This window comes from Pygocentrus nattereri, chromosome 26 (assembly GCF_015220715.1).
Source record: "Pygocentrus nattereri isolate fPygNat1 chromosome 26, fPygNat1.pri, whole genome shotgun sequence".
Taxonomy (NCBI): Eukaryota; Metazoa; Chordata; class Actinopteri; order Characiformes; family Serrasalmidae; genus Pygocentrus; species Pygocentrus nattereri.
Window position 1 is genome coordinate 11,871,389 of NC_051236.1, and position 105,527 is coordinate 11,976,915.

The 105,527-nt window shown below is 40.0% G+C and overlaps 1 protein-coding gene across 2 annotated transcripts; it reads left to right on the forward strand.

Annotated features, from left to right (window-relative positions):
- The first annotated feature begins 15,622 nt into the window (after positions 1–15,622).
- On the forward strand, positions 15,623–99,612 carry LOC108431810 (neurexophilin-4). 2 transcript variants are annotated; one of them, XM_017705181.2, is made up of 2 exons: positions 15,623–15,990; positions 97,571–99,612. In XM_017705181.2, exons 1-2 carry the CDS (start codon positions 15,937–15,939, stop codon positions 98,393–98,395), a joined length of 879 nt encoding a protein of 292 aa, XP_017560670.1. In that variant the 5' UTR covers positions 15,623–15,936; the 3' UTR covers positions 98,396–99,612. The 2 variants fall into 2 exon arrangements, with proteins under 2 accessions (XP_017560670.1, XP_017560671.1); XM_017705182.2 differs by lacking the exon at positions 15,623–15,990 and adding an exon at positions 60,477–60,562.
- Positions 99,613–105,527: the final 5,915 nt, after the last annotated feature.

Consider the following 105,527-nt stretch of genomic DNA (forward strand, 5'->3'; position numbering starts at 1 on the left):
CTCCTGGGAGCTCACTGCTACCTGTCAGTGTTTCTGCCTGCGGGCGGCTGAAGCAGGGAGGGAGTATGTGTGTGTGGGGTGGGCGGGTGGGGGGGTAGGCTGTCACTGTGCCCTGCTAGAGGAGTCACCTTTCTGGGATATGAATCCTAATGAGGTTGGGGGGGGTGTGTTGGGGGAGACAGATGGGGAAGAGTGCAGGTCTGACAGGCCAGCATGCAGCAGAGCTGCCACATTATTTTTGGTCATTTATTGCTATAGATGCTTAAAGGGGCTTCGTGGGTGAGGCTCTTGACTTTAACGCTTTAAAGCCCGAAGGTCTGTGTGTGAATCCCCAGTTCAGCCCCTCCATAACCACACAACATATACAGCTGTATGGAGAAGTCTGTACAGCCCTGGTTAAATGACATTTTGTTAATTAAGTGAGAGCAAGTTTACACACCCTCTACAGAAAACACACTTCTGCACATTCTAATGCCCAATTATTATTTATTTGCTCAATTTAACATATTAGGGGGGAAAAGAATGCATTAAGTGTGGCCTGTGCAAAAGTTATGGCACACATTTAATGTTTAATTTTTTTCCAGTATGTCAAGAGCAAGTAAACAGAAACTGCGCTCTAAAATGTTCAGAAAAAAAAGTTTTTTATTTAAGCTTGTCCCGTTAGAGAACATGTTAACTCATTTTCACTTATAAAATCAGCAAAGCACGTAATTTGACCAAGTTTGCAGAAGGTTAGTAATAGTTCTATTTGCTCAGTTACATGTACTCAAGTCACATTTTCATGCATTTCATGATAAAATATTTTGCTCCAAAACACATTACCAATAAACATCCATCAGGCTCCTTAAAAAACAGGTAAAAACCTATTTCTTTACTTTTTTACTAGTTTAACTATGTTTTTTATATAGTTCCCTTTGTTTTTACTGGAATATTACTCTTACCTTTATTCTCTGTATAGTTGTGTTTTTGTATTGTTTTTATTTTTTTTTTTTTTTTGTTTTTATTTTTGATTATATTTTTTTCTCTTTTCTTCCTCTGATATTTTTACTTTTTATTGTGAAGCACGTTGAACTGCAGTTTTAATGTATGAAAGGTGCTGTATGAATAAACAAATAAACAAACTATTATTATTATTATTATAAAACCCTCCCAGCTCGGTAGCACTGTGTAGTAGGCAGAGATTTAGCTAGTGGATGGGAATAGATTTAGAAAAAAGGTAGAAATTACATCTGGATAAAACAGCAAATATGTAAACAACACCTAATGGTTGAATTCATGGTGAGAACAAATATGAACTGCTGTTTTCATTAACAAGTGTGGTAATTCAACTGGAGATGTTTGTTTTTTATTTCTTTGTGTCACTGTCAAGCAGCATCGAAGTTATGTTACATGCAACTCACAACATGCACCTAGCTGCAAGAAAGTCTCACTGTGTAAAGCCAGATAACTACATACCTTACAGACTAACTACATCTCTTATATAGTTGTTTGGTCTGGTTTAGTTTAGTTTAGTTTAGTTTAGTTTAGTTTAGTTTAGTTTGGTTTGGTTTGGTTTGGTTTGGTTTGGTTTTGTTTGGTTTGGTTTGGTTTGGTTTGGTCTGGTTTGGTTTGGTTTGGTTTGGTTTGTTCTGGTCTGGTCTGGTCTGGTCTGGTTTGTTCTGGTCTGGTCTGGTCTGGTCTGGTTAGTTTGGTTTAGTTTAGTATAGTTTGGTTTGGTTTGGTCTGGTTTGGTTTCATCTGGTCTGGTCTGGTCTGGTCTGGTCTGGTTTGGTTTGGTTTGTTCTGGTCTGGTCTGGTCTGGTCTGGTCTGGTTTGTTCTGGTCTGGTCTGGTCTGGTTAGTTTGGTTTAGTTTAGTATAGTTTGGTTTGGTTTGGTCTGGTTTGGTTTCATCTGGTCTGGTCTGGTCTGGTTTGGTTTGGTTTGGTTTGTTCTGGTCTGGTCTGGTCTGGTCTGGTTTAGTTTAGTTTAGTTTAGTTTAGTTTAGTTTAGTTTAGTTTAGTTTAGTTTAGTTTAGTTTAGTTTAGTTTAGTTTAGTCTTGTCTGGTCTAGTTTGGTTTGGCCTGGTCTGGTCTGGTCTGGTTTGGTTTGGTTTGGTTTAGTTCAGTTTAGTTTAGTTTAGTCATGGACTATATATGAAAAAATATTACTATCAAGACAGAAGCAATGCTTTGGACCAGAGTCAGGTACTAGATAAATTATATTGTTTCCATTATTTTATGGTAGTTACTTAATAAAAAAGCTTAATGAAGAAAGAATAATAATCTCAGAGTTATTGGTGTGTGCGTGTGTGTGTGTGTGTGTGTGTGTGTGTGTGTGAGACAGAGAGAGAGAGAGAGAGAGAGAGAGAGAGAGACTACATCTGTGTTGTAAACACCACTGAGCTTCTCAGAAAAAAATCCTTTCCCCTCCATTCATGCGTGCTGCCTACTATGTGGCATTAGGCATGCGTTCAGCATCTTTCCCATCAATAAGAAAAATCTAATAATAAATAATATAATTTAATTCCTCCTCCTCCTGCTCTACCTGCCTCCTGTCTGTCTCTGGCCTCAAATTGCATCCTGAGCATCATCCCGAATCGCATTAAAATGACAAAGGCACAATCATAACTCTCCTAAACATCTCAATGCTGTGTCGCTCTCCACGCCTTGCTCTCGTGAATCCATCAGAATAACATAAGCAGGTGACAGCCTCTCCAATTGTAGCGGTGTGTGCTCAGCAGGGGGGAATCAAGATTTTTACACATGCGTACACACAGTGGAGGGGAAATGAGGATTTTACACATATAAAACTCCTCATTAAAAATGTGATCGGGGTTACAAGCCATGCAGACAGTGCTGTAATCCATATATACGTGCAATGTTTCTTCAAAAATGATAATATGTAAATCAAAACTGCAGGAAAATCTCTTTCTTTTTCATTACTACAGAATTCAAACTGAAGAAAGCCCAGCGGAACTTTGCTGCTCGATAATGCTGATGCTCTATATTATCATAAGCATATGGTCAGCAGGATGCTAATGCACATTTGCCATTCAGACTTTTCCAGAGTCAAACAATAGAGCTCACTCAGAGGACATTATACAGCCTAGCACTGTAGCTTATCATAGACACAGAGCTCTCTGGAACACGAGTTTGTCAAAAGTTTGGGGACAATGTACTTTCTTTTTAAAATTTCCATGCAATTTGGGATTTTCACTGTGGCTTTTAATTAACTATAAAAAAGTACCTGCAAATGTTTTGTTAACCTAAAACAGCAATGTGCTAATACTTTTGGTGTGCTCAGCTCATCACAGCCCTCCTCGATACGAAGAGCAGGTTTTGAAAACAATGATTTGACAGTTTTTTTTCCAAACTATTGTTTAAAGCTTATATATATTGAATCCCTTTGGCCCCAAAAGTGGTTTAAATACCTGAAAGGTTGTAAATGCTGATAGCTTGTTTGTACAATGTTCTTCAGTTTTATGTTTTTTTCCCTAGAATATTTACAAGATTTAAGCATCTTTCTGTTTAATTTGAATTACTGCAAACCAAAAGAAAATGTATTAAAATGACTTTGGTGTAAATGACGGTGTACTTCATCTTCACTAGTTAGAGCTAAAATAGAGCTAAAATAATCACAATTGATAGCATTATTTTCTGCAGTTAATCACGATTAACTGCATGTCATATTTGCACAAATTTGTTCCTGACAAAAGACGTTTTCCATTCAAAAAGCATTTTGTTATATATAATATGAGTGGACAAAGCCTCATCAGAACATATTACTCTCCTTATTTACATCATGTGAATGCAGGGTTCACAAGAACCTTAACATTAACTTGACCTCCATAGAGTGAATATGGTTTCTGATGTCCAGAGATATCAAAAAGTGGCTGTATGTTCCATCCAATGCATGTGTATATTGAGGTGGGAATCTCTTGGCACCTCATGTTTGATTACGATGCAGAGGGCTGCGATGCGATCATAAAATGCATCTTGATTAATCTTTTTTTCTATACAGGACTTTTTTTTTTCTCACTGTGTGACGACTTGGTGCTTTTAAAGCAAAATGTTTGTAATGATCTATAATGAATTTAGTTCCAATGTCTTTTATTAATGAAACAAATGGAAGTGATGTGGCAGCTGAACTGGAAGACTCTCATTCACTGCTTTTTATTATAGCACATGAGATGCTGCTGCCACTCATCTGAGATAAAATGCGAAGTTACGGTGAAATAAGATCCAGTGATAATGGAAGTCCACGCAGCACTTGTTACAGCCGTCCTGCCTGTTTTCTTTAGTGATTTTATAATCCAGATTTGGTCATGTTGTAGAGAGTCAGGGGTCACTGTGTCAGTGAAATATGCACGAAAGCCCTGTTTCTCAACGACCTGGTGTGCAGACTGCAGGTCACTTAGCAACACAGTCTCTCCTGGCTGGTAGCTACGAAAAAGCAGAGAGGGAGATTTAGCAAAGATGAACATTTGGAGATGAATGGACTTCATTATTAACATAATTAATATTAACATAAATTTTAATATTAACAGTAATATTAATGGCACAGTTGGTTTCCTGGAACGTTAAATCTGCAACGAGAGACAAACACTAGTGTCAAACACTAAAAAGTTGTGAAGCAGAAGTCGCTTCTCTTTCGAATTTTCCCATTCCACCTTAAATGTTGCCGCATTTACATTCGGTGCCACAGTCAGAATTTAAGGTGGAATGGAAAAATTCAAACAAAAAGCTGGAGAATAAGAAACGACTTAAGCCTCGTAAAACAGCCGAACGTTGGGAGACATTATACAATAAGCTACTCTACTTCTGAGGAAAAGTTTCTCCATGGAAAGGGGAGGAAAGCAGCTATAGCTGAGCTAAAGCTTAAAGCAGGGCAAAGTAAACCTGTGCTTTCGTTTATATTGTTTAGCCTATACTAAGACACCAGCACACAGTGAGACAAACTGGGCATTAAATGTTGCGGCTCACAAGGTGGTTTGACTTTGTTGAGAGGACAAAATGGCTCTTCTGAACATTCGGATTGTGACTCCTGATGTAACCTGGCTTTTAATGCAGAGGGAGCCGTCAGATTTCTCACTCATCCATGTGTGTTTTTGTTATGTGCCGCCACAGACTGTCCAGGCGCTGCTCTTACCCACTTCCAAGTTCCGCCCTTTGCGTTCCACCAATATTATGTTATAAATTAAAGTCTCCTGCAAGGACCATCCAGCACAGTCTCCCAAATTGCTGAAGAGATTTTTTTAAAAGCCATTGAAAAGCTCCAATGATTTTTCTAATTTTTTATGTAATCAGTTGTTTAAGATTTAAACATACGCATGTATAGTGCTTTGGTGTGAAATGCTCTGTTCTAGAGAACTTTGCCTAGTCAGAATTGTTCACAGTGGTAGAACCAGATGCCCGAAGTGTTTAATGTAATAGAAGAATAACTGAAAGCTGTTTCATGAAATGGTTACAAATACATTCAGTGAAGCCTGAGACATTGTTTCTCCATATATTTGTGATTAGGTTTTGGCTTAAAACATATTTTTATAATCCATTCATGGTGGAGTGGTACATGCAGGACGTTGTAAGGCAATGTAGTATTTATTTTTTTTTTTACTTAAAACTATTTTGCCATTTTGAAAAACTTAGAAATGCTCAGAAGACGTGTAGGTTCATGGGTTGCTTTGGCTAGTACATGAAATGGCTATATTTGTGTTATGACCCTTGGTTTCAGCACTATAAATGAATCAGTAAGTTTCTGTACAACAAACCGTTTCATATCAAAACACTCTGAATGACTTTGTTTGCATCTAAATCACTGAATTATGTTAAAATTTTGAAAAAATCTATGAAATTACACTTAAAAGATGTATTTGAATGTTGAATGACAACCAAAGCTGTTCCAAAAATATTTAAAAACTTGACTGATATATTATTTTATGTTAAAGATTTAGCTGATGCTTGGTGGTGACTAAAGCAGGCCTGAAAGAAGCTCACTTTTGTGTCATATAAAGCAGTGGACTCCAGCGGTGACACAAAGATAGCTCAGGGACAGCTCACTGGAGTCCCAGACCTTCTGTTTAGACTGGCCGGGCTGATCTGCGCTACTTACAGCCAGATATAACCAGACGTTAATATTTGATATGTCCCCCTGGTTTCTCAGGGCGCTATCAGGCCTGCTCAGTGTGAGCCGTGCTCTTGCGCTGTCCTCAGATTGTGCTGATGTAATTGGGGATTTAGCGCTGTCAGTGTGATTTACTGTTTGTTTCCTTCTTCTCTGCTGGCGACAGTGGAAGTCCAAACAAAGAATCTTTAACACGGCACAATTTTCCATTAACAGAAGTGCGACTCTGGCAGCGCAGCATTAATGAGAAAAGGATCTATACGTATTAGGAAAGTGAAAGCGTTAGTATTTTTGCAATAAACCCACATTATGTCATGTCTGTGTCATGCTGTCCTTTATTTGATTATTCCAGTGGCTCGTTCCTAAATGTACTGGAATAATTACATTTACACTGCATTACATACATGCAGTGTCCAGAGCATCTGAGTGAATATGAAGTGGTCTTCTCCACTCATCACATACACAGTCACTTGTGTCCTCACTGCATTTATGTTTACAGCATTGAGCAGAAACTCTTTCAAAGCAGTTTACAAAAGTGCTTTGTTGTCAGTCAACTTGGAAAATCGGTATTAGCATTTCACATCAAACCAATCTAAATGCGTCAGATACATTGTGAGCAAAAGTCAGAGATCAACCTGCATTCTCTTCGTTTCCAATCAAAACAGCAATTAAGTACCGTTCTTTTCAGCAGACTTGCTTTGAGGGTTGAAAGAAAACTGGGATGTTTTTCCACACCTCCAAAGTTCAGTCTTAGACACCGGTTGCATGTTCTGCCTCTCACAATCCATCTAATCCAAAACACATTCAGAGATGTTGAGGTCTGAACTCTGGGGTGGACAGTCCAGTGTTTTGAGAACACCAGCACCTTCTTTGTTTGATTTCCGAATGTTTTCTTTTGTTTTCGCAGTAATGGCTTCCTGACAGCTACACATCCTTTCAGTGTTAAAATTCAACTTGAACATGTATAAGTTTAGTAATAAAGTAACAAGAATATTATCAGAGCTGCTTCAGAACTTTATTAGACTGAATATTAGACTCCATTCATCAGGCTTGGGCGATACTGAAAGAATTCTGTCTCCTTATCATTCTCTGCAACATATTCATCGAGTCATGAAATATTACAGCTTTAAGAATTAAAAAAAAAAAAACTTCACAAAAGCTTTTGAGTTCTTCAAATAATCTTTATAGAGTCCTGACATCAGAAAGAATTTGTAGCAGTTGTTTCAAGGGGAGGGTGTTTTTGTTGGATGGTTGAAAAGCTAGTGCTAACCTTGCCCCAAGCTTTAACCATAGCCTTTCTAAAATGTGAATACTGGCTCTCAATCACTGGGCAAACTTTTATACCTGCTCCTGGTGGCTCTGAGCCGAGGAAAACAAACAAACAAAGACAAGAAACATGTTTTACCTGGGCATAGAAACAAAGAAAACTTACAACAAACTGACAACAAGCCCTTTCTTTATCTGTCTGTCTGTCTGTCTGCTTATCTCTCTGTCTGTAGTCATGGGGGAAAGTTTGGTGCCTCTGGTGAAATTGTTTTGTTGAATTTCTGCACCCCGCGACCCTGAGGGAGAAGCGCCTTAGAAAATGTGTGTGTGTGTGCGTGTGTGTGTGTGTGTGTGTGTGTGTGAATTTGTACAATTTAAATGCACAAATATTGATGATTTGCTTATTTGAAATTTTTTTTGTTTAATATGTGCAAACATTATAGCACATTTTTTTATGTTTTATTTATTTTAATATGTTTTGCAATAAATAGAAATAAATTGAAATTGTGCCATGTCATAAGTTAGTTTCTTGTAGAGGATGTGTTCAATTAATTTCACGTATAAATGAAAAAATGAATGTTGACCAGGGGTGCCCTTTTGCATATGATTAAAGATAGATCTATATAGTCATGTGCAAAGGTTTGGTGCCTCTGGTGAAATGATATTTTATTGATTTTCTACATTTTAATGCACAATTATTTTTGCAATTTCTGTTGTTTATTTAACTTAATAGGACAAAGCACTTAAAATGTGGCCTGTGCAAAAGTTATAGCATCTTTTTTTATTTAGCCAAAAAAATGTCATATTTAAGTTAGTTAGATGAGTTAATTATATTTTCACTTACGCAATCAAAAAATGTATGTTGACCATGGGTGCTCAAACCTTTGCATGTGATTAGAGATAGATAATGGCTATTTCTTCCTTTGTTTCTTTGTTTCTTTCTTTCTTTCTTTTGTGACATCACTCTGAAGAACCTTTCTCAGTACATTTATTTGCCGAATGATTCAAGTAAATGCCATTAGTTATGACCACCACTGCTATTCATAAACCATCTAAGCTTGTTACACAACAATATAGTCAGGATTTCTTTCAATCTTTCATCTATCTATCTATCTATCTATCTATCTATCTATCTATCTATCTATCTATCTATCTATCTATCTATCTATCTATCTATATATCTATCTATCTATCTATCTATCTATCCATCCATCCATCCATCCATCCATCCATCTATCTATCTATCTATCTATGGATTGGTGAAAAGAGAAGCTGAGAGGTTGGGATGTGGTTAACTGTAATAGTGGATTTGCTGCTGATCTTTTTCTTTTTAAGAAACCATCTTGGCAGAATTTTCATGCGTGTGATTTTTCTGAACAAAACAATTCTCTCCACAGTGAGGAAAACTTGGACTGCTCTGAACCTGTTCTGAGTTTGGTTCATTGTAAGTCTGCTCTGTTCTTCTCACTGGTGCATAAACAAAGCTCTCCCATTTCGCTTCTCCAGAACCTTTTCAGCACAACCTTGACCCTCAGCATTTCTTGCACAGTCTGCTGTGGACTCTCAAAATACAGAGCAGTGAAAATAAAGCCTTGCTAGGTTTGAACGCTCCCACCTAAACACCTAAACACCCAAATACCTGACCAGAGATTACTTTTTTCCTGGTAAAGAAGTGGCAATCAGCACGATGCCCATCCCATTAAATCCTGACTATATTGTTGTGTAACAAGCTTACATGGATCATGAATAGCAGTGGTGGTTGTAACTAATGGCATTTACTTGAAGCATTCGACAAATAAATGTACCAATAAGGGTTCTTCAGAGTGATGCCACAAAATGGACTTTTGGTTCCCTAAAGAACGTCTGAATGCATGGTTCTTTACAGAACTACTTTTGTAAATGAGATGTGTTAATATGAAGAAACTTTTTAGTTTAGAGAGCCTGCACATGATGCTTTAGGTTGGTAGGTTTTTTAAAATATTTTGAAATGATAATTCTCTAACACTCTAATAATATATTTAGGAGAAAAGAGGAAAGAACCCTACCTTTACTCATGCCTTCATTTTTTGTTCCCAGTTTCCTTTTTTGAGTCTAATTTCATTCAGTTCTGCTTCGCTGTTTCTCACATCTTTCACTTTGTAGTTTTATTATTTTTTACACTGTTAAAAATGAGTGATCAGCTCAACTCAAAATGATATAGTAACTGATTACATGGCTTTTCTTGGGGACACAAGTGTTCACACAACTCAAACTTCTTAGTTGCGTCAAAAGTTCTCTTAATGTTTTAATGTCTTATTTCTGCATCTCAGTGAGGAAAATAAAAATAACTTTTTTTACACTCAACTTCCCCACTAGCCAGGACTTTCCATTACACAATCCAATTAGAGAATATCACTGTAGAGAATATGTGTTGTTTTAACTTTGAAGCCTGGCATTATCTCTTGTGGTGCAACTGTCTAATGATTCATCCCAACATCAACAGTTTGTGAGTCTGAATTTCAGCAATGCTATAGCTGCCCATATCTGGAAGCCCAAGAGGAAACACACCCAATATCCACTTTAAATGGATCCACCCAGTGCCAACTCTAAATGAATCCACCCAATGCCTACTCTGAATGTATCTACCCAATATCCACTTTGAATTGATCCACACAGTGCGCTTTCTGAATGGATCCACCCAGTGCCCACTCTAAATGGATCCACCCAGTGCCCACTTTGAATGAATCCACCCAGTGCTCACTCTGAATGGATCCACCCAATGCCCACTCCAACTAAATGCAACCAACGCATGCTCTGAATAAATCCAACCAGCGCATTCTCTGAATGAATCCAGTGCCCACTCTGAATGGCTGCGACCAATGTCTGTTGTAAAGAAATCAAACCAGTGCACAATCTGAATGAATCCAGCATATGTCCGCTCTACTAGTGCAGTGAGTCCCAGAAAAAACAATTGGCCTTGCTCTGTCTGGGTAGGAGAGGAGTCATTCCCACAATACTTTTACTTGAGGATGATTGTAGGTTACTCTACCCATGTCTGATGATAAAATAAATGGAAGTGCCACAGTCAGCTTGGTTATCCTGTTCTCTGAACTTGAAGGTTTCTTGTTGCCTGTTTTAAAACAGCTACAGTTAGTGTGGCTCCAAGAAGCCTAGCAGCTCCTTGATGTACAGAAAGTGCAAAATGTATGTAGTCGGCCTGTTCTCACTAAACTCCACCTTGACGTTTTCAACCCAGTTATTGGCACTTCATTGTGAACCCACTTTTTTAAAAAGAATCTACACAGTTTCCAGACATTGTATTTGAATGAGTATGCACTGGCTTGGAAAGCAGGGGGAGGGTGCCGTGATGAGTACATGTGGGAGAAAATTGGGCTCATTTGTTCCAGCCATGTTGATTCATTTGTGCTAAAGCGCCTGGCAGAGCTCCTCTAAAATAAAAGACTGAACTCACCTGCCACTTTCAGTACAGAGTGAGGCAAAGACTCAGTGAGACAGAGCTGGAACCAACACAGCTTTGACAATAACACAGCTAAATGTGCAGTGCCAGTTTCAGCCTGAACTGTGGTCTTGAGAATGGTGTCATAGGGCTGAGACATGGACAGAGGATAAATCTCTGTTTTTCTTTGGGCTACATGAACATCATGTTCTTTAAGTGTTTGTAATGATTGCTCGCTGGCACTGCACATTTAGCTGTGTTATTGTCAAAGCTGTGTCTTTGCCTTTTAATCTCAATTTAGGGCAGAACGGGGCACATACTAACATGGAGTGTTAAACATGTATTTAAACAGGTTCAAGTAGAATGTGCATGATTGTATGAATGTGCAATATTTAACAATTCAATAGACAACAATATTTTGTAAGTTAAAGTCTTTGGCGTGGGCCACATCATCAACCTTTCAACTGTGTATATCCTCGCAGAGCCTGCCGTATAGGTACAGCAGGGGGTGGAGCCCACCCCTGGGCAACTGAGTGGGGACCAACTGGTGGCGGTGGAGAGGAAGGAGGGGAACAATGAAACGTCAGCATCTGAAAGTAGCAAAGCAGGTGTGTAAGTCAAGTCATTTTAAAGACAGGTGGAAGCTTGTGATTAGTCAGAGTAATGTGTGATGTAGGACTGGAGTCTCCCTGGCAGAACTTGTGCAAAAGCTTTTGTTTTAGTCCATAAATGCAAGTTTTGGTGCAAGCTGTATGTGTTTGCCACTCCAACAAACACCACAGTAGTTTGCTTTCTCTTTTAAAAATCATAAAGCTGTCTTGTAAACTGTTATCTTCTCTGCAGATATGTGTGCTCCTCTCTGCTCTCCCAATCCAATTGGAACAAACCTTAAGTCCAATGGCAGCATCACACTGTTCCCCCTGAAGGGTTGACCATCCTGGCATCCCACACAGCCTGCACAGAGTCCGGCCTGTCCATAGTCCCAGCCAGCACATGAGCCACGGTGTGCCCGCTCCTCGGTAGCCAGCGCCTCCAGTCCTCTCTTGTGGCTGCATCCTTAGCACAATATCACCTCCTGGCCTAGTCTCTCTTTCATGGGGCCCAGAACATCCACTACATCCTTCTCCATCAGCGCACCAGAGCAGAGAGACTAAAGCGGAGCAAGCAACTGCTGTAGTGGTCCCTTCTTTGCTGTGCACTAGTCTCAGCAATGCATGCACAGTTTCACTGCAACCACTTCAGTGTCTTTCTGGGGCTGCATGACACCAGCAACTGCCACACAACCTTCCTTGGCATCAGCTCCTCCCACACATGGTACAGCATCTTGTTGTGCATCCGGAGGCTGTCAAGTTGGTGCTACTGGGGGTGATGACAGCAGCAGTACCACTCCTCTCAGCTGCCTTCTGCTTTTTCCATCATCCACTGCGTCATTGATGCTGACAAGGGTGCTGCTCGTGTGTGCTGCCCACAGCTCTTGACCTGACAGCGCACTCCACCTCTGAGATCCACCAACCAGCTCTGATGCTATGTGTTCAGCTTCTCCATGGCTAGTGGCTTCCCCAATGAGGAACGAAGGCCACACTACCAGGGAGCCCTGACTCTCTGCCTCGGCTCTGCCACTAGCTGCCACAACCACTTTTCCCACCTCCAAGCCCAACATTTCTTTCCTAAGGTCAAGTACAGCAAGGAACATACAAGGAAATGAAAAACTGAGCGTGCACGGATCCTGTAAAGACATGAGCCAGAACTCATGCAGTCGGCTCAGGCCCCCCCGCCAAGACCAGGAGCCGCTTTCTTCCTTTTGTGTCGCCTCTGCTGCTGGTAACAGATTTAACTTGCACTGTTGTTGCTTTGCAGTTGGTAGTGTGCTGCTCTAGGTGTGAGGAAGCATGTCGGGTCATAGCAGTGACACTGATGAGCTGGTAACAATAAGGGCAGTGAGCTGTTTCCTGGCTATGCTGCATTGGCATTAATGCTGGGGGTTGCTCTCCAGTGATGGGTGGGCAGCCCCACTCCCTTGTTACTGTGGACTCAGGTATCAGGTACCATCCAGCATGATACACACACACGCACACACACACACACACACACACATTGCTGTAACACTAACAAAACCTTGTACGTCCAACTTTACAGGAGAAGAAAAAACACACTTTACTTGTAAATCAATGGAAACAGACATTTTTTCAAGTAATTTTGGTCCATTCATTCTGAAATTTTGAAACAATGTAAAGGGCAATGTATATATATATATATATATATATATATATATATATATATAATATACACTGCTCAAAATGGAAATGGAATAGACAACAGGTGGAAATTATTGGCGATTAGCAAGACACACTCAATAAAGGAATGGTTCTGCAGGTGGGGACCACAGACCACTTCTCACTACCTATGCTTTCTGGCTGATGTTTTGGTCACTTTTGAATGTTGGTGGTGCTTTCACACTCGTGGTAGCAGGAGACGGACTCTACAACCCACACAAGTGGCTCAGGTAATGCAGCTCATCCAGGATGGCACATCAATGCGAGCTGTGGCAAGAAGGTTTGCTGTGTCTGTCAGTGTAGTGTCCAGAGCCTGGAGGCGCTACCAGGAGACAGGCCAGTACACCAGAAGACGTGGAGGAGGCTGTAGGAGGGCAACAACCCAGCAGCAGGACCGCTACATAGGCCACAAGTGTGCATGTGTCTGCACAAATGGTTAGAAACCGACTCCATGAGGATGGTATGAGGACCCGATGTCCACAGATGGGGGTTGTGCTCACAGCCCAATACCATGCAGGATGCTTGGCATTTGCCAGAGAACACCAGGATTGGCAAATTCACCACTGGCGCCCTGTGCTCTTCACAGATGAAAGCAGGTTCATACTGAGCACATGTGACAGACGTGACCGAGTCGGGAGATGCCGTGGAGAGCACAGGGCGCTCTGCAACATCCTTCAGCATGACCGGTTTGGCAGTGGGTCAGTAATGGTGTGGGGTGGCATTTCTTTGGAGGGCTGCACAGCCCTCCATGTGCTCGCCAGAGGTAGTCTCGCTCCATCCACAGACTGTCCTCGCTCCATCCACAGACTGTCCTCCATCCACAGACTGTCCAGGAGTTGGCGGATGCTTTAGTCCAGGTCTGGGAGGAGATCCCTCAGGAGACCATCCGCCACCTCATCAGGAGCATGCCCAGGCATTGTAGGGAGGAAATTTTATTTCCATTGATGATTTTTGTGTGATTTTGTTGTCAGCACATTCAACTTTGTACATAATAAAGTATTCAATGAGAATATTTCATTCATTCAGATCTAGCATGTGTTATTTGAGTGTTCCCTTTATTTTTTTGAGCAGTGTATATATATAAAATACCCTATTTTCAGCGCAGTGTGAAATAGAGCTTATGACAGTCATCAACGGTAATATAAATAGAGCTTATGACAGTCATCAACGGTAATATTACCGTTGATGACTGTCATAAGCTCTATTTCACACTGCGCTGAAAAGAGGGTATTTTCTGCCTGTCGTTCGCAAGGGGGCGTTAAAGAGCTGTCCTGTCTGCGCGTTATGAAATTGAAAACGTGAAAAAGTTTTGGGCTCACAGTGATGGAGAGAGTTCTCTGCTCCAAATCCATCTGCGCCTCCACTGCCTTAAAGCGGCCGCTTAGAATTACTGCTGGAGTGAGTGGAGACTCTCACTCTCTCTCTCTCTCTCTCTCTCTCTCTCTCTCTCTCTCTCTCTCACACTCTCTCTCTCTCTCTCTCTGAATGTGTAAGCGGTTTATCAAGTCAAGTCAAGAGGCTTTTATTGTCATTCCTTCTCTGTATAAGTTCACAGTGGAGTGAAATCGCGCTCCTCCAGCAGCAACACGATGCAACAAGGAGCAAAAAGTACAAAGCGCGAACGTGCAGTCATAGTGGCGCAAACAGAAAATGAAGCTAGAAGCAATAAATACGATAAATTAAATAGATATTAGACACGGAATGTGACGATCAGCTGGAACTTCGTCCTGATGGAGCAAACAATTATCGGCAGACCTGTTTCTGTGTTCGCGCCTTTTTGCGAAGGTGAGAACTAAGTGAGTGGCGCGAGCTGGAGAGAAAAAAAATAGAGGGAGAGAAGAGAGAAAGAAAAAAGAAACAGAGTCGGCAAGAGAACGATGTAGAGTAAGAGAAAGAAGTACATAAGTACAGAAAGAAAGAAAGAAAGAAAGAAAGAAAAAGAAAGAAAGAAAGAAAGAAAGAAAGAAAGAAAGAAAGAAAGAGAATCGAGTGAGGAGAAAGAGACAGAGAGAAAAAAAGATAAAGACATGGTGAGAGGAGAAAGAGGGCAAAATGGAGCTTCCATAAGAGGAACAGAAAGAGAGGAAAAGGTAAGAAAGAAGAGCATTGAGTGAGAAAAGAATGAGAATAAAGAAAGAATAAAGGAAAGCGAGACCGAGACGGGAAAGGAAAAAAGTGTGAAGACAGAGAGAGAGAGAGAGAGAGAGAGAGAGAGAGAGAGAGAGAGAGAGGAACATACTGTTTAGAGAAAGGGGAAGAGAAAAACGTGAGAAGGTGTGAGAGAGAGAGAGAGAGAGAGAGAGGAATGAGAGAATAGAAAGGCGGAGAGAAAGAGGAAACTACGACAGAGAAAGTGAGAAAGAAAGAGAGACGGAGAGGAAAAGAAGATAAAGAGACAGAAGAGCGAGAGAAGCGGAGAGAGAGAGAGAGAGAGCGAGAGAGAGAGAGAGAGAGAGAGAGAGAGAGAGAGAGAGAGAGAGAGAGAGAACCCCGACTCCGTTTGTTGTTAAAGCCCATCTCTCCGTGAGGGGGGCGGGCTTTAGCTCGCGCGCCGCTGATAACATCAGTTTTCCACAAGTTGCCGCCGCTCACGCGCCAACTTTTCTGCGCTCCTCAAACCGTCAGCACAACTATGGATGTGTATGACAGCCGCTATCAGGACTTCAGAAGCTGAACCCCGGCGGTTCTCCTGACTCTGTAACTTCACTCCTGCGCGTTTATTTAACGGGGAAACCGCACGAACCGACCAGCGCTGCTCTGTTTGTTCCTTTGGCCGCCGGTTTTGTTGGCGAGCGTGCTGCTCGGTGTATGTTCACTCAACGGGACTAATACTCAGAGGGAGGTCGCTCTCGGAAGGTGCCATGAGGCTGCTCTGGTGGAGCTTGTTCATCCTGAACCAGTGGATTCTGCGAAAGGTATGGAGCTCTTGCCTTCTGACCCTCTAAAGCGTGTCAAAGTGGACTGAGACAGGACCGAGAGAGCTGTACATTCACGCTAAGCTAACCTGTTCAGTGAAACTTTTCTCACTCCCAGTGTAATGTGATTCCTTTGATAGCTTTCAGGAGATTAGAGTCGGCTGATACTACAGCGTAGTGAGTTAAGGGGCTTATACAGCGCACTCAGCACATCTCTGGGGCGACAAAAAGCTTCCTCCTCCTTTTTTTCTGCTCCTTTAAACCGGCTCACTTTTTTCCCCCTTTCCTGCCTGCGATTTTCTCTCCTCACAGCTGGCACATTGCGCTATCATCTTATCAAACAAGCCCCCAGCAACTGCCTTTAATTTTCCTCTGAAGTTGAGGATATACTTGCCCCGAGCTTGTTTTATCTCCTCATCGCCATTTACACAGTAGAGGGTTCACTCATTGAAGTGTGCTCGAACAGATTCAAGCCAAATGAAACGCATTTGACTTCATTATCTACGGACTCTGCCTTCTTTTGCTGGTGACTGAGTGTAAATAGGGTTCGCCTTTCACAGAATTGTGCTGTACTGTAGAACTGAAGCTCTTTCTCAGTTGGATATGTGATAAACCTGTGCTGTAAGGAGTCTGTGTGTTAGGTTCATGACCACTAACCTCTTTTTCAAGCTTCTGACCCTGGAATCTGATTATAGCTTAAACAGATCTATGCACAGGCATCTATACGCTATATAGGTAATAAACAGACCTACGCTGTTAGAAATAAAGGTTCTGTGCAGGTCAGTTTTAGTTCATCAAGGTACAAAAAATGTGAATGTTCCCTCAAAGGTACAGCAGTGGTTTTAAGGTCCAATTGTGTATCTTAAATGACTTTTTTTCAGCTGAAAAGTACACATTTGTATTTTTTTTCATAACCTAATGTTTTAAAACAGAACAATACAGTAAAAAGCCTGGAGACGAGGCGGGGTTTGTGGAGTCGATTTGATTTAGGAAATATAATTTCATTAGATTATGGTACAGTTATGTTCCCTGAATAAAGGTACTGAGATGTACCCTTGAGGGCACCACCCAAGTGACTAGAGGGGTACGGCCACAGTGGCAGGTTTAACACCAGAGTGTAGCGCATAGTGTGAATTTGCCATTGTAGGTCCTTTAGCCTTCTGAATTCTGGTGAAGTTATGTGAAGTGTAGGACCGTAAGTGTGAGTGAAATGATGTAAGAACCATAGTCATGATGTCAAGAACGTACTGGACTCATTTCGCTCTATAATTAAAGTCTCAACATGCTGACGACACGTAAAAAAAAAAAAAGGAAAAGGAGTTTGTCACCTGAAGCTTTGTGTGCTGATTTGCAGCTGTCTGGGGACCGTGCTACTCAAAAAGCATTTTCATCTTTAAAAGACTTTATTTTCCTCTTTGTCATGCAGTGTAAAATCATTCTCGCACTGAACAAACAGCTGCTCCTGTCTGCATACACCCTCCACCCACCGCCCCCAAAAAAAAAAAAAAAAGTTAGTGAGAATTCTTTCTTCTTTCTCAAAAGCACGCTGGCCCGCTGCTCGGTCGCCTCCGTTTTAAGATCTTTTGAGGATTTCATGGGAGATTTTACCAATGCGTTTTCAAAATTAGACAGACCCGGTTTGCGCGTGCTATTTTTACACCCCCCCATACTGCAGCTTATTGATGATCCTATTACCTCCCAATGCGACTGTGATCATTTCGTCATGACCTGCCCGTAAATCTGCAGCCTTGTGTCACAACCTTGGACTGCCATCCAGACAGCAGGCAGAAATATGTCTTGGACCACCGGCGCCGTGGCCCGGCGTATTAATGCCTTCACTCTGTCATCAGCGTTTTCATTAAACATGCAGTTATGTGCTCAAGGAAATCTTGTGTTCAGGAATTTGAAATGTTTAGGTGATGAAAGGAGAGGGAGCGGCAAAGGCTGATGATAGATCTGCCCACCAACACCACGCACTTCATTATTTGAGTTCACTTTTGCAGTCATTTGAAGGCCCACGGTTAAGAGTTATTGTTTTGGAGCTACTGCTATCTGTATCTATAAATGGTGGCAAAATCAGCAGCGTTCATAATGTACTCAGGGTACCAGCAGGAGGGTCTTCCCCACCCCTACACCCAAATATAATAATGCATCGCATTGGTAAACAAATTGTTTTCCTAGGTTTGACCATTATTGACCTTTTGCTACCTATAATCAAATCTGTATTTAATTAACAGGGCCATTTTAGAAGATAAAATCTAAATGTGCTCTAAAAATATATGCTGGTTAGTCATCTGCTGTTGTTATTTGGTCAAATTCTGGATATGTTTTTGGTTGCATGTTAAAAATTCAGATTTGCCTCTAACATGTTCTCAAGGCTGTGGCCACATGTCTCTGATCTCTGATGCATGCAGTGATGCTATCAGGATATCAGGTGACGGAGCTGCAGTAATTATTAATAGAATGATAATGATATGGCAGCACTATAATTATGACGTCCAACATGACCATTTTTCATTGTTATCGAGTGTTTGAAAGGCTCTTAGAAAAAGCTAATCCTGTTGTATGTGCATCAGTGTATTGGAGTGGAATAGCAGAGCCCACTTTGATAACACTGAACTGTATATTGCATGGATGTTAACAGCTTCTTGGTCTTTAATTTAATCCTCCTTAATTTTAAACCATTTGCAGTGTAAGAATTGCTCGTTTGTGAATTGCCAGTTGATGGACTTAAGGCTAATGAATAATAATGAATTGAGCAGGTCTCTATGGTAACAGATAATAGCCCCTACCACGGGTGAACCCCAAATCCTGTGATCATATGCAAAATTATTTATAATCAAACTCAGTTATGTGTTTGATGGAAATTGCTTTAAAGTGATGAGAAAACGCTGGATTCCATCCCATCTCGTTAGTGTGGTTGGGGCTCTGTCTCTGCATAGCCGACGCTATGAGCTCCTGTCCTTGTCTCTCAGAAATATGATGTCAAAGAACTGACTACTTCAGCCATAAGAGATTTCTCTTTCTAGGCCAGTGATGCATTGGTTGCACAGCTCTCAACAGAAGTGAGAAAGTTTTCATGCGATTGTGTCTCTCAGCACACCGCAACAAGAAGCACAAGCACGCTGTGGATTGTGAGATGATGGCCGTTGAGTGACTCTCAGCTGGACCATAAGCTGGTAATTAGTGGAGCTTTTATTCAACCTGGACGTGGTGTGCTAATGTTTGTTGTTATTGGATAGGGAGAAAATGACTATAGTGGGAACAGACTATGCAATCTATGTTATCTAATCTATTGATATGGGGGGAATCATTAGCTTATTTGTACAATGGTAAGGAAGAAAGTCAAGATTTGAATTGATTTTCCATTAAAAAAATAAGTCTCAAAGCTGCATAAGCCTTGCCCCTCCCACTTGACTCTAGAAAGCGCCCAGATCCCTCACATTGGAGATGCATTTCATGTTTTAAACGTACACGTTTTTTTTTTTTTTTTTAATGCTGTATTGAAATCGTCGCACCCTCATGGTAAGGCAACAAATGACAGAACGGAAAGAGGATGTTTAGGTATATGTCAAAAAGCATACACAGCAGAAAATGATGCAGGCAGAAAAACATCAGTGCAGTCACATTTATAGCTTCTGGTCAAGTAAAACCAGCCCAAGGTTTCTGCCCTGAGCAGGTGTATTTATCAAGCTCACTGTTAGTATGAGTGATGCTGACAGAACCAATAACAGCGCTGAGTTGCCAGTAAGCACCCAGTCAAACCCAGCGGCCCTCCGGCCCACCAATCAGATCTTCTAATCTACACTAAGTGCCCAATCAGGTGCGACAATTACCCCCAGCCCTCCCACCAGCTGCTGGGGCGAACAGATGTGTCTAATTTTTCAGTAGACCAGACCTCCCCGGGCATTCAGGGAGAGAGAGAGAAAGAGAGAGGGAGAAAACTGGGCTTGAAATCAGACCCTCCTGGAGGTGCCAGGAATGCCTGTGGCCAGCTGCTGCCTGGCCCAGGGACAGTGAGCCCCTGCATGGGCCAGAGGCTGTGCTCACTGCCCAACTCAGTGCCAAAGCCAGTGGGCATGCTGAGGTGTGGACACATAAAATACGGATTTAGCCAGATAACTCTTCCCTGACAATGGCATCATCTGAAACCAAGGAACTGTGTGTATGTGTGTGTATGTGTGTGTATGTGTGTGTATGTGTGTGTATGTGTGTGTATGTGTGTGTATGTGTGTGTGTGTGTGTGTGTGTGTGTGTGCATGTTCTTGGCATTGATACATTTTCTTTGTAGCGCAGAATGTTTAAATACTTGAGCTCAGGAGTTACAGAATGCAGTGAAACATCATGATGCGTGGATCTAAAACTGGCAATCCAGCTGCAGTGATTATGTAATGATAATTATAATAAGGGAGGCACAATGATTGCATTCATATTCATGGTATTGATATATATTTGCTTAAATATTAATATATTAAATTAGGATATTTGCTCATATATTTATTGCACTTCCAAAAAGTTTATGTAGGTGATACTGGGTTACCGCACTAAAATGTCTGTGTTTTATGTGTTTTACTGAATTTAACAGTAATCTTTTACAGCTAAATGTAATAGTACTAATTTGTAATGCTAATCTAAGTGGATTTAGTCCCTGTTCATACATTTTATGGTTTTAGTTTATGTAACTGTTTATGAGAAAGGTATAGAAGGCAGTAGATATTCTGTATGTATGTGCCAAGCCAACTAAGATACACGTCACCAAGCAGATAACATGGACCCCCCTCTACCTTCTGTATTACTCAGCCCCCTGTACATCATGCCTCACTACAATTACACCTTCCAGACACAGTGAGAGGGAACCCTAATAAATGACTATGTCTAAAAAGGAATCTGAAATTATTCCCAGCTGTGCAACTCACACCATGTAGCAGGATCGGAAACGCCTACACCCATGTGAATATCACCCAGAGAGCACAGGAGGTGGGTAAAGGATTACTCTCTAAGAACGAGTAAATGAAGGAATGAAAGAGTGAAGGAGTGCTGCATACAGAGGCTGACGGTGGGGGTGAATGGTGGACAAGAGCCCTTATATATTGCCACACAATTATTACCAGTGAGGTATTCTTGCAATAATGGTGGGAGGGAAAATGAAACACCTGATAGGGGAACCGATAAAGGGAGATCACCAGTGCGTTCATCAAACTGAACCCCACCCCCATTTGTCCCCAGTGTGGAGAGAGAGAGACAGAGAGGTACAAAGGTCTCCGTAGTCCACCTTCTTGTGTGATGTGCATCTTTGTCATGAGCTGTTTTGCATGAGATAATGAAGCCACAGGGAGAGAGAGGTGGAGGGCACCTGAGAGGAGGGAGAAAGGTGGAGCAATGGACACAGAGAAGAGCTGGTGAAAGAAAAGAGAAGGTGTGAAGGTACAGCAAAATGAATAGTACAGAGATATACAAGACAGACAATCATTTGAAATGAAATGGAGAGAGAGAGAGAGAGAGAGAGAGAGAGAGAGAAGTAAGACCTAATACGCTAATACTCATGATCTCCATTGTCCCTCTTTCTACCTAGCAGTAGCAGAGGTGGAATTTTATTTGGAGGGGGGGGCTTGTTACAGACTGAGTGGGCCAGCTAGTAGTCACCAACTAGCCAAATTCAGTATAGTTAAATCATTACAAACTTATCCACTCATTACCAGAGGGGATATGAATATTAAATACACCATATGATTGCTTTCCTCATATTTAACAGACTAACACTTACAGCTGGCAGCATACAACAGCAGGTAGGGGCTAAACAGCCACAGACCCTGGTTGCAGAACATTAGACCACTTAGTTGAAGCAATGTTCTTGTCACTTTTTCACAGTATTGAACTTTGTTTTCTTTATTATGGTCAACTATTACAATCAGTCAGCTGAGTAACTAATGTTTTCAAAACATTTTACACATTTTTTTTTACATTTGTCTCAGAAACAAATTGTGAGCATTGACTCATAAATCAATCATTGTTTTCTAACATTCATCAGTAAGTAAATGTGGAACAGGTGAACAATCAGTGTTTGAGTTTCTTTTGAGAGACTTTTCTGGAACTTTGTCAGCTCGAGCCAGGATCTGAACCTAATTAAGGTCAGATGTGTGTTGCCAAACCTTAATTGTGATAGGAAACTAGATGAAAAGAGAAAGAGGAGAGAGAGCGACAGGAAGCAGAGAAGTGGTCAGTCCTAGTTAAGATTGCATTAGTGGCCTAGTTAGTGCCTCTGCAGTCATCAGAGAGGCACAGATGAATGTTTCACTTCCTAATACACACAAGATACATATCAACGAGGGCACTGCTGTGCTTGTGTATATGTACACTATATATGTCCAACATCTTGTAGACACCTGCTAATTTAACATTTCTTCTGAAGTCAGGGGCATTAATAGAGAGTTTGTCCCTCTTTGCTGCACTAACAGCCTGTACTCTTCTGGGAAGGCTTTATACAAGATGTTGCATTAATGAGGTCAGCTACTCCAACTCACACCAAAGGTACTCGATGGAGCTCCACATTACGCAGTCTGGCTCGAGTTGACGTTTAGCATTGCGGATGGACAGTTGAATGCTTGTGAACTCTGAATTCACTTTTTCTGAGGGTCTGGATACTTTCAATGATGTTGAGGTCTGAACTCTGCCTATTTACTTTCCCTTGTAACAGCTTCTTGACATCTACACATCCTTTCAACCCATAGAGCTGTTGTCTTCTCACAGAGGAAGGATGGATAGAAACACCTGTGGATTTTTTCAGATCTCTTTTTCAGTGAGAGTGGAGCTTGATTTCTCCTCTCTCTCAAAGATGAAAGCTTAAAGTACTATTTATCTGATTGGGACAGTTTTGGTTTTCTCCCAGGTTTTGTACAGTTGTCTGGAGCCCCATCTTCTCTGTATATTTTAATCTTTTTTCTCTTTGTGCTTACAGACCAGTTTATGTGGAAATTGAATAAATGAAGGGAGGTCTCTGACTTTTACACAGGACTGTATGTCTAGTCAGAACTGTATGAATAAATCTAGTAGCCTGCTGTCTGTGTGTGTATGAGTTTCTATTTGCTGTTGCAAGACAGTGTGTGTGTGTGTGTGTGTGTGTGTGTGTGTGTCTGTTTGTTTTTCGGTGTGTAGTCTGGCTGAGTGGACAGCCTTGGTTTTCCTCCGTGTAGAGTGTGATTAATAGTGACACACCTGCAGTAAATATATGACCGTGGATTTTCATGCAATGAAATATTAAGGAGTAATCCGAGAGATGCCGAATGCCATAACTCAACCGTGCTCAGGGTCGGGACACACACACACACACACACACACCCACACACACACACACACACACACACACACACACACACACACACACACACAAACAGGACACACACTTCAAGGATTAGTTTTTATCATTTTTTAAAATCTGGCTTGTAAAGCATTAATTTAGACATACATTTAATTTATTGAACAGAGAAGGAGAGGGAGGGTGGACAGAGGGAGAGAAGGCAGTTGTTTTTGACCTGATGTAAGCCATGTGGTATTTATAGAAATATAATAGCGGTGCTAATAAATAAAAAAAAAGAAAATCTGCCCAAAATCCTGGATCTCAGCTTAGCAGACATATAAGCGTGCAAGGGTTGGTAATAAAATATAAACATATATTAAAGCCCTTGTACCACACAGAATTAAATCCTGAATCGAACCGTGTCACAACAGGAAAGAACACAGAAAAAATGTCTTGACATTATTTCATCTCCGATGTTATTGAGGATGTGGCTTTTTGCTCAGTGTTGGGCTTCAGGCTTTGTCCAGTAGAGGGTAATATCTTCTTTATTTTAATGAATATATTACATTCTATTCGAGAAGGGACAGTATTGGTCAGAGCAGTAGCATTCAAACATGTGTAATAACTCTTTTCAGTGAGCACTGCCCAACTGCATGTTTCATTCTAAAGAGGGCATAATCAGTCCTGTTTACTTAGATTTAGTGCGGATGTAGTGAACAAAAATGAACAGAAATCTTTTTTTATAGTTTTTGATAATATTTTTAAAATGTGACACTACTGGTGCTTTTTAACTTTGCAAACTTTAGAAAAAGAAAACATTATCTTTAAGTAGCATGATATAGGTATGGGCAGTGTGACAATAATTATTGTTATTGTTATAAATTACATCATATTAAGTCACAGTAGGCACAGTAGTTATGAACATATCATAGATATTGCCAGTACTTAAATACACTTCCCAACTGCATATTTTATTATAAAGAGTGCATAATTAACCATGTTTAATTAGATTTAGTGCATCACTAAATCTGACTAAACCAGACTTGGAGGAACACATCCATGGCCTTGATTTCAAGCAGGATTGATTACTGTAATGGTCTCCTAACTGGACTCCCAAAAAAGACAATCAGACAGCTTCAGCTGATTCAAAATGCAGCTGCCAGAGTCTCACTAGGAGAAAAAGATGGAAACACATCACTTCTGTTCTTAAATCCTTACACTACTAGAGTAGTGCTACAAGTACTAGAGTAGTGCTACAAGTACATTACAGAATAGACTTTAAGGTCCAATCAATAAATTGCTCAGTGGTGCAGGACCAGCATCTTTAATCTAATATGCTGCAGCGATATGAGTCCAGCAGGACCCTCAGATCAGTAGGAACTAGTAAGTTAGTCCTGCCTAAAGTAAAGCCTAAATATAGAGAAGCAGCGTTTAACTACCATGCTGCTCCTAAATGGAACCAGTTGACAGAGATAATTAGAAGAGCTCAGATACCAGACACTTTTAAATCAGGGCTTAAAACTTTCCTATTTCAGCAGCTTTCAGCTCAGTTTAAAGCACTATTAGTGTTTCCAGCCCTTCTCCTCTGTAACAGAACTTTATAATCCTAATTTAATTTTTAATGCTTCATTTGATTTTTAATTATCCTAATTGAATTTCTAAGTTGGATTTGATTCTCTTTTGAATGTATTGTTTTAATCATGTTTTTAATTTCTATTCTACTTTTTAAATAACTATTCTCATTTGTAAAGCACTTTGAATGACAGCAGTGTGTGAAAGATGCTGTATAAATAAACTTGCCTTGCCTTTTGTTGAATTGAAATAATTGTATTCATAATTTTTTAGCATTTTTTTAAAGTTGTGGCACTACTTTTTCTCTCATGTGATATTATATTTTTGCTATATCTCCCACCAATTTTGTTGCAAGGACCTATATTATATGATTATGTTGTAATGATAATTGTTTAGGGGAAGTTAAATGTTTCTACCAATTTATAGCTGTAAAAATGTAAAAAGTTTTGATGTCCATAGATGCGATTCCATGAGAAACTGGATGAACCAACTACTGACCAACATATGACCAACTACTCCATTTCTGCATAAGAACAGAATTCTGTTTAGACCTGAGGGCTGACAGTAGGTTCATGATTATATGACCAAAAACTAAAAAGTGGGTGAAATGACTGGAATATACAGTTGTATGCAAAGGTTTGGACACCCTTGGTCCCGTTACATGTTTTGTTATGAAAATAAGTAAACATGTCCTGTACAGAGAACACACGTCTGCACATTTTAATATGCAATTACTGTTTATTTACTGAATTTAACATATTGGGGAAAAAATATATATAAAATGTGGCCTGTGCAAAAAACTAAAATTTGCCATGTTTAAGTGTGTTCCCTTTAGAGGATTCACATAGAAAATCAACAAAAATGTAACTTGACCAAGGATGTTCAAACCTTTCCAAACGACTGTATAATGATGCCCTACTGAAAGTTACATGTTTTAAGGACCTAAAAAAGCTATATTTACTGATCATTTCTAGCTCAAGTTAAGTGAATATGAGGTTTGGCTTGGTATAGATCCCGAAAGTCTCATCGCCGTGCATTACACTTTCTTGCTAACATGGACGGCTTCATTTTTCAGTAGGCCTGCGTATTAAAAGACATATTGTCTAATCTGCTTTCATGTGTATGATGATAAACCTATACCTAGTCTAGTCACACTATAAATTTCTTTCTGAAATTTATATTAAATTCATTTTTTTAAATGTATCATTGGTCAAAATGCTTTCATTGCTTACCATTGATTTCTAATATTGATTTTTACATGTGGAGTTTGAATTTGAATTTACAATACCCACATACATGCACACTAGTGAACACACACACTAGGGGCCAGTGAGCACACTTGCCCAGAGCAGTGGGCAGCCATATCCACGGCGCCTGGGGAGGAATTGGGGGTTAGGTGCCTTGCTCAAGGGCACTTCAGTCATGGACTGTCAGCCAAGGGGATCGAACCAGCAACCTTCCGGTCACAGGGCTGGTTATGTTATCTATTTCATGGACGTTGGATGAACCTGCACACCCTGATCTCTCTATACATGTCCCTCACACACACACATGTAAACACACAGTACCTCACCTCACTCTCTCCTCTCCTTCCTCTTCCTCCTCTTGGCTTTGAGGCTGGTGCTTTTATCAGGGCCTTGGTGAGGTTCTTGATTAGAATTTAGCCCAGGTCAGAATAATATATTTGAGACGAGTTCTGTATGCCGTATGCCTGCTTTGTACTGCTGCCCATGTGAAGAGAGTGAGAGAGAGTAATGTGTGTGTGAGTGTGTGTGTGTGTGTGTGTGTGTGTGTGTATTGGGCATAAGTCTGTGGGCAGTGCAGCTACGACTTCAGTGGTTCTGGTTGGAATGACTGTGTGCGTTTAGGTCCTTGGTGTATCTAGTTGGAAGGGAGATGGCAGCCTTCAGTGTTGAATAATATACACTCTCAGCTTGGGATATTCTTAATTAGACCAGAGGAAGGGAAGTGGGGGGAGGTTCAGTCCCAGGCCTTTAACTGAGTCCAAGTCTGCCCAGAGGAGACTCAGAGCTGAGGTCAGAGACAGAAAGAGAGAGAGAGAGGCAAATATAGAGGGGTTGCCTCAGATTTCACATCATGACATAGCTTAAACACTCTAATTCATGCTCTGCGCTTTGTCAGAGATCAGGGCTCTTTACAATAATCCATTTAGATTTTTTTCTTACTTTTAATTTATCTGCTGTGTTTCTCTAGATCTGGTATATTTGACCCAGTCTTATTAGTTCGCAGGCCTGTGTTTAGGGGTGTGAATCTCTGACCTCATCATAATATGATTTAGTTACACTGTAAAACATTTTACTGTAAAATTACGATAAATTACTGGCTGCTAGTTGTATTCATTCCACAGTAATTTACTGTAGTATATCAAAACTAAACAACAGAAAAATAACATAACAATAGGTATACTGTGACTCTGCAGTCCCCTTCACCATAGGATTACATTGATGTAGCTGCATTCTGCTGTACATGTATAGAAAAAGCTATAATTAAAATATGTAAATGTATTTTTATATTACAACTGTAAAAGTATTACAACTCCAGTAGCTGTTAATGTACTGTACTCCTACTATTAGTAATTGTACTAGACCTATGAAAAATGTTTAATAAAAAAAATGACTAAACATGACCAACACCTTACAAATGATCAGTTCTGATAAATAGTACCATTTTGTGAGCACCTTATTGTTCCAGCATTTACACAACTTAAATTGTTGTTTAATTTTATTTGTATTAAATAAATACGATACTAATTCACCGTAAAACGTTTAAGGGCTTTAAAACACAAAAACTTGAATTGTCAGAACAGAAACATTTACAGTCTCTGTTGCTGTTATTATACTGTGCAGTACAGCTCAACATTAACCTCACAGTAATTTGCTGTGTTAGTACAGAAAATCCATCCATCCATCCATCCATTTTCTAAGCCGCTTCTCCGTCAGGGTCGCGGGGTAGTACAGAAAATATGTTTAAGATAATTTCACAATAATACACTATTTTACTGTAGTGTTTAATATTATTAAATCCTGGCAATAGTTAACAGTGTATGATATGAATATGAATAGTGTAGCTTCGATTTTTCCGTTAACTGCATCCTATAGTGATTCTGTTACACTATACATATATATATATATATATATATATATATATATATATATATATATATATATATATATATATATATATATATATGGCAATATAAGGCAAAGGACCAGTAGTGCTACATTTTAAAAAATGCTATCAAAAACTGAGCACAATTTTTATTGAATATTTTGTATACTGTCTTGCCCTGAATCCAGTTAAACAGAACTAATTTTACTCTCTACATAGTGAAACATGCAGTTTCTCAGTGTTATACAAATAATGATGATCTCCAGAATGTGTTGAGGAAAGCATTTTCTATTGTATTGTAACAGAATTTAGCACTAAAGTGATACACAGTCATATTGTCCAGCCCTAGTAGTTAGCAAAATTTTGAACATTACCATTAAATACATGTTTTGTTTTAAATAAGTTAAGAAATCCTTCACAGGGAACAGACTTAAATATGACATTTTCAGTAAATTTTAATTCACAATTTCTTTATATATTTTTTTGAGTTAACTTAAATAAAACATAAAATACAAAATATAAAATGTGCCAGAACTTTTGCACAGGCCACATTTTATCTTTTATTTTTTCCAATATGTTCAATTCAGAACAGTAATTGGGCATTAAAACATGCAGAAGTGTGTTCTCTGTAAAGGGTGTATTTACTTATTTTCACCAAAAAAATCAACAAAACATGTCAACTCATGGGGCGCCCAAACATTTGCAAACAGCTGTATACTGCAACACTTTGGTAGAGATGTAACAGCAGTGTTCAGATACAGCGTGACTGCATTTACTGACTCAAATCACGTACATCATAAAACTGCAACACAGGTTGATCAAAATTGCAATAATAAATTGGACGATTGCCGAATGTGTGTTTGGATCAAAACTCGGCAGATTCCCTCCCCCTACCTGTCATCTTTTTATATCATAATAAGAGTGCATGCATGCGTGTGTGCGTGTGTCTGTGTCTGTACTGGTGCTTCCCTTCTCAGGGATCTTGGTGTCAGATAGAGATTTTTTCTATCTTGGCCACCTGAAAGTTGATCATGCGTAAATAACCGCTGAATTGTGTGCAGCTGCTCGAGCGTGTCCATCCACTCTCACACAGAAGCTCATCTGGACTGTCTTTACCACACTACGTCTCCATATGCTGTCTCCAGCGCTCACTTTGTATTAGACATGTCCCATAGGATGTGAGTGTGTGCTCCTATAGTTATTGTATATGATAAAATAGTAGCAGTGAGAATGTTCCATGATAGACACCTGCTTGGCACAATGAAGTTAGTAGTGTTAATATCCCTCCACATGTCAGTCACAGTCAGCCCATGAAGGAAACATCATGCACTGTATAAGACATACTTGTGTACTTTCAGTAGTTTATATGTGGAATGATGGATAATACATCCTTGTAATGACCCTTGTTTTTACCCTTCATAGGTTTTTGCTATTGACCATGCAGGCCTAATGTCACCTTGTTAAATGAATCAGTGGTACCTGATGCAGTCATCATCTTGGAAAATATGGTACAAATCTTTTAGCTTACTGTAGAGTACTGAGTACCAAAGTTAGTGTATTTCCTTTTAGTTCGATCCCCTGTTTTACCCTTTAAATGTGTCCTTACCGTGATGTGTTAAGCAGTTGTTGGTGACCCATGACCTCATTTCCTCTGCTTCTTCCGTTTTTAATAGAAATTGACAAACAAAATATCAAAATATAACAAAATCAGGGTTGTAACAATAGAACTTATCATATTGTATGTAATTATGTCTGACCATACCGCATTACATTGCATAACTGTATAAGACTATAATGTAAACTTGTGGCTAGCATGTTAGGTGGTGGCTAGAGTGTTAGATCAGGACACTCTAAAATTCACTCAGATTTTTCATTAAATTTTTTATTGAAAAATGTCTCAGTTTGAGATGCCGCTGTATTGCGGAGCACTGTAACCTTACACAAAATATATTGCTGTTATTGGTTCAGAACATTGTATCTCCAAAATTGTAACTTTACAGGACAAGGTAAAAACATACTCTACTTTTAATGTAAGTAATTTCAGGTCATTTAATTTGGTCCAATCATCATGGAATTTACAGACAATATACAGGACTATGGGTATTTTCAAATGATGTCGAAAACTGAAAAATGATAAAAATGGAGATATGAGGTTTTGTTCTGACAGCAGCGATATATTATGGTATTATTATATTTTGCTATTATTGATAAATCTTTGGATAGTTCTACACCATTTGTAGACCAGTTTGTTGTTAAGGCTTTTATGATGACATGATGAACAGTGTACCTTCTTAATAAGAAAACTACCTTATTGTCAAACCAATAGTGATTATTTTTCAATTTGTGTAATAATATACATAACAGTGAAAAATGCAAAAAGAGGTTAAGACAAAGCAGGACTCACTAAGTCAAGTTATCACATCTGATTGACAAATAGGTAAACATAAGAAAGCAATAAACATGTAAAAATAGACTTAAATCACAATTTGTCACTGGGGCAGTACCCCTCTTGTCACTGGGGGTGGTACCCTCAAAGGTACGTCTCAATACTTTTAGTCAGGGAACATAACTGTACCATAGTCCATTGAAATTATATTTTCGAAGTTGTACTGACTCCACACACCCTGTCTTGTCTCCAGGCTTTTTATTTTATTGTTCTGTTTTGAAACGTTCAGTTATGAAAAAGGGCGTAAATGTACTTTTCCACTGGGAGAAACTTACATAAGGTACACAACTGGACCTTTAAACCACTGTTGTACCTTTGAGGGTACACATACATTGTTTGTACCTTGATTAACAGAAACTGTACCTGCATAGTACCTTTATTTCTAACATTGTCAAAGAAATAATAAACGGAAAGCTGTTTTCCCTTTTAGCAGAATACTTCGTGGTTTGTAAACTTAAACATGCAGTTTAAAAATCCCTAATAGTGCATATTTTAATCTCTCCTACTAGCCAAGCATATGCATTTTTTGCCACATAGGATTAAATTAATGTAAGGCTGCTACAAATTTTTGATAAAATTTGTTAAATTCAGCAGAGAAAGTCAGGGGAGTGCTGAGAGTTATAGACCAGTCCTGAGCCCCAAAGGAGCCTAATATGTTTTTTTAAACTTTTAAACTTAAAAAAAAAAATCATCTTACATAATGATGACATTTTTATCAATCATTATATCTCCCACTTGTGTGCAATTGAGTGTTGAATCAACGTCAATCTTCCATGTCAACAATCTGGTTGATCTTCGCTCAGTTAATTTTAATTAAATTCGTCCAAAAAAAGAGAGCAGATGTGCTTCAGTGGTTGTATCATATATTAAAGCAAGTTATGACACTTTCTGTTTGATGGACATGATCAAAAACATTTGCATGAGGTCATCATTCACACTGGATATATGCTGCTTAAAATTTCAGCATCCTCAACCCAAAACACCTTCCTGCGTCCTTAAAATGTGACAATTAAAATACATCAATTTATGGCTTTTTGCCTGTTAAATGGGCCTTTCCTGTTAAAGCTGCGATGGTATCTCAGTGGTAGTCAGAGGTCGAGCTGTCGAAACTCCATTTCTAACAGTCTGTATTAGAGCTCTAATTTGAGTCAATAATGTTGGTCTTAAATTGCTCAGTTCAGTGTAAATGTTTTGCCTACTGCTCTGGTTTGCTAGCTAGCAGCTCTTCACTGCATTTATTTCATGGAATACACGACAGTGTACTGGTTAATGAGCTGGCCGTCTGGGGCGGAAAGAGCCTTGTCAAAGACTTGGCACATGCTCAGGTTTTTGAGCAGCTTAAACTTGGTCATATAGAATCTAAAACTTCCTCACTCACTCTCAAAAGTTAAAAAAGATGGCCAATCTGGTGAGGATCAAAATCAAAAGTTGCTTTTTATGTCACCCACCTATCACTGAGAGAAAACGCTCAGCTACCTCAGACACCATGTTTCACTTGGAAATGTGTCATTCTCAAAGGAGAATGTGCTATGATTTCTGATTCAAGGCTTCCTAGTTTATCTTTTTCAGATAATGCATGCACACATGGTTTGGAATTGTTCAGTTTAATGCATTTTCATCTTTTGCCCTTTTTTGAAAACTAGTAATTAATTTATTTAATAGTCAAAATTACTCTACTACTAATAAAATCCATACCTGCAGGCCTTGGTGTATATGCTGAAGTATGTAACAGTTGGTCAGCAGCACACTTATGTGTTTAAAATTTACCATAAGCATCTTTATCTATCCATGCACAGATAACTTGAGAGCTGAAGATGAACAGATCAGAAATGTGTTCAGTAATGACACACTGAAGCAAGCAGTCTGTTCTTCCTGGGTGTATGAAAGAAAACCTGCAACAGATTCTGTCTGTCCAAAGTGCTGGATAAGCTCTGAGATGAACACCCATGGCATCAGACATAACATCTGCAGTGTTTGACTCGAGGCTATTGAAAGGGAGGCGCTCTCAGAGTGTACTGTATGTGTAGCAGTGCATCAGCTTCAGCAGCAGTGCATGTACTACACTAAATAAAGTAAGAATCTACAGACGTTTGAAACGATTCCAAAAATGAAGGTGTAGTAGTCTGTATAGATGAGTTTGATGTGAATGAATACATATGCATGCTTTCTGAAGGAAAATGTGCCTCTGTGAATGACGGTGTTCGACTAATGACTGCCAAGTCTTTACTGCTGTGCGTGTTGTCAGGGTTGCAGGCTGTTGTAATCCTGCCTTGTGTTGCCTGTTACACACACATAAATCACACAGAGAGATTAAAATCAGAACACTGTGAGATTAACTGTCATGTTCCCTTGTAAATCGTAATTAGACAAAGAAAAAAAGGCACATAGTCCCGCTGCCTGCACTCTGTCACCACAGATGACCTTAAGGAAGCAACAAGCAGCTGCAGCGTATCTACAGTGAGCACACTTATCTACAGGATGGTGACTGTGGAGTAGTGGTTACGGGCCTGTCACTGAGAGTTGACGGTACTGGGTTCCCAGCAGCACATGCAGAAATATAAACCTTAAACCTTTTGCTATTTCCAGTGTCTAAGCAAAGCTCTTTAATCTCAAATTAATCAATACTGATTTGAAGGGCCAAAAGTTAAACAAATCTGAATCATTTTGGCCGATATGACTGTATTTTAAATTTTTGTATTATTTTATGCTCCATTACTTTCAGTTAAACTGTGCTTTACTGATTAAAACACTGTAACTGTAAACACTGCAGCTCACACTGCAAGTTTGAATCATTGATCATGTACAGACAAAGCCTGCGATTTACAGGCTCACACAGTACGAAAACGCTCTGTCTGATTGACATGCTGCGACATTGGTGCTCACACTGCACAAGAAACAGCTCACACGGACAGCTCTGTCTATGAACAGTTCCTAATGAGGCACTTTGAAACGTGCTGCACACCTGAGTGCCAAACACATATGTTGAGAAACTCAACAGCTTTGCTAACCTGTGCCACACTGTCAACTGTGGTGATGAAACATCAGGACGCAGGTCCCCCTATAACCTGTTTTACAAGTACAGTTTTTAAAAACCACTGTATTAATGTCTGTAGTTGCAACTCAATTCAGTGAAATAGCAAAGTCTACATAATGACTTTAATGCTGCAAATGTTCACTATTTGGCCTCCATTATGTTAGTTCACATGTGCTGATGCAGTGCTTGTGATTGTGTGTGGTTTTCGTGCAACTTGAAATCGGTCGAACTGTGAGACACGCAACCAGAATTTCTGACATGTCAGAAATGCATCTAATAGTCTGACTGCTCAAAGCTAGCTCATCTGGGCAGTTAATCAGTCATAGCTTCACTTCTCACATTACACAGCAAACAAAAGCCACTGAAACTGAATTTCAGCCCAATCGTTAAAATCAATGGACTAAATCAGGCTTAAAAACGGGCTAAAATTGCATAGCGTGAATCGCTTAAAATAGTTGTCTATTTGAATTGTCACACTTCATTACCTGAAATAAACAGCAGTAACTCACATTCTTCTTACATAATATTCATTTTGGAGTACTGGGAGTCAGACTACCCAGAATGCTTTGCAGTTCTCCTCTTAAACCCTTGCTACAGGAATTCGCCAGAGAATTTCTAGTGAGGACAAGTGCCGCTTAATAATGTCTTCCTAGTTTTTCAGACAATAAACAATAGTGATGCCCATTAAGTCTAAAATGAATGTGTTCCTATGGTGCTTTAGTGCATAATCATTGTTTGTATGTGCTTATTAATATTTATACAGAAAATGCACTCATTTCTCAGCACAGCACAGAACAGTATGAAACACACACAGACACACACACACACACACACACATTTTCTAAGTCGCTCATCCTTCTGGGTCTGGGGGAGCTGGAGTATATCCCAGCAGTCACTGGGCAGAAGACACAGTATAAAACATATTTCAAAATGGTTGTTATGTTTTTGAACTCCAGTTCAGCACTTTCTGTCAGTGTCTTATTCACGTTCATGACATCAGTGAGTGTGAACTGCTTTGCTCAGCTGAAGAGCTGGTCAGCTTGCAAATCAACACATAGTAGCAGCAATGCTGATGTGCTACTGCTCAAAACCTGTTTCTTGTACAAAAAAAACATTTTTTAGAGTTACATGTTTTTCTATGACAGTAATTTTATATGACACCAGTTTATTCCTTATTGCTGTTATATAGTCTAATAGGTGGATTCATACTGGTTTCATCAGTGGTAGAACAGATTTTATCCAACAATCAGGGAATTGAGTTTGAATCTTGCTAACAGTCTTTTATTGGCAGTTTTTTTTGTGAATTCCAATAAAAGCACTTAGTCAAAAAGTCAGTATCAGCTGATATTATTGGCCAACCAGTGTACTGGATGGGCTTTAATATACGTAATGTCTGTACACAAGTATTGTAAAATGTACATTATACATATTAAAACAAGTTTATTGTTTATGATCCAGTTATGCACGTACATAGTTAATTCATAGTCACAAGGCCATTCTGTGACCAGACAGAGCAAATCAAGACTTAACTATTTGTTATAGTCAACTTAAAGGAATACTCCAGTGTTTTTCAACCTTGTCTCCAAGATGAACTTTACAGGAGAAGGAAAAAGCCTTCTTTACTTTTAATGTAAGTCAGGGGAGCCAGACTTTTTTCCACATCATTTTTGGCCATTTATTTTGGTCCATTGATTATGAAATTTACACAAAATATTAAGGATAACAGGCGTTTTCAAATTATGTCAAAAACTGAAAAATGACAAAAATAGAGATACAAGGTTTTGTCCCAACAACAGCGATATGCTACATCTGTACTGTATTGTTGATTTATTACTATTCCAGTATTTTCTACATTTCTCTGCATGAAAAGAGAAAAGATTCTGCCTTTCTATTAGAATGCAATGGTCAGATCTTTGGCTCAAAGATGCTGGAGTATTCCTTTAAGAATTGTCCATTTACTGACTTGACTGTTGTGATTTGCAGAGTCTCCCTTATGAGACTTTCTGTGTGCATTTGTCAGTTGCCTCAGTGGACTCAGTGGACAGTAAATTTGCATATCGAGTCTGTATAACGTTTACCTGACAGTGGTTAATGTCACATGAGTGTACGTGGCTGCTTTTCAGTGATTAACAGCCGTAGTTTCTGCTAATTCTTATATCTCTTTGCGGAACCGGCTGTCAAGAAAATTAGAGGTTTGAAAGTGTCAACATCTAAGCTTTCAAGGTGCTAGGCCTTAAAATGCTTACATGAGCACTACTAAATGACAGTCACAATGACTGTGTGTGTATGTGTGTGTTTGTGTGGGTATGTGTGTGTGTGTGTTCATGTTCATGACAGTAATTCCTCTGTAATCCAGGATTACAATGTACTCTTGCAACAATGTCGATCACAGAGCAGAACACGTCTCCAACCTGGCATTTACACAAGCTCAGCTTTACTACCAATAACTGAACTAAAATCTAAGCCTCTAAGCCTTGAAAGGTGGGGGTTATAAAAGAGACCAGAACATCTTTTGAGAAGTCTGCATGTGGGCTGGTTTTGGGGGGGACAGACTGCTCCTGGTAGATAACCAACGATTTAGACTTTTTTCACGCTGCTCCCGGACGTGTAGACATCATGAGTCTTTCTTGTGAGAGCCTCTCTGACAGCCCTATTCGTCTTACCGTGATGTGTTAAGCTTTCAGCTAGTGAACCTCAGTCACCTTACGTGATTTACAGATTCAACTTCCACACAGCTGGCCTTGCCATATTTAAGAATAATATCCATACAATGATAAGAACCTCCACACTATTAATATTTTCTTCACATTTGGGACTCATAACAGCAACGAAATCAGGGCAGCAGTCACATAAAAGTTTCTCATTTTTTTTAAAAATCCACTCCATACAAGATTTGCTCTTGACTATAAGCTTGTTTTTAATTTAGTTTCAAAATTTTTTGTTGCCAAATGTTAGTTTTCTGATTTTTTTTTTTTAAAGCTGTAGTTGTTTTTGTATTAATTATGAAATATATTTTATTTTCTTCAGATTTAGTTTTTCTTAGTCTTAGTTTTTCACTATATGTCTACTCACCCCTTCTAGTTAGTGAAGGTTAGAGACGGGTCACCCTTTGCTGACACGGGTGCTCAGTTGCACACACACAGCTTGTAGAATCTCTAAGGAAAAATATTGCCGATAAACCTCTGAAGTCATGTTGTCAGTCAAGCCAGCTTCATGGCCATGTTAAAAACTCTGGGTCTAGGCTGATTTCTCTAAAAGAAAAATGAATGGAGTTTTCGAAAGTCACTACTAACGTGCACTGTGGTAAACAAAAGTGGAACTGCGTTCTCGGGAGTGATGGAGCTTCATGTAGTACCTCTGGGATGAGTTGGAGTCAGGTTTGTGTTTCAGAACTAATGATCCAACATCAATACCCAATTTTCAATGAGACTTGGTGATTTCCGGCAACAGGATGCAATGTGAATGTTGGTGACATGACAGAGTTTAGCCTAACTTTAAGCAAATTAAGAGCAAACAATTGCAGCGATCACCAATGGCAGGGTGGTACATACTGGTGGTTTTTTCGAATTTGTAGATATTTGTTCCTACTAGACATGAAAGGATGGTGGCAGTGTTTTCACCGCAGATAGAAAACAGTAATCACAAACACTAAACACTTTTCTTCACATACTGACTGCATGGACAGTAATGTATTTAAATTGATGGGCTTAAATTGAATAGAATTTATAGAAAAGCCTCTAGGATTGTCTCTAGGATTTTTATTTTTAGCGGGAATGCATAGAATTTGTGCTTGGCATCAATGAAACTATGGCAACCAAGGGTCAGCTTGGGTTCAGAAACACCCTCAGGCAATAAGCGACCAGACTTGTATACTTAGAGACCAGGCCCGGCCCATCGAGTCATCGGCACCTGGGCATATTTGTTTGTTGGGCCCCTACCCAGCTACATTTTTTGGGTGATCAGTTGGGCTGTAATGGTGCAGTTCACATTGCAGTTTGGACATCACAGTTCGGTACGAGTGTCATGTAGTCCCCACTGAGGTAGCTGTAGTGTGGGTCAATGTGTCCAGTGATAGATCAACTTCAGTTGTGATTTTGCTATGAGCAGAAAAAACTATATATTGTAAGACTTATTGTAATGCTGAATCTCTTTACAGATGCAAAAATGCAAACTACAAGCTGTGGACAAAGAAAATCCTTGTTTCATTTGTTTCATGTCAGTTTTTATAAATCCCATTTCTTCTGCATTTTTTATAGCTTGATAGCTGCCTTCATCAACTCTGACTCACTGTTCTAACACCTCAAACTCAGCCTCTCAGCTGATCAGGGATCTGGAGTTCAGAATGCTGCTGCAGTTACTGACCCTTGATAAACCTCATCATTTGGCACTAGCTACAGACGAAGGTTCCTCCATAGACCTTCACTGCTAACTTGCTATCGACCTAAAGCTTCAGGTTTCTGAGTGGAACTTGCGCTTGTGAAATTTGTTTCTGCATTATGTTCATTATTCTTTGCACATACTGTGTAAGCTAAATATGACTGCATAAACCGTACTGTAACATTGTACATGTACCATTACACCCTTTGGAGTCAAAACAATAGCAAGATTATGCAGATGTTAACAAGAGCACATGTTAACTTAAACCCAACAACTACTGTAACACCTAACTACCTAAACTGTCAGGTTCCTAAGCTAAAGCATACTGCCATGGTATCTGTGGCATTTTTTCCATCTATATCTTACCGCTGATGGTGCAGATCATTCAGAGTACAATTAAAGGAACACAAGCGCAATGCTAAAAACCCTGACAGCTTGACCAAGGTAATTGCGGATGGTGGAATGGTTCCTAAGCATTGATTGGAGGTTTGGGAAAGATGTGGAGTAGTTGTCCCACTTGTAAAGTTCCCAACTTGATTCAAAACAGCTCCACAGATTTTCTCATAAATGCTCACTGGGGCTCCCTAGTGGCTCAGACCCCTGGACATGCACCTTTCAAACCCACTGCAGAGTAATGCTCTTGAGGCTGAATGCAATCAAATCCTTACAGCAATCTTCCAGCATTTAGTGTAAAGCCTTCACAGAAGAGTAGAGACTGTTCCTGTAGTAAAAGGAGAACAGACACCCTATGAATATATTGATTTCAGATGAACAGACTTTTGTAGTGTAACAATATAGTGTATAGTTATTACAGTGTAGTTATCTACTGTGCTTTGTATCATCGTACTTTATCAATATGATTACAGAAACAATAAACAGTATTTTCTGTGTTGTAGGGTAAAATGTTGGCAGACCTCATAGTCTTTGGTTAGCTCATTGCCAGATGCATGGCAAGTTTATTTAAAACTGGAGAAAAGATTTTCCTCTTGCTAATATCTCTGCATGTCTTCAGTCTATTTGATTCACTCATATCCATTTTTCAGAATTGTTCATTAGCTTTTAATGCAAAGGCCTACATATTTTAGCTGTAAGTTTTATTGTTATTTAATGATGCTGTATTTCAGTGAGTAGGTTTAAGTAAGAATGCAGTTGACACATGCTGTTTTGCTTCTGTGCAGGGCCACCCCCATCTTTATAGGAACTTTATTCAGCAGACCCAGTTCCAGGGGGGATGATTAAAGTGTTACTCTAATTAGGGGAGGTTCAGAAGGTCTGGGAACAAGGGAGCAAGGCAGCAAACAAACAAGTAAACAAAGAAGTAGAGGGGCGTCAAGGAGGGGGCCGAAAGAGTTTGAATCATTCTAGGTTAGGTTGAATCATTCTAGGTTAGGAGAGAGAGGGGGGAGGGGAGAGGGAGAGAGAGAAGGAGAGAGAGAGAGAAGGAGAGAGAGAGAGAGAAGGAGAGAGAGAGAAGGAGAGAGAGAGAGAAGGAGAGAGAGAGAGAAGGAGAGAGAGAGAGGGAGAGAGAGAGACGGAGAGAGAGAGAGAGGGAGAGGGAGAGAGATCAATCTCAATGAAGTAAAATGAATTATAAAAGCTTCTTTATTCTCAATAGATATTTGCCCTGTGTTTGTGTGTGTGTGTGCACTTGTTTTACTACCATTTTTGAGGACAAAAAAGCAAAAAACCTCTGTCTTTGTAGGAAAACCACAAGCAAACAAAGCAATTCTACAAAATGGTCCTGGTGTAGTAAAGAACATCCTGGACAAAATCAAGTGAAATCATTGCTGCTTCTGTTGTAAACATGCCCACTTGCACTCCCCTGTGCAAGATTTCCTGCTTTAAAGTCTAGGAAACCTACTTCTGACGATGCATCTTGTAAGTGGAAGTAAATTTTATTACTAATGCTTGGTTGATCCTTTTTTTTTGCTAGCTTAGTACTTTAGCAAAGAAAAAAGTTTGATGACCACATGAGGTTAGCACCATGTCACTAATGCTAGCCTCAAGATCAGAGGCAGTTGTGATTTGTTGAGTGTTGGGATTCCTGTTAAATGTGTGTATTTGTGTAATGCATGCAGGATATTGTAGTGAGTGAACACGGACTGAGGAAAACAAAAAATGATACAAAATCGTGAATTCTGTTAAACAACTGAGGCTGAGGGATGCAGATGCACTATATCACATAGCATATCAAATAACATAAAGAATGCCCAGGTTAGGTTGGGGATTAGGCTTAGAACAGGCAGAGAATTAGGCTTAGTTGTTTGTCTTTGTTGACACAAGTGTTCAGTTATGCACACACAGCTTGTATAGTCTGTACAGGAAAGAGTTGCCAATAGTGGACCCTCTGGAGCAGCCAAACATGAGCCTAAGGTTACTATGCCCAATGCTAAGCATTTGCTAGAGAGCTATAAAGCCCCCAGTGCTGTGGAGCAGTGGAACAGTGTTCTCTGGACTGACAGAGCTCCATCCAGCACTTTTGGGATTAGTTTGAGTGGCCTTTGTGATCCAGAATTAATCACTAATGCTCTTGTGGTTGAATGCAGTAAAATCCTCACAACAGTGTTATAATATCTAGTGTAAAGCTTTTTCAGATGGGTAGAGGCTGTTACTGCAGCTAAGTGGAATAAACCCCCAATGTATACATTTGATTTCAGAGGAAACGCCTCTGACCTTTGTCCTTATGGTGTGTAAAACCTACTGTTTGTGAGTGTTTCCTTTACCTCACACTAGATGCTCTATAGCAGAGGTCACTAATAGGCGGGCCATGGTCTGATTCCAGACACAGACACTGCCCTATACAGATCTTGATTATACTAAACTATGGAGAAGTATTTCATTTTGACCAGATGGTCCTGTTTTAATCAGCATAATTTTTCTAACCTATATGGTAGCTTTAGTGGCCGGAGATTCGAAGACCAATCATATGCGTTGTAAACAGCACACATGACGTTACTCAGCCAATCAGATCTGTGCATTACGATGAGCACTGAGACTCGAGTGAGTGATGCGCACACACAGGGCAGGGACAAGGTGAGAAACAGCAGTGGGAGAAGAAAGTGAGTGAGAGAGAATTTATTTCATGTGCCATGCTCTAAAAACAGAAAACTGTTGAAATATGACTGAACATATGTTGTTATAACCACTTGGCTACTTCAATAAACAGTATATAGCACTGAATCATGATGACATTATGGTGTTCCGGACCTTTGCTTGCGGATATTTTCTCTAACTGGATTTTACTGAATTTTAATTAAAGACCCTTGGCTCAATAGACTGAGCCAACCTAGAATTATGTCGTTTAAATAATTCAGAAATGTTTATCATACACTGAATCAGCAGTTGTTCCTCAAATTTAAGTGACAAAAAGGATTATATTTTTGGACACAATCATTTAGTAGTATATCATAACCAAGTACACTTTGTAGAAATCATCTAAATACACCATGAATAGTATTCATATGAAGTGAAGACCACGCATATAAACACAGGCACACAATACAAGGACTAGATCATAGATTGTTCTTAGAGAACCAAAGCCCTGCTCATAAAAGAATAAAATTGCAATGATCACGCAATTTCAGCACAGGTGCTGTTTATGGGGAGACAGAAAGAAGGATAGAGGCGGGTTGGAGGAAAGAGGGGGGGTGAGAGAGAGAATAATAATCTCAGTTGAAATTAAAAACATCCAAAAATGAAATAAAGATGAGTGCTGTGTTGAGGTCTGGCTGGTGGAATATAAAAGACAGAGTATTAAATATATATATAGCACAGGAGACAAACTGAATGCTAAGCCAGGTCTACCTGCTCTGAGGCCTCCACAGTCGCTTCATTACTGGGGGAGATAGTGTAGGATCAAGCCCTGTTCTTCTTCTCCATGCAGCCTCTCTCTCTCGCTCAGGCAGCAACAGAGAGACCGAGTGAAACTGACAGCCATTTTTAATAAGATTCTGTGTTATTTTCCCACTCCTGTAATGCTTTTATTATTGCAGAATCACTCACAGGTGAACTGTATTGATCACGAGACTGAGAGAGAGCAAGAAAGAAGAGAAAAATACAAAGGAGAGTCTTATGTGCACAGTGTTTCTCTTAGAAAGCTTTTTGGGCTCCTGAATTCTTTAACCTCAAACAAGCCAGCCATCCAAATACAGTAAATGAAATTTGCAGCTCAGTCCATAGTAATCTGCTTAGGGTTTATTGTACAGTAGCTTGAATATCTGAAAAATTTCCAAGAAAAATCAGAAAGCGTGTTCATTGGTAGCCTGCAGTGCAGGCCTGAGGGCTTTATTTGTTTTTTTTTTAAAACTGTTTTGATCACAGTGTTATTACCAGCCAAACCAGTAGCAGATTGCATTTATGTGATATACTGTCACAAACTGAGACACTAACAAAGTCAGCAACAAGTTACAAGTTACAAAAAGCATTGCCAGACACATCATACATGATATGAACTTCTCAAAGCCCAAATTTCCTACGGGACACGGTTTATGGATCCCATATCACATGTATGCGATTCCATCACGGTGAGACAAGATGAAAACTGGAGCCTGGAGAGGAGCGTTAATGCAAAGAAATCATTTGTGGAGTAAGAGGTTTATTATTGAATGTAGAAAGGAGAGAGAGAGAGAGAGAGAGAGAGAGAGAGGGAAGTAAGTAATGATGTTACCTCCTGCCTAGTCCTGAAGGTCAGCAGTCTGAAGCAGTGCATTGTGGGAGAGTTGCCCCAGTCAGAATGGATGTCTTGTTTGTCTTTGACTTTGCCCCAGAATTTATTGCCCTCCTCTATTGGCTGAGGAACAGCAGGCCTTGGGAACAAGTACTGCGGACTTACCAACACCCCACCACCACCCCCATCCACACACACGCACACACACACACAAACACACACACACACACACGCACACACACACTCCTGACTCTCTTTTACTCTCTCTGTCTCACACACCTTTTCTGTCTTCTCGTCATAGGTCTGAGTCTGACCCTATTCTGTCGTCTTGTCAGTCATGTGCTTCACTCGAATTCTATATAAATAGGGGTTCACAATCAGAATCAGCCCAGATTGGAATCTGCTCATTCCAGTCAGACAATTGGAAATTGACTAATTTCTTATTTTGGTTTTGGCCGATCTGTGTTGTAATTTTATGACGTCTGTGTTATGGGTCAGGTAAGTGCACTCACACTGTACTCATATGCTGTTGCTCCTTCTATAATAAAATGTAACATAACTGTGCATGACTCATTGTGCTCAAATAGAATTTAGCAAAATAGAATCTAAATAGAATTTTAAGAATTTAAAATACCAGTTTGGTCCATTAAAGAGCAAATAATCTTATGAATTACAAATTTCGCTAATAAAAAGTGCTGGAAGTGTGTGTTTTTTAGCCCACGCAGTGTGATTTTCAAGTTAAAGAAAAGTCCATTAATAATCAGCCAGTTTACCTGTAAAGAATTAGTCCTACAATTTCTTGGTCAGTACATCCCTATGTATAATACTGATGTGCACAGCTACTCATGTACTCTGTTAACTGTTTGAGGTGTCAGGATTTATGTACTGAAATTAGGCCTGTCACATTTATTACACACTTGCAATTATTTGAGATGATTGCAGTTATTTAAGCTGACTGCAATCACTTTCCTCAGTCATTAGATTTCACAAGGATAATGGGTTGAGGCAAATAAATGTAAAAAAAAACAAATGCATTCACTGAAATGCATCATGTGGCAAAAAGTTCTAGCTTCTAACATAGAGCATGTTCAGAGGGCAGCACAAATAAAATGTTTTCTGTTAACTACGTAGCTAATTCTAATCTTTTAAAATCTTTTTTTGGATTAGATTTTTCTACTGTTTACTAGCTAGGAAGCAATATGGCTAAAAGCCCATTTTGCCACTTTAATAAATGCATAAAATGAACAAGACACAGCAATTAAGTTATTAATCACTTTTATTTATATGACAACTAATCTTAATAAATAAATAAACATTTAAAAGATAAAATGTCATGTTAGTGACAGTCTTAACTGAAATCACTTCGGTTATTTGTTATATTTTATTGTGGGAAGACAAAGGAAATATTGTTGCTGTCAAAAAAAAAAAAATGTATCTCCAAATATTGTCGCTTTTTATTTTTCTACATCATTTTAACACAGCACCTGTCTTTTATGTTGAAAATTCCATTATGAAGGACCAACAGAAAGTCACTTGGAATTAGCACTAGGCAGTAAGACGATATTTTATCGTTGTGATAAATTATGTCACAAAAAGCTTCTCATATCACATTGTAGATATCGACAGTACTTGAAGGAAGTGTCTAACTGCTTAGTGTCTAACTGATTTCCTTACAATGTGCTCTTAGTCCTGATTACTACAGTAAAATGTACAGTTCATTATACAGTGTAGCTTTTAACAGCATTTTTAAATGTCATAACATATCAAACAAAATATTATGATGCATATTGTTTATTTTGAAAATGTCTAGAAGTATTGAAGATTTTTTATGCCGTATTGTTCAGCTCTGCTTGGAATAGAATATCTTACTCAAGAACGTCTTTACCTTCTTCTGTGAATTGTTACCATTTTGAACATAAGTGCTTTACATTGGGCTGTGAAGACATACAGTCTCACAGTTAAGTGAAACACAGATGCCTCAACTTGAGCATGTTACCCAGGATGTGTTGTTATGGACGTGACCGAGTATTGTTATGGATCGAGAAGGCTGAGATAGCAAGGCTTATCACTAACTAGGCCAACTACTCAAACTGATGTTAGCTATGTCCAGAAACAGTGGATATATATTTCACTGACAAACATGTTTGTACATCATCTGCTGAAGAGAAAAGACCACCTGTAAGAAGCCGTCCTTAGCATCTAGTGTTGTACTGGTTGGCTGCAATTTTAGCTCATTAGCTCATATGAGGCAGCCTCAGTTACTCATCTAAGATGAAAACCTACCTGTTCCCATTGGCTGTTTTTGAGTATTAAAACATGTGCTGTGTTAAAACAGTGCTGTCATCTAAATGGATAAGCCTACACCTTTAATGTCATTCATGTCCGCCAAAGTCATTTTTTTCTTATTGCAGTTCACCAATTATGCATTCATTAACTCTTATGAACACTCACGAACACATGAACACTAATATATCAAACTCAGAAAGTCGGAAGACACAACCTGGGCCTGTGAGCATTTCAATTTAACCCTGGTTTGTTTGTCAAATATTCAAATGTGTTAAGATTTTAAATAGAGGAAATAGATTTTTTAGAGGAAATAAGTAGAATACATAACTGCAGAAAATGCCATATTGAGGAACTATAATAACTTGGGGGTCAGAAAGAGGTACAGCTAAAAACTGAGTGGTTGTGAAGGTGAAAGCACAAACAAACTGAATGTAACTGGTGCAAAAGGCTGCAGCAGTGGTTAGGGATGTGCTGGGTGTCACTGAAAATATCTTTTACCATTGAAATGTACATTATCTACATGCGCATTTTCTCCTTTGAAATCGAGAAATATTTCAGTTTAGAATTTGGAAAGGCCTGTATATGCAATGAACTTACATTTTGACTTTTGCTTAAGTACTTACAAAATAAGCACAAATAAGCTACGGCCGTATATGTTGAAGGAAGAGATGTAGATTCAGAGTATGAGAGCGTCTGGTGGCTTTGCATCATTAGGTTGTGATCTAATTAACAGAGGTGTGTGTGCGTGTGTCAGAATGAAGAGTGAATGTGTCCTGTGATGCTGACCCGTCTGCCTCAACACCTCAGAGCTTGTTAGCAATGACAGATCCACTGCTTCTCCCAGGATACACACGCTCATTGATCTGCACTCACATCCAAGTGGCTCATGTCCAGATTCCATATCCTGTGCATGAACATGTGTTAAATGCAGTTAATAAAAAAAACTAGTAAGACAAAGTTTATAGGATCCTCATCATTAGTTGTTCACATGAATGCATGATAAACTATTTCTCATAAATAAATTGGGCTGCTAATCTTGATTCACATTAATCAGAATGATTTGCAAGAATCCCTCCTGAGATTGTAGCTTGATTTGCCTTGCAAATCGCAGCATGAATCCAAGTGTTGCTACATGTCATCCCTACCTAGGTTTGTATGTGACATCAACTAGGAAATCTTCTCAGCATCAAATCTGTGAAAGCAGATGATTCCTGGAGAACATGTACCTGCTGTGCAAAGTTCATACCCCTGTTAGGTCCTATTCATAAACATGGCCTGAGGATTAACTGTACGCATATACTTACAGTAAATCACTCGCAGTTCAGCAGCCAGCTAAGGGTGTGACATTAACAGAAATGAAAATTACTGCCAGTAGTTATATATTATGCTGTAGCGCTATTTATTGCTTTGTGCTAATGAGTCTTGTCTTGCTGCCCCACCTGAGACCTGAACCTAATCCACTGGTATCAGGTTTGATCCCTCCAGGCTCATGAACATCTGGAATCTGAAACTGATGACTCTTTTTCTTTTTCTATTGCTGCATCCATTTTAAACTTGTCTCTAATCTACATTAGTGCTCTGATTTTATGTGCTTATTCATATTTCACATTTCTTTCAAAATAAGTGTTTTTAGTATTCAGAATGCATAACTGTCCTTCTACCATTTAAAAGATTATTTTTGGCAGACAGAGGTACTTAAACCCCAATTTGAGCTGGATTAATTGTCCATGGAGAGGTACTCAGATTTAAGTGATTACTAGTGAGATCCATAGTTTTAATAATAATTCTGCAGTGAATTATGATCTGTAATTTGTTTAACTTGGTAGCTCATTCAGTAATAGCAGTCCTGTAGGAGCTAACTATATGGAAATGTAATAACTTAAAGTGATAATAGACCTGGCTGCCTGTGTGCTGTCATATCTGTAACACTGGCATGAAGATATGGACTATCCAGACTATCTTTGGTAATTTGGAAAAATTACATACTTTAATCCTGTACGAAACAGATGGTGAAATCCCTCACAAATTACGCTACATTACCTTACAATCTACAATTCCAAAACAGAAGGGAAATGCAAATAAAAACAGAAAGCAATGATGTGTAAATACACTTTGACCTGTATTTGACCAGAGAACATGGGCCATGTTAACGTGAAATGTTCAAAAAAACATATAAAACAGGTGATCCAGCCATGCTTGGGTATAACAGGGGCATCCAGGAAAGGCCTAGTCCTTTATGAGCATGAATGGGTCAAGGCTCACCACGTTGCCAGAAATGTGTGAGTGAAAAATCCAGGTTAAGAACAACATTTCTCAGGAAAGCATTGGCAAAAATTCCATTTATTTCTCCCTGTGTAATGCATAATATTGTCAAAAGATTCAAGGATCCAGATCCAGAAAAATCTCTGTGCATGAATTGCAAGGGCAAAAAAAAACCTTTGAATACGTGTGACCTTTGATCCCTGCATCAAAAGCTGCTAGGTTTCGGGGGTGGATATCAGCATTTGTGGACTCAAGCTCTCCTGAAACTTCTATCTGCTCAAGCTCACCTGAAATGGACTGATGCACAGTTGAAAGATATTGTGGTCTGACGGGACAACCTTTCAGATTATTTGTTGGAAATAATGGACCATCCAAGCTGTTACCAGTATAAAGTTCAAAAGCCAGGGTCTGTCATGGTACAAGGGAATTTTTTACTGCTTATGGCATTTGTAACTTGCATCTCTGTGAAGCCACAATTAACCCTTAAAGATATATACACAGTTTGGTGGCATCTTTTTCAGGGACGTCCATGCTTATTTCAACATGGTGACGGCAAGCCACATTTTGCATGTGTTACAGCAATCAGGCTTTGTAATCATAGAGTGTGGGTGCTAGACTGACCTGACTGCAGTCCAGATTTGTTACCCATTGAAAACGTGGTGCATTGTAAAGCTCAAAATATGACAACGAAGACCCCATACAGCTGAAGACTTGAATAGCAAAAACTATGCTATCAGAACTGGATTAGTTGGTTTATTTAGTCCCAAAATATTAAACGGAAAATTGATGTAGCGCAGCAGAGGTAAACATGCTCCTGTCCCAAATATCATATTTATGCACTGTTTCTAGTTTAGTATAGCTTAAGCAGAATTTACTACTCACTGCTTTCACAAGTGTGACCTTCCTCATTGTTTTGGCATTGCGTATATCCTTTTCCTGCTGTGTGTTCAGTAATGAGCACTTCTCACAGCAGAATGATGACCACCACTATGTCTTTCTTTCTGCTGACGTCACAGCTCTATTTTTATTTATTTATTTTTTTTATACAAGCAACCTACACATCTCCGCAATAAATAAAATACAAACTTTCAACCTACTGTTTGTGAAATTCAGCCAACAGTGGAGTGCAGATATTGAAAAGATGTGTGTCTGATTGCTGTGAAAATTCACAGACAATGATGTTATGAAAATACAAAAAAGTGAACAAAAGTGTGTCTGTGTGAAACTGTTTAACAACATAAAATTCTGTGCTACATTTTTATCTCGAGTTAGGTTTTGCTCCAGCTCCCCTGCATGTCTCCTGAAAAAAACTTATCCAGCTCAAATATGGTGTAAGTATGAATTTTTTAAATCAGGTGTTATTGTAAGCAGTATATCGGACCATATAATCTCAGTCCTTAACAGAGTGTTAGCCCTGCTTCACTTTCCATTTGTGGTATTTTTGAGTTGTGTACAGTTCTTAAGTCAAAGTAAAAGCCACAGCCAGGCATTTAGGATTACTGTGTTTGTTTATTCCCACTGTAGACCCAGTAATGTCTAAAAAATGCCTCCTCTTAGGTCTCCTTAAAAATGTGTCATACCATGCTGATATATTTTTTAATCCCAGTGTTCACAAACAATAAGACATACTATACAGTCTTTAAACTCTAAACTGTTCAAGGGTTATGAAAGTTTAAAGACTGTAAATAATTCATGTTTTATTGTCTGTGAACATTTTTTAGGTTCTGATGTTCTTTATGTCAATATCTGTTGCTTCTTACATTCAGAGCTGCAGGTGTGAACATTCAGAGGGAAGGCGTCCAGCTCTTATCTTGAATATTAAGACCTAAGACCAGATTTCCAAACCAGTTCAAGTCACAAAACGATCACTGGAAATGAATTAGAGATGACATATTGGTATCAATGGTACTTTTAGTGATTCTGCTTTTTAAATTCCATTTCTGAGCTCTGCCCAGGGCTGCCCTTTATTATTCTATAGACACTGTTAAAAGTGACTGGATGACCAAAATTTCTTGAAATAAGGGACAATGTGCTTGAAATTACATGGTGTATGTTCAGTTTTTATCCAATGTTAGTTCTCCTTCCTTATTAGTGCTGGTGTTCTAACAGTGCAGAGCAGTGGCAGCAATCTAAATGGAGCCGCTGCCATCGTGCCTTCACTTTTACACTTATTCTCCTTCTTCCGCTTTCACGAGAGCAGTTTGGGGAGGAGAGGACAGGAAAGAGAGAACAGGAACAGAGCAGGCAGAGGAGAGAGGAAGAGAGGAAGAAATAATTAAAGTGATGATTATTACAGAATAGCAACTAGGCTAAAAGACCTGCTGCCTAGACTTCTGAGGAAGGCTGAAAACACAATCCAGTGCTGCCATGCTTTTACCATCAGTAAAGGTGATCTTATCTAGGGCTAAGAATGTTTGACTGAATATGTGTCCAATTCAGTTGTGTTCGTATATAATTTCCCAAATATGTTTCAGATTTGTCCCTGAATTTCTCCCATTTAGTTTTTCTGCTTACTTTATCTTTCCTCTTTATTTTCGCTGAGGTCCACGAGGCCCGTGCTTGTGAAAAAAGTGATGAGGAGGAGATAAAAATAATTCAGAGGGGTGCAGTTAAGCATGTTCATTTTGTTTATCTAAATATTTTTTATGTTACATGTTCAATATTGCTGTTGTCGGAACAAATCCTCGAATCTCCTACTTTAACCTACTTTACTTTTAATGTAAGTCAATAGAACCAGAATTTTTTCTATGTAATTGTGGGCCATTTCTTTTGGTCTATTCATCATGAAATTTACACACAATGTAAAGGGGACCAGGTATGTTTAAATTATGTCCAAAACTGAAAAACGACAAAAAATGGAGATGCAAGATTTTGTCCCGACAGCAGCAATATATCGACATGCTAAATTGCTCTTAGGTGTGATTGTGTGTGTGCTTGTATATGTCCAGGGTGAGACACATGAGAACAGCACATCATAGGAAGTTTATCCAGACTTAAATATCTTGATTGGGTTCAGAAGTAAAGCTTAATCTCTGTATCTGTCTATCTACAATCTTATGATGGCTTTAACTGATGTTAGATGGTAATTTGACTTTTTTTGAATTTGCTATCCTGTCAGGTTTTATTCTGCACTGTGCTTGGCCAGTTCGGGTCAGGATTGGACAGGATTTTTTTGCACAAAGGTCAGGTTCAGACTTAAAACTGCATTCAAAAAGTGCACTAATTGTGAAATTTTCCCATCAATGTAAAGGACAACTGCTGTGTTGAAATGACATATAAGGAAAAAATACCACAGTGACAGCTTGCTCTTTGCTCATGTTTTTGCTTTTTGCATTAAACTCACACTTTGAGAGCGAATGCTGTCTGATTCTGATTTTGCTCTCCTACTTAGAAGAGAGGAGAGATAAGAGGAGAGAAGAGAGGAGAGAAAAGAGAGAGAGAGACTCATTACTCATCCTTAATTTGCTGTATTTGTACACAGGGAGGTCAACTCAGAAAACCATCATCTTTCATTTGAGAGTCAGAGAAAGAGAACAACAGAGAGAGAGAGAGAGAGAGAGAGAGTGTGTATGTGTCTCAGCAAGTGCCCAAGGCCAGTAAACATTCATTTAGCTCAATGCCAGCTTCATATCTCTATACTTATTTCTTCTGGACATGTTGTTTTGATAAAAATTGAAATGTAGCTACATATGTGACTTTTTGACTTCGTAATCATTGAATCTTGCTGTGCTGTAGGAGCGAATATATTATAAAGTTATTCCGTGTAACTTGCAGCGGCCCCGGGGTCTGGAGAGACTGTGCTTAGTAATAGAGTCATGGATGCTCCTGGTCACATGTCTGCCTGTCTGAGCATTAAATAATCTCGGTCCTGCCTTCATGCAGAGGGGACGCTATGTCTTCTTGTGTATATACTGTATGTGGGAAGGTTAGAGTTTGAGTTTGTGGGGTGTGAGTGTATTTACCGAGCTGCCAGCTGTCATAGCCTCTAGGCAGCCTCCTGCAGGTAGTATGACCTGAGCTGAGCCAGAGCAACTGCTCCATCTGGCACACACAATCGACCATGTGTCTGAGATTTCTTTCCACTGATGGGCCTCCAGGTAGGTAGCACCTTCAGAGCACCTCACAAAAAAGTGAGACAGACGGAAGACAATGGCTACATCCATCCTCTGTGCCTTCTCTCACTGTATGATTGACGCCTTTAACTCTATCAAGCCTACCGTCTTTGCAAAAATACATTCATACATTTTGGCTTTGTCCCCTTTAACTCGTCAGACTCTGACTCCACAGTTCATTTTTAAATAAAGGTGGCAACAGTGCCACAGTGAAACCCCACTTTGGTTCATTAAAGAACCGTATTTGAACAAGGACAAGCAGTTAAATTGCTGCAAAGAATGGCTCCAAAAGCTTTTTTTCATGCTAATAGCTCCTAACTTGTGGATAATTTTCTTCCTGCTAAACAAGAGTGAGCGAGTGAGTTACAAGCAAAGTCTGTGAGGTGCTTCTCATCTAAAAAAGGACCCTTACATTATTAGGAGATTCTTTTCTTCATACTCACACAACTCATTTGCAAAAATGATTCTCTAAAGAACCATCCATTGAAAGGTTCTTTAGTGAACCAAAATTTCCTCTTCCATTTTTGGCACTATTAAGAATGTAGCTCCTTCCCCACGTTGATTAATATTTGGTATTATAATGGAGCAGCATCTGACTTTAACTTCCTGTGCTATTGTGTTTTCTATCATTGTGTAAAAAGCTTCTTGCTACCTTTATTATTGGATGTACTGTGATGCACTTTTTTGAGCACACACATTCAGATTGCTAAAGGCTTATGTTTTATTTGTTTAATCAGAGATACAATAAAATGCCACTGAAGTGTGAATTCATAGGTGTAATTGTTATTCATGCATTTGATTGATCAAAATGGTTAGTTTGTCATACAGTTTTATTAGATCTTAGAGTAGATTAAATGGCAGAAATAAGTTTTTAAGTAGACATTGAAAGGCTAATATAAATTTAGTGAGGTTATGTATAGCTATGTGTGTGTGTGTGTGTGTGTGTGTGTGTGTGTGTGTGTGTGTGTGTGTGTATGAATCTCTTTTTTCTGTTTATATGTGTGTGTTCTGCATTCACATTATTATTTTGTTCTATGTTTTTTCACACTATATGATATCAGCAGCTGCTATTTACATTATGTCAGCATTTCATGATGACAAATAGAAACAGTCTAAAATGAGCATCAGCTGCATCGTGAGATTGCAGGTTTGATCCCCAGCAATGCCATAGCCATTTATGGCCGGGAGTCCAAGAGAGCATAATTAGCTTTGCTCTCTCTGCTCTCTCATCAGTAAATGCAGTGCTAGTCAGCGTGGGCACAGGCAGCTATCCCATGACGTTGTGTTAGCAGAGGTTCAAAAAGATGACTTAGAGGAAGCCCACACTAGCCTTCACTCTCACAACTTGGTAGCACTGTTTTATGGGGAAAGAGGTGGAGACCTAGCTAGTGGGTGAGAATGTGCCACATCTAAACTGGGGTGAACAGTAAGGTTAAAAAAAACATTTAAAATGAAACCTTGTTCCATTAAACCTGCACTACCTAATGATTTGGAGACATCTCTGGTTTGAACAAAATGACATTAGCACTTTGTGCATACTAGTTTTTCTTATGACAGACATGATATGCACATATGTGTGCTTATATGTGCGATTATGTGGGTGTGGTCTGTACTTTATCTGTGCCGTGGAATAGAGTGGCGGTCAGCAGTATGGCCGCCGGTAGCAGATGGTGTGTGTGCGTTCCGCGCTCAGCGAGGGGTCCGCAGACTTCGTCCTTGAAGGCGTTTCACATCTACTATTCAGCAACTTGGGCTGCTGCTAGAAGCAAGGAGTATGAAAAGTTCTAGAAAATGAAAGCCATCTCCAACATGAGCAGTCTTTAAGTGTTATGGTAAAGCGCAGCGTATTTGATTAATGGTTTTCAAATGTGTATTGATTTGTGGGCCAGAAAGAAACTGGGTTTCTCCTGAGTTTTGTACCTGTATAAGCTGTAGGAGGAGCTTGTAGCTCTTGGCCTCTGTGTTTAGCCTTATTGAAATTAAATACACACAGTCAGAGTGCATTTACCAACACCAGCCCTCATTCTGACTGCAGGTAGTTTAGTGACTCAGCATTTTCATCACAAACAAATTTGGACTGGAGAAGGGGCATCCCTTCTTTTCCACTCTACAACCACACACACACATACGGATACACACACCTGCCTTATAGGGTTGCCATTTCAGTCTAATGAGACAATTATAACATTTCAACCACCCCATTCTCTCTCGAGCTGACACATCAGTAGCTGATACGTATATATATATTTAAGCCCTATAAATTGATCCTCTAATAAGGCTGTTTAGCCCTTTGTGCTCTACTTATTCCACTGTTGTTGAGATCATCATCATCATCATCATCTTCAACGTCGTTGCCCGCTTAGTCCAAACAGGGTCGCGGTAGCAGGGAGAGCAGAGAATCCCAGATGACCCTGTCCCCCGCAACTTCCTCCAGCTCATTCCCGGGGACCCCAAGCTGCTCCCAGGCCAATTTGGAGACATAATCCCTCCAGCGGGTCCTAGGGCGGCCCCGGGGTCTTGTCCCGGTAGGCCGTGCCTGGAACACCCCCACCGGGAGGCGTCCAGGGGGCATCCGGATCAGATGCCCGAACCACCTCAACTGGCTCCTCTCAATGCGGAGGAGTAGCGGCTCTACTCTAAGCTCCTTCCGGATGACCGAGCTTCTCACTCTATCGCAGAGAGTGTAGCCCGCCACCCGACGAAGAAAGCTCATTTCCGCCGCTTGTATTCGCGATCTCGTTCTTTCGGTCATTACCCACAGCTCATGACCATAGGTGAGGGTTGGGATGTAGATCGACCGGTAAACAAAGAGCTTCGCCTTTTGGCTCAACTCCCTCTTCACCAACACAGTATGATACAGTGACCGCATTACTGCTGCCACCTGTCCCAGCCTACGGCCGATCTCACGATCCCTCTTCCTGTCACTCGTGAACAAGACCCCAAGATACTTAAACTCCTCCACCTGGGGCAGGTTCTTTCCCCTTACCTGGAGTGGGCATGCCATCCTTTTCCGGGCCAAGACCATGGACTCAGACTTGGAGGTGCTGATCCGCATACGAACCGCTTCACACTCAGCTGCAAACCGCTCCAGCGAGCGTTGGAGGCATCCATGTGATTCCGCCAAAAGAACAACATCATCTGCAAATAGCAGAGACGCCACCCTCCGGCCTCCACACATAATGCCCTCCTGACCCCGGCTACGCCCGGACACTCTGTCCATGAATATCACGAACAAGAGTGGAGACAGAGCACAACCCTGGCGAAGTCCAACGCTAACCCTAAAAGAGTCTGACTTAATGCCGAGTATACGGACACAGCTCTCACTCCGGGAGTACAGAGATTGGATAGCCCGGAGTAGTAGCCCCGACACCCCATACTCCCAGAGGACCTCCCACAAGATATCTCGAGGAACACGGTCATAAGCCTTCTCCAAGTCCACAAAACACATGTAGACTGGGTTGGCAAACTCCCATGCCCCCTCAACAATCAGTGAGAGGGTGAAAAGCTGATCCATTGTTCCACGGCCGGGACGGAATCCACATTGTTCCTCCTCAATCTGAGGTTCAACTATCGGTCGGAGTCTCCTTTCCAGCACCTTTGCATAGACTTTCCCAGGGAGGCTGAGCAGTGTGATACCCCGATAATTGGCACACACCCTCCGGTCCCCCTTTTTAAAAATAGGGACCACCACCCCAGTCTGCCAGTCCAAGGGTACTGTTCCCGAGGTCCATGCAATATTGCAAAGGCGTGTTAGCCATGACAGCCCCACAATATCCAGAGCCTTAAGCATTTCTGGACGAATCTCATCCACCCCCGGTGCCTTACCACTGAGGAGCTTACCAACTACCTCAGTGATCTCCACCAAGGAAATGGAACTTGACACCCCAGAAGCCTCTGGCCCTGACTCCCGTGAGGGAGGCACGTCTCCCGGATTAAGAAGTTCCTCAAAGTGATCCTTCCACCGACCGACAATATCCTCATTTGAAGTCAGAGTTTCTCCACCCTTGCCGAATACAGCTTGGGCGCAGCCACCCCGACCCCTCCTGAGTCGCCGGACAGTTGTCCAGAACCTCTTTGAGGCCGAACGAAAGTCTTTTTCCAAGGCCTCACCAAACTCCTCCCATGCCCTGGATTTTGCTTCTGCCACAGTTGCAGCTGCCACCTTTTTTGCCTGTCGGTACCTATCTGCTGAATCAGGAGTCCTTCGGGCCAACCAGTCCCTAAAGGCCTCTTTCTTCAGCTTGACGGCCTCCCTCACCACTGGTGTCCACCAGGAGGTTCTTGGGTTACCGCGGCGACAGGCACCCACAAGCTTTTGGCCACAGCTATGCCTGGCAGCTTCCACAATGGAGGTTTTGAACAGGGTCCATTCAGATTCCATGTCCCCTACCTCCTCCAGGACGTGAGAAAAGCTCTCCCGGAGGTGGGAGTTGAAATCATTCCGAACAGGGGCCTCTGAAAGCCGTTCCCAGCACACCCTCACTATTCGCTTGGGCCTACCGGGTCTGACCATCAGTCTTCCCTGCCATTTGATCCAACTCACCACCAGATGGTGATCAGTTGACAGCTCAGCACCTCTCTTCACCCTAGTGTCCAGAACATATGGTCCCAAGTCAGATGAAATGACAACAAAGTCGATCATTGACCTTTGACCCAAGGAGCTCTGGTACCATGTACACTTATGAACATCCTTGTGTTCGAACTTGGTGTTCGTTATGGACAATCCATGCCTGGCACAGAAGTCCAATAACAACTCCCCATTCGAGTTTAGATCGGGCAGGCCGTTCTTCCCAATCACGCCTCTCCAGGTCTCCCAGTCATTGCCAACGTGAGCATTGAAGTCTCCCAGTAGGACTATGGAGTCTGTAGGCGGGACCCTTTCCAGAACCCCGCCCACTTGCTCCACGAAGGCCGAATACTCTGACCTGTTGTTTGGTGCATAGGCACAGACAACAGTCAAAGTTTTCCTCTCTGCAATTTTAATTCGCATTGAGGCGACCCTCTCGTCCACCGGGACAAACTCCAACTGCCTGGTCACCAGCCGGGGACTTGTGAGTATCCCCACACCCGCCCGGCGCCTCTCACCCTGTGCAACCCCTGAGTAGGAGAGAGACCAACCCCTATCCAGGAGTTTGGTTCCAGAGCCGACACTGTGGGTGGAGGTGAGCCCAACTATATCTAGTTGTAGTAGTAGTATGTAGTTGTTGTTGAGATGACATCCCTTAACAGAAATTACCTGCTAATTATGGCACTGAGGCATGTTTTCAGAAGTTAAAAAGCTGTTTAAATGTCCGAAGTGTGAACTTTTAGAGTGGAAAATGAAAGCAGCAACAACAGCCACAGATCTGTACTGTCAGACTTTTGACTGGCTGCATGTGAGATTTAAATGTGCAGTTATACACTAAGTGTTAAGATTATGATCTTTTTGGGGGCTAGTTGGAGAATGAAGAGATCAAGACACCATAAAACCATTTTAAAAAGTCATTTATAAAAGTAGTCCAAATCCGTGTAGAGTGTATCAAGCCAGACCCTTACTGTATTTTAAAAGACATATTTTTAGCATACATTTTTGTAATTGGCAGCCTTGCGTATCTCACCTGAATTGGATTGGTTATGATAACTTTAAAGTCAATGTAAATCTGAAATTTTAGCTCGTGATGTATTTCCAGGTGAATCGTGAAATCAGGGAGGGTCTCTAAGCTAGCTTAGCAGTTTTTCAGTGATGGGTGGGGATGTTGGGAGGGTAAACTGAAACTTTGTAATACTGGTAATATTATTTTTCTCATAGTGCACAGTGACATATTTAAAACTCAGAAGACATTTTAGAGGCTTGTCCATCCATCCATCCATTTTCTAAGCTGCTTCTCCGTCAGGGTCACGGGGGGATGCTGGAGCCTATCCCAGCAGTCTTTGGGCGAAAGGCAGGATACACCCTGGACAGGTTGCCAGTCCATCGCAGGGCAGACAGACAGACAGACAGACAGACAGACACAGACAGTCACTCACACCTAGGGGCAATTTAGCATGTCCAATTGGCCTGACTGCATGTCTTTGGACTGTGGGAGGAAACCCACGCAGACACGGGGAGAACATGCAAATGCAGCCCGGCAGGGGAATCGAACCCAGGCCCTCCTCGCTGTGAGGCGACAGCGCTACCCACCGTGCCACCGTGCCGCCCCCTTAGAGGCTTGTCATTACTTTTAAACAAATTTTAACATGACCAGGGACAACTAGAGGGGTAAAAACTCAGGTTGATATGGGTGCAGAGGGACACTTCAGAGCAATATTACTATTAGCAGAGAAGTACTTAAAAATGATCAGCATCAAATAGATGTTTTAAGCTCATACTTGTTGATGTATTGTGCTCTGGAAAAGCAAAATATTTAGGCAGTGCTGGGAAATTATGCTAAAATCTACATTTTATTTCATTTACAACATTTGCAACACAATAGAAATCCAGGTTGCAATCTAGGTTACATTTGTCTAATATCTAATGTTAATCCAAGAAAATCTTGATTTCTACATTTTATAAATTTCTGTGTTGGCATTGGCAGAAATGTACATGAAAAATAATGGAAACGCCCAGAATTTTATGTGCTCTGTGCAGCCATATTGTGTACTTGGACACTCAGTAGTGGATAACTTGCCTTTGATTGTGAAAGAAAAGCCTGATGAGGACATGCTGACAGCCTGCAGTAAATAATGAGAGATAGTAGAAAAAGTGGGAGAAAGAAAGAAGGAGTTAAAACAGGAGAGAGGGAGGGTGCACTAGTGGAGGATGTATGGAGAGGGAGACGAACTAGCATGGAGCTGCTTGGCTACGTTAGCGTAGCACCCAGTGCCAGTCCATCAGTCATAGAGCTCTCCTGCAGATGAGCTACCTTTATTTTAGCGCCTCACTGAGTCACTCTCGCTCACACACACCGCCCACCCTGCCGTCCCTGCCACTCCTCACGCCTTCCCTTCAGCACTCTTTCTCTCTGTCACCTCTCTATCCTTCCAGATTTCTCCGTAACTCCCCCATCCTCCCACTTTCTGACATCCTTCTAGCCGTTTATCCATCTCTCCTTCTCTCTGCTGGGCCTTTATCCCTCTCTCTGTCATACTGCTCTCTGTCTGTCTGCCATATCCTCTCTCTCTCATTCTCTCTCTCTCTCTCTCTCTCTCCTTATTTTATTCTCTCTCTTCTACCTCTCTCTCTCACTTCCTCCCTCTCTCCTTGTTTCATTCTCTCTCTCTCTCTCTCTCTCTCTCTCTCTCTCTCTCTCTCTCTCTCTCTCTCTCTCTCTCTCCCCTTATTTTATTCTCTCTTCTACCTCTCTCACTTCCTCCCTCTCTCCTTGTTTCATTCTCTCTCTCTCTCTCTCTCTCTCTCTCTCTCTCTCTCTCTCACTCACTCTCTCTCTCTGCTTTATTCTTTATTTATTGCTGATATTTTTCTGTTGATTTCTCTCACTGAGAGAGTGGAGAGGGCATCAATCACTGTCACTTAATGTCACTCATCTTAAAAGAGGACTCCTGTCTCTCTCTGTCTCTTTCTCTCTGTCTCTCTCTCTCTCTCTCCCTCTCTCTCTCTGTCTCTTTCGCTCTGTCTCTCTCTCTCTCTCTCTTTCTGTCTCTCTCTCTGTCTCTCTTGCACTACTGCCAGCTCCCCACTCAGCAACTTGAACACTCCGCATTTTAAACTCCCTCAATACATAAATCTGTGAAGGGGTCTTTGGTCACGCGTCTGCAATCTGACTCAAATATATGTTTACAAGTTTCCAAATGAGAATAGCGCCCGAGCGCCGTCACTTCTTATTCCCGCTGCTGCGGAGCTTTGCTGGGCTCGCACAGGCCCAGTCAGAGGAGTGCAGCGCTTATTTAGATGAATGATTAAAGTTAAGGCCCAGCCACGAGTCCCAGCCCAGCACTCTTGTTTAAAGAAGAATGGGGGAGCTGTCATCTTTTGATGCATTGCCTGCCATCCCGCATGCAAAGAGGATACCGTGCCACACTCACGCACACACATAAACACATCCTGCCACCCACCCAACTGCTACAAACAGGCTCTTTTTCTCTCCCTGTCTTCTTTCTCTCTCTTTCTCTCTCTCTCTCTCTAAAATGATGGATCTGTATGGGCTGTATCAGTGGAGATGAGTGGCTCCCCCCTTGTCGTAAGACCCCTGAGAGATCGGAGTGTAAGCAGGTGATCTATGGCCGTCGGAGTTCAGTACAAAGTCCTGGCGGTCGAATGAATCCTCTGGGGGCTGTGAGGGTGGGCGAGCAGAACGTGCAACAACTGCTCAATGTTCCAACATGGCGGAAAACCTGGGCTTCTCGGTAAAAAGAGTGCTCAGACCTGATAAATCAATTCACAGTTAATTGACCTATTCATGCCCCGCCCACAAATGCATTGTTTGTACGGAAAGTGGGCAAAAGACTGTTATACCAAATATGAAACATGTCATTTTAGAGTATGTTATTAATTTATGATCTTCCACTAAGTTTTATCCATGACAGACATTCTTCATAGTTGGCTTTTTATGTTGGAAAGTTGAAGATTCAAAGGCTTTGAGTGTCGTTATTTAGACCTGTAAGTCTAACAACAACACCTACTCACTATATTGCAAATTAGGGTGGGAATCACTTTAGGCCCCACAATATGATATTAGAATGACAGTTGAACCAGGACATGATTCTATTGTGATATTTTAATGACATGTGATATGATAATTATTGACATATGACATATAGTGATGTATTACAGTGTATTACTTCAACTGCAAACTCTTCCTCCAAAAGAAAACTTTATCTAAAGAAATCTGTTCACTTCAGTTTTTTTATGGGAGCCAAACAGAACTATGAAGTACACAAATCGGCATTTGCAAAACTCGTCCTTATCAGATGCTTTTGTTTGTAGAGTAGACAACATGTGCAAGTATGAACTACGACTTGATTTAGTTTCATAAAAATTAAATTGTTTGATTTATTGTGTAGAATAATTTAGAATAAACATTGATTATGTTTGGAGTTTTTTCTCTTTTATTAAGGAGACACAAAAACAAGTAGAAATCAAGATATCAGTAACTAGACAAGTCTTAGTCACGAGTTCATAAAGTAATTACTATTAAAATAAGTCAATTTACTGAGAGGGACACAAATTAGTAATCAGTTAATAACAGTAAATCAGTAAATTTGTTCTGGCTTTTATTGCTATTCTGTTTTTATTGTGTCGCTATTACCTTTTACCACTAGGTGGCACAATTACTTAGTACTACTTGCCACTAGGTGATGCAATTTCCTGTTTCTTCTATGGTAGCAGAGCACATTGTGAGCATGACATTGCACAGCTTACTGTTCTGATAAGCATCTCCTTCCATCCTGCATACAATCTTTTATCCAAGCATTGTCTGTAAGTAGATGCAATACCATCATGCTAAAGTTTGATATTAGCAATTTATTTGATGTGGAAAATGTGAATGATTGTATATTATTAGGCCTCCTAGCTGATGAACATAGTGAGCAAGGCAACTGAGTTGTGCATCATGCAGTATTTTGTATTTGCGCTAGTGTACGTTCCTTTGAACCATTTTTGTGACGTAGTTTCTACGTTTCTAGTTTCCTTGCGCACTCTTCCACTGAATGGTGACAACAAATAAATCTATTTAAACCTCAAGAGTGTTTGGACAAGTTATCTATCTGCCTAGCTGAAGAAGCAGGGTTTTCAAGTGAGGGCAGAATAGTAAAAAGACATTCATCTGTGATAGCAACCTTTGATGAATGAGATATTCCAGAACATGTGCAAGATGTCTGCTGAGGAGGGAAAGGACTTTGAGGTGAGGTCCACTTGCTCACATTCCTCAAGGAAATCATCTAAAAGTTCTCATAGGTCAATGGCACGCCTAGCTGCTATATAGAGGCTCGAGCAAAAGCAGAAGCTGCAAGGGCTACATATGCTCAAAAGGAAATAGAAGTTAAAGTGAAGCAAGCTTAGCAGCAACACAGCACTATTCAAGACAGGGAGGTTCCAAAGAGAAACAAGCAATAGTAGCAATCCTATAATGGTGCATAAGACAGAGTTGGACAGTGCCATCAAGAATGATGAGAGGGGTGCGACAAAAAGGTTTGAAGACCCCAACAGAAACTGTCCCTTTCACAAGAAGCCACACCCATTGGGTAAGTATAGAGGCTTTCGTGAGAAGTCTCTTGAGGAAAGGAAAACTTTCTTGAAGGAGAATCTATGTTTTCGCTGTTGCTCAAGCAAGGGACTGCAAGGCAATAATACACCGCTCAGAGTGCAACTGCAACAACCATATAGCAGCACTACACAATGGGCCAGCTCCATGGTTGATGAAAGACAACATTGATGCCTCTACACAGCATGGTGGGGAGGAAAGTCACTCTTCCACAATTCCTGTCTCAAGCACCACCTGTTCTTAGGTATGTGGAGATGGCTTCCCAGAGAGGTCCTGTGCCAAAATATGCCTTGCTGATGTTTATTCGGTGGGTCGCCCTGAGAAGAGAGTGAGGACATATGTTATTTTGGATGACCAAAATAACAAGTCTCTAGCTAAATCAGCCTTTTTCAACATGTTCAGCATACCTGACAATGCTTCACCCTACACTCTTAAAACATGTGCAGGTGTCACAGAAGCAAGATGTCAGAGAGCAAACGGATTTATAGTAGAATCAGTTGACAAACATGTATGTTTAGCTCTTCCCACACTCATCGAGTGCAATGAGCTTCCTAACAATAGGTCGGAAATTCGTACCTCTGACGTAGTAAGGCATCATAGCCATTTGAAGAGTCTAGCCACAAGAGTACCCTCATTAGATCCTGAAGCCCAGATACTCATTCTTCTGGGAAGAGATATCATCCAGGCAAACAAGGTGCTAGAACAACACAATGGCCCACTTCATGCACCTTTTGCTCAACACCTAGCTCTTGGTTGGGTGGTAGTTGAAGTCTTTCTTCACGGTGCACATAAGCCTTCATCAATAACCTTCTTCATAATCAATGTGCTTGAAAATGGTCACCGCAGCTTCATGATCCTGTGCACTAACAGTGTTCAGATTAAAGATAAGTACAGTGATCCAGACTGGCTTCACAGTCTGTGTCCCTCAGCTACAAGTTCTCAGTGCATCCCAGCCGATGCTGGAATCTCAGTGAGTGAGTCTGTTTTCTGCAACACCAAAGTGGATGATAAACCAGCTACTTCCATGGAAGATCTTGCCTTCTTGAAGCTAGTGGTCAAAGAGGTCTGTCAGGATAGCAGTAATAGTTGGGTGTCACCACTTCCCTTTCGTAGCCCCTGGCAAACACTTCCAAATAACTGTAAGCAGGAGGCTAAGCATCTAACATCGCTTTCCCACATGCTCAGGTAACGTCCAGTAATGAAGCAGCATTTCATTGATTTTATGAACAAAATCTTTGAAAATGGACACCGGAAGTAGCTCCACCTCTGATGCCAGAAACGGAATGCTGGCATTTGCCAACATTTAGGATGCATCATCCCCAAAAGCCTGATCAGTTAAGGGTCGTTTTTGATTCTAGCGCCAAGCATGATGGTGTGCCACTTAACTCTGTCCTCCTAACTCATCCCAACATAAATAACAGCTTGATTGGAGTTATTCTGCGCTTCAGAATGGAGTCTGTTGCAGTAACAGCTGACGTGCAATATATGTTACATTGTTTTGTGGTGCGTGAGGATCATCGGAACTTCCTACTATTCCTTTGGTATCGCAATAATGCTATTGAAGACAAGGTATTTTAGTACAGGTTGTGCGTGCATGTCTTCGGTAACAGCCCATCACCAGCAGTGGCTATGTATGGGCTCAGGAGAGCTGGCCTTGTAGGTGAGGACAACTTCGGAGCTGAAGCTAGGCATTTCATTGAAAGGAATTTCTATGTTGACTACGGTCTGGCATCTGTTACCACAGAGCACCAGGCAGTTTCACTTCTACAGAACGCCCAAGGCATGCTTGCACTCTCAAACTTGCGGTTACATAAAATTGCCTCTAACAGTTCTGAGGTTATGAGAGTTCCCTTTAGAGGACTTGGCCAAGGGACTAATGGACTTGAACACTGACTCTCTTCCTATGCAGAGAAGTCTATGAGTGAGCTGGGACATTGATGATGTCTTCACATTTCAGGTATCAGCAACAGAAAAACCCTATACAAGACGTGGGTTTTTGTCAACGATAAATAGTCTATTTGAGCCACTGGGTTTTGCAGCCCTTTGAGCATTCAAGGGAGGTCATTCCTTAGGTAACTCACCATGGAGTCACATGACTGAGCTACAGGGTAAGACAGTAACCCAGAAAATGGCAGACCTACCTGTGGAGCGCTTGAGGACTGAACCTCCATTTTCATACATGGGAGTAAATGGGTTCGGACCTTGCAGCTCGACACACAGGAGGTGGCCTGGCTGAGAGCAAACGCTGGGCAGTTATATTTATGTGCATGAGCACTCAAGTCATATACATTGAAGTAATTGAATCACTGAGTGCTTCATCATTCATAAATGCCTTGGAATGATTCTTCTCTATCAGGGGATTTGCAAAGCAGCAAAGGTCAGACTGTGGGACGAATTTTGTGGGTGCCTGCAAAGAACTGAAAATTAAAACTGTATCCAGCAACAAAGTGCAGCAATATATGTCTGACAATGCATGTACTTGGAAAGGCTGAAAGGCATCAGCAGGCATATTCTTGGTTCAATGTTTCTCAAGATGGAACCTTCAAGGATTATGAGGTTGTCACTACATTCATTGCTAAATTTTCAGCAGTTGTGATTTGAAGGCCATTGGTCCCTGTGTCAACAGATCCTGATTCTCCTCTTATCCTGTCACCAGTAACACTCCTTACCCAGAAAATTGGGGCACATCCTCCTCCTCAGGGTGAGTTTGATGATGAGGATCTATATGCAAGTCAGTGGCGCCAAGTCCAAGCTTTAGCCAACACTTTCTGGCATCGCTGGAGGAGAGAGTATCTTCCAACCCTACAATGCAGAAGGAAGTGGAAAGACAGCAGCTGAAACCTCCAGAAGGGAGATGTGGTGATGCTGAAGGATGGTCAGGTCCATAGAAATGAATGGCCTGTAGACAGGGTCACCAACACATTTCCTGGGGAAGATGGGAAAGTACACAAGGTTGAAATGAAGATAGCAAGAGGAGGCTTATGTAGAACCCTCCTTTGGTCCATTGCAAAGACTGTCCTGTTACTTCCTTCAGATGCTTAAACTTGGACTTTGTGTGTTTATAGATTAATACATAGGTGGTATCCTCACAGACACCAGGCGGGGGGAGTGTTTTGGCTTTTATTGCTATTGTGTTTTTATTATGTTGCTATTACCTTTTGCCACTAGGTGGCTCAATTACTTAGTACTACTTGCCACTAGGTGATGCAGTTTCCTGTTTCTTCTATGGTAGCAGAGCACATTGTAAGCACGACATTGCACAGCTTACTGTTCTGATAAGCATCTCCTTCCATCCTGCATACAATCATTTATCCAAGCATTGTCTGTAAGTAGATGCAATACCATCATGCTAAAGTTTGATATTAGCAATTTATTTGACATTGAAAATGTGAATTACTGTATATTATTAAGCCTCCTAGCTGATGAACATAGTGAGGAAGGCAGCTGAGTTGTGCAGGATGTATTCGTGCTAGTGTACGTTCATTTGAGCCATTTTTGTGATGTAGTTTTACTGAGTTCCTGGTGCACTCTCCCACTGAATGGTGACAACAAATAAATCCATTTAAACCTCAAGAGTGTTTGGACAAGTTATCTATCTGCGTAGCTGAAGTAGCAGGGTTTTCAAGTGAGGGCAGAGTAAGATTAATTAATAAAATTGACGAATATAATAGTTCTCATGCTACTTATTCATAGTAAACACATCAGTTCATTATCAGTGTAATAAGCAGCGGTTACTACACAATTAATAAATAAATAAAGTTGCAAACCAATGACAAACTAAACCATCAGTTATCTGTAATATTAATTACTTGGTGCCTATTAATGCTTAATGAGCAGTCAGTTGACATGAGTGTTTTAATTACTTATCAGCGTATAATTATATATATAATGATAGCATATATTAGCTTGTGACCTCTAGATAACAATGTTATTTTGAGATCACAGGATACTTGGCTCATTATCTCAAGATAACTATTTTGGTTACAAGGTAATTGACTGATCTCAAGATAACAACTTTTGTTGTCTCTAAATAACAAGATATTCTCATTAGATTGACTGGACTTTGCATTTTCCATTTCTCATTATTTCAAGATAACTGTTATTTTGACAACAAGAAAAATAACTCGCCTCAAGATGACAACTGTTATCTTGAGATCACAAGATTATTAACTCATTATTTCAAGATAACTTTTGTTGTCTCAAAATATTCTTATTAGGTTGAACGGACTTTTTACAATTTCTATTTAATTTCCAAAACTTAAAAGGTTGCAGAAGTTGGTATGTGACTAGTAATAATAGGCATCTTATATCTGTCTCTCTCTGTGTTGGGATACGGAAACAGTGTTATGTGCTGACCTGAATATGTCCTGTATGGAATTGAGTCTCAACTCCGCTACGCCAATTGATGAACGGCGGCAGAACAGTTGTAGTAACAAAGTAAATGACACTGTGTTGTTTCTGCTGATAGCTGATTCTGTGGCATCTGCTCCAACCTTCTGAAAAGTTTATAGAGGAAAAGTTCACTTTACACTTTGCTGTCCTCTGGTTTTAGTTTGGCTCTGTTTATAAATTCTATGCCTAGCATTGAAAAAACACAACGGTGAGCTACAGTTCCTATAAAAAGTTCACCAAAAAGGTCAGCTCTTTGTTCCTAAGTGAATGGAACCACTTAAACTCATTTTAACTTGTTCAATAAGTGCTGTGAATTACTTGATGTGGTAAATACCAACCCTCAGTTTAAGGTACTGAACTAAATGTCAAATCTGTGATTTGGTATTAAACTGTAAAGAAGGATTGTACCTAAAAATCTGGACCAGTTAAGCCATGCTCAGTTCCATGTCTTAGAAGATCTGGTTGTAACGTTCTCCAAATAGCTTCAGAGCTTCTGCCTTTCTTGCCTTTCTTGCCTTTCTTGCCTTTAAAGACAAAGATATTCGTGTTTCTCAAAAAGGGAAATGATGGAGTCAGATTGCAGTAGAGCGCTTTAGGGACTCTCTAAGCAGTGGACAGGAAATGAAAATGATCCTGGATTACATTAATCCAGACTCGATTATCTTATTTCACCACTTTACTGATTAGATTTAAGCACCTGTTCAATGGCCTAATTGCAGTTTAACTGGGAAAGCTGACTGCAAAGCTACTTACAGAAGAGCTATGCTGTTCAATCATTTTTTTGGTATAGATGGTATTATGTCTGGTTCTGGTAATGAAAGACATAGACGACTTTTGAGGGTATTTTTCATTTCATTTCATTTTTAATTTTTTATGTAGGTACTGAAGGTGGTGGGAAAGATATGAATGAATTCCAGAACTGCAAGAGAGCCCTGAAGATATGCAGATATAAGTATAAAAAACATTGTGAATGAGTAATGATTGATTTTTTTATTTTTATTTTATTTCTATTAAGCAGTGCTTAATCGCTTAAATGGTCAACATTTGGAAATATTTTCCAGTATTCAATTCAAACTCTGATTAACATGAATATTTCTTATTTTTATTGTATTTTTTTGTGGGGATGTTCACATCTTACTGTCAGATTAAGCTAGTAGTTATACAACAGTGTTACTTACAAGTCTGAACTGAAATGACACAATACCACCATTTCTTTTCTGATACCAGTGCCAATATTGAAATTGAATATGGGTTGATACCGATACTTACAGGTGAGCAATATGACTTTCATTTTGTGATGACATTTATTGTGATAAACAGTATACTTTTGTGAGCATATCGTGGATGTAGTCAGTACTCCAACACTAAACAACTGTGTTTAATTAAACAGAGAGCATAAGTAGTTTAATTGAATTTGGTACAGTACAGTGTGTGAAAAGCTGAATGGAATTAATTGTATTGGCATGAAAAAGTTTGAGCACCAGTTTTAAGCAAGATTACTTTTTATTTAGATCTTTTTCAAAATAATAAAGGAAAAAGGCCCAAAACAAACATTTGGGTGGCCACCCTGTGTATTTAGTAATGCCTCCTTTGGCAAGCATCAAAGCTGGAAATGTTTTTTGTGGACAACTAAGAGTCTTTCAGTTCTTATTTGGTGGATTTTTGCCTGTTCTTCTTTGGAAAAGACTTCTTTTTCTGCGAGATTCTTGGGCCATCTTGCATGGGCCATTTGCTCTTTTGAGGAAATCCTCAGATTTTTAGTGATGCTTAGCTTGGGGGACTGTAAGGACCATAGCAAAGCCTTCAGTGTGTGCCTCTTGAGGTAGTCCATTGTGGATTTTGAGGTGTGTTTAGGATCATTATCCTGTGGTAGAAGCCACCCTCTTTTGTTCTTTAGCTTTTTCAGATGGTGTGATGCTTCCAGAAATGGCTGGTGTTTGAGTTCATTCATCCCTCTGTCAGTTCTATTTTAACTTCATCAGTTCACTGGACTTGTTTCCAAAATGGGAAATGTTAGTCTTGTTTAGATGTTCCTTTGCAAATGTGTGTTGCTGAATTTTGAAGATGCTTGCTTGATGTCTCTTCCCTGAAGGTCAAATTTGTGCAGGTGTCGCTGTACAGTAGAACAGTGCACCACCACGCTAGAATGTTAAATCTTCCCAAAAGTCTTTTGCCATCAAACAGGGATTTTGCTTAGACTTTTCAACAATTCTACAAGCATTTTTTGGCTTTCCAGACCTCAGCTTGACCTGCACTCTTCCTGTTAGCTGCGATTTCCTAATTACATTATGAATTGAGGAGACTACTACCTGAAAAAACTTTGCAATCCTCTTAAGGTCTTCACCTGTTTTGTGGGCATCAGTTATTTTAATTTTCAGAGTACTGGACAGTTGCTCAGAGGAGCTCAAGTCAGCTGATTGTTGGGACAAGGTTTGAGGAGTCAGAGTATTTATAAGCTTTGAAATTGCATCACCTGTCCTCTAGTAATGATGATTGTGAACAAACAGTATCCCTAACAAGCTAATTAAGGTCTGAGAACTTGGTAAAGTTATCTGAGAGCTCAGTCTCTTGGGGTGCCCGAACCGCTGTATGGTGATCCTTTCTCTTTTTTTCTGTCTAAAACTGTATAAAACCAAACAGTAATGCACTAATCTTCCTTATGTTGAAAATAATGTTTTGCCTTTTTGGAGATCAGTTCGTCTTCTACTCGTCTTTTGCAATGAACTGACGGAACAAAAAGTGTCTAATGATGTAGTGTCATTTGCAGAGTGACACTGACAAACAGATTTATCTTTACTAATGTATATTTGTGCCTCAATTATTGTGCTTTTTTCTGCAAGAAATACAGAAAGCAACCTCTGACCCTGGGCGATCTGATTATTACAGATCACATTTCCACATCTTGCAAGTGACGCTTTGATGACTTTGCTTGTTTCTCATGTGTGGTGATATATAATAGAATTCAAATGACTGGTGCTGGTAAGTACAATAAAGCAGAAAGTGAAAAACAAATCTGAGCAGGGCACAATTATTGGTGTTAATTGGCATAAAGTTAATGGGGAAATGGAATTAGACTAGATTTCCCAAATTCCAGCCATATGCCTCCAAAACTTTGAAAAAAAAATTCTACTGTTAAGTCATTCAGAGTAGTTTGATGTGAAATACACTGTTCTTGGCAAACTTACTAAGTCAGAGATGTTCACAGTGGTGGTAATAGGAACCAGATCTCCAGATGCCTCTAAAAGCTATCTCACAGAAAGTTATTACCTGAAGTGGTAATAAATGTGCTGCTTGATGCATTTTTAAACTCATTAATGGTGGAGAAGTACATGTAGGGTGTCAAAAAAAGAAAATGTAATTTTTTGGTTTTACCATTATTATATCGTCTTCAACATAACTGCATAACGTTATGAAAACCTCCTTGTTTCTACACTCAATGTCCATTTTATCAGCTCCACTTACTATATAGGTGTAGTTTGTTTGTACACAGTTTGCGTTGGTCGTCCTCTAGTCCTTCATCAATGGTCACAGGACGCTGCTGGCTGGATATTTTTGAATGGTGCACTAAGTCCAGCAGTGACACTGAGGTGTTTAAAAATTCCAGCAGCACTGCTGTTTCTGATCCACTCAGACCAGCGCAACACACACTAACACACCACCACCACATCAGTGTTACCGCAGTGCTGAGAATGATCCACCACCCAAATAGTGCTTGCTCTGTAAGACACAGATGGACTACAGTCTGTAATTGTAAAACTACAAAGTGCTCCTATATAGTAAGTGGAGCTGAAAAAAATGTACAATGAGTATAGAAACAAGGACATAGTGGTCATAATGTTCTGCATAAAGAATTTGAAAGACATGTCTAGGTTTACCTGTCATTTGAATAGTTAACAAAATGGCTATATTTGCATTGCAGACACTCTGGTTCCTATCATCTCCATTGTAAAGGTTAGTTAGTGTAGTGGTTAACACCTGTGCCTTCTACGCTGTGGACTGGGGTTCAATCCCCCACCAGGGTAAGCACCCTACACTATACCAATAAGAGTCCTTGGGCAAGACTCCTAACACCACCTTGGCCTACTTGTGAAAAAATTATCAAATTGGAAGTCGCTCTGGATAAGAGTGTTAGCCAAATGCCGTAAATGTAAAGAAATCAGTCTGTAAGTTTCTCTGTAATGCACAGTTTCATATCACACCACTATGACACAGACTTATATTAACCCACTGTACTCAGTGCTGTACAGCCACAGTTCACTTTTTACAAGAACAGTTAAAATTATTGTCGAGTCTCTATGAGACGCTGATGTAGAGATGATGATTTATGACTACATGCCTCATTTACAGTTCACAGTTGGGATAAACATTAGTAGCTGAAGGGTAAAGTCATACATCTCAAATTTGTTCTGTTTGCTTGTTTTATTCCCAGAAGAACACCATTTAATATTTTAATACATGCTTTGACCATATGTGTTTACACACCGTGACAATATTGTTAAACATAATGAATTGCCAGAGAGCATGTTGCATTGTATTAAGTCATATCGGTCCAACTCTTGTTCAAATGAATGTCCTGGAAATTATAGCGTTCCTCTACACAGCCTGTAATGATTTCTTTTCTCCCAGTGACCTCTTGGTGATGTGTGTGTCATGTTTCTGTGTTTAGCATTTGGACAATCTCTCTTGATTGCTCTAGAGGTCGGTGTTCTCTGCTCTTCCTAAAACCTTTACAGTTATTGGCTGTGAGTCGATAAGCCTTGATATTTCCATCCTACATTACAGTGCTGTGCTTTAATGAGAAGCTATTGGATTTTTACTATGTATTCTTTCCCAAAAAAATCTTTGCCTTTCAGAATATTGATAGGCTTTTCAGTAACACATAAGATTGTGGGGAGAGAACTCTTTCCACTTTTGGTCAAGTTTGCTGTGTTCTGTGAAGATTCTTCTGCTGCAGAGCGCAAAGCTACAGATATTAGTGCTGTTTCTGCTGCGAGAAAACTGCTTTAATTTACAATGTTTTTATCACATGCCAGGAGAAATTAAAGAAGGTCACATTCTTGCAGCTCAGGAACACTCTAAAGGACAATGCTGACATTTTGGTGAATAATCTAATGTTTCTGCTTGTTTGTTGTGAAATAAATGTGCAGAGACATTTCCGAGGTCAGCTTAGCCTTTCTATGAGAAATTTACTAAACCAGATCATTAAATCAGACCAGGTAGCTCAGCGAAGTCTCCAAGGTTTATACAGTACTGTGTGAATGTCAGAGACCATTCAACATTAATTCCAAATGGCCAGTAACTTTCTTTTTACCGTGTCAGGAAAAAAAAAAACAGAAAACATATGTAATAGAAAATGACACAGAAGCTTCAAAAAGCACATGCAGTGTTACATTCTCGTACTTGGCATGTACACCCTGTACCTTTTATCACAGCTTCCATTCTTTTCAGGAGACCTGCTTTTATTTTTTATTTTTTGAAGAGATCTGAGGGGATGTTTCTCCTCACCTAAAAAGTTCAGTCTTAGACATTTGTTTGCGTTTTAGAATACCAGTGATTATTTGGTTGATTCTCAGATTCTCATTTTTCTCATGTGCTTTTCTCAGTCAGGGCTTCTTGATACCTACACATCCTTTCAGACCCATAGCGTTGAGGTGACTTCTCACAGTGGAAAGATGGACAGGAACACTTGTGGAGCTCAATTTTCTCCTCTCTCTCCAAGACGAAAGCTTTAAGTACGGTTCTTGCAAATCACAGAGCCTTTGTCATTTCATTTGTCTCTTCAATGCGTGTAAAAGATGAAGTGGCCCTGACCTTCGACTTGAAAGATGGTACCTCTCTGATTTCCCCCTGTTTTCAGCCATTTCTGCCCTGTGAGTTTCTTTTTGAAAAGAAAGCGATACAATATATCACTGTAACGATATTTAATCCCACCCCTAATGACAACTGATTCCTTAACAATTGTATAAGAATTGTTAATGATGGCTCTCACAGGTGCTTAGTGTAGATAAAACTATTGTCTGTTAGCCTGTTAGCTATCACTACATTTGTTTGTTTTGTTTTAAACAGTCATCCAACGGACTTTGGTGTTCTTGGTGAGATCCCTGTTAACGGCTTTGGAAAGGTACCTGAAAAGTGAGTGAAAGCAGTGAGAATGTGAGAACACACTGGCAAAAGTACACTTTTACTATGCCAAGAGAGTGAGAGTGAGGACTAAGTCGATCCTAGTTTCATTAAATGTGTTTTGCAATTGAAAAAAACCTCTAATGCCGTTTTGACTGGAAATTAACTCAGTGAAGGGTCTTTGACTTTTGTGATGTATTGTGCCTTTGCTTTTCTAAGAGTCCATGAACACATGGCTTCTGTGTTTTTACACACATCAGCGTTTAACAATTACATGTCAGTCATGCCTAAATTTAGCCTAAACTCGCTTGTTTCTATGACGATCATAGTCGCATGGTGAGACGCTGCCTTTCATGTTTATACATAACCAACACCTTCAGCTCAAACTCTCATCCTAACTCTCAGCTGAATACGGTTAGAACTGATCCTACATTAAACATGTGATGCATTACCAGTCCTACACTGTTGTTTTATAACAGGCGTTCACGCTCTTTCGTCTGCCATTATTGATCCCGAAACATTTCTGTCTGTCTTGCAGTAAAAACCATACACTTCAAATATGTATCAACAACCAGAGAGATTATAAAAAGAAAAGCTAGAATCTAAAATATGCCTTTGATTATACAAGGATTTTCTAACCGACTAGATTTTGCTTTGCCCTGAGAGTCTGACTCTTTTGAAAGGCATTGCCGTTCTGTGCTCATTAAGACTGACTGGGCATATCATTATATAGTTTAATGTGTTTAATGCAGAAGTTATGATTTTATAAGTAGCCTTAGCACCACCTCTTAAATACCCGTTAGGGCTTTTATGGGGATTTCAACATTTCATGTTAATGGTGGTGTGTATTCACTTCCCACACTTGGGCCAGCCTCACATGAAAACAGGTATTTGAAGCTTGTAACAGACATTCAGATGGAATAATACTGTTGTGTAAAGCTATGTCTGATCCACTTGTACCAGTGCAACACATCAACGCTAACATTTTAAATCAAATCTAAAACATGTCTAAAAACAACTGAGAGGCTGTGGTAATAATGTTTGTCTGTGTTTTATATCTTTTTTTATTCATCTTTTTTTTATCGTTTTATACTTGTTTTTTTACCTCTTTTAATAATTTTTCCTCCATATTTTATTATTTTTGGTTGGATTTCCTGCTTGTTGTGTTGTTTGTGTGCTTATTTGATGTACAGCACCTGGTCAGCGCAAGTCGTTTTAAGAGTGATTCATAAACAAAACTTACTAATAAAACCTTATCAGAGCAGAGAAACAGATGGACTACAGTCTGTAATTGTAGAAAGTGCACTCCTATGGTAAGTGGAGCTGATCAAATGGACAATGAGTGTAGAAACATGGATGGTGTTCAAATGTGCTCTAAAACGAAGAAGGTTGTCATTGAAAAGCACATTGAATGCTTAGTTATGCCTCCATTACAGCTGAAAAGCTGAACACAAAAGGTATCGGTGAAAAGTCATCACAAATAACATGCAGCTAATTCATATGGACTATGATTTACACAATCCAGATGACGATACAACAAAGATGAAACCTATTATCCTTTGTTTTTGATGCATCATCTTTGAAATGGAAAAAATCTCTTCAGAGTGGCTCAAGGTTCTCATAAGACAAACATCAATATCAAACATGAATATCAGCCTACTGATATTACCATATACAGTATATGTATGTATATATATGTATGTAAGCATACTCATACACACACAGGAGGGAAGCTTTGGCTTCATTGAAACAGTTTGCAAAACTGAAATGTTATAGACTAACATAAAACAAATCAGTTCCAAACATTCAGTGAAGCGTCAACCTTCACAATGAATATACAGACTAAAACTAAGATTTAGACTGTAAACTTTAAATCTATAACAGGGTGTTTGTTTACTTGCACATCCTTAAAACAATCATCTGATTATTCAAGTGGTAGTGTAAACAGCACTTGACAGTTAGATTACTATCTGATAAGCACATGGATGAATTACTGACTACATCTCATTTTCAGCAGGTACTGGATTAAGTGCATGTAAAAATACTGTGATAGACTTTGGATGCCAAGCGATTCTAAATACATATTTCTCTGAATCTTTTATTTACCAAGTACAAGAAGTACAAGGAATATTTCTTGGTGCAGGTGTCAGCATAAATTCCATTAAATATTAAGAAAAATCGTTTAAATGTACACAATACACAATCTCATTCAGAAAGTAGTATAAAATATACAGTAGGAGAGTTATGTTTTAAAGTTACATTATGTACTGTTAGAGTGCAGATACAGTATGTACAGTTGGAGCCGTGAGGATGTGGCACAAACTAATGCAGAGTAAAATATAGCGTTTTACGTGATTAAACATATTAAAGTAAAACATGTTTTTCTACTTATATTCCCATGTCAGTGTCATCACTGGAACTGGACAGACATTTCTTGAGATGCACCCTGAACCTTTTTACAATGTTTTTGCATAATAAAAGTAACTTTTTTCACTGTAAGTGCTTTTCTATTACAGAATTGTGTGAATTTGCGTAATTCAGATCTGTATTGTTTTTAAAATCTCCACCTTGGGGCCTGTATTATCCCTGTATTTGTATCAACATGTGTATGTGTATCAACAACTCACAGTAAGAGCTAGACAAGCTAAAGTAGAGCCTCCACGCAGTGGGGGTTAGTTTTCACACAGTTTTTAACTAAGCCTTTCAAGGGAAAGAATGAGTCCATATCCCACACTCATTTTTTTCATATTATTTTGATTCTTGTATTTTAATGATTTTAGGTTGAGAAGCTTCTCTAGTTGTAACACAGAATTGCCCTGAAGTAATTGTGTTTGGCATTGATCTTCCACACATTTTAGTGAATGTTGCAGCAAGTCTCTGTTACAGTTACCCCCACCTCTGGGGTTATGTCTGCTACTTTTGTCTGAATTGTTCATAAATGGTGACACTGGAAACAAACTTGTGTTATTATGTGTAGCAGAAATGTGTAGATGGATATTATAGAAAATGTATACATTTTCCTCAAGTATTTTGCTAAAATCATTTATCAGAAAGCCATGCAGTAGATTGTGCCCTGCACTCCTCTGTATATTATATACATTTCAGTGTGTCAAATTGCACTACACTCTATATGATAGGGTGAGGAGCTCGGTTATGCAGGAGGAGCTCGGAGTAGAGCCTCTGCATTGAGAGGAGCCAGCTGTGGTGGTTCGGGCATCTGATCTAGATGTCCCCTGGACGCCTCCCAGTGGGGGTGTACCAGGCATGGCCTACCGGAACAAGACCCCGGGGTTGTCCTCGGACCAAGTTGACCTGGGAAAGGCTTGGGGTCCCCAGGAATGAGCTGGAGGAAGTTGCGGGAGACAGGGTCATCTGGGATTCTCTGCTCTCCCAACTGCTACCATGACCCTATCTGGACAGAGCAGGTAACAATGATGATGATGAAGGAGAAATTGCAGTCATGTTTAATGAGTTTTTGTCTAGAGAGAAAATTGGTTAGATATCAGTCACAAACCAAGCAATCATAACAAGTGCTCAACCAAGCAATCATAACAAGTGTGGCCTAATAACACTGTGGTCAGACCTTTTCTTTGTGATTCCATGGTAACAGTGCGCTAGCTGTCTGGGGTTTTCACTGCACTGTGCCATATCTGTAAATAGTGGACCTTGGCCAGAGGGGTGAAAGTCACAGCATGCAGAGATGCCAGTCTCTCTCTCTCTCTCTCTCTCTCTCTCTCTCTCTCTCTCTCTCTCTCTCTCTCTCTCTCTCACTCTCACTCTCACTCTCACTCTCTCTCTCTCTCTCTCTCTCTCTCTCACCCTACATACACACACAGCAAGACGTGGTGTGATTGAGTGAGTGGGGTCGTCTCTGGACAGGTGGGACAGGTGTAGGTCAGATAGACCAGTGAGCTGGCGGGAGGATTGGTGGTCTTCTCACATCTGCTACCACACTGCCGTCACATACACACAGGTATTGTAGATATAATTGACTCAAGGCCGATTCGTACCATCTCATATTTACCCTTATTCCTCAAAGTTGCATAAAAACAGCGCTTTAATGAGGGTCTAACTACACTGATGAGTTTGATTGTAAAGATACACCAAATTATGCAACAGCAAAATATTCAAATTTATAAAGCATTATTTGAAAAATAATGGTGTAGCATAGAGTAATAGACATCTCATGTTAGAGAGAAGCTAATTTGCATATCAGAAATCTAATTTACAATCTTTACATTTTCATGAGTATTTAAATATTGTAATTATCTGATGCATCTCTAATATACATGTAGTACTGATCTGTACTAATAATATAAACAGTACAGTATTTTCCAAATTTAACACAATTGTCATGTTATGAACTTTGCAGTAGTTGCTCTATTTTCTTCTCATAGCATTTCACCAAAAAGAACCCTAGAGGACATTCAGAATGACCCCTTTTCAAACTCTCTGAACCACTCCTTTTCATTGTAGTCTAAGCGGCAGTGTGGATCCTCACTGAAAAACTCATCTGGCCTGCACAACAAGCTTTGAGTTTTTAAACCACACATTTAAGACAAAAAAAACATCAACTTTTGCGCTGTGCACTCTCCAAAGAGCACCATGTCATCCACAGCTGACCAGTCAATTTTGAGGATACTTTGTCTCTAATCTAACATAGAGGAAAAGCAAGTTTTCTGTTTTTGAACAAAATGAACAATATTATTGCTCTTTTGTGCATTTTGTGATAGGAATATTATCAACATTTTCAATGTATTATCATGTATATCAGTCTTGAAGTGTTTATCACTTGCCTTGGCCTCTCGCATTCTTATTTACCTACTTGTCAGTCAACTGCAGTAAGCACTGACACATCCTGCTTCTTTTCATGATCGCATTAAGCCAGAAAAACACTGTACACAGTGATGCAAATGCAGACACTTTGACTGCCGAAAACACAGTTTTGCACATTGCGGCTTTGTTAAATGTATCACAATGCAGATTAATGCATTTTACGTTGCAGAGCGATGGCTGGGCGTCATCATTTGCGTTTGCATACTTGCATTGAGCATGTTTCTGGCCATAGGATGCATTCATGAGGACTTATTGATAGCCAGGAAAATTGTATGGATATGCATTAATATTACATTACTTATTGCATGGAGATCAGTGCAAGTGGAAATATACAGTCGGTGTGGAACGTGAAAACCAGTTTGTAAAAACCAGCTGTCTTCTTTCATAGACTGTAGTTGAACCTTTAGAGCTGGATTTTACAGCTCTGGATGTGAGCTGACAGGAATTCAAAGTGTCATCAGTGCTATGTGATGGTTTAGACACTGAAATGGCCTTACACTTGATTTTAGCAACAGATACACAGATAGCCGTCCTGTGTTCTCTCATAGCTTAGTTTGCGCGCATCCTCTCAAATTAACCTGATGCGTCCATGAGGTACATGAGGTACCAACATAGACAGTGGAGGCAGTATTTCACAAAATGATGTGATGTCAGCAGCAGACTGAACAAATCATAACCACTTCAGCCATCTGTCGTTTCTGCCATTTGCTCAAGCTAAACAATGATATAATCTCCTCTGTGTTTATCATGCTTATTGTTTGTCTTGAAGAAGTAATCAAGGATGGCAATCTTGTGCCAGCAGGGGATGTTTCAGCTCTGACCTGCCCCCAGTGAAAATAGATGTTAATCCTCTAGATAGACAAAAAGGTATGCAGACAAGAATGTGAACAGTGCTTCTCATGCAGTCACTGTGTCCGCCGTGCTTAAAATCAAATGGTCTCAAGATGCTGTGCTCTTCACCTTGAAAAAGATTTCTGAATGGCCTCTTACACAGTGTTGCATTCTGAAATTGTTCTAGAACATTTGTGAAAGAAACTTACTATTTATTTAGTTTGCCTTTTCAAAACGATCTGAAGCCGAATGACACAATATATTTCAAGAAGTACCAAGACAACTTCTAATTAGTGAATCTAATTACTTTTAAGTGCACACAAGTGTTAAGGCTACGGTCACATCACAGGCATCATTAATGAATTCTGATGTTTTGCTCCGATTTGTAGGTAAGGCTGCCTTTACACGACAGGCAAAAGTGGCTCAGATTTTCTCACCAAATCTGATTCGCAAAAGAACAATGCTTCATGTGACAAGCTCATCCAGGGGTTAACAATCATAATGGAGTAAACAGTAACAGCAACTAGCCTAAAGTTAATGCTCCTGTTAATGTTAATGACACTGAAAGTTTCAGTATCATCTTCACCAGCATCACAGGAGCTATCAAGATGATCCAATGGCTGATCGCTGGGCTCATCATGCAGAATGTGTTCGAGCTCTCTGTAAAAAATGCACGTTATTCAGCCATGGGCACTTATTTGGTTTGCATCCTTGTTTTTGTTAGACTTTGCTTTTTTGCTTTAACCTTTCTTTGATGCTGCAGCCACATTCCCCTATGACTGCATTTGGCCATTTCTTTCGCAATGTCTTCTAAGTGCCTTCTACTTTTATTTGTACAGAAATATCAAGATAAATCTTTATGAAGTCTGTTACCTCACTATCCTATCACTGGAATCCCCCACTCACTGTAATTATTCCTTCTCAGCAGCTCAAAATTATGATGAATGTCGATTTGGATTAACATAAGTCGCATGAATTCTGATCTGACTGAGTCACTTTGCTGCACATCAGATACGTATTGGATTCCAGTACCACATTCGGAAGTGTCCCAAATCAGAACTAAAAATGTCAGATTCAGTGTGTGTTTTGCTGTTCACACCAACTTACAGATATCTCATCTATGTCGCATCAGATTTGGGCCCCATCAGATTTGGGTCACTTTTAACGCCTGTGTGACTATAGACTAAGGCTACATTCACACAGTTGGTAAAAGTGGCCCAAATCAGATTTTCTCACCAAATCAGATTTTTTTTATTTGACTGTTCACAGTATCTTTTAAATGTGATCTATATGTGACATTATTCTGAACAGATCAGCTCCTAAACTGACCCACATGCGCAAAATAACAATGCATCACATTTCTTCATGTGGCTTATCCAGAGGTAAACAACCACGACTGCTAAACGAACCCGAGCTCCAGGAGCTTTCAGTTTCATCTTTGCCAGCATCACAGGAGCCATCATGAAGTTTCACTGACTGACAGCTGGGCTCATCACCCAGAATGTGTTTGCGATCACCATAAAAAGGGCTTGGTCACTTCTTTGGTTCGTGTCCTTGGGTTCTTCACTTTGATTTCAGACTTTTTAAAACTTTTTAACACTGCAGCCTCGTTCTCCTACGGATGCGTTCGGCCAAACTGAAAGATTCTGTGTTTTTTGCTGTTCGCACTGCCACACGAATAAGATTTGGATTGCATCAGATTGGGGTGACCTTTACCTGCTGTGTAAACAAGTGACTCAAATTCAGATCTAGGACCACATATGAAAATGCCCCAGGCCATATTTGAAAAGATTAGATTGGTATGTCCACACAGCTCTGAATAACTCAAATCTGTCACATTAAGAAAAAAATCTAATTTGTATCACTTCGGTCTGGTAATGTGAATGTAGCCTTAGTTCTGTGCACACATCTTAAATAATCTTCATAGAAAAGCATTGGCCAATAGAATGGGATGCTCTGCATTGACTGCACAGATATAATGCTCTCTCTGGGCTGTGGAGCAGTGGAGCCACGTTCTCTGGTGTGATGGAGCACTATTAGTATGAATTGGAGTGGCATGTGATGCAGAACTAATCATCCAACATCAGGTCCTTGCTGCACTAATACTCTCAGGGCTGAATGTGATCAAATCCTCACAGCAATGTTCCAGAATCTAGTGTAAAGCGTTCCTGGAAGAGTAGCAAAAATTATTTGGCTGCAAAGTGAGGACAAATTCATGAATAGTACCGTTGTTCAGCGAAGAGGAAGACACAGGAAATATTATGCTATAAAGGTGAGTGCTCTTTTATTGAACAGGCAGCAAGGGAGAACCGCCACTTAGCGTAGCTGAAACGGCCAGGATAGAAGACAGATCACTTCTAGATGACGGAAGGCACTAACATCATGCCAACTACCCCACAGTGCAGCTCAAATAACACATGCATGTCATCAAACTAACAACAAATTATTCTAAATAAATATCTCTCCTACCGTGAAAGTGGAGCTTCCCAAGAGCCTCCTTGTACAGCTGTTCCACATGACTTTGTCCCCTGCACTCACAAGGCAGAGCAAGCCAGTAGCGGGATGCTACAGTATCCTTTCAGAGGAAACATTGTATGAGCAGGTGTCTTCAAATATCTGGACATTGCCATGTTTTTTATAAGTCAGTATTGCTAAAACTATTAATCTGATTTGTGCCCTAGATGCATACTCGTGATATACTGTCATATATTCTTTTTTTTTTTTTTTTTTTTTTTTTATGTTTCCCAAATTTTTTTTCCCCCAATTTAGTCATTTCCAATTCCACCCCTAGTTAGTAATCCCCGAAATCACGCGATAACACCAGTGCTAGGAGGATGAAGGCCAGCACAGGCTTCCTCCGAGACCTGTGAAGCACCACAGCATCTTTTCGAACTGCCATTGGGCAGTCGAACGTTCTCGAAGGAAAGCACTAACCGGTAGATCTGTTACGTCAGCTAACAGACGCATATGCTGACTGGCGCGGCATTTTTGGGTGATGGGAGGGAGAAAGGGGGACCATCCTATCCACCCAGAGAGAGTGAGGTCAATTGTGCTGTCTTGAACTCCTGTACACGGATGACTGTAGCATCACCAGGGACCGAACTCGTGGTGATCTGATGATAGGGCCAGCTGTGATCTATTCTCAAGCTGCTAACTGTATATCACCATACAGTAATTAACGCTTAATTATAGCCTATATATTTGCTCAGATTTCAGTAATGCTGTGTAAAAACTGAGCTTTATGAGCTTTTGAGACATGGATAAATGGATTTGTTAGTGTGTAAAAAGCAGCAACAAGAAAGCGTGGATTTTGCCATAAATCCTGTGAGCGTGCTGCCGTTTGACTGCTGGCATCATTAGAACGTTTGGGGCTGTTTGTCTCCTTAGCCTCGTGTTATGACAAGAGCCACAACAACAGGCTCATTTTAATGAGACTCTTTCCTTTCAGAACCAATAATGAGAAATGGCAGCACGCATTTTTCTCATTCAGCGCACCCCCTCATTTACCAAATGCCCTTTTCCTCTCCTTTTTTTGCATTGAAAAAAAGATGAAGATAGCATGACGGCAACAATTAAGGAGCTGCACTTTGTCTGATGCGGCACTTGAGTCAGTCTTTCACTTTCTTGCTTTTGCTTTTTCATTTTGCAAAAAAGTTTTCCATTTTTACAGCAAATCCTGTTTTTTTCTTTACATATTCCCTATGGGACTCTCTATCTTCTCTCTCCCTCTTTCTCCCTCCTTCTCTCTCTTTCTCCCTCCCTCCCTCTCTCTCTCCCTCCTTCTCTCCCTCTCTCTCTCCCTCCCTCTTTCTCTCTCTCCTGTCTCTCTCATGCTCTCGTTTTTTGCTCGCTCTCTGTCTCTTCCTTTCTCCCTCCCTCCTTCTCTCTCTCTCCCTCCCTCTTTCTCTCTCTTCTGTCTCTCTCGCGCTCTCGCTTTCTCCTGTCTCTCCTGTTTCGCGCTCTCTCTCTCTCGCTCTTTCTCTCTCTCCTGTCTCCCTCTCTCGCTCTTTCTCTCTCTCTCTCTCTCTCTCTCCTCTCTCTTTTGCAGTGTTATCAGTCTCAGTTCCATTTCTCTGTTCTCTGATACTTCCTGACTCTGTCGCTTCCATTTTCATGATAATCCAGCGACGCCATTGGACTGCACAATCATCTCTCTCCCTCTCTCTCTCTCTCTCTCTCTTCCTCTCCCTCTCTCTCCCTCTCTCTCTCTCCCTCTCTCCCTCTCTCTCCCTCTCCCTCTCTCTCTCTCTCCCTCTCTCTCCCTCTCTCTCCCTCTCTCTCTCCCTCTCTCTCCCTCTCTCTCCCTCTCTCTCCCTCTCTCTCCCTCTCCCTCTCCCTCTCTCTCCCTCTCCCTCTCCCTCTCTCTCTCTCTCTCTCTCTCTCTCTTTCTCTCACCCACAGTGGTTTATCTCTTTCCCTCTGGGCTGTATTTCGCTTCTCATAATTAAATGTCAGTTCAAGACACTCAGTTTCAGAGGAAAGAGAAAAGTTTCTTTTTATAATTGTCAAAAAAAAATAGAATGAACTCTCATGCCGTCTCTGTGAGTTAATAGAACCAAATGCAATACAGATGTTGTAGAACACGTCTGAAGGAAAACAATGACTACGTTTGAATGACATCCATTTTCTTTTTTGGCCTCTCCCAGCTGCTGATATAATCCTGTACATTTTAAGAGGTTTGACTGACTGGTTGCTTTTTGCTCTCAATCCCAAATTAATAAGAATTAATTTAGCTTCTCTCTCTCTCTCTTTCTCTCCCTTTCTCTCTCTCTCTGGCTTCATTTCACTTTACACAGGAAATCCTGACAACCAGTATTTGGGTCAGCTCTGAGAAAGTTGATGAAACATGGCTGTTGGTGTTATTAAGTGTAAAATGCAGTAAATTCTGCTTTGCAAACTCAGTTCCAGGCTATAAAAACAGGCAAAGTTTTGCTATTGGTAAAAACTGTAGTAGCCACCAGCCTGAAGCCTGTACTTGGTCCATCTTTATAGATGACAGTTTGTCACACAGTGAAACCATAATAAGCAAGTCTGTTTGAGATGATTTAATGTCCCAGGGAATATTGTGTAAAATATTCAGAATGTTTATATGGTCTCAAACTGGACATATTACCTATTAATATAAACATCAAATTAACATGACATTTTTTCAGTGTCCTGCACACGTTTTGTACACATCAATGTTCTTTGTGGTCAGTTTGACCCCAGGCTGTTGTAGCTATATAAAACACCAGAAATATTAACATTTTATACACATTTGTTTTGGTTGTTTTGGGTGATATTGAGAGCATGATAATATGCAGTTTTATAATCCTCAGAAAGATTAAAGCTTGTAGTAGCACGAGGGCCACTTATAGTTCACACCACACGAGGGAGGGGAAGCCATAACTCACATTTGAAGATGTTTAATTTGAGGAGGTTTCATTTTGACCAGTTGTTTGTTGTTCACTGTTTTATGTACACTGCCTTACTGTTTTACACAGATGCATGTTAATGTATGAAAGGTGCTATATAAACTAATATTTTTGTGGTAGACCCTTCAAAGCTACCAGAGTTGTTGTGCTTACATGACATGCGCGGTCTGAGAAGCATCACAGAGCACAATTATTTTTAAAATACTATACTATACATGTGAATACAGCAAGCTTTACATTCCCCCATCATTTATTTACAAGAAATGCAGTTGTGATCAACCAGGAACTGTATGTTTTACCAGGCCAAAGTGTCATTTGCTCAAATTTCAATACAGATGTTTAAAAAGTGTTCATAGTTTCTTAATGCAACACTAAATACTGCTTGAACTGTCAGGTCTGGAAGAAAGCCCAAACAGATCTGCTTTTGATGATTAGGGCTTGAAGAAAGCTGTAGGAAGTTGACTGCTTTTGTCTGTAACTTTTGTGTCAGCTACAAAAATGACCAAAACTTTGCCCCATAGCTGAACATTGTGGGCAGATATTTTTACCAGAGGTGTGCATATGCATCATGCAGTGAAGTAGATGATAAAGCATTTTTGGTTGTTTTTATTTTTTTTATCTATTCTTCTGTTAGAAAATTAAAGATTAAAAACATTTTATGAAAAGAAACAACAAAGTTCAGCTATGCTGTGAAGTTTTGCTCATTGTTATAGTTCACAGTAAGTCATACTGAGGCCTAAACCACATTGATAGTCTGTGTGACTTTACTGAAGACCTGGATGCGTCTGAGCAGGTCGAGAAAATTTAGGGGATGTATTTACAGAAAAGATTTACTGACCTATTGATTTCTAGTGTTTGTTAGGAAGGTAAGAATCTTAGCACTAGCGCTACACTAAAGAACTGAAGTTTGGACTCCAAACATGTCTTGTCTGATTGAAGTATCTGGAGTAAGTAGAAAATAGTGCAAGCTAGTTTTTTCATTGAACTGTTCCTTTAAAGAAGGAGTGCATAATCTTAATACAAGCGTGGGAGAGACAACCAACACCTGTCTTGTGATTGTTGATGTAATGTGGAGCGATGAGGAGGTGGACGCATATGTGGAGAAAAGCAAGATTTATTCGGGGCAAATCCAGGGTCGTGGTCGATACAGTCCAGGTTCAGGTAGCCAATATGAAGAGCAGGAGGGACCGACATGAAGAAAACAGAAATCCAAATACTTAATAAAACACTTTGAACAGAACAAGGAAAACATCAAATGGCAACCAGACAGGGGAAAACACAGGGCTTAAATACATGAGGGTAAATGCAGGGACAGGTGGAAACACAGGTGGAGACAATCAGGGGTGGAGTCACGAAACAAGAGGGCAGGACTGAAAACCAAAACAAAGCACATGAGTAGTAAACGCAACACGAGCACATGGACAGGACTAGGAGGGGCCAATCGTGACAGTTGAGGTGAGGGTTACCTAAGCTTTACCTGATTAGGCCCATACAGTTTACATTAAAAGAGAAGACATTCTGGTGAAGTGTGTATGCTAACTGGTATTTATTAGCTAATAATGGTCTATTGGTTCTGAAACGAAACTGAAATCCACAGTTCAGCAGTCTTCAGTAATGTAAACAGCTCTGTGTTTGGTCATGGAGTCTGCAGGCTGTCAATGAAACGGCCAGCACTTCCAGTAGTGTTCGGTGCCAAACTGTCCCCAACCTCTGACCGTACTGAAGCAATAACAAAGTCAATAGGAATATTCATCATGCTAGAAAATAATAATAACAGTAGGTTTTACTCTGCAAAAAAATGCTCTAGACAAGTGAAATAATCTATTATAAGATTATTTAAGCCACAGTATAAAGTTCAAACAACAACACATTTCTGCACACGTGGTACCAAAGATGAATGAAGAAAGGCAGAATTTTGTGAAGAGCTGAGTAAGGCACACACTTAAAAAGGATGACTCTTTAAGGGTTCTTTAGTTAAGAAAATGCTTCTATATAACCATACACAGCCAAAGAACACTTTTCAAGGGTTATTTGCATTATTAAAGGGTTCTTTGGATTGATGGAGAATGTGGCACAGCCCTCCACGTGCTCGCCAGAGGTAGCCTGACTGCCATTAGGTACCGAGATGAGATCCTCAGACCCCTTGTGAGACCATATGCTGGTGCGGTTGGCCCTGGGTTCCTCCTAATGCAGGACAATGCTAGACCTCATGTGGCTGGAGTGTCAGCAGTTCCTGCAAGATGAAGGCATTGAAGCTATGGACTGGCCCGCCCGTTCCCCAGACCTGAATCCGATTGAGCACATCTGGGACATCATGTCTCGCTCCATCCACCAGCGCCACGCTGCACCAAAGGAGTTGGCGGATGCTTTAGTCCAGGTCTGGGAGGAGATCCCTCAGGAGACCATCCGCCACCTCATCAGGAGCATGCCCAGGCATTGTAGGGAGGTCATACCGGCACTTGGAGGCCACACACAATACTGAGCCTCATTTTGACTTGTTTTAAGGACACTACATCAAAGTTGGATCAGCCTGTAGTGTGTTGTTCCACTTTAATTTTGTGTGTGACTCCAAATCCAGCCCTCCATTGGTTAATAAATTTGATTTCCATTGATGATTTTTGTGTGATTTTGTTGTCAGCACATTCAACTTTGTACAGAACAAAGTATTCAATGAGAATATTTCACTCATTCAGATCTAGGATGTGTTATTTGAGTGTTCCCTTTATTATTTTGAGCAGTGTATATATAAAGTATTTGCAACGTGAACTGGTTCTTCAGATTGATGGAGAATGTGCTATAGATTATTCTATATAGCACCAGGAAAGATTCTTCTATTGTTACAAGCTTGACATCTTAACAACAGAATAATCTTTTTTTTTAAAAGTGAGTTAGAGCCCTTTGCAAAAAGGTTCTATTTAGAACCATCTACAGCAATCTGGAGCAATCCATCAATATAGAGAACGATTCATGATGCAAAAAAACCTTTTAATCATGCAAAGGGTTCTTAAAGTGCCTGTGGTTCTATATAGAAGCATTTTCTTTACTGAAGAACCCTTGAAGAACAATCCTTTTAAAGAGTGTACTTACTGGTATTTACATTTATTTAACTTTTAAATAATTTCTTTCATTCCCTTCCTGAGAAGACTTTGTTTGTATGCATCCTGCATTAACCTTATATGTGTAATGTGTTATGTGAGGTTCAAAATTGGATACAAATTGAACACTGTAGTCCAGAAACCCACCTGTAAGAGGAGTGAACCATGACACTTCTATGAACTAACCACTTTAAAAAAATAAAAAATAAAAAAACTAGAGAAGCAAAGCTAGAGAAACCAAACTTTACAGAACACGTCTTGGCTGAGCGACTATGTTTAAAGTAAGAGAAGTACTTTGTAAGTTTGTTGTTTTTTACAAGTCCTATTTATTCCAACAGCCTGGGTGAAATCAGTCAAGAGGACTGAAGACAGGTGTATATTTCATGATGACATCGTTTTCAAATTCTCCACACATCCATAGAAGACAAATTCTGTAGATGTTCAACTGCTTGGCCTGCACTGCAGTGAAAAATTGCACCTTTCGGTGTTCAGTTATTCTGCAGCTGTATCCATATCGTGGTGTGTAGCCACTGTGGTGGGAGGTTTGTGTGTGCACACAGGCCTTATGCATGGTGTCAGTGACAGAGGATCAATGTGTCTAAGGCTGAGTTGAAATGAATTGATTGTGGGAAATAAAACTCCAATTAGAGGAAGGAACAGGCGGTCAGTGGTGGTGGTGGTGGGAGGGGGGGTATTCATTCTCCCATCATTCCTTGGGGAGGAGTGACGAGTCAGTGTAGGTATAACACTGTACAAATGGACTGAGGGAGTGGAAATATAAGAGAGCAGGAGAGAGAGTAGTTGAGAAGTCGTGAGAGCGAGAGTGATGAAATTACTGGATCAGTCTAATACAGCGGCCATCGATCCTGAGCTTTTCAGTGATGTAGAGGCATCTTAATTTTGACTATGTGACTATATTCAGAGAAACCAGTGAATCCTCCGAGTCCCACTCTGCCCTCCTGTCTGATCCTGGATAACTCTGTCCTCGGGGGCCTTGTTCCACAATTTCCGGCTCTGTACATTTAGCCCTTCTCTCTCCCACAGAAAACTGTCTTAAATCTGCCTTTTTTTTTTTTTTTTTGCTTGTAGACGCTTCAGATGAAGTTAGCGATTATTAATGGCCCTTGTGCTCGGAAGCAAGCACACTCTCTCCCCTCTTCTCCTCTCTCCTCGCCCGTAATGCCATTTTCCTCCTATGAACCTTCTCAAACGCGCCATAATCAAATTGTTTTTATATTAAATTCTTCAAGACCTACATATGTATACACAGCTCAGCTTCGAGGATCACTCCATCTTGCGTTCGACTCGGTATCTTATTATTTCCCTGTGAAGAAAGAGGGAGAAATAGGGATGGAGAGAGAGAGAGAAGTAGATGATGTATAGGAAGAGAAGACCCTATCGTAAATCAGGGTCTTTCTTTTATTACACTTGTAAAAGACAGTAGATTTCCATTTAATACTTAATATTGCTTTCTTCACAGTTGTAAATGCATGTAGTTGGAAAGCAACTCGCAATCAGGCTCAGCTTGGGCCTCACTGAAGGATTTACTCTCATCTCATCTGTATAGAAGCTAGTGAAGTGGACAGATTGTTGAGACAAGAAACTTTCAAAAGTTTTGCTTTCCAACTTGTGAGTGGACCTCAGGGAAAAAAAAAAAATACACACACACACACACACACACACACACACACACATATATATATATATATATATATATATATATACTGCTCAAAGAAATAAAGGGAACACTTAAACAACACAATATAACTCCAAGTAAATCAAACTTCTGTGAAATCAAACTGTCCACTTAGGAAGCAACACTGATTGACAATCAATTTCACATGCTGTTGTGCAAATGGAATAGACAACAGGTGGAAATTACTGGCAATTAGGAAGACACACTCAATAAAGGAGTGGTTCTGCAGGTGGGGACCACAGACCACTTCTCAGTACCTTTCTGCTTTCTGGCTGATGTTTTGGTCACTGTTGAATATTGGTGGTGCTTTCACACTCGTGGTAGCATGAGATGGACTCTACAACCCACACAAGTGGCTCAGGTAGTGCAGCTCATCCAGGATGGCACATCAATGTGAGCTGTGGCAAGAAGGTTTGTTGTGTCTGTCAGCGTAGTGTCCAGAGCCTGGAGGCACTACCAGGAGACAGGCCAGTACACCAGGAGACGTGGAGGAGGCCATAGAAGGGCAACAACCCAGCAGCAGGACTGCTACCTCCGCCTTTGTGCAAGGAGGAACAGGAGGAGCACTGCCAGAGCCCTGCAAAATGACCTCCAGCAGGCCACAAATGTGCATGTATCTGCACAAACGGTTAGAAACCGACTCCATGAGGATGGTTTGAGGGCCCGACGTCCACAGATGGGGGTTGTGCCCACAGCCCAACACCATGCAGGACGTTTGGCATTTGCCAGAGAACACCAAGATTGGCAAATTCGCCACTGCCGCCCTGAGCTCTTCACAGATGAAAGCAGGTTCACACTGAGCACATGTGACAGACATGACAGAGTCTGGAGACGCCGTGGAGAGCGATCTGCTGCCTGCAACATCTTTCAGCATGATCGGTTTGGCAGTGGGTCAGTAATGGTGTGGGGTGGCATTTCTTGGGAGGGCCGCACAGCCCTCCATGTGGTCGCCAGAGGTAGCCTGACTGCCATTAGTTACCGAGATGAGATCCTCAGACCCCTTGTGAGACCATATGCTGGTGCGGTTGGCCCTGGGTTCCTCCTAATGCAGGACAATGCTAGACCTCATGTGGCTGGAGTGTCAGCAGTTCCTGCAAGATGAAGGCATTGAAGCTATGGACTGGCCCGCCCGTTCCCCAGACCTGAATCCGATTGAGCACATCTGGGACATCATGTCTCGCTCCATCCACCAACGCCACGTTGCACCACAGACTGTCCAGGAGTTGGCAGATGCTTTAGTACAGGTCTGGGAGGAGATCCCTCAGGAGACCATCCGCCACCTCATTAGGAGCATGCCCAGGCGTTGTAAGGAGGTCATACAGGCACGTGGATGCCACACACAATACTGAGCCTCATTTTGACTTGTTTTAAGGACATTACATCAAAGTTGGATCAGCCTGTAGTGTGTTTTTCCATTTTAAGTTTGTTTGTGACTCCAAATCCAGGCCTCCATTGGTTAATAAATTTGATTTCCATTGATGATTTTTGTGTGATTTTGTTGTCAGCACATTCAACTTTGTACAGAACAAAGTATTCAATCAGAATATTTCATTCATTCAGATCTAGGATGTGTTATTTGAGTGCTCCCTTTATTTTTTTGAGCTGTGTGTGTGTATATGTATGTGTGTGTGTGTGTGTGTATATATATATATATATATATGTATGTATATATATATATATATATATATATATATATATATATATATATATATATATATATATATATAGAAAAATATAGAGCATGGGCCCTTTAAGTCTCTTGTAAGCATTTTATGAATTATTTTCATGGACCTTGGCTCTGCCCTGTCTATTCCATCACAAGCTTCAACCTGATACCATCCTACCATTACAATTTTCAGCTGTTTCTTGTTTAGTTAATTTAGTTATAAACAGCCCTGTGTTTGTAGGATGTATATTCAATTCCATTATCTATCTGGCTGGCTGTCTGTCCATCTGTCTATCTATCTTAGGGGTATGCAGTGTGGTTTGTTGATTGTTATCAGGACATTGGCATTTGCAGTACTGATTTCACAGGAGGCTGCAATATACAATGAACCAATCACAGTGTTTTATTGTGTGTTATGCGCGTACTGACCAATCACAGTTCCAGTTTTTTATTTCTGTTCATACGGATGTTTTGATGATTTAAGATATTCTTATAAGCCCTACTGTCTGTCTGTCTATAATGCCATGAAAAAGTTTTTGCACCCTCCTTAGTTCCTTTATTTTTGTGTATTTGTCACAATAAATGTTACAATAGACGTTCATGTTCTCTGCAAGGAAAACATTGGAAAACACAAAGTAGTTTTTAAATGATTATTTCATTTATTGAAGGGGAAACATTTTGTAACACCTATATCACCCATGGGAAAAAGTAATTGCTTCTGAACTTACTAACTGGTGGACTCTTGTGCTTCGGCTCGTTGTCTTGCTACAGAACCCAGTTGTGCCTCAGATTGCAAACTGATGAGCAAACATTCTCCTGCAGGATTTTCTGGGAGAAAATGTGGTTTGCTGGCATACTAGAGACTTAGAAATGCACTGTTACCCTTTCCAGACTGATATATTTTAATATCTTCTCCTATGGGATTTCATTTGATCGCACATAGTGTGCTGCTTGTTGAGACATTTTAGCGCAGTGTACATTGCTGGAAAGGTTCTGTTTAAGTAATATTTACAATCAGCAGGGCTTGCTGGGTGAGCTTGGTTTATTGAATAATCAAGTGAATTGTGAATTGTGAATTGGTTGAGTAGCTAAGGCAGCAGTATCACATCACATGTGGTCAGACAATGTTGGCTAACATTTTTTTTTTCTCAACAAATGAAATGATCATTTAAAACCTGCAATTTGTGTACAGGTGCACTCAGCTTGATTTTGTCCTATAATAAATTTGGCATGAAGATCTAAATGAAGAGTGACAATTATACAAAAAAATAGAAGAAATCAAGGGCAAAACCTTTTCATGGTGCTTCATTCTTCAGGCTAACTACATTTTCTCATCAAGCTATCATTCAGCATCTCTACATTTGTATGGTCGAACTTCTATCAGTTGACCTCAGGACTACCCACGTTTGCAAAAAAACTTTTTTTGGAGAGCTTTTATTGTCTGCTCTAGTACTCAGCCAACTCGGAGCTAGCTTTCAAATGCTTTGTTAGCATGGGAACTGTTAGCCAGCAGCACTGCTGACAGTCGTTGGGGGAGGAGGTCTCCTTCCTTTACTGAAAGACTGCCTCCTCCTTCTTCATGCCAGTTTGCATCGCAGGGTACCTCAAACTGGGTTGCCAGGAATGACCTCAAACACTTCATTATGGCATGACAGCTCTCGGTCAGAAACGTTTGCAGGAGAAGGAGCAGATGTGCGGAGGATTGTGTGCACGTGTGTCCCAGGGAGGGTGAACTGTGCTGAGTAGGCATGATATGAAGGACTGGAGCACAGTTACCCTCATTATCACTATGCCTGCTCTCCTTTTTGTGGAGAGAGAGAGAGAGAGAGAAGTGTAAGTGGAGAGAAAACAGCAATTAGATCACTGTTATGACTTATTTACAGTAGCCTGACCCTTCAGTGCATCCTTTAGATGAGTAAAGATTATTTAGGTCACTGCTGTTTACCCCTGAATAAAAAAGCAGAGATAAACAGAGATACAGGCTTTCTGCTTTCAGGGAAAAAAGACATGTAAGGATAAGTGGTCATCTAAAAAGGTAGACAAACCAGCTACAAAGAGACATCAATACAGAATTTGTCACCAGAGCCGCAGTCCGCAGCAGAAATTAGAGCGATCTGATTTTCATTTAAGTGGGTTCCGCAGTCTTGCAGCCCCTTTCTCTGTTGAACATCCAATAGCTCATGCCTGTTTAAAGCCCCATATTTAATCTTGTGCGTCATGAGTTGCCTTTCCAGTGACAGCAGTCAAATCAATGCGCAGTGTTGTGCAGTCCTAATTGATCCACAGCAAGTAGAATGTTAGTTGCTATTTTGACGTGACCGATGCTCATATGCTCGCATGTTGCTGCAGCGCAGAGACAGCATGCAGGGTGACCCCTTGGACCTCCTCATCTGTCAGTAGGGGTCAAGGGTGAGGAGTCAGAGGACGTGGCTGGGGCTCGTCGTCATGGCGATGTGGAACCGAGCTGGGCAGGGGTTGGCATAACAGATGGCACATCTGAAGATGTCTCTCTTCGACTGTGCTGACTTGGCAGGGCATCAGGGCAAGAAAGATACAGAGGTGCCTGAGCGTTGACGTTATTGTGCCGCTGCTCACGGCCTGTGAATCACCTTTGTACAACAGAACGCTGCAGCCCCAAAGTGCCATAATACTTTGAACCTGTTTCTTACAGCAAGCTGGGATCATAGTGAAACCTTTTGTTAGCAGTAAAAAATACAGCATACTGCTGGTGTGTCATGAGATCTTCACCAACCTTCAAGGTTTGGTACACACACACTCTTTTGACAGACTCCTTTTTTCATGATTGTATATTTTATACAATAAAATGTTTTTAGTGAGATTTATGAGAGTTTAGGTTTTGCATTTAAATTTATTAGATGGGAATTCCTTAGATTTCAACATTTGTGCATAGTTCAGCGGTTGAGATGTTCATTCAGAGTGGTTTGATGTGAAATGCTCTGTTTTAAAGAAACACACTAAGTTAGAATTGTTTTTAGTGGTGGTGATAGGAACCAGGTGTCTGGAGAGTTTAATGCCATAAAAGCTACACCATAGAAAGTCATTACATGAAATCTTATGCTGCCTGTTTCATTGTTTTATGATACTTTTGCAATAAGCTTTTGGCCTATACATATATATATATATATATATATATATATATATATATATTAATATATATATATATATATATTAATATATATATATATATATATATATATATATATATATATATATATATATATATATATATATATATAATTAAATACACTCATGGTGGAAAGGCATTTTAAGGTAAAATTTATACTTTTCACATTTATTACATACTATATTTTACCATCATCAGCATTGCTTATAAAACAGAGAGAAGGCCCCTGAAAGTTCACTGCTGGTTTAATTACTAAAGTAGTAATTAAAATGTACATTTGCTTTGTAGACATCACAACCTTTATTTCTTGACGCCATGTACTGTAAAGTAATGCATGTCAACCGAAATTACCATTAAAAGCATTTAGAATCAGTTTTTTTCAGTAATTTGTATTTGTTAAAAAAAGATACCAGTGTTTCCCACACAGTGAAAATTCTACAAAACATACTTGAGTAGCTTTTAGTATACTTGGGGAGGGACAAGTATTTTGTGTCTTTTTTATAGTCTTCAATATATTTCCCATTGTTGGGTAAAATCAAGTGCATACTTTCTAGTGCTGTTCACTCAGTAAAAAAACTTTTAAAATGACTAGATAATGCTTAACTATGTTAGACCTGTGCAACTTCACAGCATTTAAATTCTAAGTAGGGCTTGATGAGGCTGCAAATAATCATTAAAAAATCTTTGATGTGTCCTGAATGATGAATAGAGTCGTAGAACACTCTAAAATCACCCAGGAAAAATATTCTAAATAGAAACTCAAAGTGTACTCACTGTACAGTGTACAGTGTGTTCGCAGAAATCCTAAAATATTGAATAAAACTAAAAACCCGTTTTTGCAAATAGTAATATTTATATCCATGTTGTGCACTAAAATAACAAAAATTCTTAATAGGGCAAGTGATTCTAAACTTTTGAATTGTGGTGTATATAAACATCTAAACCATGAAATGTTTTCTTATTAATCTAATGATCTGATGTTTTATGGTTATTTTGCCGCTTTCAAATGTGCACCCCTACTTTGATGCAGAAGGGAGGGTTAAACCTTCAACCATATTCTGTCCACTGTTTCTCGATTAGATCAAAAGAATTTGAAGATAAAAATTTGATTAACATTGAAATGATTATTATGATTTTTACACTTACAGAATTGGGATCTCTGTGATGTCAAATGAAGAGGAAGGAAACCCAATCTCAACATAACATGAGGGTTAAAAGCACATATTGATTTTTTTTTAGCTTCAGAGGTCATTTAAACACCTGATAGATTGCTGATATCACAACAAGAGTTATAATTATTCATGAGGTTGTGCTATTATAAATATTGTCACTACTATTTACGTGTGGTATAATGTAAGTTTGGAAGAAAACACTCATTTGCATTAGGACCATTTTGAAAAGCGAAGGGTCCGCAAACGCTTGCCAGGTGATGCAACATATGAATATGCATGTTGGTATTGTAGTAATCTCTCTAGTAAGAGAATCTCTAAGTCACAGCTGCACAAGTAGAAGTATCAAGTTCTCTGTGTCCAGTGGCAACTGGCTATTTAAAATCCACTTGGAGTCATTATCCAGTCAATAGTCATTCATCACCATCTCTTTTTTTTAATCTATGAGGCCAGTGATCGATATTCCTCCACTTATTCCGCTCTAATCAATTTCCCTGATGTGGGCAGTCTGAAAGACAGGTAGGGGAAGGGCCCGGGAGTTAAATTAATTGAATGGCGGTGGGCATTACCAGAAGCATTGACAAATGTTGCTACAAATGGCAACATGAATTTTGGTGTCACCTACACGCACACAGCGGTTTCGTAATGGCGGAAATAGAGTAAGATGAGGTTGGCCTCCCATGTGAACCCTAGACAGTCATTGGTCTGAAGCAGAGTTTTAATCTGGGCTTAAATTTTCAAAGTCAAAAATCAATCATTATGTTTTGTGTCCAAAACTGACCTGAGTAAAGCAAAATTCTGTCAAACTGACCCGACCCGACCCGACCCGACCCGACCTATATCATCATGTAACTGAGTACAACAGAATTCTGTCCAGAACTGATTCAAATCGGCCAATTATCAGCCAAAGTGCTAAACAAAAACTGACAGATAATGCTGGTTATCATTTAAGATAATTAAAAATATAACAATATCAAATATTACACTGTAATAAAATATTCAGCTATGCAAAATAATTCATCATCAAGCATTGTAAACAACATCCTGAACTTTTTAGTCTGGATAACTTTAATGATTCATACTGTACTTTCTCATGGTTTGCAGTGCTGATATAGTAAGATATTAGCCTTCACTTAAATCTTTAATCTTCACTTTAATCTTAAAGTGCAAATTCTTTACAAAGGACATGTTAAATGTTGTGTATTGACAATAAAGCATACAATATGTATGACCAAACAAATTAAATGTCCTTTGGGCTGAACAAAAGTACTTTTCTGAATGATTTTGCTGTTTATTTCTTCCAAATCTATCTTTTCATAAGTGTGGACCTTGGTGCAAAATGGTTGAACATGGGTGGGTGACTCCAGCAGGCCAGATTAAAAACTGTGTTATGGTAATGAAAATATGAAGGAAGAATAAAGGCTAGAAAGAAAAACTAAGCACACAGAGTAAAATCTGGTCAAATCTGTTAATAATGCGATGTTAATAATGGGAGTTGGGCCAGTTTGAACTCGACCCAAACCTGACACATATTTGAAAAATGATGTCCGAACCTGCCGTAAGCAGTTGGGTCCTGTCGTGGTTGGGCAGATATTTCAAGCTGTGGTTTGAAAGGCTGGTGGAGACGGCTGGTTGGTTTGTTTATCCATTAGAGGAATGATGGGCCTCTGTGAGTTCCGTCAGCACATCTACTGTTACTCCTCTGACCTTAAATAAAGGCTTTTCCTCTGAATCCTCACCTTTCAGTGACAACGCCGCCATTGTAGTTTGAAGAGGAGACAAGCTTGAAGTCTGAAGTGTCAATGTGAGTGTGAACGTACCACTGAGTCTGCGTGTGTGTTTGTGTGTGTGAATGTTTCTTTTCACACTTTTTCCTTTGTCTGTTTTTCTTTCAGTAAGTGTGTGTGTGTGTGTGTGTGTGTGTGTGTGTGTGTGTGTGTGTGTGTGTGTGTGTGTGTGTGTGTGTGTGTGTTTGATGGTTGTGGAGACGAGGATGAAACAGAACTGGCACATTTCCAGTCAGTCAGCACTGTGCATGTTCTCATGCACAGGTACGGGATTAAAGAACTGACATCAGAACAAACATCCATTACTCTGGTTGCTCCTTTCCCTTTTTTCGTGTAAATACAACAGTGACGGCGATATTAAATACACTGTAAAAATAGAAACTCTACAAAGAGCACTGGATCAAAATTCAGTACGTTGAGTGTAAGCCGTCAGACGTTCTGCTTCTGAAATGAAACTGCGGTTGTGGCAGTAGCTGGTGAAGTGAAGACTGCACAGACTTGGCAAACCTAGACTTCACACAGCACAGGTTCTAAAGTTCTCAGCCCAGGGGAATTCTTTCTAAGATTTCTTAAATAATTCTTTTCCTGCCTTTAAAATGTGGTGCTATTATAAACCACTCTAGTACAGTAGTCTCTTCTGGTGCCTTGCCCTAATTATGTAGTGTCACTGATGCTAAGTTCCACTCCCTTTTTGCTTGTGGTATTCTGCAACCTGGCTGATAAAATTAATGTTCCTCGTGTTGTTTGTGAGTTCAGACATGCCTTCGGTATGGTGGGAGTATGAGGGAAGACTAATTGAGGGAGGGGGAAGAACTCTGAGAACTTGGGCTGGAATTCTGGGCATCTTCTGCCTGTAACTAGAGGGCCAGACCCCTCTCATAGCTGTCGGACTGAGGAACAGGGGATGGGGGTTGTGAATCCCTTGTCAAGTGAACATAAGTTGAGGATGTTAATTTATAGGACGTTAGATTGAAAGGGATTCAGGAATGTTCCTCCCCCAAAACTTCATTTATAATATAACTATATAACTGCATTAGTTGTTTCTATAAATGTTATTTATTCAGGTTCCTCCATTCAAATAATGCACACAAAGGCTATTTGCATATTAATTATAGCTCCCCTTGTGGAGAATCTTCAGCCTGCAAAACTTGAAAGAGTGTGAGTTACATATAAAACTATCACACTGAATTATTTTGCTTGTGGTAACCAGTTGGACATTGCCTCAGCACCCATAATGGACCAACCTCTCCTGCTCCGGACTCCAGATGTAGGCCTGTGCCTTCTGCTAGTTGCGTTCAAAGTATTACAATTTGTTATTAATTTCACAAAAGGGAAATTTTTGATAATAATATTAAAATCACCTAAATCTGGAAGTTTTGTGAAAAACGTATTTTGCCATTGCCCTGCACCAGCATCGCTGGGATGTGCAGTAGTTGCTAAAGACTTTGTAGTCCGATTTGGGAAAACACTCATAAAAAAGTGTATTTCTGTCTTTTGCTGTCAATCAATCATTTTAATTTTAATGCCGTATTATGTTGCATAAGCTGTATAAGCTTTGCAGCATTTCCAATTCATTGCTAACCTACGTGTTATATGTAAACAGCAGGGGGTGATCTAACCACTTGCCTTCCCTGTTTGCAAACACAGCTGAGGACTGAGATCTGTGCCACTGAGACAGTGTGGCCATAATTTGAACAATCTGCTTTCTCTGCTCAGAACATTCATCTATTGATTCTCTGCTGATTACAGTTACTGGCCATGCATAAAGGATTGCAGTGGTAAATGCACTTTGGATTGTTTTGTTACAACATGTGTAGATTGGAAATCATTCCTCTTCACCAGTAAGCTGTATATGGAACGCACTTACATGCTCTTTCTGTTTTCTGTTTGAGAAGGATAACAAACATTCAGCAAACTCTTTTGATCAATTATCCATTATTGCACTTTTCTGTTTTAGTCTTGAAAAACATGTGCCATTCAAGCTTTTCACAGCGCATACATGTCTTTACCCCTCACTTTATTCCGGTTATAGTATAATCTGACCTCCTTTTTTCTCTCTCTGTATCCCCTCAGGTGCATGGCGTGGAGAAACAGGTTAGCAAGTCTCTGGATTACCTGGAGCTAGGGGCAACAAGGTCCATCATGAAGCCCCTCCCGTACGGTGTAGCCGACAGAGGGGGTATAGAGGTGCCAGGAGGAGTTAAACCAGACATACAGAAGCCGAGGATATACACGCCTATGGACCACACACCCATGAAGCCCAAACCGCCCACCTACGGCTTCCATTACCCTTACGACTGGCCCAAGAACCAATCACATCACCTAGACCAGACGGGATACCGCTCCAAGCGCAAGCCTCCACTCAAAACTGCCATGAAGACCAAGAAGATCTTCGGCTGGGGAGACTTCTATTTCAACGTCAAGACCCTCAAGTTCAGCCTGTTGGTGACAGGGAAGATTGTGGACCATGTCAATGGCACGTTCACTGTCTACTTCCGCCACAATTCCTCCAGCCTGGGAAATGTCTCCGTCAGCATCGTGCCGCCATCCAAGGTGGTGGAGTTTGAGGTTCTACAGCAGCAGCAGAGCTCCCTCCATCAGCCAGAAATCCATTTTCACCAGCCTCATCAGTCCACCATCGACCCCAAGGACATCAAGACCTTCAACTGTCGTGTGGAATACGAGAAGACCAACCGCTCCAAGAAGCCCAAACCCTGTCTGTACGACCCGTCTCAAACGTGCTTCACCGAGCACACCCAGTCCCATGCTGCCTGGCTCTGCGCCAAGCCCTTCAAAGTCATCTGCATCTTCATCTCCTTCTTCAGCATCGACTACAAGCTGGTGCAGAAGGTCTGCCCGGACTACAATTTTCAGAGTGAACAACCTTACTTTGGATGAGTAGTAGCAGATTGAAGGAAGGAGAGGGTTGACCCAAGAACGGGATGTTGTCGTCTGTCATGTGTCTCTTCCACGTTCTTGAGATTTCATTAAAAGAATGTGGAACATAAGAAATGGTCAACACACTGGGCACTCCACCAAGACGCTTGGAAAAGGCTTTTGTTCTGAGTTTTATTTGTATATACTGTAAACAAAACCAAATCAGTTAAGCTATTAATATTTATTTATTGTTTTTTGTTGACTTTTGTCTGTTTGACTGTTAGAAATAATTTTGGAAGAATGAAAGCGAACATGAGATTTTTGTATTATTCCTTTATATGACCCTGCACACTCTGAAGTCTCGTAGTATTAGGGTTGTATGTAAAGCTGATCACAGCACTGATTGTAACAGCATTGGGAACTGGGCTGAAGTTGAGTAGCGAGCCGCGTACATGCTTGTCATATTATCATGCTAGTCACCATTTTAGTTTTGCTACCATGTCAGTTTTGCAAAATGAAATGTCTCACGGGTGCGTAGTCTTTCTTCCCACCCCTGAACAGTTACGCATGTGATGAGAAACATTAAACACAACCTATTACAGTCTGCTGGGACTTAATGCAGCTTCCCAGGTACATTCAGAGTGTGCATTGTATTCATCTTCCCCTTCAGACACACAAATCTTTGTTTAAGGAGGTATTCTGGTGTCATCAGAACATTTGATAAATGTTCAATACAACATGAAGTGCTGTGCAGTAGTCAGGGACACACCCTTCATTTAATTACCGGTCAAAATGGTCATTAAGTATAACACTGCATGAAAAAGCAACATTTCTGGGTATAAATGCTCCCAACAAATGGCTGGAAATGCTTTGTTTATGGACATTTACAGCTATGTTTAACAGGAGTCATGGCTTCAATGCTCTGCCAACCTTGCTCGGAAACTTACAGACAGAAATTTATGGACAATCAGGCACCCCCATTCGTCTTCTCATGCTGCAGCGTGTAGTTCTCAAATGCTCTTTTCTCTTACCAATTAAAACGCTTTTCTCCGCTTTATATACAACCAAAATACTAGTTCAGGTCAACCGATTAAAGTTATAATTAACTATAATAATGTCAAAAAGTAGAACTGGCATAAGGAAATTATTTAAAAAAAAAACTAAAGTAGATAATATTTAGTGCAGTATGGAAACCTTCAAATGCCCATTAACCAAACACAAATAAGCATTATTATAAATGACCAGATTTTAATGTTACAGTCTCATTTGAGGCAGTTGCTAAATATATTTTCCTTTAATCTGTCAAAAAATACATGAAAAAAAATATAAAACACAAACTGAAAATATCCACCTCAGCCAGTCATTCATAAAGTGTCTTTTTAATTGTCCTTGCAGATCTGGTAGCTGAATGAAATCCATACTTCTTAGAGTCTTTATCCAGCTGTTGCTGTAACCCCCAGAACAGCTGTTTGAGCTCACTGCTTCAAAATCCAAGGGGTTTCACTGCATACAATGTAAGCCCGTCCACATCGTTTTCACAACATACACTAGAACCCCCCTCCACGTCTTTATCACTCTGCAGTCAAACCTGATTCTTTTCCACTGGCGCTTCTGAAGGTCTTGGACTGCAGCCTGGGCTTCAAACAAAGAAGAAACTAGGATTATAAAAGAATATTCATACTGAACCCGTTATTTCTGAAACGCTAAAAGCAAATTTAAAATTTGACTGTATATACAAACGGTTCACTATTGACAGCATTAACCCTCCATCACAGTGTCAGTTTAAGAGGTTTATATTCAGAGTTGCCAGTTCCTTGAACCGACACTCACTGCCCAGTGCATCAGCTGCAGCTCATAAGCAGGTGTGCACCTTGTAGGTTTACAGTTACTAACTGGAGCCCATATGTTGGTGCACAGGTTATCAGCCACCCCTCTACATAAATGGAAAGGGACTCCCACAGGACCACTGCCCACAAAATATTCTCAGCACAACAGTCCACTCCAACAGCAATGGCATGTGGTAGTAGACTTGGTGCTGCAGTGAGTACATTAGGAACAGCAGTCTAACGCTTCTCACTCAGTTTTGTTCTGTAGTGGTGTGCTCCACATGTTCTAGCAAATCACTATGAATTAGCACAGGAACCTAGAAAACATGTAAAAGATTAGCCATGTGGCAAATTGTATCACACATTTACCAACTAGAGCTGCACAATATGGGACATATAGAAATGACCTTCATAGCATAATGGCACTACACTGCAAAACATCCATCCATCCATCCATCCATCCATCCATCCATTTTCTAAGCCGCTTCTCCGTCAGGGTCGCGGGGGGGTGCTGGAGCCTATCCCAGCAGTCTTCGGGCGGAAGGCAGGATACACCCTGGATGGGTCGCCAGTCCATCGCAGGGCAGACAGACACAGACAGTCACTCACACACTCACACCTAGGGGCAATTTAGCACGTCCAATTGGCCTGACTGCATGTCTTTGGACTGTGGGAGGAAACCGGAGAACCCGGAGGAAACCCACGATGCAAACTCCACACAGAGAGGACCCCGGTCACCCGGCCAGGGAATCAAACCCAGGCCCTCCTCGCTGTGAGGCGACAGCGCTACCCACCACGCCACCGTGCCGCCCCATTGCAAAACATATCAGCTGAAATTATTTTAAATCTAGTCAATATTTCCTGTTTTGAGGTAGTTGTGCACTTATTATAAGATCATATTATATTATAATTATCTTATTTCTAGACAATTAGCTTATTTCTAGACAAATTCACTATACTCACAGATAACATTGCCAGTATAATTAAATAATTTTACTTATTAAAACTTAAATTATCTTAAATGAGGCTTACAATAATCTCAACAGAAATATTAGATTGATTCACTATATTTAAAATAATCGTACTTGACAAGATACCATTTTTTTTGCAGTGTATCTTAACAGTATACAGTGTACTAAAATTAAAACGTGGCATTTCCATAAAATATAACCGCCGGACGAAGTTATCCATTTTCCAAATAATGAATAACACAAAAAAGCTAATAGTAAATAAAACAAAAAGCAAATAAATAAATAACACTAAATAATACAAAAACAAAGCGAATATAATAAACGCATTTTGCAGTATTTAGTGTGTCCACCCTTCAGTTCAGTAATGGGTTGCATCTTTGGCTTTTCACCATGTTAAAGTCTGGACTCGGGGGTGGTCAGCACATTGTTCTGAGAACACCAGCAGCTTCTTTGTTTGATTTGCATACATTCCTTTTTTGTCATTTTCCTTTTCTCAAGGGCTTCTTGACAGCTACGCATTCTTTCAGACCCATAGTGTTTGAGTTGTCTTCTCACAGTGGAAAGATGAACAGAATCACCTGTGGATTTTTTCAAGCCTGAAGCAACAGTGCAGCTTGATTTTCTCCTCTCTCTCAGAGATGAAAGCTGTTTATCTGACCGGGACAGCTTTGATGATCTAGCTGGTCTTGCATGGTTGTTATAAATCCCGTTGTCTTTTTTTAAATCACATTTTGTACTTCAGCTTTGGAAACTTTGCATTTTTTAATTTTTCTTTCCCCTTGGACTTTCTCCTTTCTTATGCAAGCGGGTCACTTTATATCTAATCTACTCAGAAATGTCTCTGTCAGAAAAACAAATAATTTTGGCCACTTTGACTAGAAATGAAGTAAAAAGGCTGATATCTGACCTATAACCGGTACTGTATGGACCCAGAACATACAACACCCTAAGGCTTCAGATATATACTTGATTTATAGACAGTGCTGTGTAAAGTCTTGAGCAGTTTTGAGGATTGTTTAAAACTATTTATCTTGGCTGTACAATAACAATAGTAAATACAAATAAACATTTATACACATCTATTATTTTCAGTAAACCTATTAATATGTTGGTTAAAAGAATACAGTTATGGTTTGGTTTCTCTTCTAGTCCAGTCTGATTAGAAAAACTAGGTATTGGATGGTAGCTGTAGATACTGGACTTCCTCTAGGAGAACTTTAGGAATGGTTAAGCCATGCAGTTATTTGTTTGTTTGTTTATACTTGTGTTTATTCAAATGTTAGTTCTTTTTTAAGTAAATAAATGCTCACTGCCCAGATAAATAGCTTTGCATAACATTTTCTCAGAGGCCATTTGAGACATTTGCACAGTACTGTGTTCACACTCAAAAATAAGCATTGTTGCCCAAATGTTATTCCGTCTTAGAAAGATTATGCCATACTTATGGAGGATTGTTATGGTGACATTCCCTCTTCCCAGAGTTTGAGGTGGACGGTGTTGTGGAGAACTGCAGGCAAAGTGTTTTACTTCTTACTTTGGGTTCCTCCTGTTATTCTAAATAGTTGAGCATGCTTTTGCATTACAGTCCTTGGTTTAAAACAGTATTAACTTAAATGCACTTCTGATCCATCTAAGTGAAAAATTTGCATTAGGCTGAATCAGGGGTGGTTAAAGCTGCTAAACTACATATTTGAAGATGTGTATGCATTGAAACGGTGTGCTCAGACACCTCATAGGTAACCTGCGAAGCGCAATGTATGTAAAGGAAGAAAACACCTTTAACATGAATTACCACTATGTATAATCCTAACGAAGGAACCAGTTTAATTCAACCTAAATATTAAAGTAAATATTGCCTATGTACTCTGGCCTAAGCTTGAAAGATGCAAAAAAAAAAAATAAAAAGATATGGATTTTGATGAGTTGTTGAAACAGGAAGCGAGATACAGTCACACCTCATCTTACTCTTATTTACTTCGTTCTTTTGTTTGCACAGTAAAGCACCAAAAATGGAAGTCTGTTCATTTCCGGACAACCGATCAGTCTGTGAAACAAAGAGGCTATCTGGAGCAGAACCGAAATCGCAGGTCTGTGAATACAGTATTGCTTGAAAATGTGTATATTTGACATTGGAAAAATTATGTGTGTAAATAATGTATCTCAAATAAATTATTAAATCCAGTCTGTTTGGCGTCATTTATGCGCTGCATGTTTATAATGAAGTCTACTGAAAAGCATAACTGAATTATAAAAAGTGACTTCTGGCTGCTGCACTGGATCGCAGGGAAAACATTTTATGCCTGTGTACGTGTAAAGTAAAACTGATTAAATACTGGTATTGCTGGCGATGCTTATTTCAGATAGATACAGTTAAACTGTCACATTCAGCATCCACTTTTCATTAAAATTATCTTTATTCTCTGTGAAACGCCTCACTGGACAGTCCAAACTCTCATTTCCACTGGGGGGGTGTAGAACACAACATAGGCCCTTTCAGCCCTCTGCCATTTATCTTGGCCTTTGAACCTTCAGCACAAGCAATTTGGCACTCCCTGATGTAGAACCGGTAATAATTAAGAACTCAAAAGCCTAGACCACCCCATGACATCCTCCTCTTTATCTTTGACTCTCTAATCCTATTTTAATGTACAAAGATCATGCTTTAAATCTGGCTACAAAGTTGGAATAAATCTATCCTGCATAAGTAACCATGCAACATTTCAAGCTAGGAAATGTTTCATTTAACTGGGAATGACTATAAAAGGCTATTACAATCACTGACCTGTGGGGAGGTTTAGCTCTGTGCTCTGATAATGTTAAATATCATCATCTCAGATATCATCCGCTGCTATTCAGAAGTGTGGAATCACTTGTCATACAAATGATGTTTGTGGCTTTACATACAAAAATGACTTGCACAGTATAGATTAGACAAAGTTTTTAAAGGTTGTATTCAATAGTCTAGGTATTTTGAGACCGACAAGAAATTGTTAAATGGTAAATGATATGCTTTAATTACCCATATACAACATTCCTCATCACGTTATCTGCCTCGATATTTGATCACCACTTTTAATATTCAAGAAATTCCAGATACTGGTTTTATTAGAAGGCTTTTGAGACCATTCAGCTTTCTTTGTCAAGAATAATCTACATGCTGGACACATCTTAAGATTCTTATTTACAGCTTCTTAGCTCCCTATGAATTATTTGAAACCTGGGAAGTTTCACAGAACTATTATACATTTAAGCATTTTATACATTTATTATCTGCGTCCCAATTCATTTTACATTATTGAAAACCAAACTTTTTTTTTCCTTTTTCTTAAACCAAACTCATCAAGCCATTCGTAGGAAACACTGATTACTTGGAGCAGAGGTGGTAAAAAATAGATCCAGAAAGAGAGTTGGACACCACAGCTCTAAAGCCTCTAGTTCATTAAATAACTACAGGCAATTCTGGTACAAATGCAAATCTTTTTCTATGTCTGTTATTCTTAAAAACTCTGCCTATATTTGGCTTTAACATATAAAATTATAGTATATAACAAAACTAATGGATGTTTACTGTTTTTTACTCTTAGATCTAGGAGTATTCTGGTCATATCATTTTAAAAGGCATTAAAAAATCTGCATAATTGAATTGTTAGGATGTAGACAAAGTCATTCAGAGTGTTTTGATATGAAATGCTCCATTCTAGAGAAACTGACAAAGGCAGAGTTGTTCATATTGATGGTGATAGGAACCCCCTAAGGGTCTAATGCTTTTGAAAGCCACCTCACAAAATTATCACACAGTGGTTATGAATATGCTGCCTGATGCCCAGGATAGTTTTACAAGTACATTTATGATGGAGAGCTACATGCAGTGTTTTTCAGATTTACCCATATTTTACAATTATTAACATTAGATGTAAATATTCATGAAGGTTCACTGGTCATTTTAATCACTATATAATAGTAAATAAGTAGTGGCTATATTTGTGTTATAGACATTGTGACCCCTGGCTTTAAATAAGTCTTTCTGCCATCAACCATTTAACACTAAACCACTCTAAATGACTTTCATTATATCTCTATAGCTGAATTATGCAGAAATAAAATTTAATCCTTTTAAATTTAAATTTAACCCTTTAATATTTGGGGCCTCATGTTATGAAACTTAAATCAAACTTGAAGTGTTTATGGTAAGTTCTTTTGAAAAAGTGTCTGGTTCTTTTATGTCCTCTGAAGAAATGCTGCACTTCTCAGCCTCCTCTGCTACCACTAAAGCACAGTTATCTGGTTTTCCCTTTCAGCTTATAGAACAGAATCAAAATGAAAAGGGTTTACAGTATTTTGCTATATCCCACATAT

Excerpts from the sequence above, each read along its gene's own strand:
- LOC108431810 (XM_017705181.2), top strand. The coding sequence starts at position 15,937 with ATGAGGCTGCTCTGGTGGAGCTTGTTCATCCTGAACCAGTGGATTCTG. Across the intron at positions 15,991-97,570 it reads ACCAGTGGATTCTGCGAAAG|GTGCATGGCGTGGAGAAACA; the intron begins GTATGGAGCTCT and ends GTATCCCCTCAG.